Genomic DNA, 144,179 nt, shown 5'->3' with positions numbered 1-144,179 from the left:
CCTGGCATGCTGTAGTCCACGGGGTCTGAAAGAGTCGGACACGACTGATCGACTGAACTGTACTGATCTGATGACTGGATATGTCCCTTAAGCTAATAAGGCAAATATCAGAGTGTTCTTCTGAATGGTACTGCTCTGAAAGGGTTCTTCTATTGTTCATTGTCACTATAGCTTCACCTTCTCCTCATCTAAGCCCTAAGCTACGTAAAGCTACAAGAGATATCTACTATTGTATCTTAACAGCCCCTCACTTAGCATGTTGTCAAATCCAGTCCAACAACCATTAATAAATGCCTACTATCTGATTGGCACCAGGTTGAGCTCTAGACATGCTGAAAGGAATAAGGAAACATCACCATGATCTCAAGAAAACTAAAGTCAACACTAAGCAGATAAGACCATCTTATGATATAAAATGGAATATGTTTATTTCTAACTCATATTAAGTCTAAATCTTCTAAGCAAACTTTATGTAACTTTTTGAATTCTTTGGAAACTGTAAATAAACTTCAAGGACCATAATATTTTGTGTGAATCCAATGCTTCATCATGTCTTTTATACACTGCTAAATGACAGCATTTCAACTGACCAGAAGTAAACAAATGCGGAAAATGAAAATAACAAAAAATGCATTCTTAATTCCTGAGAACATTTGACAGCTCTAATATGGATGAATTCTATACCACTGGAGTGGAAAGATTTCACAAACAATCAAAAGAAAGATGTTTTCTCCTACTTGTTACTTAGCAGTCCAGTCACACCAAGGTTAAAAATATAATTTCCATATTCCTTATCTAAGGGGACTCAATCAAGCAAGACTCCTTTCAACCCTCATTGGGACAGGAAGGAACAGATGCAAAAGCATTTGCCCTGCTTCAAAATGATGAAAATGCTATCGTGATATCAAAGACAGCTCTGAGTCACTCCACAAAAGTCTCTAGTCTCAACATGAAAGTGTTCTAATGACTATCATTGTGGTGAAAATAAAGAATGATACAGGGAGAAGGAACAAGATGGCAGATGGATAGGACAGCGAGACCACTCTCTCCCCCACAAATTCATCAAAAGAACATTTGAACGCAGAGTAAAGTCCACAAAACAACTTCTGAATGCTGGCAGAGGACATCAGGCACCCAGAAAAGCAGCCCATTATCTTTGAAAGGAGGTAGGAAAAAACATAAAAGATAAAAAGAGAGACAAAAGAGGTAAGGACGGAGCTCCGTCCCGGGAAGGGAGGCTTTAAAAAGAGAGAAGTTTCCAAACACCAGGAAACACTCTCACTGGCTAGTCTGTGGTGAGCCTTGGAAACTCAGAGGGCCACATAACTGGGAGGAAAAGGAAAGAAATAATTAAAACCCACAGATTACCTGCCAAACGGTAACTCCCAGCGGAGAAGCAGTGCATACGCCATTAGCAAGCGGGGGCTGGGCAGGGAGGAGCAGGCTGAACTGCTTAGAGAGAGGACTGGGCTTGAATGCCATGAGAACAATCTGAGAGAACTAACTAGAGATAGCAAAGCAGACTGGGATAGCTTCCCCATGAAAAGGCAGAAAGCTCTAACCTAAGACTCCGCCAGCCCTGCTCACAGAACAAAGGGCTGAGCAGAGCGAGCCGGTTGCGGTCGGCCCATCCCCCATTCCCCCACCAACACAGGCAGGGGAGGTCAGCCAGAGCCGGAGGGGGCAACCGCAGCCCCAGAAAGGCATCCGATACAAACTGCAGGCAGGCTTGTTGCTAATCAAGACTTCTTGGGCTCGGGCCAGTTGATATCTGCCTGAGAAGGTGTGCCAGTTGTACACCCAGAAAACCAAGTGGCAGGGACTGGGGAGGTGATAAGTCGCAGCGACCACGCTTGCCAAAGACCTGGTCACCTGAGCTGCTCAGACCGGGGAAGGCACAAAACACAGGCCCAACCAAGTCTGTGCCTTTGTGGAGTACCCTAGAAACTGAACTTGAGACGCTCAGATCTGGGAAGTGCATACAACCCAGCGCTGGCCTCAGACAGTTCCCAGCAGAGCAATCTAGAGCCTGTGCAGTGTAGACTGGGACAACACATGCGCTGTGAGCGGGGGCAAACCCAGTGTAGCCGAGACGCTGCGAGCACTCCCCACAGACACCAGAGATATTTGTCTACAGCATTAATCCCTTCCCAGAACAGGACTGAACAACTGAGCCTTAAAAAGTGTCCACCCACCCCCTAGTATCAGGGCGGAAATTAGATACTGAAGAGACCAGCAAACAGAAGCTAAAACAGAGGGAACCACCTTGGAAACGACAGATAGAGAAGTCTAGAGACTACTCCAAGAATAAGACCAAAAACCAGAGGCAAGAGGCTTAAGCCCGAATCCTGAGAACACCAGAGAACTCCTGACTCCAGGGAACATTAATCGATAGGAGCTCATCAAACGTATCCATACCTACACTAAAACCAAGCACCACCCAAGGGTCAACAAGTTCCAGAGCAAGACATATCACACAAATTCTCCAGCAACACAGGAAAATAGCCCTGAGTTTCATTATACAGGCTGCCCAAAGTCACTCCAAACCCACTGATATCTCATAACTCATTACTGGACACTTCATTGCACTCGAGAGAGAAGAAATCCAGCTCCACCCACCAGAACACCGACACAAGCTTCCATAACCAGGGAACCTTGACAAGTCACCCATCCAACCCCACACACAGAGAGGAAACTACATAATAAAGAGAACTCCACAAATGGCCAGAAGAGGGAAAGGCCACCCCAAGCAAAGCAATACAAGCAAGATGAAGAGGCAGAGAAATACCCAGCAAGTAAAGGAACAGGATAAATGCCCACCAACACAAACAAAAGAGGAAGATATAGGGAATCTACCTGATAAAGAATTTCGAATTTTGATGGTGAAAATGATTCAAAATCTTGAAAGCAAAATGGAGTTACAGATAAATAACCTGGAGAAAAGAATTGAGAAGATGGAAGAAAGGTTTAATAAGGACTTAGAGGAAATATAAAAGAGTCAATATACAATGAATAATGCAATAGATGAGATCAGAAACACTCTGGATGGAACAAACAGTAGAATAACAGAGGCAGAAGACAGGATAAGCAAGCTAGAAGATAGAATTGTAGAAATGAATGAAAGAGAGGAAAAGAGAAGAAAGAATGAAAAGAAATGAGGACAATATCAGAGACCTCTGGGACAATGTTAAACGTTCCAACATTCGAATCATAGCAGTCCCAGAAGAAGACAAAAAGAAAGACCATGAGAAAATACTTGAGGAGATAATAGATGAAAACTTCCCTAAAATGGGGAAAGAAATAATCACTCAAGTCCAAGAAACCCAGAGAGTCCCAAACAGGATAAACCCAAGGCGAAATACGCCAAGACACATATTAATCAAATTAACAAAGATCAAACACAAAGAACAAATATTAAAAGCAGCAAATAACACACAAGGGTATTCCCATAAGGATAACAGCTGATCTTTCAACAGAAACTCTTCAGGCCAGGAGGGAATGGCAAGACATACTTAAAGTGATGAAAGAAAATAACCTACAGCCAAGATTACTGTACCCAGCAAGGATCTCATTCAAATATGAAGGAGAAATCAAAAGCTTTACAGACAAGCAAAAGCTGAGAGAATTCAGCATCACCAAACCAGCTCTCCAACAAATGCTAAAGGATCTTTTCTAGACAGGAAACACAGAAAGGGTGTATAAACTCGAACCCAAAGCAATAAAGAAAATGGCAACGGGATCATACTTATCAATAATCACCTTAAACATAAATGGGTTGAATGCCCCAACCAAAAGACAAAGGCTGGCTGAATGGATACAAAAAATAAGAACCCCATGTATGTTGTCTACAAGAGACCCACCTCAAAACGAGGGACACATACAGGCTGAAAGTGAAGGGCTGGAAAAAGATATTCCATGCAAATAGAGACCAAAAGAAAGCAGGAGTAGCAATACTCATATCAGATAAAATAGATTTTAAAACAAAGGCTGTGAAAAGAGACAAAGAAGGAAACTACATAATGATCAAAGGATCAACCAAGAAGAAGATATAACAATTATAAATATTTATGCACCCAACATAGGAGCACCGCAATATGTAAGACAATTACTAACAATTATGAAAGGGGAAATTAACAATAACGCAATAATAGTGGGAGATTTTAATACCCCACTTACATCTATGGATAGATCAACTAAACAGAAAATTAACAAGGAAACACAAACTTTAAATGATACAATAGACCAGTTAGACCTAATAGATATCTATAGGACATTTCCCCAAAACAATGAATTTCACCTTTTTCTCAAGCACACACGGAACCTTTACCAGGATAGATCACATCCTGGGCCATAAATCTAGCCTTGGTAAATTTAAAAAATTGAAATCATTCCAAGCATCTTTTCTGACCACAATGCAGTAAGATTAGATCTAATTACGGGAGAAAAACCATTAAAAATGCCAACATATGGAGGCTGAACAACACGCTGCTAAATAATGAACAAATCATAGAAGAAATCAAAAGAGAAATCAAAATATGCATAGAAATGAATGAAAATGAAAACACAACAACCCAAAACCTCTGGGACACTGTAAAAGCAGTGCTAAGGGGGAAGTTCATAGCAATACAGGCACACCTCAAGAAACAAGAAAAAAGTCAACTAAATAACCTAACCCTACATCTAAAGAAACTAGAAAAGGAAGAAATGAAGAACCCCAGGGTTAGTAGAAGGAAAGAAATCGTAAAAATTAGGGCAGATATAAATGCAAAAGAAACAAAAGAGACCATAACAAAAATCAACAAAGCCAAAAGCTGGTTCTTTGAGAAGGTAAATAAAATTGACAAACCACTAGCCAGACTCATCAAGAAACAAAGGGAGAAGAACCAAATCAATAAAATTAGAAATGAAAATGGAGAGATCACAACCGACAACACAGAAATGCAAAGGATTATTAGAGAATACTATCAGCAATTATATGGCAACAAAATGAATAACCTGGAAGAAATGGACAAATTCCTAGAAAAGTACAACTTTCCAAAACTTAACCAGGAAGAAATAGAAAATCTGAACAGACCCATCACAAGCACGGAACTAGAGGCTGTAATCAGAAATCTTCCAGCAAACAAAAACCCAGGTCCAGATGGCTTCACAGCTGAATTCTACCAAAAATTTAGAGAAGAGCTAACACCTATTCTACTCAAACTCTTCCAGAAAATTGCTGAGGAAGGGAAACTTCCAAACTCATTCTATGAGGCCACCATCACCCTAATCCCAAAACCTGGTAAAGACCCCACAAAAAAAACTACAGGCCAATATCACTGATGAACATAGATGCAAAAATCCTTAACAAAATTCTAGCAATCAGAATCCAACAACACATTAAGAAAATCATACATCATGACCAAGTGGGCTTTATCCCAGGAATGCAAGGATTCTTCAATATCCGCAAATCAATCAACATAATACACCACATTAACAAACTGAAAAATAAAAATCATATGATTATCTCAATAGATGCAGAGAAAGCCTTCAACAAAATTCAACATCCATTTATGATAAAAACCCTCCAGAACGTGGCAATAGAAGGAACATATCTCAACATAATAAAAGCTAAATATGACAAACATTATCCTCAACGGTGAAAAACTGAAAGCATTTCCCCTAAAGTCAGGAACAAGACAAGGGTGCCCACTCTCACCATTACTATTCAACATAGTTCTGGAAGTTTTGGCTACAGCAATCAGAGCAGAAAAAGACATAAAAAGAATACAAATTGGAAAAGAAGAAGTAAAACTTTCACTGTTCGCTAATGACATGATCCTCTACAGAGAAAACCCTGAAGACTCTACCAGAAAACTACTAGAGCTAATCAATGAATAAAGTAAAGTTGCAGGATATAAAATCAACACACAGAAATCCCTTGCATTCCTATACACTAATAATGAGAAAATAGAAAGAGAAATTAAGGAAACTACTCCATTCACTGTTGCAACGAAAAGAATTAAATACTTAGGAATATATCTACCTAAGGAAACAAAAGACTTGTACATAGAAAACTATAAAACACTAGTGAAAGTAATCAAAGAGGACACTAATAGATGGAGAAATATACTGTCTTCATGGATTGGAAGAATAAATATTATAAAAATGAGTATACTACCCAAAGTAATTTATACGTTCAATGCAATCCCTATCAAGCTACCAACGATATTTTTCACAGAACTAGAACAAATAATCTCACAATTTGTATGGAAATACAAAAAACCCCGAATAGCCAAAGCAATCTTGAGGAAGAAAAATGGAACTGGGGGAATTAACCTGCCGGACTTCAGGCTCTACTACAAAGCCACAGTCATCAAGACAGTATGGTACTGGCATAAAGACAGAAATATAGATCAATGGAAAAAAACAGAAAGCCCAGAGATAAATCCACGCACCTATGGACACCTTATCTTTGACAAAGGAGGCAAGAATATAAAATAGAGAAAAGACAGTCTCTTTAACAAGTGGTGCTGGGAAAACTGGTCCAGCCACTTGTAAAAGAATGAAACCAGAACACTTCCTAACATCATACACCAAAATAAACTCAAAATGGATTAGAGAGCTAAATGTAAGACCAGAAACTATAAAACTCCTAGAGGAGAACGTAGGCAAAACACTCTCTGACATAAATCACAGCAGGATCCTCCAAGACCCACCTCCCAGAGTATTGGAAATAAAAGCAAAAATAAACAAATGGGACCTAATTAAAATCAAAAGCTTCTGCACAGCAAAGGAAACTATAAGCAAGGTGAAAAGACAGCCTTCAGAATGGGAGAAAATAATAGCAAATGAAGCAACTGATAAAGGATTAATCTCCAAAATATACAAGCAGCTCCTGCAGCTCAATTCCAGAAAAATAAATGACCCAATCAAAAAATGGGCCAAAGAACTAAACAGACATTTCTCCAAAGAAGACATACAGATGGCTAACAAACACATGAAAAAATGCTCAACATCCCTCATAATCAGAGAAATGCAAATCAAAACCACAATGAGATACCATTTCACACCAGTCAGAATGGCTGCTATCCAAAAGTCTACATGCAATAAATGCTGGAGAGGGTGTGGAGAGAAGGGAACCCTCCTACACTGTTGGTGGGAATGCAAACTAGTACTGCCACTATGGAGAACAGTGTGGAGATTCCTCAAAAAACTGGAAATAGAACTGCCATATGATCGAGCAATCGCACTCCTGGGCGTACACACCAAGGAAACCAGAATTGAAAGAGACACATGTACTCCAATGTTCACTGCAGCACTGTTTATAATAGCCAGGACATGGAAGCAACCTAGATGTCCATCTGCAGACGAATCGATAAGAAAGCTGTGGTACATATATACAATGGAGTATTACTCAGCCATTAAAAAGAATGCATTTGAACCAGTTCTAATGTGGTGGATGAAACTAGAGCCTATTATACATAGTGAAGTAAGCCAGAAAGAAAAACACCAATACAATATACTAACACATATATATGGAACTTAGAAAGATGCAAATGATAACCCTGTATACGAGACAGCAAAAGAGATACAGATGTATGAAACAGTCTTTGGGACTCTGTGGGAGAGGGTGAGGGTGGGATGATTTGGGAGAATGGCATTGAAACATGTATATTATCATATGTGAAACGAATCACCAGTTCAGGGTAGATGCGTGTTACAGGATGCTCGGGGCTGGTATGCGGGGATGACCCAGAGGGAGGATAAGGGGAGGAGGGAGGTGGGAGGGGGGTTCGGGAGGGGGAACTCATGTACACCCGGGGCGGATTCATGTCAATGTATGGCAAAACCAACCAATATAATATTGTAAAATAATTAGCCTCCAATAAAAATTAAAAAAAGAATGATACAGACTAACATTTTAATTATCAACTTTAAAACCTAGCTATTGGTCTTCTCTGTTCCAGCTCACAGCATTATCACTCATATCCCTAATTGACAGTTCCTTATGTGCCTTTGGGGGACTGAAAAAATGCTCAAATACTTGACATCTTTGGTGCAGCAACAGTGACATCCAGTGGGTAGCAAAATTAACCCCAAAATTCTGTATCAACTCAATGAGGGTTAGGATATGCAAATAAAAAAACAATGTTTTTGGTTACTCATAGCCACTTACTATGAGAACCACACATTTTTAGCTCTCTCGAGATGACAGTCTATTTAGCTGTTATAGTAGTTAATAGACAAAGCAAAGTGGCCTCCTGCCTCACCAATCAAGACACTGCTAAAGTCTCTTTGCAAGCCTATGCCCTTCACTGCAACAAAAAACAGCTATTAGTCAGAAAAGTCTTATTAATTTTGTGAATAATATTCTTTCCACATTTGCTTAGATTCTCAGTAAGTTATTTAATTTAAGCTGGTTTGCCACCTGAAATGCTTCCAATTACCAAAAACTTTCTAAAATTCAAGTGAAGAAATGTAACTCTTAGGTTTTCTTTATGTATAGTTTCAGTAGGCATATACTTATAAATACATTCATAGAATACATATTTTAAATTCATGTATATAAAATGAAGCTGCCCCTCCTGTGGAGTTGATGGCTAATAGAATTACATAACACAAATACAGTATTCTTGGATTTCCAGACTTTATTTCAGTATTCTGTTTCTATCACTATTGCCTGCCATTGCCCTCATTTCAGTTTGAAGTCATTAAGTGTACTTCAATCTAACTTCTGGCAAATAGACACCACAGAAGTATGACAGCTTTGGAGAAAATAATTGCCCCAGAGATATGGATCCCTCAGGCTTAGTGGAAAGAAGTTAATTACCTAGACCCCCAGAACCTATCAATATTGCTAAAATTCCTCTGAAAGCAGAATTAGATTTCAAGAGACCAATAAATTTGGTTCATTAGCCCACATTGGCTCCCTTAGCAAGAAAGCAAGCAGGGGCTCTGAAATGAAATAAATAGAGTACTCGGCAATTAAAGTGATCTATCAAAAAACAAGATCAGACTCACTGTACAGAAAAATCAAAATCTCTACAGTTTCAAAAGTAGCAGCAAGCCCAGAATTCCTGGGCTCTGTTATTAACACAATAGACTTCATAATACATTGGAATAAGTCCATCAAATCTGTTAGACAAACTAAATGACACTGTATGATGTTCATGCAAAAAAAAAAGAAAAGAAAGCAAAGAAACTCACAATAATCTCAGAATAATGCGTGGAAACCAAAAGTAAGATGGTCGTTCCTAAGACATTTAATCTGCTAAACCAACACTGACCAACAGGGCAGCTACCAACAAACTTTGGCTGCTGAACACATGACATGTGGCCAGTCCAAATTAATATGCGCTGTAAGTATAAAATATACATTGGGCTTTGAAGAGTTAGCATGAAAAAATAATTTTAAAAATAAATAGTTTGTATATTGATGATGTGTTAAAATAATAACATATTGGATATATTTAGTTAAAATACATTATCAAAGTAGTTTTGTCTGTTCCTTTTTGCTTTTTTAATCTATTAGGTTAAAATTATATATGTGGTTTGCATTATATTTCTATAGACAGTGTTCCTCTAAGCAAATATGCAAGAATGAACATGTTCACAAAAAAACCCCACCATTTTAAATACTACCCTGTCTTAACAGATTTATCCACTCCTCAACTGTTGTACCCTTCTTTCTTACCTTTTCAAATTCACATACATAACTTAAGTATGTTTTAATGATTACAGTTGCTACAACTGCCGACTGGTCATATAGGCATACTATAAGAAGAGAGGCATAATTCAGGTGTTAAGCTTGCAGATTCTGAAGCCAAATTTGAATGCCAGGTCTGCCCCTTCCTGGCTGTATAACTATGGTCATGTTATTCAAATGTTTTTGTGTCTCAGTTTCCTCAAATGTAAAATGAGAATAAAAATAGGGTTATGCTCAGTTGCTCAGCCGTGTCCAACTCTTTGCGACCCTATGGACTGTAGTCCACCAGACTCCTTTCTCCATGAGATTTTCCAGGCAAGAATACTGGAATGGGTTGCCATTTCCTACTTCAAAAAGAGGATTATTGAAGGGATAAAACAATAAATTAATCTTTCCTGACAATGCCCAGCAATTAGAAAACATTATTATTAATGATACAGTTCATTTACTCTTTATGATTGACAGTTTAAAAGAACAATGAACATCTGATACCTTCAACTATTTTTAGAATGTTAAAGAAGCATCTACTATATGTGCTTCTAAAATTATATCACACTCTTCAAATAATGATTCATATAGCAATCTTTTGGATCAAGTCACTTACAATATTAACAATTTCTTCATTTTTTCTTTTTAAGAAAATCCATAATATATCTTCTTCATTTTTTCCCTAAGTCCTTCTTGCCCCTTCCTTTGGTTAATCTATTGTAACCATGTTTTCTCTCTCCATTACCGAAAATTCAAAGCTCATTCAGACTCTTAATTCTTTCATCCAGGTCTAAAAAGCAGTTTCTTCCTATTCTTTCCCTCTCTTTCCTAGAAATCCCTCATTCCTAGTCACATCTGCCATTTTTCAGACATGGCCCAAGTTCCAACTGTCCTACAAGGCCATCTCCATCTGCATTAGACTGTGTTATTCCCATTCTCAGACCCTCACATTGTTGCCTATTCATTCCTTCAAGTAATGTTTACTGCCTACCTACATCAGAGAATTAGGTCCAGGGATACCAAGGAAAATGAAACACACGTGAATTCTCACCCTCATGGAAATTACAGGCTGAGTGGAAAAAGAGACATCAGATAAGTCCTCCTAAGAGATGAATGTCATGAGCCAGGGAGCTAAGGCACTGATATGAGGAAGCATAACAATGTTTGCTTCCCTGTATCTTTCACTTCTTTAATAACCTCTCCAGCATCCTGCACAGTACTAGACACATAGTAGGAATTTAAATATTGGTTGGATGAACAAATATAAACAATATTTTGTATTAATTACATCCTATCTCTTTCACAATACCTACCATTTGACTCCCTAAGGTTCAACTTTTACCCTTTATTATTGCATGGTATAGAGAACAGATCGAAAAAAAAAAAGAACAGATAGTGCCATTCAGGTGACCTAAGCTAGATCTCTGCACCCAAACCCAACTATACATTTACATCTGTTAACCAAAGTGTTGTGCAAATACAAAGACACTGGCATTTTTGGTCGATTTCTGAAACATCTTCACCTCTTTAAAATTCAGCAAAATTTCCCCAAGGCCCTTTCCTTACATAACTTTAAAAAAATTTAACTGCAATTCAATAGCCCAAATATAATTACTGTTGATAGTTTCATGTAGATCTTTTCAGTTTTGTTTTCCATGAACATATATCCATGTATTTTGCTTTCAAGAATTGGGGTCAAATGGTACATACATTCTTATAACCTAATTTTCATCTAATATATAATGAGTGTCCTCCCATATCACTGTAACTTCATCTACACAATGCTTTTTAATGGCCACATAATATGGATAGAGAGTAATTATTGAGCATTAGTATTGGAGGTGATGGAATTCCAGTTGAGCTATTTCAAATCCTGAAAGATGATGCTGTGAAAGTGCTGCACTCAATATGCCAGCAAATTTGGAAAACTCAGCAGTGGCCACAGGACTGGAAAAGGTCAGTCTTCATTCCAATCCCAAAGAAAGGCTATGCCAAAGAATGCTCAAACTACAGCACAACTGCACTCATCTCACACACTAGTAAAGTCATGCTCAAAATTCTCCAAGCCAGGCTTCAGCAATACGTGAACCATGAACTTCCAGATGTTCAAGCTGGTTTTAGAAAAGGCAGAGGAACCAGAGATCAAATTGCCAACATCTGCTGGACCATTGAAAAAGCAAGAGAGTTCCAGAAAACCATCTGTTTCTGCTTTATTGACTATGCCAAAGCCTTTGACTGTGTGGATCACAATAAACTGTGGAAAATTCTTCAAGAGATGGGAATACCATACCACTTGACCTGCTTCTTGAGAAAGCTGTATGCAGGTCAGGAAGCAACAGTTAGAACTGGACATGGAACAATAGACTGGTTCCAAATAGGAAAAGGAGTACGTCAAGGCTGTATATTGTCACCCTGCTTATTTAACTTATATGCAGAGTACATCGGAGAAGGCAATGGCAAGCCACTCCAGTACTCTTGCCTAGAAAATCCCATGGATGGAGGAGCCTGGTAGGCTGCAGTCTGTGGGGTCGCTAAGAGTTGGACACGACTGAGCAACTTTACTTTCACTTTTCACTTTCACACATTGGAGAAGGAAATGGCAACCCACTCCAGTGTTCTTGCCTGGAGAATCCCAGGGACGGGGGAGCCTGGTGGGCTTCCATCTATGCGGTCACACAGAGTCGGATACGACTGAAGTGACTTAGCAGCAGCAGCAGCAGTAGCAGCAGCAGAATACATCATGAGAAATGCTGGGCTGGATGAAGCACAAGCTGGAATCAAGATCGCCGGGAGAAATATCAATAACCTCAGATATGCAGATGACACCACCCTTATGGCAGAAAGTGAAGAAGAACTAAAGAGCCTCTTGATGAAAGTGAGAAAGAGAATGAAAAAGTTGGCTTAAAGCTCAATATTCAGAAAACTAAGATCATGGCATCCAGTCCCATCACTTCATGGCAAATAGATGGGGAAACAGTGGAAACAATGGATGACTTCATCTTTTTGGGCTCCAAAATCACTGCAGATGGTGATTGCAGCCATGAAATTAAAAGATGCTTACTCCTTGGAAGGAAAGTTATGACCAACCTAGATAGCATATTAAAAAGCAGAGACATTACTTTGCCAACAAAGGTCCGTCTAGTCAAGGTTATGGTTTTTCCAGTGGTCATGTATGGGTGTGAGAGTTGGACTGTGAAGAAAGCTGAGTGCCGAAGAACTGATGCTTTTGAACTGTGGTGTTGGAGAAGACTTGAGAGTCCCTTGGACTGCGAGGAGATCCAACCAGTCCTTCCTAAAGGAGATCAGTCTTGGGTGTTCATTGGAAGGACTGATGCTGAAGCTCCAATACTTTGGCCACCTCGTGCGAAGAGTTGACGCATTGGCAAAGACCCTGATGATGGGAGGGATTGGTGGCAGGAGGAGAAGGGGATGACAGAGGATGAGATGGCTGGATGGCATCACCAACTCAATGGACATGAGTTTGGGTGAACTCTGGGAGTTGGTGATGGACAGGGAGGCCTGGCGTGCTGCGATTCATGGGGTCGCAAAGAGTCGGACACAACTGAACAACTGAACTGAGCACTGCTTTTATTTTCAGTTGTCTATTTTCCACTGAATTGGGCTTCCCATCAGTGGACAAAGTGGAGAGTAGGTTACAGAAAACAGAGGTATATTTCTTCCTCCTACCCCTCCGTTTAACCCAACAGGTAAACCAGTATTTATTTCTTCCCGAAAATTTGATTCCCCAGCTTATAGTAAACAGGCTATGCACCACTATTTTCTAGATATTGTCATACAAACTCCTTCATTATCAAATGAGATGATGGCTATGAAGCACTTTATAAAGTTCTTAAAGATACAGAATTAGAAGCATAAACACTTTTTTCTGAGTTAAAAAAGAAGGGCATGTTTACAAAGCTAAAGATGTAAAAACTATAACCATATGATTGTTCTGTTGTTACCATGGTTAAGTTTGGAACCATATTTCCTAGGGTCCTGTTCCTTATGTGCTTTCAGGTTAGAGTAGGCCAAAAAACTTTACAAAACTAAAAAAATAATATGTTTAACATGTATTGCTAAAAATAAGAACTGTTCACAAAGCCAGTGAGTATAATATACTCCTATTTGAGAGAAAGTATCTATTTTACATAGATATATTGGCAGGCTATAACAAAACATTTGACAATGATTGTTCCTGGGTTTAGAACATGTGGTGAGCTCTCATTCCTTTCTTTCCTTGTTGTTTTTTTCTTTTTGCTTTACTTACCTGTAATTCCTCCCATAGCTACATTATTTGTATAAAGAGAAAGATTATTTTGAAGTATTATCTAAATATGATTTTGATGCTTTTATTTTTCTAATTTTATATTCCCTTATCAGGGGATCTTCCCGACTCAGGGATTGAACCCAGGTCTCCTGCACTGCAGGCAGACTTTTAACCATCTGAGCCACCTGGGAAGCCCAACTTTATATCATTTTTAATTTATGTGCTTATACTATGACATGTATCGAAAAGGGTGATTATTGTCAAATTCTAATTACTGATTAGATTAGTTTCTTAGAGCTTCCTTAACAAATTACAACAAAATGAGTGGCTTAAAAAAACAGAAATACATTGTCTCATAGTTCTGGGAGCTAGAAGTCCAAAATCAAGGTGTCACCAAGACCATGCTTTCTCTTTGCTGGTGTTAAAAGCAATCCTTGGCATTTCTTGATTTGCAGTTATATAACTCCAATTTCTGCCACCATCAACAGACAGTAATCTTCCTGTGTGTCCTCACACTGTCTTCTTTAAAGACACCTGTCACACTGGATTAAGGACCCACCTACACCAGTATGATCTCATCTTAACTAATTATATCTGCAACAATCTTATTTCCAAACAGGGTCATATTTTGAGGTACTGAGGATCAGGCCTCCAACATAACAATACTATTACTACTACTACTTCAACTCATATTTCTAATCAAGGGATTCTGTTTTTAATTTTTATTTTAAAAGCTACACATTTAAATAAATTATTCCCTCAGTTTTTTTATGTCTTGCTTTTCAAAAATTGATATAGAAAATCACTTGACTAGGTCTACTCTTCTCAGAACACCATTCCAGGAGTATTTCCACAACTGTATAATTCATCATCTCTACATGATACATTGGAAAATTATCATCTATACAGAATGAGTTTGAAAACAAAAAGCCCCATGTATGTGAATCATTTATCAATGCCCTGCCAGAAACAGATACAGCTCTTCTGTCACTTGAAAGACTGAACATTTCATAACACAACGCCTTGTGAATTTGAAATAGATTAACAAAACATTTCTTCTTCTTTTACCAAGACTAAAATGTGTTGTTCAAGTCCATATGAAAGTATCACAAGAAATAAAACACATTTCTTCTTTTATTTTACACTGTACTCAGAAACGGTTTCTTGCAAAGAAAAAATGGAGAACCATAACCCTTAAGTAATCAAGATGAGCTCTTGAAAAGCAAAAAAAAAAGCTACTGAAGTCTAAAAAGCAGTGGATCCACCACACTGTGAACAACTCCTAAGTGTATTTGAGCAATCTTTTGAAAAAGTACCTTTTCATGTACAGCTGCTGCTGATCATTCTCTGAAAAAGTGAAACCTCTATTAAAAAGATACATTTTGAAAAAGTATTAAAGGCCAGAATAAAAATTGTCATAGTGTTGTTTCATAAAGTAACAAGTATCTTTTTCCCCCAAAAAATAAGTTTTTCTCACTAAGGGCTTCCCAGGTGGCGCTAGTGGTAAAGAACCTGCCTGCCAATGCAAGAGACATAAGAGACATGGGTTTGATCCCTGGGTTGAGAAGATCCCCTGGAGGAGGGCATGGCAACCCACTCCAGCATTCTTGACTAGAAAATCTCATGGACAAAGAAGCCTGGCAGGCTACAGTCATGGGGTCGCAGAGTTGGACACAACTGAGCACAAGCACATGATGGCCTTGGTGACGAGTAAGTGATAATGCCAAGTGGTTGAGAAATTCAATCCTAGGTAGGTACAACTGGTAAGACTTCAGTTTGAATTATTCCAGCGAGAAATAAAATCGCTAAGACAAGTAATTCTACAATGATAACGTATCAGTTAGCCACTGCCAATATTAATGGTACATAACAAGCATCTACACAAATCTCCATGGCTTTCAACAATAAGTATTTATTTCTTGCTCGTGCATCTATGAGATAGATGGGTTTTTACTGATAAAGGCTATGTTCAGTTGTGATTAGAAGGTATGAGTTAGGTCTACATCTGTTTCACACAGCTCTCCTCTGTCTTAGACAAGAAGCAATCCAAAGTCTATTATTCTCATGGTGAAAGGCAAAACTAAATACCTAAGCACATTTCAAATCTTTGTCTGTATCATATCCACTAACATCCCACCCACCTACACAAGTCACAAGAAGAAACCCAAAGTCAGAGGAGAGGGAAGAAGTCTCCTGTCTTCCATGAGGCCATGACAAAGAGATTGAAGGACAGAGACCAGTGATCCAATCCACCACAAATAGCATATGAACTTTATAGTACTAAACAAGATTATTCTTCTTGAAATATACAGCACAAATAAAAATCTATCCCTTCAAAGCATCTTGCCCACGAGGAAGCCACAAGGCCAGAGCAACCTATACCATTCTTATAGATTATTTTGTTTAGTGTTATGAGTGTTAAGCACCTCAATACAAATTATGATGGTATAGTTTTTTGTTGTTGTTTAGTCACTGAGTTGAGACCCTATGGATAGTAGTTCACTAGGTTCCTCTATCCATGGGATTTACCAGGCAAGAATACTGAAATGGGTTGCCACTTCTATCTCCAGGGGATCTTCCGCCACCCAGGGACTGAACGGATGTCTGCTGCATTGGCAGGCCAGTTCTTTACCACTGAGCCACCAGGGAAGAATGATGGTATAATTTAGCCTCTATTATTTTGCTTGTACTTTTATTTACATGATTATAAATTCTGTTGTTCCAAAATGTATTCAATGATCTCTCTAAATCTGGCTGGCATACTCTTATTATTCATATTATCTATCACTATCCCTATGTAACTGTTAGAGAGTTCTTAATAATTGGTCTGTACAATAATTAAAATTTTTACATTTATAAGTAATTATTATAGCATTTTAGTCTTACAGTACCAAATACACATTTATATTTCAACTGATGATATTTAAACATTTCAATATATCTGCTATGGGTTGTATTGTGCCCCAAGAAAGATGTTATGGTCCTAAATGTGAGCTTGTTCAGAAAAAGGGTCTTGACAGATGATCAAGTTAAGATAAGGTCATTAGAGTGGGCTCTAATACAATATAACTGGTATCATTATTAAAAGGGGAAACCTGGACACAGAGAAAGGCACTTAGAGAACACAATGTGAAAGCACAGGAAAACTACCATCTACAAACCAAGAACTGCCTGATGTTAGCAGTGTAAGGTGAGGAGCACAGAACAGATTCTCTCTCATAGCTCCCAGAAGGAGCCAACCCTGCAGACACCCTGATTTCTGACTTCTGTGAGAGAATACATTTCTGTTTACGCCACCCAGTATGTTACTCTGTTTGATGACAGCCCCAGCAAACTAATGTAATCCAATATAAGAAGAGTCTATATTCGATGAGAGATGAAAAGTTGACATCAGATATGGTAACTCAAGTAGAAATTATAGGGGCCAGCTTTCCCACTGCGGCCCCACACGCGACTCTAGCTGGCCCCGGGGCTGAAAGTACTGCGGGGCCCATGCAACGAGAGCCCAACTGTCCTGGTAACTTATAAGATTAAAATTAAATTTGGTTAAGGATGGTTCTGAGCAAACACATTTGTTTTATTTGAGGTATGCCATTTTGAAGACTGAGACATGGAATTTTATCCTTAACCATAAAGGAAATCTTTGTGATAGTCTGTATTTTGTATAGCAAAAATATGAATTCTGAAGCTGGATTATCTATGGGGCCTATACAGAGAAACAGATGTTCGTGGAAGCATTTATACCCAGTCAGCTTGAAGAGTCTCAAATGGACCCTACCACTGAGAAATCAAGATGGCAGTACACCAGGGGGAATTGAGAAAAATGGGTTAATACAAGAGTGCTGTGATAATATACAACCAAGAAGGGTTCCTTTAGCATGGATTTCATAAAATGAATGACGATATAGGTTTCTTACACACCACAAATGGACAGTGAGACTTTTTGCATCATTAAGAATATTTTGTATGACCTTGTAGAAAATGTTAACTTTAATGAGATTTCTACCACTTAAAAGAAATTATACCAAATCCCACAAGGGGAAAAAATGCCAGAGATATTCTAAGAATTGTTTTTGATGTGTTGAAGTAGATTTACAGAACCTAATATTTTCAAATTCTGAAGGATCTTTTGAAATCATGTAATTACTGTTTTTTATTTTCAAGATGAATAAATCAAGTCCCCCCCCAAAAAAAATAAATTAAATAGAATGCTATACATTACTAATAAATCCAAACGATGTACCTTTTTATCTTACTGATGTATTCATCTATTTAATGGCAATCTATATGATCACATGATCAGCAAGCTCGGAAGTGTCAGAAATTACACTGAAGTAAGTATTTCGCTATTTGCACTTCTAAAGCTCAAAGACAAAGCCATTTTGGGATAAGCAGTGGAGCACAAGCTAAAAGCTGGTGCATCCTCATTTATCACCGTCTAATATGTCATGTATCTTTACTTCTTTGTGTATGGTCTACTTCCCTACTATTACAGTAGGCAGAGAGTTTCTTATGCTTTGCTCACCCTGGTATTCCCAGTGCTAGAACAATGCCTGATATATAACAGGTACTTAATAATTATTTGTTCAAAAAATGAAACGAATCTCCAAGCAACAATCTAATAATAATCCTCTTTAATAATTCTACAGCTATTTTCTATCATGTCTTCACTTCTGCCCTTGAACGACCAATGATATACACAAGCTTGGCTTAATTTTTATCCTTCTCAGAGGAAACAAGGAAACCCTAAAACAGAATATATGCTTATTTTCCAATTTCCTAAATATAAACTGCAAAAGTAAATCCACCATAAGGAAACTCCCAAGAGAGTCAATTATTTCAGTACCGCTCTCAGCTTGCAATATTCCTTGGAAACAAATTCTTTCAGATGAACAGCAAGAACTGTAAGGTAGTTGGAAATGCATAGGCCTTGAAGCAGTGGTTAGAAGCTCACTACTACCATTAAAAAATCTCTCCAATGGCTCCTCCCATGAAATGTAAAGAATAATGCTTCCTTCATAGGGTGTGGTACCATTAAACCAGATGTATATGAAGACCCTAGCATTATCCCTGGTAAGGTGAAAGATTCAGGAACAAATCTGAGGAGTCATAGCATTATAGATAGTTGAAGAGCAGCCAGATCTGTCAAGACAAAACATATGCCATCAATAAGTTCCTTAGGGATTTCCCTGGTGGTGCAGTGGTTAAGAATACCTCCTGCCAGTACAGGGGACACAGGTTTGATCCCTGGTCTGGGAAGATTCCACGTGCTGTGGGGCAACTAAGCCTTTGCGTCACAACTACTGAGCCCACGTGCCCTAGAGCCTGTGCTCCTGCAACAAGAGAAGCCACTGCAATGAGAAACCCTCACACTGCAACTGGAGAGTAGTCCCCACTCGCCGCAACTAGAGAAAAGCCCACACAGCAACGAAGACCCAGCAGAGCCAAAAATAAATAAATAAATACTTTTAAAAAAATAAGTTTCTAAAAGTTTACTGTGTAATTTCTGGCTTTACTTAAAACTGGTATAAGCAAAATCACTGTGAGAGCTATTTGCCTCAAAGGTCAAAGGAGAGTTGTTTCCTCCAGTTTCTAGAGACTGTGTAGATTGCTCTGTGTTGAATGGTGGCATTAGCTGAAGCAACATTTAGCAGTTCAGCACATGGTTGAGTAAAGGCTGGGGGAGAATTAGATGATAACATTTCCAGGGGAAACTGCCAATGGACAAAAATAGCAGGAGGCATGGTAGTCTAGGGTTTAGCAATAGAATTTTTAAAGAGGCAAGGCCACACAGTTCTATTCTTCTCAGCGAGTATGCTCCTGAGAGCCAGCTCTTTACCTCCAATCAGTGCTGTAACAGCTGAAGACTGTGGCCTTTAAAAGCTACAATAATTTCTGAGACACAAGTTGAACTAACATTTAATTCTGCATTTGCTGTTTCGTCCATTCAGACTGTAAGGTGCAAACCCTGTCTGCCACCAGAACCAAGGATTTCACAAAGCTACATCTGCAGATCTAGTATTTCCCATCACAGAGGTTTCAGGGAGTAAAAACTCTGTGGACTACAGCTCACACTGTTACCATCTTAGAAATGAATGCTATAAACCAACAACAGCTTGGAAGATGATTATCCAATGTGAGGATGATCCTAGTTTTCCCACTGCTCATTTCTGGCACTTTAATAATTTTGCCAAGTCGTCACAGAGGTATGCATTGGCCTCCAAACAGGAACTTCAAATAACACATTCTGCTATTTATTAGCAGTTCCAGGGGTGTCTTTAATAGAGGTCATTCCTTGAGTTCTTGTTCACTCCACTTATGAATAGAGACATGATTATTATCACCAAGAGTCAAAAGTGGTCATTTTACATTTGACTTCCCCTTGCCCTTTAGTTGTTGGAAATGGTTTAGGACCAAGCATGTAAGCAGCTGAGCTAACACCTACAAGACATAATTATTACATAGTTTAAGATTGATGGCTTCAGTATGCTTTCCCTCTAGCACTTCATTCATTTAGCTCTATCTAAAGTCTCTAGCGGAGAAGGAAATGGCAACCCACTCCAGTGTTCTTGCCTGGAGAATCCCAGGGACGGGGGAGCCTGGTGGGCTTCCGTCTATGGGGTCACACAGAGTCGGACACGACTGAAGTGACTCAGCAGCAGCAAAGTCTCTAGCACTGGCATGGCGTGTAAGTGAATATTAGTTCACATTCACCCGCTCCCCAAATCAATCATCTAATCTCCCCAAACCTTATTCTCCACATCTACCCTTTCATCAGATGTCATTATTGCTAAAACTGCTAGAAGAGCCCAAGGACCACTACTTTCTCATCTCCAATCCTTCAGACATTCACCTGGCTTATACACCATCTCCTGAAAGCAGGATTGCTGCTTCCTGAAGTACCACCATGCAATAGAATAAATTAATTTGCATTAAGGTAAAAATAGTAAAATCCTAGAAGCAGGCAGAGGGTGTGTTCATACCTCTCAGTGGAAGTTAACATGCCAGGTGGGCAAAAGTTTCTTTGAACACAAGGAGAAGAGAACTGAGACGAATTTAATCAAATCCACTAAGGCTTGAAGAATTGTGTATAACAATGTCTTAGAAATTAAATATATATTTTTTAGAGTATTTTTTAAATTTCTTCTTAATTAGTATTTCACTAATACTCTGTACTCAAAGAGACTATAAATACAAAGTATGACTTCTTATTTCTAGCCATGATTTGCAAGTTAATTCAGATAAAACTACCTTTTGAAAACAGGGGGGGGCAGGAGCTGGATAAATTTATTTTTAATCTTCTTAAATCATCATCAAATTTCTCAAAGACTAAATTCTGGGTGAAAGCCATTGTTGCCCAGAGTGCATTTCCCCATGTAAAACTACACATTTATTTCAGAGTGGACAGAAAACAAGGCCAAGGGCATCCAAACATGAGAAATTTTACAGGAGAGGCTCCACATACTACGTTGTAAAATAAAGAGTTACACACTCTGATCCAATATCAACCCCTGGTTCCCAAGGCCACTAGAGTAAAGAGAAGTCTTCCATGGCAGAGAAAAGAATAAGTAAGAAAATAATCCATGAGACATTTTGCCACGGACAAGTACTCAAATGGATTTGCACCATTTGAGCAAAGAACTTGGTTTTATATCAGCTCTGATTGATAGAGTCTGAGCACCTATCAGAATTAAAACCAACGTACCTGCGGAGGATGGCACACCATCCTAGGCTTCAAAGAATCTCACACATAATTTTGTGAGGTCAGAAACCCATTAGCAACCAATGAGAAACAGATATGCACAGACTTCAGATGCTGTAATTATCAGAAACAGATAATTAAAACAGCAACATTCAAAGAAATAAAGAATGAACTTGAAAATATCTGCAAGGAACAGGATGCTTAAAAGTGATAGAGTAGGTTAAAAAAGAACTTTTAAAAACAAAAAAAATATGATTCTGAAATTAAAAATTCAATGGATGTACTGGGCAGCAGATTAGACAGAAGAAAAAATGTGAACTGAAAGATAGGCCAAAAAAAGAGAGAGAGAGAGAATGAAGGACAATTACAACCCACTCCAGTATTCTTGCCTGGAGAATCCCATGGACAGAGGAGCCTGGTGGGCTACAGTCCATGGGGTCGGAAAGAGTTAGACATGACTGAACAACTTTCACACATGTAAAATACACAATTAATGAGAACATACTGTATATCACAGGGAATTCTGCTCAGTGCTTTGTGGTGACCCAAATGGGAAGGAAATCAAAAAAAAGGGGGGATATATATATCCATATAGCTGATTTACTTTGCTGTACAATAGAAACTGACAACATTGTAAAGCAACTATACTCCAATAAAAACTAATTTTAAAAAAGAGAGAATGAAGCACAAAGAGAAAAGAATGAAAAATAAAGAGTGCAACGGGTATGGAATACACAGTGAGAAGGTTTAAAACATATAAGATCCAAGAAAGAGAGGAGAGAGAATGGAGCAGAGGCAATATGTGAAGAAACATTAACTGATCATTTTCCAAAACGGATGACAGAATCAAGTGCCCAGGAAATCTCAAATAGGATAAATAAAAAGAAGTCTATTCCTAGACCTATTAGGATGAAATGGTAGAAGATCAAAGCAAAGAGAAAACAAATTAAGCAACAAGAAGAAAGGATGGCAGTATGCTTTAAAGGACAGCAGTTAGATCAAGAGTTATCTTCAACAACTGAAGCCAGAATACAGTGGAATGATATTTTCAAAGTGAAGAAAGAAATAACTACCCAATCAGGAAACAAAAAGAAATATTTCAGGCAAAAATAAAATAATTCTAAATGGAAGGTATATAATTAAAGAATGAAAATCAAAACTAAGTGGTAAATATGAGGACTAATATAATTGAACATTGATTACATAAAACATTACCAACAAAGTCAAATGACACTTAGGAAAAAAAGACTTATAAATCTTAAACATTTATATTAGAAAAGAGGCAGGATTGAAAATGAATGAACCAACCATCCATATCAAGAAGTTAGGGGAAAGAACAGCAAAATATAACCAAATAAAGAAGTGTATGGAGGAAATAAAAAAGAGGAGAAATTAAAGAAATAGAAAACAAATATGCAATATAAATACTAAATCCAAAAGTTGATTTTTCAAAAGGCTAATAAAATTGATAAACCACTGACTCGATGGACATGAGTTTCAGTGAACTCCAGGAGTTGGTGATGGACAGGGAGGCCTGGCGTGCTGTGATTCATGGGGTCGCAAAGAGTCGGACACGACTGAGCGACTGAACTGAACTGAACTGAAGGAGGCTTACAAAGTAAAAAGAGATAAGACACAAATATCCAAAGTCACATATGAAACAATGATCATGACAGCAGACATTTTTAAAAAGACAATAAAAAGGTATTAAGAATTTTTGAAATAAATAGGTAACTTCCTAGGAAAAAATGTCGTCTCAAAACTGACTTAATAAAATCTGAAGTCCTATAATAATTAAAGAACCTGAGTCTGCAGTCAAACTCTTCTTACAAAGAAAACCCAAGGCCCAGTTCTCCTCATTGGTGAATTCTATAAAATATTCAAAGAAGAAATATTCCAATTTCACACAAATTCTTCCAGAGAAAAGGGAATAAAAGAGCACTACTCTGACTAATTTTATCAGCCTAGGATAATTCTGTGAAAAAAAATATGAGAAAAAAACCTCAGGACAATTTCAAACTCAGGAACTCATGCAAACATCCCAAAGAAAATATATCAAAGTGAATCCAGCAGAATATGAAAGAAACAATACAACATGACCAAACTGAGTTTATTCCTGGAATGCTGGAAAAGTTTAATATTAAAAAAGTAACTAATGTAATTTGCAGCCATGAAATTAAAAGATGCTTACTCCTTGGAAGGAAAGTTATGACCAACCTAGATAGCATATTAAAAAGCAGAGACATTTCTTTGCCAGCAAAGGTCCATCTAATCAAGGTTATGGTTTTTCCAGTAGTCATGCATGGATGTGAGAGCTGGACTATAAAGAAAGCTGAGCACTGAAGAATGGATGCTTTTGAACTGTGGTGTTGGAGAAGACTCTTGAGAGTCCCTTGGACCGCAAGGAGATCCAACCAGTCCATCCTAAAGGAGATCAATCCTGGGTGTTCATTGGAAGGACTGATGCTGAAGCTGAAACTCCAATACTTTGGCCACCTGATACAAAGAGCTGACTCATTTGAAAAGACCCTGATGCTAGGAAAGATTGATGGTGGGAGGAAAAGGGGACGACAGAGGATGAGATGGTTGGATGGCATCACCAACACAATGGACATGGGTTTGGGTGGACTCCAGGAGTCGGTGATGGACAGGGAGGCCTGGCCTGCTGCGGTTCATGGGGTCGCAAAGAGTCGGACACAACTGACTGAACTGAACTGAATGTAATTTTCTGTATTACCAGATTACATTTTGCTGAGTACACTAGTTGGCATATTAAGGCAAGAAAAATAATTAAAAGGAATAAAGATGGGGGGAACTGTTATTGTTAGCAAATGACATGATTATGTCAAAAGCAAAATTATTCATATTTTTAGAATAAAATAATTTAGAAAAGTTGTTGGATATAAAAATTAACATGCCAAAAGTATATGATATAGAAAGTAAACTGAGTTTCTATATGCCACAACAAGCATTTCATTCAAATTCTGAAATGATACCACTTACGACAACATGAAAAAATATTAAACACCTTAGAATAAATCTATCAAAAGATATGTAAGAAAAATATGGGGAAAAATATAAACATTATGGGGAAAATATAAACATGGGGGAAAATATGCTATGGGGAAAAATATAAACATTATGGAAAGACTTTAAAGAACTTTATAAATTGAAAGATACTACATTTATGGTGCGGAATAGTATTTTAAATTGAATTTGATCTACATATTCAATGCAATCCTAATCAAATTCCCAACAGATATTTTTCACTGAATTTCACAGGCTGACTCTATAATGTATACGGAAATGCTAAGCACAAAGAGAGCTCTAGACACACCTCAACAAGTACGGGGTGGAAGGACCTCACCTCCTAGATATCAAACTATAAAGTTATAGTAATCAAGACAAAGAGACCAAAGCAACAGAGTATAGAAAAATAGACCCACACACATAAGTACACTTGATATACAAGAGAGAACACTGCATGCAGAGTTTTCATTATCACTAATTATCAAAGAAGTGCAAAACAAAATCTCAAGGGTACTGAGGCATGTGAATATCTATACAGCAAAAAAAAAAAATGAATTTGGACCTTGAGCTCACATATGCAAAAATCAATTCCGGGTGACTCAAAAACTTAAGTGTAAAAGTTAAAGATTTTAGAAAATAATACAGAAAAATATCCTCATGATCTCAGTGTAGGAAAGAACTTATGATGACAAAAAGCACTATCAATAATGAATTGGACTACATCAAATCATGTTTAAAAGGATGTCATCAAGAAAGTAAAAAGATAACACATAAAATGGGAGGAAATATTTGCAAACCATATATTTAATAAGAGGCTTGACCCTGTCTATAGGAAGAACTCTTTACAATAACAAGACAGCAAAAATTTTTTAATGGGCATAGATTCTGAATAGACATTTCTCCAAAGAACATATATAAATGGCCAATAAGTACATGAAAAGATCTTCAACATCATTAGTAAGGAAAATCAAATCAAAATCAAAACAATGAACTACTTTACCTCCATTCAGTTCAGTTCAGTCTCTCAGTCATGTCCGACTCTTTGTAACCCCATGAACTGCAGCACACCAGGCCTCCCTGTCCATCACCAGCTCCTGGAGTTTACCCAAATTCATGTCCATTGAGTCAGTAATGCCATACAACCATCTCATTCTCTGTCGTCCCCTTCTCCTCCCGCCCTCAATCTTTCCCAGCATCAAGGTCTTTTCAAATGAATCAGCTCTTTGCATCAGGTGGCCAAAGTATTGGAGTTTCAGCTTCAACATCAGTCCCTCCAATGAACACCCAGGACTGATCTCCTTTAGGACAGCTATAATAAAAAAAAAAAGGAGGGGAGGAGATTAACAAAGAGGAAGAGGAGGAAGAAGAAAGAAAGAGAGAGAAAAAAGAAATCTAAGTGTTGGTGAGAATATAGGTCTGTAAGTAGCAGATCTATGAGAAGAGAAAGTGTCAAGCTAGGCAAATGCTTTATATTTATTATAAACATTTTAGGGTTTTTTTTTGGTTTTCAAAATATGTGCATCTATAACATTGATACAAACAAAAATTTAGTTTAAAGATAATCATAAAGGAGGAAAAAAAAAAAAACCAACCATGCCCCATTTCAGTTTAGTTCCTTGGAAGGACTGATGCTGAAGCTGAAACTCCGACACTTTGGCCACCTGATGTGAAGAACTGACTCATTGGAAAAGACCCTGATGCTGGGAAAGACTGAAGGCAGGAGGAGAAGGGTACAACAGAGGATGAGATGGTTGGGTGGCATCACCAACTCAATGGACATGACTTTGAGTAAGCTCCAGGAGTTGGTGATGGACAGGGAAGCCTGGCATGCTGCAGTCCATGGGGTCGCAAAGAGTCGGACACAACTGAGTGATCAAACTGAGCTAGTAAGTCCCAGAAGAGATTAACTTCTATGGTTTTGTGGTGGGGGTGCAGAAGAGGGGGAGTGAGGGTAAAGCAATAGTAGCAGAGCAGCTATAAGGTATAAAGCACTGAGAGCAGACATTCTCCTAGGTTATTTGTCTAAATTACTGTATGGAATTGTCACAATAACCCTACATATAGGAAGATATTATCATTCCCTATCAAGATAAGAAGATGTTGAGAATCAGAGAGGTTAAGTGACTTGTCCACAGTCACAAAGCTTGGAAGTGACACAGCTAAGATTCAAATTCAGATGTATATGCCTCTACATCCTGCTTTTAACCTAGCCCTCTGGAATATGACCCCACCTGACCTCCTCCACATCTTTGTCCACTGGCTCATTAGGATCCACATCGCTCAAGAAGTCCTGTAACTTCTTGGTGAAAGCCTTAAGCTAACTGGGGGAAGATTTTTCAGCAAAGTATTAAGGGAACAAAATAACTCATTAGCCTATAATGAAAAGAAAAAGTTGTCAAACTGTTGTACTTTCCAAAGATTTCCATCTGCCTGGCCTGGTGGTATTGTTACAAGGCTACACTATCAAGACAGAAGTGACTGGTGAAAAGCAGAAACAGCAGTTTAGGGAGAGGCCAACATGCAACTGTCAGGATCTCACCTTCATCTCTCTTCTCTCCTGTCTCACCTTCCTTCCCTCTTCCCCCAACTCACATTCTAGCTGTGCAAGTGTGTGTTAGTTGCTTAGTCGTGTCCGACTCTTTGCAACCCCATCAACTGTAGCCCACCAGGCCCCTCTGTCCATGGGATTCTTAGGCAAGAACACTGGAGTGGGTTGCCATTTCCTTCTCCAAAAGAAACTATAGAAAGAAAGAAAGGAAGTGAAATCATTCAGTCATGTCCGACTCTTTGCAACCCCATGGACTGTAGCCTACCAGGCTCCCCCATCCATGGAATTTTCCAGGCAAGAGTACTGGAAAATTTTCCAGGCAAGAGTTCCTTCTCCCACATTCTAGCTACATTTAACGATTTGCAATTTTCCTACCAGCACAAATCATAGCACGTCTCTGTTGCCTTTCTTCCCTTTTTGTTACCAGAAAGCTCATGGCATCTGCTTTCTCATGCCTCTTCTAGTCCACTCAGGGAAAAGTAACCACTCATTCCTTGGCTTCTATCATACCTCGTGTACCCTTCTAGCATTATAACACTTTAATGCACATATTCATAAACGTGCCTATTTCTGACTCAATAAGTTACAAGCTCCCTGGAAGCAGAGAATGTGTGTTCATCTCTGTGTCACTAAATATTTGTATAAATATGTATAACTGTGATCTCTCTTTCACAAAGGAAATGTCATGCTGCATATATATGCCATTAAAATGATCAAAAGATATGCTAACCTAATTTACAATAGCCAAGATATGAAAATAACCTAAGTGTCCATCAACAGATAAGTGGATAAAGAAAATGCAATATTATATATTAAAGTGAAAGTGTGAGTTGCTCAGTCATGTTTGACTCTCTGCAACCTCATGGACAGTAGCCTGCCAAGTTCCTCCATCCATAGGATTCTCCAGGCAAGAATACTGAAGTAAGTTGCCATTTCCTTCTCCAGGGGATCTTCCTGACCCAGGGATCGAACCCAGGTCTCCCATATTGCAGACAGACTCTTTATGGTCTGAGCCACCAGGGTAGAACCCTAAAAAGACAGAAATCCTGCCATTTGAAACACCATGGATGAACCCAGAGGGCATTATGCTTGCGAAGTGAAATAAGCCAGACATAAAAAGACAGATACTGCAGGATCTCACTCCCAAGTCAAATCTAAAAAGAAAGAGTCAAACTCATCGAAACAGAGTAGAATGGTGGTTGCCAGGGACTGGGCTGTGTACAAACTTTCAGTTACAAGATGAATAAGTTCTGGAAATATAATATATAGCATGGTAACTAAAGTTAAAATACTGTATGCGATACCTGAAATTTGTTAAGAGAGTAGATCTTAGTCATTCTCATCAAAAAAAAAAAAAAAAAGGTAACTATGTGAGGTGACAGCAGGGGTAATTAACTTGATTGTAGTAATCATTTCACAACATATACACATATCAAATCATCACATTGTACCCTTTAAGTATATACAATTTTATTTGTCAATTAAACCTCAGTAAAGCTGGGGAGAAAAAAGACATGCTAACAATGGCCATCTTTGGGTGGTAAAATTATGAGCTATTTTTTCTTTATTTCTAAAATTTCTGTAATTAAGAACTTGTTCATCAAAGATATAATTAAAACAGTAAAAAGGCAAGCTAAAAAATGGGAGAAAATATTTTTGTAACACACATAAAAGGAACTCTCACAAATCAATGAGGAAAAGAAAAACAAACCAATAGTAAAATGGGCTTAAACTTTTAAAAAGAAGAACTGAAATGGCCATAGAATGCATTGGTATGTGTATACATTTTTACATGTACACATACATATATTCTTTAATATGTATAGATGAAAATATGATTAAAGTCATTAGTAATTCAATAAAATGCAAATTAAAGGCATAATAGCATATCACATGAGTTCAGCAAAAAATATTAAGCCCTATAATACCAAGTGTTTCAAGGATGTGCAGGAACAAAAACTACTGCATACTGCTGGTATCAGTATAAATTGGTTTGACTGCTTTGGAAAATAGTTTGATATTATCTAGTGACATGGAAAAATGTGTGCTGTTTTACATCAAGGTATATACAGAAGAATGTACATTATTCATAATTTCCCCAAACTAGAAATAACTGTCCATCAAGAGTAAAATGGATAAATAAATTGTGGTATAGTCATACAATGGAATGTTACACATCAGTGAAAAGCCACAAATCAGAGCTACATACAAGAACATGAATGAGTCTAACAAATGCAATGTTGAGTAGTAAAAGTAAGACACAAAAATGCATACAGTATGATTTCATCAAAATAAAGTTCCAAACTGGGCAAAACTATATTGTTCAGGAGTAGCATACACAGATGATAAAAACCACAAAGGAAATCAAGAAAGTCACTCCTCTGAAAAAGCAGTGTGACAGTTACATCTGATGAAGGGAGGTATGGGGTTACTAGTGGGAATGGACATTTGAGGGGTTTCTAGGATGTGGCAAATGTTTTCTCTGTGAAGGTGGTGATTAACATGGCTGTTAGCTTTATTTAAAAAGTATGAATATGATCCAAAATATACAAGTAGCTCCTGCAGCTCAATTCCAGAAAAATAAACGACCCAATCAAAAAATGGGCCAAAGAACTAAACAGACATTTCTCCAAAGAAGACATACAGATGGCTAACAAACACATGAAAAAATGCTCAACATTCCTCATAATCAGAGAAATGCAAATCAAAACCACAATGAGATACCATTTCACACCAGTCAGAATGGCTGCTATCCAAAAGTCTACATGCAATAAATGCTGGAGAGGGTGTAGAGAGAAGGGAACCCTCTTACACTGTTGGTGGGAATGCAAACTAGTACTGCCACTATGGAGAACAGTGTGGAGATTCCTCAAAAAACTGGAAATAGAACTGCCATATGATCGAGCAATCGCACTCCTGGGCGTACACACCAAGGAAACCAGAATTGAAAGAGACACATGTACTCCAATGTTCATTGCAGCACTGTTTATAATAGCCAGGACATGGAAGCAACCTAGATGTCCATCTGCAGATGAATGGATAAGAAAGTTTTGGTACATATACACAATGGAGTAATTTTCAGCCATCAAGAAGAATGCATTTGAATCAGTTCTAATGAGGTGGATGAAATTGGAGCCTATTATCCAGAGTGAAGTCAGCCTGAAAGAAAAATACCAATACAGTATACTAACGCATATATATGGAATTTAGAAAGATGGTAACCTTAACCCTGTATACGAGACAGCAAAAGAGACATAGGTGTATAGAACAGTCTTTGGGACTTTGAGGGATAGGGTGAAGGTGGGATGATTTGGGAGAATGACATTGTAGCATGTATATTATCATATGTGAAATGAATCACCAGTCCAGGTTCGACCCATGATACAGGATGCTTGAGGCTGGTGCACGGGGATGACCTGGAGGGAGGATATGGGGAAGAGGGAGGTGGGAGGGGGGTTCAAGAAGGGGAACACATGTACACCAGGGGCGGATTCGTGTCAATGTATGGCAAAACCAACCAATATATTAATGTAAAGTAATTTGCCTCCAATAAAAAAAAAAAAAGATACTGGTCTAGGTCTCACTCTATTACCTATTATGCAACTATGGCAAACCATTGTCCTCTTTGTATCTCAGTTTCCAAAAGGGTTCTGTCTGTCTCACATCACTGTGAATGTTTAGTGACTGATAAATTGTAAGTGAAAAAAAAGTATGAATATGAAAATATATGTAGAAAAGGATAGATTGCACATAACTTCTTTAAAATGCATTTTAAATAAAACTACAAAAATTCCTGCATGCGTGTGTGCTAAGTTGCTTCAGTTGTGTCTGACACTTAGTGACACCATGGACTGTAGCCCTCCAAGCTACTCTGTCCATGATTCTCCAGGCAAGAATACTGGAGTGGGTTGCCATTCCTTCTCCAGGGGATCTTCCTGACCCAGGGATTGAACACGCATCTCCTGCATTGCTGGTGGATTCTTTACCACTGAGCCACCTGGAAAGCCCATTCACATCCCAGGGCTGCTCTAATAAATGACACAAACTTGGTCACTTAAAATAACAAAAATCTGCTCACTCATATTTCTGGAGGCCAGAAGTCTGAAATTAGCACCATTATGCTAAAATCAAGGTATCAGCAGCACCACACTCCCCTCTGCCTGCCCCAACCTCCAGGGCCTCTAGGAGAGAGTCCGTCCCTTGCATCTTTCAGGTTCTGGTGGCTGTCAGCATTCCTTGGCTTATGGCTTCGTAACTCCAGTCTCTGACTCTGTATGTGTCAAATCGCCCTCTACTTCTCTCGTATAAGGACACTTGTGAAGCAAGTAGGGACCACCCAGATAATCCAGAATTCTCTCCCATCCTAAAATGCAAACATAATCACATCTGCAAAGACTCTTTTTCCAAATAAGGTAATATTTATAAGTTCCAGGGATTAGGACCTGATATCTTTGTAGTGGGCTGAATGGCAGGCCCAAAGTCCAAATGTAAAATTCTACCCCACTCCTGATGACACTGTTTTGTTTCTCATTCTGCCAAAAACAACTTGGCCAGTTTTCTTATGCTTGGTCCACAACTCATCAAAACTGTGCCCGTGAACCATCTTCCGTGAATTTTGTTGCTGTTGTTGTTTATAAATATGTTTGTTCCATGACTTCTTAATGAGCAGCCTCCAAACATTCTTGATGGTGTGTCTCTATTGGAAAATAAATTAAGCATGCTCCTCTAAGATATGATGCTCATTTATAAATTATGATTGCCAATGTATCAGTGTATTATTTATTATCATACATATAAAAACAAAAACTTGAAAGATATAGGGAAAATAAGTGTAAGTAGAACTACTACCATCTCCTTCCAACAACCAAATGAATCATCCCGTCAGTTCTCTGGGTTACTCATCCCACTACTCAAAACACTCTTATTGTGCATCCTTGCTCCCCAAAACTCCAAGGAGGCCTTTAAAGGACTGCTGCTTAAGATGGGAAAGATGAATGAGTACTGGGCCTCCCACTCTAACTTCATCCACTCAGTCAGCCCAGATCTCTGGTACACTGGGGGTTTTTGCACATGATTTCAGTAGGAAGATTATCCTCCACCAAAATAAAAATTGCAAAAATAATAATAATAGGTCTGAAACCCACTTCTCTGGAGCACTTTCTTTTGGTGTGAGTCTTTGGGCGGCCTTTCATGCAGGTGGCGCATGACATCACTCGGCCCCAGCTGTTCCTTATTAACTCAGCCTCTCAGCGAAAGATACAGCCTTTTTACAACTTGACATTTTTTAAGGAGACAGCCCATTCTGCGAATCAACCAACCACATTAAATGCAGTTAAGACTGCCGCATTCCACAAATACAAATTTGACAAGGAAACCTTACGTCTTCACAGGCTCCACTGAAATATGGATTGATATGAAGTTCTGAAGGACACCAGGCTTGGCAGCAAAGCATCCCTGTTTTATCACCCTGAAGGAAATGCCTGCCAAGCCAACTGCACCTCCAGTGGGTCGAAGCTCAAGAACCCTGAAGCCTATAACCCTCACTGAGGCCTCAACACCATCTCCAACATGAGATGACTTTGTAAATGTGTTCTTTGCCTGCTCATAATGCCTAATTAGGCCCTGACCATGAGGCTAAGAGGTGGCAAAGAAAAGCCAGGACGCCTTCAGGCTGCCACTTGAGTTCACAGCAAAATGACAGGCAGTGAGTGTGATCCAAGTAGAAGAATCTGACAGTCACACTTCAGTCTTTCAGCCGCATTTTTTTTTAACATGGGGAGGTTGTAGCATCAATAGTGTCATCCTCTAATAGAAAGGACAGCTACATATAATGCATAATTGCCAGTCTAAATGACTTGTTATTTTGACTGCCTATTTTAAAATGTCTGTAATTGCCTCCAATGAGACTTGGAATAAATGATAAGTCAGCACAGGCAATCACTGGTGGAGACATAGCATGGCTTTGCAAAACTTAGTGCAAATTATTTTGTCATGTGTCAATTACCACCAATCTCTGGTTATGATCACAGGGCGTTTGTCTTGCTTTACTGGGTGTTTCTTCCAACTGTGTCCCACTTAAGCAACAGAAGGAATATCACACGCAGGTGTATAAAAGACAAAGCAGTCTATTTTCAAGGGCAATGAGCAGAAGCTGCCTGAGCCTGATAAATTAGTTTCACAGAATTTTAGCTCGTGCCAAATCTTGGCCCTTTCTGTAAAACAAAAGTGAGGCAGAAGCACACCTCGCCGAGAATTATTGCCATCTCTCCAAATGAACATTTTTTTCCCCCTTGTATGCTTGTTTGCCAAGACTTAAAATAACAAATCACTTTTTTATAACAAAATTGTCTCCCTGCAATAATAGGCTTCAGTGTGAGTACTGATAGAGCAATAGCTCCTCTAAATGACAGCAAAGGCTTGCAGCAGGGATGTGAGGCACATCTATTTCAGGGCTTCCCATTAAAGAGAAAAGTGGTTCGGTAAGAAATGAAGTCATTTCCTGACTCATTGGGATGCCATGTTTAAACCACAGTTTTTGGCCTGAGGATACAGAGGTTAGAAAAATGTGACTGAGCCTAAGAGATGAATCATCCCTTGAAGATTCAGGAAAGCAACTTGTTAAGGTCCTCCACACATTACTAGAACATATAGGGAAAGAGGTTTCGGGAGAACCTTCTCCCATTCTTACCACAGGAAAAAGAAGTTTCTCCTGCCTACATACTTGAGGGCTTAGTCACTAAGTTGTCCAGCTCCTTGCAACTCCATGGACTGTAGCCCACCAGGCTCCTCTGTCTATGGGATTTCCCAGGCAAGAATATCAGAGTGGGTGGTCATTGGCAGGTGGATTCTTTAACACTGCGCCACATGGGAAGCCCCTCTCCCTCCTATACACTTTGTTAAAGCCAGTTCCTGAAATAATTTAAGTATGATTACATTTTTAAGTAGAAACATCAATATTTAGGCATAAAAACATCAGGAAATAGGGGAGAAGATGGATTCAAAGTCTGTTAATTTTGCATATTTCTAAAATAAGTGAGTCAAACTACTCCAAAAATCCATTTTTGAAGGATGATACACAACAATTAAGGATTCCAAGATTTTACTAGAAAAAATTTTAATACTGTTTCACTAGTAATCAAAGACAAATTCTTTAATTTTAAAATAATAGTGAGATACCATTTTCAACTCTCAAACACTTGATGAAATAAAGGAGGGGGGATATTACTCAGAGCAGATGAGGGATGAAGTTAAAGTGGGAGGCCCAGTACTCATTCATCTTTCCCATCTTAAGCAGCAGTCCTTTAAAGGCCTCCTTGGAGTTTTGGGGAGCAAGGATGCACAATAAGAGTGTTTTGAGTAGTGGGATGAGTAACCCAGAGAACTGACGGGATGATTCATTTGGTTGTTGGAAGGAGATGGTAGTAGTTCTACTTACACTTATTTTCCCTATATCTTTCAAGTTTTTGTTTTTATATGTATGATAATAAATAATACACTGATACATTGGCAATCATAATTTATAAATGAGCATCATATCTTAGAGGAGCATGCTTAATTTATTTTCCAATAGAGACACACCATCAAGAATGTTTGGAGGCTGCTCATTAAGAAGTCATGGAACAAACATATTTATAAACAACAACAGCAACAAAATTCACGGAAGATGGTTCACGGGCACAGTTTTGATGAGTTGTGGACCAAGCATAAGAAAACTGGCCAAGTTGTTTTTGGCAGAATGAGAAACAAAACAGTGTCATCAGGAGTGGGGTAGAATTTTACATTTGGACTTTGGGCCTGCCATTCAGCCCACTACAAAGATATCAGGTCCTAATCCCTGGAACTTATAAATATTACCTTATTTGGAAAAAGAGTCTTTGCAGATGTGATTATGTTTGCATTTTAGGATGGGAGAGAATTCTGGATTATCTGGGTGGTCCCTACTTGCTTCACAAGTGTCCTTATACAAGAGAAGTAGAGGGAGATTTGACACATACAGAGTCAGAGACTGGAGTTACGAAGCCATAAGCCAAGGAATGCTGACAGCCACCAGAACCTGAAAGATGCAAGGGACTGACTCTCTCCTAGAGGCCCTGGGGGTTGGGGCAGGCAGAGGGGAGTGTGGTGCTGCTGATACCTTGATTTTAGCATAATGGTGCTAATTTCAGACTTCTGGCCTCCAGAAATATGAGTGAGCAGATTTCTGTTATTTTAAGTGACCAAGTTTGTGTCATTTATTAGAGCAGTCCTGGGAAGTGAATGGGCTTTCCAGGTGGCTCAGTGGTAAAGAATCTGCCAGCAATGCAGGTGTTAACTAACACCTCCATCATTTTGGTAATCATTTTGCAATAGTGTTTAAAATCAACAGATTGTACACCTTAAATTTTATCTCAAAGTTAAAAAAAGATAGTTTCCTAGAAGCGGAATTACTGGGTTAAGGAGTGAACATTTAAAGGGTTTTAATAAGTCTTGCCCAACCATCATTAATTAATACCTCCAGTAGGTCACACAATTACCATTTCCTCTCTATAGTGAGAACATTTAAAATCTACTTCCTTGGCAACTTTCAGTTATATAATAGAGTTTTGTGAACTATAATCATCACGCTGAACATTAGCTTCCCAAAACTTATTCGGCTTACAACTGGAAGTTTGTACTCTTTGACCAACACCTGTCCATTTCTTCTACCCCTCAGCTCCTCATAACCAGGGTAGAATATTCCATCAGTTTGATTTTTTAGACTCCACAAATAAGTTACATCACACACACAGTATCTGTCTTTCTCTGACTTATTTCACTTAGCATAATACACTCAAGATCCACCCATCTTGTTGCAAATGGCAGGACTTCCTTCTTTCTCATGGCTGAGTAGTATTCATGCATGTGTGTGACATCTTAACTCATTCATCTAGAAGTTTACCTTAAAGCAATAATATGATATTCAGACAAAGATACATTCACAAAACCATCCTTACAGCATTATTTAGAGTGGAAAACTCAAATGTAACTTAAACGACCAGCAATAAGAGAATAATTATATTAATACAGAATACTAATATGATGCAGTAGTATACAATCAACTTGAACTATATTTAGGGATTATCTTTAATGAGTCTTATCAATGAAAAACGCAGTGTGGAGAACTATATATACAGGAAGAAAAAATATGCAAAGGATTTCTTAATTGGGTATCACTCTGGAGACTGGGCTAGAAAGATCTTCCCTATTTTGAATATACCAGGATATAACTGATGTCATATTGGTGTCATCACACACAGTGAACCTTTGAAACCCTGGAATCCACCAAAAAAAGATATCCCATGTCCAAATACAAAGGCGAAGCCACAAAGAGACACTGGAGGGGCACAAACACAATAAAATCAAATCCCATACCTGCTGAGTGGGCGACCCACAAACTGGATAGCAATAATACCAAAGAAGCTCTCCCACTTTGTGAAGGTTCTGAGCCCCTCAACAGATTTCCCAGCCTAGGGATCTGGCAAAGGGACTGGGAGTCCCCAGGGAATCTGAAGACCAGCAGGATTTGATTACAGGACTTCCACAGGACTGGGGAAAGAGACTCCACTCTTGGAGGCCACAAAGAAAATGTGATTGCTTTCCATATATATATGGCTTTCCATGTATCAGGCACTGGTAAATGAAGACAATATATATAGTGAAATATTTACATTAGTTCATTTAATCCATAACCGTGAACTTCCAGATGTTCAAGCAGGTTTTAGAAAAGGCAGAGGAACCAGAGATCAAATTGCCAACATCCACTGGATCATGGAGAAAGCAAGAGAGTTCCAGAAAAACATCTATTTCTGCTTCATTGACTATGCCAAAGCCTTTGACTGTGTGGATCACAATAAACTGTGGAACATTCTGAAAGAGATGGGAATACCAGACCACCTGACCTGCCTCTTGAGAAACCTGTATGCAGGACAGGAAGCAACAGTTAGAACTGGACATGGAACAACAGACTGGTTCCAAATAGGAAAAGGAGTACATCAAGGTTGTATCTTGTCACCCTGTTTATTTAACTTATATGAGGAACACTGGGTTGGAAGAAGCACAAGCTGGAATCAAGATTGCTGGGAGAAATATCAATAACCTCAGATATGCAGATGACACCACCCTTATGGCAGGAAGTGAAGAGGAACTAAGAAGCCTCTTGATGACAGTGAAAGAGGAGAGTGAAAAGGTTGGCTTGAAGCTCAACATTCAGAAAACTAAGATCATGGCATCTGGTCCCATCACTTCATGGGAAATAGATGGAAAAACAGTAAAAACAGTGTCAGACTTTATTTTTTTGGGCTCCAAAATCACTGCAGATGCTGATTGCAGCCATGAAATTAAAAGACGCTTACTCCTTGGAAGGAAAGTTATGACCAACCTAGATAGCATATTAAAAAGCAGAGACATTACTTTGCCAACAAAGGTCGGTCTAGTCAAGGCTATGGTTTTTCCCGTGGTCATGTATGGATGTGAGAGTTGGACTGTGAAGAAAGCTGATTGCCAAAGAATTGATGCTTTTGAACTGTGGTGCTGGAGAAGACTCTAGAGAGTCCCCTGGACTTCAAGGAGATCTAACCAGTCCATTCTAAAGGAGATCAATGCTCGGTGTTCATTGGAAGGACTGATGCTAAAGCTGAAACTGCAATACTTTGGCCACCTCATGCGACGAGTTGACTCACTGGAAAAGACTCTGATGCTGGGAAGGATTAGGGGTGGGAGGAGAAGGGGATGACAGAGAATGAGATGGCTGGATGGCATCACTGACTCGATGGATATGAGTTTGAGTGAACTCCAGGAGTTGGTGATGGACAGGGAGGCCTGGCGTGCTGTGATTCATGGGGTCGCAAAGAGTCAGACACAACTGAGAGACTGAACTGAACTGAATGCTTTACAGGATAGATATTTCTGTTGTTCTCTTTTATAGAAGAAGAAATAGTGAGGCCCCAAGAGGTTAAATAACTTCTATAATCACTCACAGCTCTTAGGTAGAAAGGTAGAGATTCAGCCCCAGGGGTTCTAGCTCCAGGTCTTCCTCACTATAGTATAGCCCCCACCTACTGAAGCCACCATGGTGCCTCCTTTTTAAGTCCTATAGTTCTTACCATCAATCATGCATATTTAATATTGAACACTTACAGTTTTGCATGTTTGTTGCATTTCATCTTAGTACAACATGTCTTCCCAACTAGACTCTAAAACACTGAATGCAGGAATTGTAAATAATACTTCTCTATAATCCTCACAGCACTTAGCACAATTCTTCACTCATTAAATAAGATTTAATTGGACCTTAGGCAAAGAGATAACTTTCAAAACATCTATTCCGATAATTTTGCAATCAAATAAACACTGCCAACATTCTTTTGCTAAGAAGCAGTCATCTTTTGAGATTGCTGGAAATTTAAGTTTAGAAAAAAAAAGTTAATGCTTTTTTATCTCATTCTATTCCCTTTGATGGATGAAACCAAAAATAATCACTTTGCATCTCCAAAGTGCTCCACCCCCATGAAAGCAGGGGGAGAGTAAGCCATCACTGGGACACAAATGTGTTCTGTTCAAGGCAAGGCAATCAAATAAATCAAGCAACCCCCAAAATATAGTTAAAGCAAAGTGACTCAGACACAGTTCATGTTTTTAGTCACTTAGAATCCAAAGTTACTCTGAAATGCAAATCGTTTTTCAAGCACTACTCATTTTGCTTTCTCTGATAAAACTAAAATAATCCAATACAATTATCTAGATAGTTATAATTTATTTTTTTTATTTATTTATTTTTTATTGGAGGCAAATTATTTTACAATATTATATTGGTTGGTTTTGCCATATATTGAGATGAATTCGCCCCGGGTGTACATGAGTTCTCCCTCCTGAACCTCCCTCCCACCTCCCTCCTCCCTTTATGCTCCCTCTGGGTCAGCCCCGCACGCCAGCCCCGAGCATTCAAAATACACGCTCAAAACCTAACATTTCAAATCAGTGCCACTCTTTAGGACAAACTCTAACTAATAATAATGATCTTGTATAAAAGTATCCTGGAGAAAGTAATTTCCTACCATTTTCTTTTTATTAAGCTAATCTGAAAAGAAAAAAGAAAACACATTCTTCTGTGGGGCTGTCCTAGAGAAACCATAGCACTGGAGAAACCACATACCTAAAAAGTCATTATTCAAAATTGAAAGTTGTTTTCCTATCTTATCTAAGGAAGCATTTATTCTCACACTGGAAAATTAAATAGAGTTCAGAACATTCATTCAGGAAAAATTGAGTTTCACCAAATCAATAAACTAAAATAATTTCTAAGTGACTTTATCTGTAGCTCAAATAGGTTTTATCATATATGCCAACTCCTGCTGACTGTAGTGGAGACCTAGATACTGTGTTGAGAAGGATTCTGAGGTCAAATCCAAGAGAAAACATGTTTGCATCAATGAGTAATAAGCAATGTGTATGTACCAGTACCAAAAACGTGGGCTAACTGCCATAATTTATGGAAAGTAAAATACAGACCCTCAATCTGAAATGAGAGATGTGGGCCAAAGATGCTACTGGATTATTTGGTAGTTTAAGAGAGAAAATTCACTGCTTAGGAGTGCCCCAGATTTATGGTGCTCTAATCAAATAATGTGACAGAATGTGGCCCACTAGAGAAGGGAATGGCAAACCACTTCAGTATTCTTGCCTTGAGAACCCCATGAACAGTATGAAAAGGCAAAATGATAGGATACCGATAGAGGAACTCCCCAGGTCGGTAAGTGCCCAATAAGCTACTGGAGATCAGTGGAGAAATAACTCCAGAAAGAATGAAGGGATGGAGCCAGACAAAAAACAATACCCAGTTGTGGATGTGACTGGTGATAGAAGCAAAGTCCAATGCTGTAAGAGCAATGTTGCATCAGTTCAGTTCAGTTCAGTTCAGTCGCTCAGTCGTGTCCGACTCTCCGCGACCCCATGAATCACAGCACGCCAGGCCTCCCTGTCCATCACCAACTCCCGGAGTACACTCAAACTCATGTCCACAGAGTCGGTGATGCCATCCAGCCATCTCATTCTCGGTCGTCCCCTTCTCCTCCCGCCCCCAACCTTTCCCAGCATCAGAGTCTTTTCCAGTGAGTCAACTCGTCGCATGAGGTGGCCAAAGTATTGCAGTTTCAGCTTTAGCATCAGTCCCTCCAATGAACATCCAGGATTGATCTCCTTTAGAATGGACTGGTTGGATCTCCTTGCAGTATAAGGGACTCTCAAGAGTCTTCTCCAACACCACAGTTCAAAAGCATCGATTCTTCGGCGATCAGCCTTCTTCACAGTCCAACTCTCACAACCATACATGACCACGGGAAAAACCATTGCCTTGACTAGACGGACCTTGGTTGGCAAAGTAATGTCTCTGCTTTTTAATATACTATCAAGGTTGGTCATAACTTTCCTTCCAAGGAGCAAGCGTCTTTTAATTTCATAGGAACCTGGAATGTCAGGTCCATGAATCAAGGCAAATTGGAAGTGGTCAAACAGGAGATGGCAAGAGTGAACGTCGACATTCTAGGAATCAGCAAACTAAAATAGACTGGAATGGATGAATTTAACTCAGATGACCATTATATCTACTACTATGGGCAGGAATCCCTTAGAAGAAATGGAGTAGCCATCATGGTCAACAAGAGTCCGAAATGCAGTACTTGGATGCAATCTCAAAAATGACAGAATGATCTCTGTGTGTTTCCGAAGCAAACCATTCAATATCACAGTAATCCAACTCTATGCCCTGACCAGGAATGCTTAAAAAGCTGAAGTTGAACTGTTATATGAAGACCTACAAGACCTTTTAGAACTAACACCCAAAAAAGATGTCCTTTTCATTATAGGGCACTGGAATGCAAAAGTAGGAAGTCAAGAAAAACCTGGAGTGACAGGCAAATTTGGCCTTGGAGTACAGAATGAAGCAGGGCAAAGGATAACAGAGTTTTGCCAAGAGAACACACTAGGCATAGCAAACACCCACTTCCAACAACACAGAAGAGGACTCTACACATGGACATCACCAGATGGTCAACACCGAAATCAGATTGATTACATTCTTTGCGGCCAAAGATGGAGAAGCTCTACACAGTCAGCAAAAACAAGACTGGGAGCTGACTGGCTCAGATCATGAACTCCTTATTGCCAGATTCAGACTTAAATTGAAGAAAGTAGGGAAAACCACAAGACCATTCAGGTATGACCTAAATCAAATCCCTTATGATTATACAGTGGAAGTGAGAAACAGATTTAAGGGACTAGATCTGATAGATAGAGTGCCTGATGAACTCTGGACGGAGGTTCGTGACATTGTACAGGAGACAGGGACCAAGACCATCCCCATGGAAAAGAAATGCAAAAAAGCAAAATGGCTGTCTGGGGAGGCCTTACAAATAGCTGTGAAAAGAAGAGAAGCAAAAAGCAAAGGAGAAAAGGAAAAATATAAGCATCCGAATGCAGAGTTCCAAAGAATAGCAAGGAGAGAGAAGAAAGCCTTCCTCAGGGATCAATGCAAAGAAATAGAGGAAAACAATGGAATGGGAAAGACTAGAGATCTCTTCTAGAAAATTAAAGATACCAAGGGAACATTTCATGCAAAGATGGGCTCGATAAAGAACAGAAATGGTACGGACCTAACAGAAGCAGAAGATATTAAGAAGAGGTGGCAAGAATACACAGAAGAACTGTACAGAAAAGATCCTCATGACCCAGATAGTCACGATAGTGTGATCACTCACCTAGAGCCAGAAATCCTGGAATATGAAGTCAAGTGGGCCTTAGAAAGCATCACTACGAACAAAGCTAGTGGAGGTGATGGAATTCCAGTTGAGCTACTTCAAATTCTGAAAGATGATGCTGTGAAAGTGCTGCTCTCAATATGCCAGCAAATTTGGAAAACTCAGCAGTGGCCACAGGACTGGAAAAGGTCAGTTTTCATTCCAATTCCAAAGAAAGGCAATGCCTAAGAATAATCACACTACCGCACAATTGCACTCATCTCACACACTAGTAAAGCCATGCTCAAAATTCTCCAAGCCAGGCTTCAGCAATATGTGAACTGTGAACTTCAAGATGTCCAAGCAGGTTTTAGAAAAGACAGAAGAACCAGAGATCAATTGCCAATATCCGCTGGATCATCGACAAAGCAAGAGAATTCCAGAAAACCATCTATTTCTGCTTTCTTTATTATGCCAAAGCCTTTGACTGTGTGGATCACAATAAACTGTTGTACATTCTGAAAGAGATGGCAATAGCAGATCACCTGACCTGCCTCTTGGGAAACCTATATGCAGGTTGGGAAGCAAAAGTTAGAACTGGACATGGAACAGCAGACTGGTTCCAAATAGGAAAAGGAGTACGTCAAGGCTGTATATTGTAACCCTGCTTATTTAACTTATATGCAGATTACATCATGAGAAACGCTGGGTTGGAAGAAGCACAAGCTGGAATCAAGATTGCTGGGAGAAATATTAATAACCTCAGATATGCAGATGACACCACCCTTATGGCAGGAAGTGAAGAGGAACTAAAAAGCCTCTTGATGAAAGTGAAAGAAGAGAGTGAAAAAGTTGGCTTAAAGCTCAACATTCAGAAAACTAAGATCATGGTGTCTGGTCCCATCACTTCATGGGAAATAGAAACAGTATCAGACTTTATTTTGCGGGGCTCCAAAATCACTGCAGATGCTGATTGCAGCCAGAAAATTAAGACGCTTACTCCTTGGAAGGAAAGTTATGACCAACCTAGATAGCATATTAAAAAGCAGAGACATTACTTTGCCAACCAAGGTCCATCTAGTCAAGGCTATGGCTTTTCCAGTGGTCATGTATGGATGTGAGAGTTGGACTGTGAAGAAAGCTGAGCGCCGAAGAATAGATGGTTTTGAACTGTGGTGCTGGAGAAGACTCTTAAGAGTCCCTTGGACTCCAAGGAGATCCAACCAGTCCATCCTAAAGGAGATCAATCCTGGATGTTCATTGGAAGGACTGGTGCTAAAGCTGAAACTCCAATACTTTGGCCACCTCATGCGACGAGTTGACTCACTGGAAAAAAACCTGATGCTGGGAAAGGTTGGGGGCGGGAGGAGAAGGGGACGATGGAGAATGAGATGGCTGGATGGCATCACCGACTCTGTGGACATGAGTTTGAGTGAACTCCGGGAGTTGGTGATGGACAGGGAGGCCTGGCGTGCTGTGATTCATGGGGTCGCGGAGAGTTGGACACGACTGAGCGACTGAACTGAACTGATCCCTCAAACACCATTTCCTCTCTTTCTGGCTTTTTCCTATCTTCCCATCTTTCAGTCCACATTTCCTATCTTCCTGTGGTATCCAGTCTCCACATCATGCCTCTACCCCATTGCTATATCCAATCATTGGTCGTATCACTCTTTCACTGTCTGTCACCTCCCTACAGGGTCCTCATCTTTCCTACTTAGCCATCATACACTCCATGATCAATTTTCACTCCTTTGCTTTCATCGTCAATTTCATTGCTCTTTTCTCTTTTCAACATAATTGCCAAGCAAAACCCTACATGTTGTTAAATCCAGATCTCTGCCAACTCCAGATCTGTATCTATGGAACCTAAATATTGCTGGGGCCTGGGGTGAAACTGTAGTGACTGGTCTCATTCTAAATTTGTGATTACTTGAAGAGGCTCCTTGGTAAGACTGGCCATCCACTATACTTCCTTCATCCATTCGCCCTCCACTAGACACCCATTTCACAACTTCTCCTCTCTCTCCAAATCTCAATGCCTCTTCCTCCTTACACTCCTTGTTGGCCCAGTTTTCAGCTACATACAGAAACAAAAGAGAATCCGCACAGGTTGTCACCACACATTCTGCCCACCTACCTACGTCTGTCCACATGTGTGCTTGGGTGGGCAGTCGTGACTCCAACTGAAAGCCAAAACCTCCACTTGCACATTAGGTCCCATCCCTCTCCCTTAATCAAGAACATCTCTCCAGCAATTCTCCCCTCTCTCAGCATCATCAGTGTTTCCTTTGCTACTGAATCATTCCCACCAGTATTCAAATATTCTAGAAATAAACCCATCTAAAACAAAAAAAAAATTGTTTAACCTTTTCTTGAGCCCACATACCCCTCTCCAGGTATTGTCCCATTTTTTTATGGGGATAGAAATACCTACTCAGCAGTATTAGAAATTATGTATATGCCACCCCAGCACAGTGTCTAGCAGAGAGTGGAAACTCAAGAGATAAGTGTTTATTTATAGTAATATTATGATCCTACTGTAGGTGCTAAGAAACAAGCTGGATTAAGAAATATACTCCAGACATTTTTATTACTTTTTACTTTGATAGAACTTCAAACTTATTGGAGAGTTGCAAGGAACTCCCATATATCCTTCATCAATATTCTTTCATTCTACATTTGGTCTATCACCATCACCATCTCTTTCTTACCATCTCTTATCTCTGTTTTCCCAAGAATAAGGACACTCCTTTTACATAACCACAGTTCATATCAGGGTTAGGAAATTTAATAAATCCCCTAAGTAATTTTCAAATCCAAATTCCAGATGTATTTTTATTCAATTTTTGATATTTAACCTAAAAACCAAAATCAAACAATTAAAACAGTTCACGCATTTACGCTCCATTTTATAACCAAAATCTTCAAGGAATCTCTTACTGTTTTCATTTCTCTTCTTGAATCTGCTCCAAACAGGCTTTGCTTCTAACTCCTGTCCTGCCCCACATACACCACTGAAAGAATTCTTGTCAAGATCACAAATAGCCCTTTCATTGATAAAGTCAATAATGGTTTCTCAGAACTCATCTCTCTTGACCTACCACAAGCATTCGATATGTTTGATTACTCCCTCCTTAAAAAACAATCTTTGCTGGGCTCCAGAACACCAAAGACTCCTGGTTTTCTTCCTATCCCACAAATGACAATTTCTCAATATCTTTTGCTGGTTCCTTCTCATCCTTCTCATCTCTCCAACCTCTAAATATTGTAATGTTCCAGAACCTCATCTCTTCTCTAACCAAATCCAATCTTTTTGGCAACCTCATTTTGATATCTTCATGTTAATAACTTCCAAATATGACCTCCATCCAAGACTTCTCTCCTGAACTTCAGACTAGCATGTGCAACTGCCAATTCAGTAACTCCACTGAAATATCTAATCTGCATCTCAAACTTTTCATGTCCAAAATTAAACTCCTGTTATTCCATACCAAAACCCCACTCATCCCATGATCTTCCCCAACTTAGTAAATAACAGCTCTATGAATCCAATTGCTCATACCAAAGTACTTGGAGTCATTCTTGAATCCTCTCTTCTCAAAACCAATACATCAATAAATTCTGTTGGCTCTACCTCTAAATTTGACCATTATGCCTCTGACCACTTTTCACTACTTTCTAACACAAGCCACCATTATCTCTTGCCTGGTTTCATTGATAGTAGCTTTGCCACTAGGGTCTATTCTTAATACAGCAGCTAGAAGGACCCTTTTTAAAGAGTAAGTCAAGTCTTGTCATTCTTCTGCTTAGGCCCCTTCAATGACTTCCTACTTCACTCAGAGCAAAAGCCAAAGTCCTCTCAGAAGCCAAGACCCTACAACAACCTCCCTATGAATGTCTCTTACTTCACCCCCCACTGTTTTTCCCTACTGACTCCACTTGAATTGCATTAACCTCCTTATTGTTCTCTGAACACAGTATTCATCCTCCCACCTCAGGGCCTTTGCACTTGCTATTCCTTCTTCCTGTAATGCTCTTTATCTAGATGTCCACTGTTTGCTGCTTTACCCTCTCAAGGTCTTTACGCAAAATCTAAAGATAATGTTGCACATGTGAAACTTAGATAATATTATTGATATCAGTGTTACCTCAATAAAAAAGAAACTTTAAAACAGCTTCAAGATAAAAGTAAAAATTTTAATTAAAAGCATGTGGTATGGAATAAACATAGGTGTTCTGGGAAGACAGTGGTGGTGATGGTACATTTTATTTGACTCTGCTCAAATCTCCCCCATAAAATCAGATAAACTTAGCAAAACCCCAAGCCTATGGGCAACATTTATAAGAAACAAGGTGGCAAGATGTTCCCAGGAAACAATACAAGGTGAGGATGATGCACCAACATTCACAGGACCTACATGTTATCAACATCTGCACAGTATGCACAGGTAATATATTAATAATATTATTAATATAACTGTGTTTCCTCTAGAGGCAACAATTCATTATCTTGAAAACTATTAAATGAAAGGAAAGAATCAAGTATGTATGCTGCCTTTCTTTTATGAATTGTACCACTGGTTAACCAATGAGATGAGGAAAGGGTCTTAAATTAAAATATTCCAACTAACAAATGAAGGAGAAATTAGAGACACATGACATCAATATCTTGCAACCACTAACCCAGGCATTGAGCATCAAAAGTTGACAATATAAAAATAGAGGTATAGAGATGTTATGTGCCTGCTGATGAAAGATCATGACACCTATAGTCTTGTCACACACGCAAAAAGATGGAACCTGAATCTGAACAAATTTCTAAATTGGGATTTCTCAACCTCAGCACTGATGGTATTTGGAGCCAGATAAATTCTTGCTGTGGGGCTCTGTCCTGTGCATTGTAGGATGTGGCGATAGCACCACCTACCCTATTGTACAAGTAAAAATATAAATAAAAGTGTCTCTAAACACTGCCAAAAGTCCCCAAGCAGGGAGAGCAAAAGCACTATCCATTGAAAACCACTACTCTAGATGAAACTACCATTCCACAGGTTACAACAAGAGCACAGAGGAATGTGTCAAATTAAACCATATGGATGCAACCAGCAAATTACAGACTATGGGAAACTTCACAGATCAAATGACCCAGATTCTTCAATGAATAAATTTCCAGGGGAAAAGGCAGCAGTGGAGGGGGGAACCTTTCAATCAAAATAGACTTAAAAGACTTTATTTTCCAAAAACAGGCAAAACTAAACCACATGACTTAAGGATGAACTTTTGGGTTATTAAACTATAAAGAAATGGCAGAAAGTAATTACCATAAAAATCCAACAGGGGATAAAAAATCCAACAGGGAGAAAAGTAGGTGGGTGAGCTTGGGATGGGACATTTGATCAGCCTTGGGACTTCTTAGGTGACTAGTGATGTTCTGTTTCTTGACTTTGGTGTCATTTTAAAAGGTGGGGACCTTATAATAATCCATTGAGTTTTGAATTTATTGTATCCAGTTTTCTATGTCTGTGTTTTCCCAGTAAAATGCATAAATAGATGAGTAAGAATCTTCTTTCCTTTCTACTTCACTCGAGCCAAAGTTCTGTGGGAACTGTCCTTGAGCCAAGAACTTTGAATTTATTAAGTTCAGGTCGATGTTTATGTTTCCTTAAGCCCAGAGGTGTAAATCCTGATCATCGCTTCAAAAACAGCTTTGGAAATCACAGCAGGACTTATCACAACCCTCCACAAACCATATGCATGATGTCCGTTTCTTGGCCTACTGTTGAAAGAACATCTTGCATCAAATCACCAAATACCTAAAAAGGAGCCTGTGGTGATCCAGGCGATCTGCCAGGCAGTGCAAGGAAAGCAAAATGCAAAGCAGTGAAGTGTTTGCAAATGCAAACATAGCTCATGAGAACTACGTGGGCTGAGTCGAGATTTGTGGGACAATGACTTTTAGAAGGATTTACAGACCTGCTAGGCAGAGACACTCCACAGGTGTTATCTCCTTTCTTGCAAAAGATGTGTTCCTGAAGAGTTCCGTGGTGATTAAATTTTTATAAATTTAATTATATTTTCTCATTGACTTACATTATAATCAGAGAGCGGCTTTATCTACATTTTGGATTAATCTTCAACTGGCAGTGGCTCCCAACAGTTCAAGTTTCCCTGCTTCTCTGTCAAGTAGTTGATAGTTTATAAACAAACATTTAAAGGCACTATTTAAAGGAACCCTTGAGTGAATCCTTCTGAACAACAAAGGATTCTTTTATAACATTAATAAATAATCATTAGACTGAAGGTTCATCAAGATTTCTTAAATTATTCCCAAGACTCAGATGTCCTTTGATGAAACTTCATTGAAATTATATCACTTTACCAAGGACCAGAATCTATTTTGTGTGTTTTAGGACAGTATCTTGCATTACTGATTTTCTTTTTCCAATAGCATTCAGTAGAGCATCTTGTCTAGATACTCACAAAAAACATTACTAACTGTAGTCTGTATTATTGAGTTATGTGATGTAATAGGACTTTGACTGGCATGACTCAGTTTAAATTACACAATAAGCTCAAAATGCAACTAAGTCCAGGACAGAGTTAAGATGAAATGACTGGCCTTCTGGTTGGATTCTTTGGGACAGAAGATGCTTAAGCTGCTCACTTCAGAAATGTCTCTTGAAGACTGGGCTGCCTGGAAATCTCAGGCAGATCACTGGAAGGCTTGAATTGAGGATGGAGCTCATTGGCCCCACCATTCCCAACCATGTCACCACCATGCTCCCCTGCTGCCTGAACACCACAATTCCTTCTTAACACTCTGTTATTCCTGTCAACACTTGATTCTCACTAGGCTCCCCTGATAACTTCTCCTGGACAAGTCAAAGAAAGACGCCATCCTTGGTGCCAACAGCATGAAAGCCCATCACACTTCACAGCAGTCGATCACAGTTGGTTCTAGAACATGGTGAGTGACCCCCTGGCTCCTAGAGAATGGCAAAACTCTAGACACTAAGGCTTCTCCAGTTGGCTTAAAGATGCTTCTCTTGACTGGGATCTGTGGACTGGTTTTTAATATAATAGCTCACACTGCTGGTTCAGTTCAGTTCAGTTCAGTTCAGTCGCTCAGTCGTGTCCGACTCTCCGCGACCCCATGAATCACAGCACGCCAGGCCTCCCTGTCCATCACCAACTCCAGAAGTTCACTCAAACTCATGTCCACAGAGTTGGTGATGCCATCCAGCCATCTCATTCTCCGTCGTCCCCTTCTCCTCCCGCCCCCAACCTTTCCCAGCATCAGAGTCTTTTCCAGTGAGTCAACTCGTCGCATGATATACCCAAAACAACGTGATTTATGATCAGTTTCAGTCTGACGAACTTTGCTATTTCTGATTAAAGACCCCATTTATTTGGAGTAAATGGATAAGGGTTGGTTTACTTTCTTTGTCTTTGGTGACAAGAATATAACTTATTTGCTTATTTAGAAAATGTACTAGAAGCAAAAAACGGAATGCAGCATAGAAGAATAAATGAAGAGTCTGTTTTTCCCAAAGCAGGGAAAAATGATGCTCTTGCCAAATCAATTACTTTCTGTGGCTTATAGAATTGCTTCCCAAGGACTAGACACTGCCTTCCACACGATGCTCAAGAAGCTTTATCCATAAGGCATTTATCTGAACGCAGTGATATGGCCTCGAAGTTACAGTTCTAGAGTACCTTTGGAATTCTGCAGCTTTCGACATGTATTTTGCTATAGTCTTTGTGGTAGGTAAAATTCTAAGATGTGCTCAAATGATCCATTACCTTTTAAAGATCTCCTCTACTTAAACGTAAGCAGGACCTGACGTGCATATAACCAACAGAATGTGGTAAGCAGAGGATTTTACATAAGTAATCAAAGTCCCTAAGCAGCTAACTTTACACTAATTAAAAGGAAGATCTTCCTGGGTAGGTCAGATCTAATCAGTTGAGCTGTTTAAAAGAGAGTCTAGAGGTCAGAGACTTGAAGCAGCTCTCTGTCTCTCTCGTCTCTCTGATTTTGAAGAAGCAAATGTCCATGAACTCTACCGTCTCCAAAGTATGAATTTTGCCAACACCTGTTCTTACAAATGGATCCTACCCTAGCAGAGCCTGCAGATAAGAACTCAGCCTGGCTTACACCTTGATTTCAGGCCTTGGAGACCCAGAGCAAAAACTTCTGCCAATCTGTGCCTAGACTTCTCTTCTACAGAAACTTGAAGATAACCAAGGACATTTGTTTTAAGACTCTGAATTTGTGACAACTTGTTAGGCAAAATAGAAGATGAATACAGTCATGAAAAAATCAACAATGGAATAAGAAGTCTTCCCCTAAGTGCATCCCTAACCCCCAACAGTCAGTGAACAGAGAAATCAGAGGATCATAAATTAGAACAAGTGCTTCCACTCTCAACCAACCTCATCTATTTTCCCACATCTAAAAGCAAAGGATCTAGAAAGGAGATCTAATGTGCATTTCAGAAAGGTTTTCCCTCCCCCAGCATTGTTGGCTGACTACAGACCATCATTCTGGGTCTACCTTTCCCCACATGTATAGCCCCTAAGTGCAAAGACCTGTATGAACCAAATATGCCTCAGAAGAAATAATCAAATGCTAAACACAGTAGGTAACTATGCGTGCCAAAATAAATGCATGCCAATGTCAAAATCAACCTCCACAAGCAAAGACTAAGCCAGGAATAATGAAGGGAGAAAGCAGCTATGGCCAATGGTGTTCAGACTGAAAGAAAGATTTATTGGAAGAAAGACACAGGAACACTGCCCCCAGCATGTATCAGGTGCCTTGGAATTGTCTACAAATAAATGGATGGATGGATGAGTTGGAATCCAAAGGAAAGGGCATATCATTAAAAAAGAGTAAGAAATGAGAGAGAAATGTAGTGGTAAGGACAGAAACAGTGTTAGAGAAATTCTGAAGGCAGCAAGTCATGAGTTCACGTAGCCCACAGAGCAGTGGTTCTCAAAATGTGGCCCCGTGACCAGCATCATCAGCATTACCCGGGAGCTTGTTAGATACGCAAATCCTCCAGCTTCCGCTCAGTCCTAGTGAATTATAATAGAAACTCTGCGGATGGTGCCCAGCAACCTGTCTTCAGAAGCCCTCCAGGGGACTCTGTTGCACACTCAAGTACAAGAACCACTGACTGAGAGAAAGGAAGGAATCTTGTTAGGGTGTTTTTTTTAAAAAAAAAGTCTAAAGGTCTGAACCCTGGCCACACCCTAAAATCAGCTGAGGAACTTTGCAACTACTGATGCCCAAGCTGCCCCATCATCAGAAATTGTTTTAACTGGTGTCCAAATTATTTCCCAGCTCTCCAGGAGATTGAAATGTGCAGCCGGGGCTGGGAAGCTCCGATGTAAAAGGTGAAGCGGTATGGGAGGACATGATTCAAGAATGCTACATCAATGACCTCGAAGTGAAGGTTGGACTCCTTCTGATGTGGTAGTCTGCTGCCTTCAAAGGATTCACACATACACTCTCAGCTGTCAACACTGCTGTGCTTTTTGCACCCGCAGGGAAATAGCTTTTATTTCGGCAGCACCAAAAAACAAATCAGCAGCGGCCAGCCCTCTTTGCCCATCCCTTGTCCACCCTGGGAGCTGGCTTTGTATAAGCAAGGCTTCCCTGCCCTGCCCCCACTATATGGGAGCCAGGGAGGAGGAGAAGAGGCTGCAGTTTCTTCTACTGCAGAGGCAGCAGCCATCACAGGGTCGTTGGCGTATTTGTCCCCCAGACTTCACTCAGGCCCCAGCATACACAGGCAGAGGCCCCAAGAAGTCAAGATATCTCATCACCAACTTTAAGCCATGCTACTCTTCAGCTAGTCTCTGGAGACCATCTTCTCCCAAACCTGGTCGGTGAATAAGGGTCTCCAGTGGGAGAAGAAAGGAAGGTCTAAGTCCACTCCAGTCGCCCGGGACAACAAAAAAGGCTTTCAACTATGTGGGAGCACACAACCCTCTCTTCCTCAGGGCTTAGCCTCAGAAGCATCTGTCTACATAACCTAAGTCCACTTGGGTCCATGGGTGAGAGGGGACACTCAGGAAAGGACAAGCCTCCAGATAGAAGGTTTCAATTGTCCCAAAGCACCATAGAACCTGCATACCTTCATGCAGTGACAGCCAGAAGTTTCCCCAGTTCTATGCCTGTGCATGTGACCTCCGAGGCTACACCTAGCAGAGACGGCTTCACCATTAAAGAACACGGTGGTGGCCTGACTGGCAGGTTCACATTACACGGATGTAGTCGGAACAAGCAGTAATGCCTGGTCACAGAGCCTCACAATGTAAAGTATAACAGATGACAATGACAGTGATGATGGTAACCAAATCCCCCACTGGAAATTTAAGTTCTCCATGGACATGGGTTTGAGTGAACTCCGGGAGTTGGTGATGGACAGGGAGGCCTGGCGTGCTGTGATTCATGGGGTCGCAAAGAGTCGGACACGACTGAGCGACTGAACTGAACTGAAAGTTCAATTTAGCATTCCTTAAGAAGGCTAAAAGAACCTCTAAGCATTTCTGAATCTGTATGCATGTCACCTCAATGGAAAAGTGCAGGAGCACCCAAGGGTGGATGTCGGGCAGGAAAAGGAGAGCAGGTAGAGTGTCAGGCCTTACAGGATCTGAGTGGACAAGCGTTCAGGTGGGGATGGCTATCCAGAGGAGAGTTCTCAACTAGGTGCATTTTGCATCCCAGAGGACATTTGGCAATATTTGAAGACATCTCTGGTTTTCATAATGGAGTGGGGTGGGGTGCTACTGGCATCTAGTGAGTCAGGGCCAGGGATGCCACTAACATCATACAATGCACAGGACAGCCTTCCACAGCAACAAGTGCCTCACCCCAAATGTCATCAGTGCCAAGAGTGAGAGACCCCAGTCTAGAGAAATGGCCCCACAACAAACAAAAAATGCTGATGGATTTTTTTTCTATAAAGGCCCAGATACTAACCATAGTTTCTATTATCATCCTAGAAGAACAGAGTTGTTCTCCATGTTCTCCTCAAGGAGACAGACAAATTAATCTTGACAGATTATCCTGTCCACCCCCAGCTTTCAAGGGAATTCAATGTCTAAATCACCCAGGACAAATAACTGTCTAGTCTCTTGTCAAGTATTTTCAGGAGTAAAAACCCCACACCCTCCCTATAGCAACTCATTCCAATTATTCGTCTTCCTAATGGACAAATTGTTAAGTTTAATCTTTTGAAATTGCCAATATTGGAGTGATTCTGGCCTTCAAAATGGCAGTTTCATGTGGCTCACCCTAACATTACTCTCTTCAACAAAAACGCACCCCACTTCTGGAGACCATTTTCCCAAGGTGACTCTTCAGTCAGCGCCACACAGTTTTTGGTGATGGTGATAACCAGCCACTTGCTATCTGGGACACCTCCCTGCCCCTTCCCCACTCCCCACCCAAAACCCTCGCACCCAATCTTCATTGACTCTTTCTCCAGCAAAATTACTAGGTTTTTGTCCCGGTCAATTATTACTTCTTCTTTTTTAATTTTTGCATTTTCAGTTCTAATTCATTTAATCCTATGGGAAAGAGCGGAGATAAAAATTGCTACACACAGTCTTATTACTTGAGCAGATATGAAAGAAAAGCCCATATATAGGTCTCTGGGGTCTTATTTTCATATACAGTGTAGTTTATTTCATATAGGTCTTATATACCATATATCTATTTAAGTAACCTGACCTCAACTTCCTGCTATATAATTTGAAGGGAAGACTCACAGTTATTAAATGGCTACAACATGCCAAGCAGTGTGCTATAAGCTTTCAAATATATTATCAACTTAATCTCTAAAACAAGGCTGTGAGGAAGGTATTCTTATTCTGCATCACAGATAATAAAACTGAGGCAGCTCAAGGTGAAATAACCTTCAGTGCCAGCATTTATGAGCCAGGATTTGCATCCATGTCTGTGGGAAACCAGTGCCCACACTGTCACCATTATCCTAAGCAGACTGAGTAAAGCTCTGTAGAGATTTAGAATTTCAAAGTGACCACTCACCTGACCTATTATCTTTATTCTTCATTCTAATAGAGTGCCCACTTCCCACAAAACACAAAATTACTTCATGGTAGATATGATTTCTTTTAACATAGCCTCATCATCTCCTTTTCTCATTTCAGGATGAAAAACAAAGCAGCCAATAAAACCACTTGTGAGCTTTAAAAAAAAAAGAGTCTTGCTGCATCCCTTTTCAGCTGAAAAACATTATCCGTTGCTTTTCACTCAGCTCTTTCATAAAGCATCATAAATTCACTGATTAAAGATGAAATCATGTTTATTCTTGTCTTCCAAAAATACTGCTCAATGTACTTAAAATTCCCTTCATGGCAGACGTGGGGAAGGGGGACAGGGTGTGGACGGAAAGGCAACAGAGGGCGGGTGTTGAGCAGGTGATGGGGTGAGCTGCAGTGACCTTGTGGCTAATTGCTTCAGGGAGCAATGACCCACCACTGGAGCTCCCGCACTTCTCTGGGACAAAGGGACAAAGGCAGCGAGCCCCACCCTCAGTCCCAGGCATCTGCTAACTGCTTCTTATTCTTCATTTACTTTTGAGTGCAGTCAACGGGCATTTACTGACCAGGGCTATGCTCTCCATGATGGGAGAGAGAGAGAGAAGCAACACAGCTTCTTAAAGTTCTTCTACAGTAGTTACCTTTTCAAAGTTTCACAACTTAGTGTTCGAGGCAGACTCAAAGGGGCATTAAAAGGGGCATTCCAAAGCAAATGAAAATGTCTCCTCATGGCTGCGAAGGACAAATTCTGCTGTTGGCTGGGGACAACTTTTCTCTTTCTAGAACAGGTATGTGTTATTTGCTTGAAATCTCAAGTAAGAATATGCTCTGCACAAATGTGTAATACATTCATCCTAAAGTACATTAATTTGCTTCTAAATGTCAGTTAGAGACAGAAAATCACTGCATCTGTGTAGAACAGAGACTCTGACTTCTGCCACACCCTCCACCAGTAAGTAGCGATGTGATTTTAACCCATTCATCCTCAGTTTCCTTATCTGTAAAACGGGATTACAAGATCAATAGGTTTTCAATTATTTTTCACAATGAAACATTTTTATTCTTTTCAGAGTTTCCAGAATCCTAATATGCCAGTGATCAATAGGCAGTTGCTACCACAGTGTCTGGATAGGCAGGCCAGACTCAGCCACCATCACCACCACCATCCCCTCCCCTCCTTCAGTCCCCAAGCAAGCCCCTTAATGCACCTCTGCAGAATGGGGGGCATCAGAACTTGAAGCTCACTGGACCAAGTGATTTCTAAAGTTCTTTTGTGCCCACATGCCTATCAGGTTAAATGGCCAAAGTTTTTTAAAGGCCAACATTTTATGAAGACATTTTCTAGACATACATCAAACTTATCACCTTGGCAGGAAAAAGATTTCACACATTGAGCAATTAGAGAGCAATTTAATTCTCCACATTAAGCTCTGTGGCCCTGGCTTAGAATATAAGAGAAGGTCCTTTGAAGAACACTAGATGAATCACTCTTACAGAGTACCAGAATACTTGTGACCCATGCAGAATCACTGAGTGTTTCCTCCAGCAGCCACTCTCATTGGCCTTGTGACCCCCGCAGGACAAGTGAACTGGGCACAGGTAAGGCCCAATCCAGCAGTGTTGAGCTCTACTCAGAACCATGCCTGTGCTGATGTCTCCTTTAAACCCAGTGCTTTCCCTGCCCTACTGACAACTGCTGCCTTTATTAATGGCTGTTTTCCTTCCTGAATCATAAAATGTGTCTGCATTTGCCCTTTAGCCCAGAAACCTAATTATTGAGTGACCTCGGGTGGGGAGAATTATAGTCTTTTTGATGGACTATGAGGCCCTGAGAAAGACAGTGATATGAGAACAAAATCAACAGAGCCTTGATGGAAATTAGCAAAACTTCATTTGAAAAACATCTACCATTAAAGTAAATTAAGAACATTTTTCAAAAGAAATTACAATTAGAGAATTACAAATCAAAACTGCAATGAGGTATCACCTTACACCAGTCAGAATGGCCATCATTCAAATATCTGCAAACAATAAATTCTGGAAAGAATGTGGAGAGAAGGGAACTCTCCTACATTGTTGGTGGGAATGTAAACTGGTGCAGCCACAATGGTGAACAGCATGGAGTGTCCTTTAAAGAAACTAAAAATAGAGCTACCATATGATCCAGCAGCAATCCCACTCCTGGACAAACATCCAGAGAAAACCGTAATTTGAGAAGATACATGCACCCCAATGTTCACTGCAGCACTATTTACAAAAGCCAAGACATGGAAGCATCTTAAGTCTCCTTTGACACAGGAATGGATAAATATATGGTACATATGAACTATAGGGTATTAGCCATTAAAAAGAACAAAAGAATGCCATTTGCAGCAACATGGATGCAACTAGAGATTATCATGTTAAGTGAAATAACTCAGAAAGAGAAAGACAAGCATCATATATCGCTTAGATATGAAATCTAAAACAAATGGTACAAATGAGCCTATTTACAAAACAGAAATAGAGTCACAGATATAGAAAACAAACTTATGGTTACAGGAGGTGGGGGCAGGGCAAAGGGGAAGAAGGAATAAATCAGGAGACTGGGATTGACACATACACACTACTATATATAAAAGAGATAACTCATAAGGACCTACCATATAGCACAGGGAATTCTACTCAATAGTCTGTAATGCCTATATGGGAAAAGAATCTAAAAAGAGGGGACATGTATATGCATAACTGATTCACTTTGTTGTACAGCTGACACTAACACAACACTGTAAATCAACTATACTCCAATGATTATTTCTTAAATTACAGTGAATTCATTCAATAATTAACTCAAGCAATATTTATTGTGCATTTACCCTGGTCCAAGCACTGAGCTAGGTGTCAAGGATACCACTGTATCCTGAGGACACTGTCCCTGTCCTCAAGTCACTGAGTCTCCCACTGCCACTCATGTAAAGAACTGAATAAGGGTCTTCCCTGGTGGCTCAGTGGTAAAGAATCCACCCACCAATGCAGGAGACTCAAGTTCCATCCCTGATGCAAAAGATACCACATGCCGTGGAGCAATTCAGCCTGTTGGCCACAACTATTGAGCCCACATGCCGCAACTACTGAAGCTCAGTGCCCTGCAGCCCGTGCTCCACAACAAAAGAAGCCGCTGCAATAAGAAGCCTGCACAATGCAATGAAGAGTAGCCCCCGCTCTCTGCAACTAGAGAAAAGCCCACGCAGCAACAAAGACCCAGCACAGTCAAAAATAAATATTTTAATTATTTTTTTAAAAAGAACTGAGTAAAACACAGTATGGCATGTGCCACAGTTGAGGTGAGCAGAGTACAGTGGGGTGACAAAGGACGGAGTGACTGGCTTGGTCTGAAAAGTTTGGGAAGAGTGACTCCTGAACTAGTTCTTAAAGGGTGAGCTGGCAAAGATTATCTTTCTTCTTCCCACTGTAGCAGAAACTGCTCATGTTCCCCTTCTTTGGGAGAACATGGCCAGACTGTATTCTGAAGACTCCCTTGCAGCCTGCAGTTAGATGTTGCCATGTGACTGAGTTCTGAATCTAAGCATCACTTCCAAACCTGGCCCATAAAAACCCTCTCAAAAGAGCTCCCCAGTGGTCCAGTGGTTAGGACTCCATGCTTTCATTGCCAAGGGTGTGGGTTCAGTCCCTAGTGAGGGAACTAAGATCTTACAAGATGCACAATTGAAAAAACAAAAACCCTCTTACCCTCAACCCTCATGTTCTTTCCCTATCTGCCATCTGACTGAATGGAGAGGACTCCAAGGATCTAGAGCAAGGTGATCTTCTCAAGATAGGAGAAGCAAGGATCCCTGAATGTATGGAACAGAGCCCCCTCCAGTCTCAAAGTGCTCAAGAAGATGGTGGGAGATATTTATAATTCCAGTAACCGGTCGTGTCTGACTCTTTGTGACCCCATGGACTATACAGTCCATGGAATTCTCCAGGCCAGAATACTGGAGTGGGTAGCCTTTCCCTTCACCAGGGGATCTTCCCAACCCAGGAATCTAACCAGGGTCTCCTGCATTGCAGGCAGATTCTTTACCAACCAAAAAATGCTGGCAAGTGGAAAACTTTGCCATTCCTGACTCTTAATGAGGCAGTGGAAGCCTTTAAAAGGCATTATAAGAAATAACATGATCAGATTTGGGTTTTTTATTAAATTTGTTTTTAAGAAAGTTCACTCTGGTGGCAACATGGAACATGGATGGAGAAGTGGGGCAAGACAGAAAGCAGAGAGAACAAAACAAAATGGTTTCATAGTAAAGGCAAGAAAACATGTGTACCCATCAGCAGCGGAGATATTAAAAGAGGGAAAGACTTGAGTGAGGCCATTAGAAATAAATACCCATTAGATCATTACTGGGTGGGGCAGAAGAGTTAGGAGATATATACAACTTTTGGACTACTGGCTTTTGTCAGGTTTAAATCCCACGAAATACAGAGCGTGAAGGTTTGGGGAACAGATTAAGGAACACTTTCAGTTCAGTCTCAGTCGTGTCTGACTCTTTGCGACCCCATGAACCGCAGCACACCAGGCCTCCCTGTCCATCACCAACTCCCGAGGCCTACCGAAACTCATGTCCATTGAGTCGGTGATGCCATCCAACCATTTCATCCTCTGTCGTCCCCTTCTCCTCCTGTCCTCAATCTTTCCCAGCATCAGGGTCTTTTCAAATGAGTCAGTTCTTCGCATCAGGTGGCCAAAATATTGGAGTTTCAGCTTCAACATCAGTCCTTCCAATGAACACCCAGGACTGATCTCCTTTAGGATGGACTGGTTGGATCTCCTTGCAATCCAAGGGACTCTCAAGAGTCTTCTCCAACACCACAGTTCAAAAGCATCAATTCTTCAGTGCTCAGCTTTCTTTACAATCCAACTCTCACATCCATACATGACCATGGGAAAAACCTTGGCCTTGACTAGACAGACCTTTGTTGGCAAAGTAATGTCTCTGCTTTTTAAATATGCTATCTAGGTTGGTCATAACTTTCCTTCCAAGGAGTAAGCATCTTTTAATTTCATGACTGCAATCACCATCTGCAGTGATTTTGAAGCCCAGAAAAATAGTCAACCACTGTTTCCATTGTTTCCCCATCTATTTGCCATGAAGTGGTGGGACCAGATGCCATGATCTCAGTTTTCTGAATGTTGAGTTTTTAAGCCAACTTTTTCACTCTCCTCTTTCACTTTCAAGAGGCTCTTTAGTTCTTCTTCACTTTCTGCCATAAGGGTGGTGTCATCTGCATATCTGAGGTTATTGATATTTCTCCTGGAAATCTTGATTCCAGCTTGTGCTTCATCCAGCCCAGCATTTCTCAAGATGTACTCTGCATATAAGTTAAATAAGCAGGGTGACAATATACAGCCTTGACGTACTCCTTTTCCTATTTGGAACCTTTGGACATACTGAATCTGACATCCAGGTAGAGATATCTAGGAGACAGCTGGATATACAGGTTTAGAACTCAGGAGAAGGATCAGAACTGAAGCTCAAACTTAAGAATCACTTGATTAACACCTGATGAGGTGGCCCAAGGAGAATATGTAAAGGAAAAAGGTTAAAATCCAGAAACCAATGAAGGAAGAGAAGGCAGAAGGAAACTGAGAAGGAACATTCTGGGGGTAGGGGAAGAATCAATACAGTGACAACACAAATACCAGAGAAAGAATTTCACAAGATTAAACATAGTGTTCAACAAGGTTCAGTTCAGTTCAGTCGCTCAGTCGTGTCCGACTCTCCGCGACCCCATGAATCACAGCACGCCAGGCCTCCCTGTCCATCACCAACTCCCAGAGTTCACTCAAACTCATGTCCACAGAGTCGGTGATGCCATCCAGCCATCTCATTCTCAGTTGTCCCCTCTCCTCCCGCCCCCAACCTTTCCCAGCATCAGAGTCTTTTCCAGTGAGTCAACTCGTCACATGAGGTGGCCAAAGTATTGCAGTTTCAGCTTTATAATCTGTCCTTCCAATGAACACCCAGGATTGATCTCCTTTAGAATGGACTGGTTGGATCTCCTTGCAGTCCAAGGGACTCTCAAGAGTCTTCTCCAACACCACAGTTCAAAAGCATCAATTCTTCGGCGATCAGCTTTCTTCATAGTCCAACTCTTACATCCATACATGACCACGGGAAAAACCATAGCCTTGACTAGACCGACCTTTGTTGGCAAAGTAATGTCTCTGCTTTTTAATATACTATCAAGGTTGGTCATAACTTTCCTTCCAAGGAGTAAGCGTCTTTTAATTTCCTGGCTGCAATCAGCATCTGCAGTGATTTTGGAGCCCAAAAAAATAAAGTCTGACACTGTTTCCACTGTTTTTCCATCTATTTCCCATGAAGTGATGGGACCAGATGCCATGATCTTTGTTTTCTGAATGTTGAGCTTCAAGCCAACCTTTTCACTCTCCTCTTTCACTTTCATCAAGAGGCTTTTGAGTTCCTCTTCACTTCCTGCCATAAGGGTGGTGTCATCTGCATATCTGAGGTTATTGATATTTCTCCCAGCAATCTTGATTCCAGCTTGTGCTTCTTCCAGCCCAGCGTTCCTCATTATGTACTCTGCATCTAAGTTAAATAAGCAAGGTGACAATCTACAGCCTTGACATACTCCTTTTCCTATTTGGAACCAGTCTTTTGTTCCATGTCCAGTTCTGCCTGTTGCTTCCTGACCTGCATACAGGTTTCTCAAGAGGCAGGTCAGGTGGTCTGGTATTCCAATCTCTTTCAGAATGTTCCACACTTTATTGTGATCCACACAGTCAAAGGCTTTGGCGTAGTCAATGAAGCAGAAACAGATGTTTTTCTGGAACTCTCTTGCTTTCTCCACGATCCAGCAGATGTTGGCAATTTGATCTCTGGTGCCTCTGCCTTTTCTAAAACCTGCTTGAACATCTGGGAGTTCACGGTTCACATATTGCTGAAGCCTGGCTTGGAGAATTTTGAGCATGACTTTACTAGCGTGTGAGATGAGTGCAATTGTGTGGTAGTTTGAGCATTCTTTGGGATTGCCTTTCTTTGGGATTGGAATGAAGACTGACCTCTTCCAGTCCTGTGGCCACTGCTGAGTTTTCCAAATTTCTGTTAGTAACAGTCAAATGTGTGATGCCCATGAGCCTCTAAATGTATACCTAGCACAAAGCCTGACACACAGTAGGTGTTCAGTGTTTCATGAATGAGTGGATGGATGAATAGACAATCTTAACTAGAGAGCCCTTGAGGCTGACCTTAAGTCCACAGGATTCTCATCAGACCTAAAGAGAATCTGCATTTTGGGGTCTCTGCTGCTAAGTCACTCCAGTCATGTCTGACCCTGTGCGACCCCATAGGCGGCAGCCCACCAGGCTTCCCCATGTGAAAAACCAGGTGATAGCATCGTGACCCTCTTAGGTCCTTCACATTCCTGATGCCTTGACGTCCAGGTCTTCCTGACAGCAAAACTTCTGCTAAGTCTGGAAATGGATTCTTTTCAAAATCTCCCCCTAGAATGCTCATTCTAGACTGAGGCTCATTCCCCACAGCCTTGCCTTCTCAGCTCCTGTCAGACAGTCTCTAAATGCAGTGAATTCTGAGGCCACTGCTGCCTTAGTTTACCCATTTCTCTTACTTCCCTCAGTTTCCCAAGTGAATCCTCCAAGAAAAGCATTCTTGGAGACTTCAAATCAGGACTTTTTCAGAAGCACATAATAACTCAATACAGTTAGAGAAGAGTTCCTGAAAGCATGTAAACAGAAATCCACAGACTGTCTCATACACCAGTAGCGAACACTCTCCACCTGGAGTGTTGGGATCTCCATTTAACATTGTAAGAAGCAACCCCCAAAACCCAATATAACCTCACCTGTAGGTGGATTACACAAAACAAAGTTGAGACGAATTGGAAGAAAGAACATTATAGGAGGAAAACCTTTACAATGATGTTGCTATAATTTTTTGACAACAACATAGACGCTCTTTGAGTCAAGGATATCTACATCTCAGTCCTCTACCTCCTTTCCCCCAAGGTATTCTCTTGGCTGTCAATTATTGGGAAAGAAGGTTGTTCTTTATTTTTTCCCACAGTATTTGTTAATTGTTTATTTATTGAGAGACAATTTCTCACCCCAGATAGTCATAGTTTCATAGTTCAGGAACACAGGAAAGTAACAAACTTCCATGGAACTCAACCCAAAGAAATTCTCTGTATTCCAAATCACTTTGCACTCTGAAAGATACCAGCCTTCCTCATCTCCTCAAAATCTTTCATGGAATCACAATTTCTGTAGAAATCTGCATATGCCTTCTTTCTTTGTTCAGCCACAGCAAACTTATAGAAAGTGGCAAACCCCAGGGAGACCATGAATGCTCCAACAATATGAAATTGCAGACGTTTGGCCAGGAGGCCACGCATCTGAGGTTTTGCCAAAGCAGTGGACATGGTAGTTTTTCTTCTCGACGGCACAAAGCCGACAGCAACCAAGCGCCAACGGCGCCCCTCACGCCTGGGGCCGAAGGTTGTTCTTTAAAAGAGCTTTAAGTGGTGTTAGAAATCACTGGAAGCTCACCTAAAAGTTCTTGGGGAAAAAAAGAAAAGAACTCTTCATCTTCTGCTTGGGTTGCATAAAATGCAAGGTTCTCTCCTGTTTGTGTGAAAGCTGGAAGCAAAGATTGAGTACAGTTCACTAGGTTAAGTGAGTAGTGTTTCTGACCTAAGAATTCAGGGCCATCTCTGACTTTTTTATGAGACAAAAATTCAGCACAATCTGTGAGTGCACCTCTCTCTAGAGTATCAGTGTGTCACTGGAATGTCTCATGCAACCCTGTTCCCATTGAGGAGCACCTTGCATTTTAAAACATCTGCTTTATTTTAAAAAAAAATCATTCATTCAAAACATTATCCAAGTAATCACCCTCCTGATGAACTATGGATGGAGGTTCGTGACATTGTACAGGAGACAGGGATCAAGACCATCCCCATGGAAAAGAAATGCAGAAAAGCAAAATGGCTGTCAGAGAAGGCCTTACAAATAGCTGTGAAAAGAAGAGAAGCAAAAGCAAAGGAGAAAAGGAAAGATATAAGCATCTGAATGCAGAGTTCCAAAGAATAACAAGGAGAGATAAGAAAGCCTTTCTCAGCGATCAATGCAAAGACATAGAGGAAAACAACAGAATAGGAAAGACAAGAGATCTCTTCAAGAAAATTAGAGATACCAAGGGAACATTTCATGCAAATATGGGCTTGATAAAGGACAGAAATGGTATGGACCTAACAGAAGCAGAAGATATTAAGAAGAGGTGGCAAGAATACACAGAAGAACTGTACAAAAAAGATCTTCATGACCAAGAGAATCATGATGGTGTGATCACTCACCTAGAGCCAGACACCTTGGAATGTGAAGTCAAGTGGGCCTTAGAAAGCGTCACTACGAACAAAGTTAGTGGAGGTGATGGAATTCCAGCTGAGCTATTTCAAATCCTGAAAGATGATGCTGTGAAAGTGCTGCACTCAGTATGCCAGCAAATTTGGAAAACTCAGCAGTGGCCACAGGACTGGAAAAGGTCAGTCTTCATCCCAATACCAAAGAAAGGCTATGTCAAAGAATGCTCAAACTACTGCACAATTGCACTCATCTCACACGCTAGTAAAGTCATGCTCAAAATTCTCCAAGCCAGGCTTCAGCAATACGTGAACCATGAACTTCCAGATGTTCAAGCAGGTTTTAGAAAAGGCAGAGGCACCAGAGATCAAATTGCCAACATCCGCTGGATCATCAAAAAAGCAAGAGAGTTCCAGAAAAACATCTATTTCTGCTTTATTGACTACACCAAAGCCTTTGACTGTGTGGATCACAATAAACTGTGGAAAATTCTGAAAGTGATGGGAATACCATACCACTTGACCTGCCTCTTGAGAAACCTGTATGCAGGTCAGAAAGCAACAGTTAGAACTGGACATGGAACAATGGACTGGTTCCAAATAGGAAAAGGAGTACGTCAAGGTTGTATATTGTCACCCTGCTCATTCAACTTACATGCAGAGTACATCATGAGGAACGCTGGGCTGGAAGAAGCACAAGCTGGAATCAAGATTGCTGGGAGAAATATCAATAACCATAGATGACACCGCCCTTATGGCAGAAAGCAAAGAGGAACTAAAAAGCCTCTTGATTAAAGTGAAAGAGGAGAGTGAAAAGGTTGGCTTGAAGCTCAACATTCAGAAAACTAAGATCATGGCATCTGGTCCCATCACTTCATGGGAAATAGATGGGGAAACAGTGGAAACAGTGTCAGACTTTATTTTGGGGGGCTCCAAAATCACTGCAGATGCTGATTGCAGCCATGAAATTAAAAGACACTTACTCCTTGGAAGGAAAGTTATGACCAACCTAGATAGCATATTAAAAGCAGAGACATTACTTTGCCAACAAAGGTCCATCTAGTCAAGGCTATGGTTTTTCCAGTGGTCATGTATGGATATGAGAATTGGACTGTGAAGAAAACTGATCACCAAAGAATTGATGCTTTTGAACTGTGGTGTTGGAGAAGACTCTTGAGAGTTCCTTGGACTGCAAGGAGATCCAACCAGTCCATCCTAAAGGAGATCAGTCCTGGGTGTTCATTGGAAGGACTGGTGCTGAAGCTGAAACGCCAATACTTTGGCCACCTCACGCGAAGAGTTGACTCAATGGAAAAGAGTCTGAGGTTGGAAGGGATTGGGGGCAGGAGAAGGGGATGACAGAGGACGAGATGGTTGGATGGCATCACCGACTCGATGGACATGAGTTTGAGTGAACTCCGGGAGTTGGTGATGGACAGGGAGGCCTGGCGTGCTGCGATTCATGGGGTTGCAAAGAGTCGGACATGACTGAGTGATTGAACTGTTGTTTCAGTCCAAATTTCTATCCATCGGGGGAACGGTATTATCCCCATTGTCAGTGTACCACCATTGATTGGTACCACACTGACAGGGTTTGCAGTTAATTTTGCATCATCACCATAAGTGTGCTATTTGCCACTACTGATGCTCACAGTACTACTTTCTTCTTGTGATCAACATCTTTGAGAGGCCTGACAGATGCAGATCTAAATGATGCAGATTCTCTCAAGGATACTCACTGGACTAAGCCTTTCCCTCTTGCCCATGCAGCAAGCTTCTCCTTTTACGAGACATCAAAGATTGCCTTCAGGCCTCTGGACAGATCATTCAGGAAGTGTTGGGAAGCTCGTCTTCTGTACTTGAATACAGATCTCGCAAGTGTTTACTACCTAGCTGCAAGCACTCACTTGGTTGTCTGGCTTGCCCACTGGACTTCCTGGGGAATAATTTGACTTCTTCTCCTTTGAATCCCCATAGCTAGCCCTTTAGGGCAGGCAGAGAAAGCCCTTACACCAGGTAAAAAAGGCTGGCCTGACCCTTCCTCTGTGATGAGTGGGTCCCCATTTCTTGCCTGGTCCCAGAGTCAGCCATGCTGGCTGGCAGCTCCAGACTAGAGCAGAGGGGAGCTGCAGAATGAAATAAATTACATACCTCTGCTGAGAGAGATGACGTGCATTTCATTGTCACCTCAAATGTTCTGTTGATAAGAGCTGGGCATTATAAACCATCCAGGTCCACCATGGCTGCTAATGTGCAAAAGTTGCCCACAGATATAGTCATATTTTCCTAGGAATACAATGGACACCCCAATGTGACCTTCAGAGTCATGGAGAACACAGAGGATATGATGCATTTATTAAACTAACATCTAGACAGATGTTCATTCATTAATTCCTTTATTCATTCAACAAGTATTTACTAAGCAGACTGGACTAGAGTCATGACAAGTACTGAAGATACCAGAGTAAGCAAGAGGAACCAAGTCTCTACCATCATGTGCTCACATTCACAAAGGCGGCACCTATGCCAAAATTTACACCTGTCTCATACAACCAGGACACTTTACGACAGGGGATACCAGAGTCTAGCTACTGAAGCATACTTGTTTTGAAAATTCTCTTGTCACACTATTAAACATTCTAATAACTTTTATTTTAAACTTTGATTCCATATTAATAATTAAACAATATGTCAAGATGATGAAACCCAAATCATAGAGTGGAACAGAATAGTTTTAAAAGCAACTTCTTTGGGTCCAGACACTTTGCAAACATCATTTAACTCACTCCTTACAACAATCCCAGAAGATGATACTGAATATGATATCTGCATTGCACAGAATAAGAAAAAGTGACTCAGAGGGAGTGAGGCTGCTCTCCACACGTCATAGGAAGCTAAGATCTAAGATTCACACTCAAGTCCATCTGGTGCCGTCTTTGCTTTTTTCCACAACACCTTTTAATAAATGACTTTCAAATAATCCATTTTAATGCTTCCTTTTATCAAAAAACACCAGTAAGTGCTTCTAATGTGTATCTAATTTGCTTCAATTTCCTATTTAGTTACACCAGTTTCATGAACTACACCTTATAATCGCCTCCTAGCTCTACAATCAATGAGAGTATTAAATGGATTGAGCATCTGCCCTCAGCATTATTATTCTAGATAGGAAAATGATTACCAATGCCTATGAGTTCACCTTTCAACATTCATTTAATCAAGATGAGTAATTACCCTAGCGGGCAGTAATTAGGTAATTAGTAAAACTAGTTAATACAAATAGCATATTAATATAACCAAATAAATGCTAGTATAATTTTTATAATTATTATGGCCTATAGGTCTACTTGATTTTTTTTAAGTAAAAGACACATAATTTCTGGGCTATGTATTGCACAATTTCAACTTGCATGTGGGAATGCCTTTTGACATCTGTGACCCTGCAGAGTAAAAAGGAGATTGAGACAATTATCTCGGGTACTGAAGCAAAAGCCTGCTTGTACTAAAATTATCTGCCTAGTCTTCGCCTGATTTTTCTCTAAATGGTTACTCCATTTTTTAAAAAGAGCCACCTTATAGCATTGTACCTAAATATACTTCTCTGCTTAGAAAATGAAAACATTCTAAGAATAATTTAATCAAGATAGACAAACAGTTTGGCATATATACAGCGTATTCTGATTCTGTAATGCAATCCTTGGTTTGACATTTATCCTCCCCAAAAGAAAAGCTTTCTCTTTATCAGCAGCACCCTGTGGATTTCCTAACCACTCCCCCACACACACATACACCGAAAAACATAAAGCAACTCTAATGAATGAACACGTTCCTGAAAAAAAGTATCTCTTGATATCGTGGTATATACATAACATCAATCTGTCTGTATTTTCAGAGGTAGATATTATTAAGCATTATTAAGTTATCATTAACCATATCTTATCATAATCTGGGGCTTCCTAGATGACTCAGTAGTAAAGAATCTGCCTGTAATGCAGAAGACACAGGAAACCTGGGTTCGATCCCTGGGTCACGAAGATACCCTGGAGAAGGAAATGGCAACCCACTCCAGTATTCTTGCCTGGAGAACGCCATGGACAGAGAAGCCTGGCAGGCTACAGTCCCTGGGATTGCAAGAGAGTCGGACACGACTTAGTGACAAAACAATAACAATGTTGATTTCACTCAAAATGGTTATCAATTGTAAGATAGTCTGGTGATAGACACTGATCCATATCCAGGATATGTGACAAAGTATAAACATCATGTAGGAAAAATTTTCATCTCCCCTAAGCACAACCACCAACTGGTTTATATACATTTATAAAGCCTCTAATGCCCAAAATATTAGAATACTAGCAGCACAAAGTAATTGGCAAACCCTCTAATTGGGGTCTAGTTTACAGTTCTTTTGTTTGAGCTAACCTCTTATGACTGAATTACGTTTCATTACTGTTGATCAATGTAAGATAACAGCCTAATGCCCAGGCCTTTCTTTTATGGCAGAAACTCAGGCTCAGACAGTATTTTTACATGCTGATATTCATAATGAGGTCATACACATGAAAACTAATTCATTAATTTCCTTGATAGGTGTTATTCCTTCCTATTGTCCTAGGAAGGATTCATCTTTAGCCACAAGGGTTCATCTTTAGTCACAATTATATATATGACAATATACCTCAATTGAATTAAAAACTCTTTTACTTTTTTACAAATCCTAATACAATTACATCTGATGGTTCAGTTGTGATTTTTCTAAAAGCAACTGATGTCTTCTCTGCAATCCAATCTCATCAGTTAACTTTCCCTCCAATCTCACTAATATATAAATGAACGTAGAATTCTGCATGGCTTCCCAAGCCCTTGCAGTTCCATTTTCACACGGTATCTCTGTTTCCAAGAAGTGATCATTGCTGGAACTCTAAGCTTTTCGTTTGAATTTCCAATCTGTAAACTGTGAAGAAGGCTTGTGGGTATGAAACAAGAGAAGAAAAATTACAAATTGGAGCTACACAGAAAATAAATACAAGATTTTAGTGGAATCTAATTGTTTTCCACATATCATAGTTAAGAGCTATTATCCTGCCTTCTAAATTTATGTCATCTGCACATTTATCTATATTCCTATTTCTCTGTCATCTGTCTGTCTTCCTCCTGCCTGTTAGTGTCTATTTATTTGGCATGGCAAGTTGTGCTGTCTTTGTCTGCAGAGAAGAAAAGAAGTGGGAAAATGATGAAAAATCTTTGTGTAGCATGAATAGCAACAAGGTGAGGCTGATGCCTGATGTGCGGATGAATCCTATAAATGAAGTGGCCCTTGAATTAAATTAATTTAAAATCTGGCAAATATTACCCGGCATGTTTGTCAATGTGCTGTATAATTATTAATTTGTTCATTGAAGCAACTGTATAAATAAATAGAAAGCAGAATGCCATGATTAAGCAAGCATTGAAAATCCAGGGTCAAGGAGCCCCACAATATGGGGATCTCAATAGCTTTCCTGGGTCCTACTTTTACATATCCTTGCAAACCTGTACATCACTAACAGCAAATTAATTGGCCCACATTTAGATGCCAACAGGGCTTTTGTATTCTCGGTGCACATTTTTGTCTTCTTGGAGTGAGATGCTAGTAATGGGGGTTTTAATATTACCCCTAGGGGAGCACCAGAAAATCTTAACAATTTCCTTCACTAGAGTATTTTCATTAGCGCTAAATGCCGTGCAATTTACATCCAAAATCAGGTGTAGGGGTGAGCAGAACGTGACAAGACACGTTGCGGTGGTGCCTTTTTTGTTGTTGTTCCAATGTTCTTTATTTACTGCCACAGAGCCTCAGCGTGCATGTCAAAAAGGAAGTATTCTTTGATTTCTCTTTGCCCTTACTTTTAGGAGATGAAATCTCTATCTTATTCAAATACTCAAAGCACACATTTAAAATAGACCTCTTTCACAGAAGAAAAAAGCACACTTTAAAAAAATAACAATAATGCATCTAAAGTAGAATTAAACTAAATATCACCTGATAGCTGTGAGCAGGTATTCCAGTAGGGGCAAAAATCCTCTAAGAGAAGGGATTAGAAGTTAACTCAAAGACTAGGCTGCTAAGTTTATGTCTGTGCAGCTCAACTGCCTAATTCAAGCCTGAGTTAATGCAAAATTCCCCTAGTATTATGTTTATTGTAAATTTAGACTACAAGTAGATTTCATATTGAGGATGTGAAAGTATGTGAAAAAGTGAAAGTCACTCAGTCATGTCTGATTCTTTGCGACCCCATGGAGTACACAGTCCATGGAATTCTCCAGGCCAGAATATTGGTATGGGTAGCCTTTCCCTTCTCCAGGGGATCTTCCCAACCCAGGGATCAAACCCAGGTCTCCCTCATTGCAGGAGGATTCTTTACCAGCTGAGATATCAGGGAAGCTATTTGGATATCAACAAATACTCAAAGACCTCTCCTGGAGAGAATGGCAATTAGCATATGTTAAACCCCAGCTGGTAAAGAATTCACCTGCCAATGCAGGAGACATAAGAGACAAAGGCTCAATCCCTGGGTCAAGAAGATCCCCCGGATAAGAAAATGGCAATCCACTCCAGTATTCTTGCCCAGGAAACCCCATGGACAGAGGAGCCTGGCAAGCTACAGTCCATGGGATCGCAAAAGAGCTGGACATGAATGAGCACACACACACTCCTGGAAAGAATGGCAATTAGCAAATGTTAAATCTGGGCTCAGTTTATACCATTATTTTGCACACAAACCTCTTGTTAGAGTTAGATCTTCTGCTTTAGTTGGCTGTTTCTGTTACTGAATGCCTCAATAGAGCCTAAACCCTAAGGAGGAAAATAAAGCCAGATGAACAGTTGGAATACGGAGCTCTTTAAGGACCTTCTTAGTGCCAGGGAGGGTTCCAGGTGCTCTACACAAATATATCCCAGCTAAATTTCCCACTTGCCCAAGGATATTGGTGTGGTCTTCCCATTTTACAGGAGTTGAAACTGAAGCACATGTTCGTACACATTCAAGAGCTACTTATTACATAATAGGTCTCGTTGAGACAAGGCCTCAACTGCCACTGCATTAGAAAAGCAAAGGAAAGCCTCACTGATGGAAGTTAGCCAGCCTGTGAACTTCAGTTATGACAACCTCAGGAAGGTCTCTGGATGAAAGAAAGATTCAGCTAGTCTCCAAATTTGACTGAGTGTCAAATTTATGTCTCCCGGTTGTCAGTGTGACTTAGGCTGCTCTCTGGCCTGCTATTATGCTAACAGATTAATGAGGGTACATTAGCCTACAGTTTATAGCCTCAAGTTCCTAAAAATGGTCCCTAAAGAAGGCAAAGGCAAGATAATAGAGCAAGAGAAGGAGACTTTTCTAGTCCAGTGGTTCTCACTTTACTGCACCTCAGAATCAACTTCTGAAACTCCCAGGCCACCTCAGGCAAACCTGAATCAGAATCTCTAGGCTGGTACTCAGGCCTCAGTAAAGTCTTATTTAAATACCGAACATAAACATTAACCAGCATTAGCACCAGTTAACACAAAAGAGATACACAATTTATAATAAGACTTAACTATGTACAAATTCCTACATATGTTTAGGTACTGTGGTGTGAAAAAAAAAAAGAGAGAAGATTCCAGTTAGCTTTACTATTCTGTCATCTCTATGAACTTGGGTAAATTACAGAAACTTCTTATGCCTCACTTTCCTCTGGAAAATAAAATCATACTTGTCTTACCTCACAGGGAAAGCAACATGTCAAATAAAACTTTTCAAATTTTACAGGCTTATTTTTTAAAGTTTCTTCATTTTTTTCACATAGTTCAAGTCACTGCTCGAAGTGAAGTGAAGTCGCTCAGTCGTGTCCGACTCTTTGTGACCTCATGGGCTGTAGCCCACCAGGCTCCTCGGTCCATGGGATTTTCCAGGCATGAATCCTGGAGTGGGTTGCCATTTCCTTCTCCTTAATCTAAACATAATTCCTTTCCCAGACCTTAGTTGATCTAACTAACCCCTACCTTTCCTTTCTTGGACTTTGTACCTCCAGGGACCAGGAGCCAATTAGCAATAAAACTACATCCAGGATAGCTGATTCATGTTGATGTTTGGCAGAAACCAATACAATACTGTAAAGCAATTGTTCTTCAAATAAAAATAAATAAATTTAAATTTTAAAAAAAGAAAAAAAAAAACTACATCCAGGATGATTTCCTCAGCTGTCAGTTCATCTCTTTCACAGCCACTGAAGATTTATCGACTCTGCTTCAACTATTCGTGGACAAAAATAACCTCATCTACCTTATGATCAACTACTTCATCTTTACTATCTTCCTTCTACCTTGGTTCCTTCCCATACTGTGACTTTACCAACTTGCCTCAAAAAACTTTCAATGCTATTTTTTCTCAATCACAAAATGGCACAGAAAGGAAACAAAAACCCTACATTCAAAACCCAGGTCTACCATTTAAGTGAATAGCTAATTTACTCAATTTCTCAGCTTCCTCATCTGAGGGAGGGGGATAAATATACCTATCTCCCAAAACTGTCTGAAAGAGTCAAAGAGAGCACCTAGCTTTGTGGAAATTAGAGCTGCATTGTTACTATTTTTTTGTGTTATTAATTTTGAAACTGATAAGATCTACGTAATACAACCATCCCCAATGAATCTCGCAACTAATTTTATCTACTATCCAAAAGTAGCCTGAATGTAAACATTAATGATATATTTTACTAAATCAAAAAGAAATTGAAATAAAAATGAAATTGCTTCTTTACATTATTTTCCATTTCTCTCCTTGTCTTAACATAACATCAAATACTTATGAAAGATAATACTAGAAGATTTCCAGTTTGTATAGCTTTTTGCTGTCTTCAAATCCAGGACCAAGTTGAATGTTCATCTAGAATTTCCAGGTTTTCTGCTAGTCTCCCTGTGGTTTGTTGGAACCTACCAGTGTTTATTTTTGTCAGAGCTTGATGAGTAGTACAAAGAATCAGCTCTGGATCAAAAATGTCTCTCTAGGATTTATCTAAATCATAATTGTCAAGTCCCTCCTCCTCCCTGAATTAATTCAGTGGTTTAACAGGTGTTGTTGAGAGTGGTATGGAGAACTTGTTATAAAGGTAGCTCTCCAGTCTATACCCCTTCCACCTCCCCAAATCTGACTCAATAAGAAGTGGAGCCAAAAGCTCTGCATTCTCACTGGTACTCCAGGTGCTTCTAACCTAAGGGTCATTGTGTTTGGAAACTACCAAGTGAAACACTTTCCGATGGCAGTATTCTACCGACAACCCCACAAAAGACTGCCATTAGAGGAAACTTATGTTTGACTAATGAGAGTCAAAATTGGGATTTAGTGATATTCACCACAAATTGAGATTTCAGACTTTATTTCACCTCAGCCTATCAACCTATGGACATGCCTCTACCTCTGGATGAATCATCTGCAATCCCTATTAGCAAGGGCAGAAAACTGGGACCCGCTATTAAGCTATTAACCCTCTGGTTTTCAACCACAGCTGCACTTCTGAACCACCTGGGAATTCTGTTTTACGCCCAGACGCCCACATCTCACCCCAGAGCAGCGGTTCTCAAACTTTAGCTCCATCAGAATCACCTGGGGAACTTTTTACAATGCAGATTGCTGTGCCCCACCTCCAGAGTTTCTGATGCAGCAGATCTAGGGTTGGAGCCTGAGAATCTGCATCCCTACCAGGTTCCCAAGTGATGCAGACATTGCTGGTCCAGGGACCACACTTCAAGAATCCTTCGTCCAAACAAACTAAATCAGAACTTCAGTGCTTGAAGTGCAACATTAGTAATATTTAAAGTTCTTCAGGTAATCAATCCCGCGGTGCAGTCAAAGGTGGGAAACACTGATCTACACCCATATCACATGACATTTTCCTTAGATGAGTGATGCATAACAGCGGGAGAGGTGCAAAGGGTACAGGTAAATAGCCATCTTGATTCGGCTTTAACAGGAACACACAGTTTCCAGGGGAAGCAGGGCCAGTGATACCAGTAATGGACTCACTGCTGTGTGTACTGATCAAATGAACCAGCTCTCAAAAAAGAGTCCCTGATTCATAGCATTTGCTGATTTTCATGCTGTAAAAACTCCCACCACAGCTGGTACCAAGCTTCCAAACAGACTAGACATGAAGAACGAGGAAGAGAGGCAGGCAGCCGGCCCTGACAAGCTGGTACAGGCCAGCTCCAACACACCACCCCTTGTGGTACCAGCGGAGGCCTCAGTGAGGGTGGCAGCAGTGTTCTCAGCAAACCAGTTCTCTGGAGTCGGAGGTCCTAGCTAATTAGCATCCCTTGCTGCAGTTTCTCAACCTGGTTCCCCATCCTTCTCAGTCATTCTGAGAACAATGAAATAGTCCTTCTAATCAATTATTTGAATCAGCCCAAGAACGTTTCTGTTGCTTACAGCTAGGAACTCTGACCTTCTAAAGGTAACAGCTGGAGGTCAAGAACCTAAGACCTAGAGTCTAAACCCCTGCAGTCCTAGGAAGGATTTCCCTTTAAGACATTTGCATCTTAAGAGTGATAAAACTCTTAAACCAGTGCCTCTCAGAATTAAATGAGAATCACCTGGGGATCTTGTTAAAATGCAGAGTCTAATTCAGTAGGACTAAGGGGAAACAGAAAATGTACATTTCTCACAAGCTCCTTGGAGATGTTAGTCCCGGGACACGCTGTGGAGCGAGTCCTGAAACCACAGACCGAAAGTGCTAAGAGTGGGGCCTTGGGCCTGGATCCTTCTGGGCATCCTTGAGTTCAAGCCACATAAGGGCCTGACTGCCCTCCTTATTCTGGTCAGTGCCTCAGCTGACTTTATATATTTGCATGGTTGATGCAGGCTGGTCCTAACCGCTGGGACAGTCTACCTTGGAATGCCTGAGATGCCGTGGAGAATGTCACCTGACCATCTCTGACCACCTTTCTTGGAACACAAGCCATAAATTTAAATTCACATATTCGTTTATTCAATAAGCATTTGCTATTTACCTCTTAGGTGTAATGCTCTAAGTTCACATCATTCTAGACTCTCCGTCTGTGCATTTTAAATAAGCTGAATTGGGAGCATTCCCAGTGCCATTAAATTAGAACTGGATTTAGCACATGTAACAAGAAGTTAAAGGTCAAAGGGATCTGTGTGGGCAAGGAAAAGTTCCAAGCCTGTCAGCAGTTTAGCTGTGGGAAAATGCAACCTGATAATCTGTCAACTCAAGTTGTCAATCAAAGCTCATTATTATACCACCCATCTGACACTCGATCAATAGGATAAGTACTTTCTGATGTCAGATCAATGGTATGACTAAGTTTGGAGGTGACAGCTAAACAATTGCATCCATCCTAAGTATGTGAATGTTATTGCCAAGAACATCAACTCAAAGTAAAATGATAAACCACTTCCTGCACAGTGTTGTGAAAGAAATGTTCAAATCCCCAGAAATGCTTGGTGCTCCCACCTACTAAGACAGAAAAGGTAAAGTGCGTGTTTGTTTCTAAGATTTATAAAGTACTCATTTTTCAACTGAGCTTATGGGGAAGATACATTTCACAGAACCATAAGCTAACAATTGAGCCCCCAGGGCTGATGGAATAAGAGATTTTTGTCATGCCATAGAATTTGAACAAAATTCACAGGAACCGTGAAAATATCTTCCCCCGCTCCCCGACCCCTTTTCCAACTGCAACAGTTTCCCCTTCTTGAACAGCTGCTATCCTAGAGATCCAGGAATGATTTTTAACATGATGGAGAAAAGTCAACTAAAGGAATCCCTTCTCACAACTGTGACCATCCACATAACAGCCACTTCCTTATTCAAGAGCAAATATCAACATAGCCCATATCGAAGCTCTGTGTTAAGCTTTGTGGATAGAAGGATTAAAAATTTTAGGACAAAGTATTAAGGGGCCCTTAGGTAGAAATGCATCCATAGTGTGGGAGAGGCCAGTGAAGTGATATCTGAGCTAATACCTGAAGGGTAAGTAAGATATAGGCAGGCCAAATGTGTGGGATGAGTATTCCAAGGAGAAAAATCAGCATGTGCAAGGGCCCTGGGGTAGAGAAACTGTGACATCTTGAAATAAGGCCCATGATGTAGGAGTGCAGTTAGCAAAGGGAAGAGTGAAATCTGCCAAAGCAGCTGAAGCAGACAGCAGTCAGATGGCCAAGATCTGTGCAATTCCATGTGCACTCCCCTACTCGTGTGACTAAAGGGGATGTGCTAAGAGAAAAGATCTCATTGAGAGTCAACAGGTACCATAGGACAAGGTAGTCTCCCCTCTACTCTGTGACAGCCCTGAGCACATGGTGAGGAGGGCAGCACCAACCTGAATCTGCTTCTGTAGCCCACTCCTATTCTCAAATGCCTTCCTACAACCACTGTGCCCGTGAAGCCTGGTGTTTGGACTGTCTCCCCCACCCCTACCCCAAATCATAGTGAAGCTCAGATGGGTCGAGTGACCAATCCCATGGACATTAGTGCTTTAATGGGGACAACTGGTCACTGTAAGGTCAAAGTGACAATGAGTTGGGACAGATATTTACAGAGGGAAAGAAAGGAATAGTGTGAGGTATACTGGGATCTAGATTATTCCTGTTCACAGAATGCCCTATTATTCCATGATATATTAGTATATGTAGATATTTATATGTGTATGCATTGTGCTGGTATTGTTCAGTTGCCCAGTCATGTCTGACTGTTTGTGACCCCACAGACTGCAGCATGCCAAGCCTCCCTGTTTCTCACCGTCTCCCAGAGTTTGCCCAAGTTCATGTCCATTGCATCAGTGATGCCGTCCAGCCATCTCATCCTCTGATGCCCTCTTCTCCTTCTGCCCTCAATCTTTCCTCAATCTATACATGAATATATGTAAATATATATTTGTGAGTGTGTGTATACATGCAAGAGCATATATGTTTGAGTGATTATGAATGTATGGGTGTATGTGTGTCTGTAGTCACATCCACATGTATAAATTTGATATATGGCTCCTGATTACTGAGCTCACCTGCTTGCAAACACTCTGCTAAGTACTTTCCATATATAATTTCTCTTCATTTTCACAAGAACCCTAAGACATACATTCCTTATACTTTACTCGCTTTTCAGATAAGGAAACAAAAGCCTAGAGACGCTCGGTAACTTGCTCACAATCATAAGCTATTAAGTAAATCCTGACTCAACATCCATCTCTTCCAAAAAACATTTCTTTTCCTTAGCTCCACACATTTTCCAGCCCACCAAAATTTTACTTCAACATCACCATTAATTCCATGTCTGTTAGACCCCTTGGTTGGGGAGGGGAGCGGGGCAGGGGGAAGGTGTGTGTACCCTAAGTGAAAGGCACTCAGTAGTGTCCAACTCTTTGTGATCCCATGGACTATACAGTCCATGGAATTCTTCAGGCCAGAATACTGGAGTGGGTAGTCTTTCCCTTCCTCCAGGGGAATCTTCCCAACCCAGGGATTAAACTCAGGTCTCCCATACTGCAGGCAGATTCTTTACCAGCTGAGCTACAAGGGAAGCCCAAGAATACTGGAATTGGTAGCCTATCCCTTCTCCAGCAGATCTTCCTGACCCAGGAATCAAACCGGGGTCTCCTGCATTGCAGGCAGATTCTTTACCAACTGAGCTATCAGGGAAGCCCAAGTGTACCCTAAAATGTATCATAAATGCTGAGCCAGCATTCCCTGGTGCATGTTAACATTCACAAGGTGACCTTTGAGAAAACATCTTAACTTCAGAAACAGTGAGGTCTATGCTCCTGCCATATGGTCACCAAGTCAATCCAGAGTCACAGGATGCCTCCAAAACCACAGCCTGCCACCATGTTGCAATCACAAAACACTCTGCAAAGCAGAGGGTGAGATTCCAAACCAACTGAAAGGACACAGACATGAAATGTTCTGATTTGGAGCAGAGGGGAGACTTAAACAGAGTGAATGTTGTGGCCACACAATCACAGTAGCTAAAAGATGGAAATGTTCTGATTTGGAGCAGAGGGGAGACTTAAACAGAGTGAATGTTGTGGCCACACAATCACAGTAGCTAAAAGATGGATACTAACGAGCCTGTCTCCCTTTATTTATATGGCTTTACATCTCTACTTACCGAGGAACAGTTTTTACTTACCTTTTAAACAGCCAGAGTGCCACTTTATCATTAAGCAGAGATGCCAGGGAAGAAGAGAGTATTATTTAAAATGCAAACAGAGTGTAAAGGATGACTGCCAAGAAACAGCTCATCCTGAACGCCTCACAGCTACCACTGCCTGCTACTACAAAATGTCTGCAGGAGCTGAAGTCCACACAGGCCTGTGGTTCGCAAACTGTGGCGTGCATCAGAATCACCTGGAGGCCGAGTTAAAGCGCGGCATGCTAGGCCCCTCCCCAGAGGGCCTCATCCAGCAGGTGTGGGATAAGACGCACAAACCCAAGTTCCCAGGTGTGCTGCTGACCCCAACACACTGAGAGCTCTGGTGGACAGCATTAAGTCCAGCCTGCTGGCAGTGCTAACAGTTAAAACTAAAAGGTGACTAGCATTTTCCTGGACAAAAGGATGCCTGGACCTGAAGGGAAATGTCCAGGTCATAATAGAGGCTATAGATCCCTCAGATATAAAGTAAACTGCTTCCTCCTGGAGGCCCAACATCCTCTAATGCCCTGGGTTCAGCCCTTTCAGAAGGATAAAGAAACCCTTTGGACTAGATAAAGGCTGCTGATGACATCAGGTCACCAAGGGGAAAGTGGTCTCATTGAATTACAGATGTCACATAGAAATCCCTGGAGTGATCATGATGATTGTTCTACCTAGTGCAGAGAAACACCGGCAAGATAGAGGTCTGCCTCTTCTTTGCTCAGTGAAAAAGAAAATTGTGTCAGAGAGGCTATTGTGCCAAGAAGGTATCTGATAATGAACTATGTCTTCTCCCTACCTCTTTTCAATAAAGCTTGTCAAAACAAACTGTGCCTGACGGCCAAGGACAGGCTTGGTCCCTGGCAAACAACAGAAGAGCTAAACTCAGGAAGATTGGGCTTTTACTTCCAGCCCTTCCACCCACAGTCCCCAAGTGGGATCACTTTCCTATCTTGTTTTGCCCTGTTATCCATGAATTAGCCAGTCCCGGGGTTAAATCAGTTGCGAAGATGCTAGGCTTGAAATACTATGTCTTAGAGCATTGTCCTCATGGAGAACTACAAAGGAGGGGCCACCACGAAGGGCCATTGCAACTGGAATCCTGGCGGAATTCAGAGAACCACACATCGCCCCGGAGACCTAGGCTAAGTGTGACATCCCTTGGATTTAGCTGAGCCCAGTGAATCCTCCCTTGGAGAAGGCAATAGAGAGCCACTCCAGTACTCTTGCCTAGAAAATCCCACGGATGGAGGAGCCTGGTAGGCTGCAGTCCGTGGGGTCGCTATGACTGAGCGACTTCACTTTCACTTTTCACTTTCACACATTGGAGAAGGAAATGGCAACCCACTCCAGTGTTCTTGCCTGGAGAATAACAGGGAAGGGGGAGCCTGGTAGGCTTCCGTCATGGGGTCACACAGAGTCGGACACGACTGAAGTGACTTAGCAGCAGCAGCAGCAGCAGTGAATCCTCCCTACCCTGAATGTCTATTCTGTCAGGATTTGTGATTGAGAGCTGCTTAAACAGGTGAGAAAATTTCAGGAAGCTAATATGCCCCACCTAATCAAGGCTAAGTGTTCCCTCTTTGCCCAAGCCCTCTTATTTGTACGAGTACCACATGGTAATGGGTAAATAATTTTTTTCAAGCTTGTTTCAGATGCAAGCCCTCAAATAAGTGATCAGTGCTCAGTTTCATCTAAAGGAGTGGTTACCCAGCAAGCCTCAAGATTCATGCCCTCATCAGAGCCATTTCCAGCTCGACCTCGTCGTTCAGAAACCTGATACTATAAAATCAGCTCCAGCAGAGTTAGAAACTGAGGGAGTCTTTCTTCGGGCACACCTGGAGGCTCACTTTTCAGCACCTTGAAGACCTGTAGCAATGAGCTTCAGTTACTGAGCACTCCCATCTGTTAGTTATTTCATAAAATCATTTCAAACTTTTTTCCCTATGGTTTTGTGGCTTTCCTTCTTTTTGGTCCTGATACACTGTTTATTTACAAAAACTTACCTCTTCCACCTAGCACCTGGAAACAGATTTTGAGCAAAACATGTCTCCTGTGATGCCACTAGGGCAGTGGCTCTCAAAGCAGGGTCCGCAGTATCCTGACCTGGGAACATGTTAAAGATGAAACTCCTCCAGCGCAAAGCGTCCAGAAACTCTGGGGTTGAGGCCCAGCCCTGGGTAATTCTGAGGCCAGCAAGACTGTGAGAAACACAGTAAGTAGAGAACATGAGGGTAAGGAATGAGAAGCCCAGTTCAAGGTAAGGGGTTTTCTTCACCCACGGACATATTTTCTGTAAATGTTTATATTATAGCCCAACACCACATACACGTTGTTGCCTTCTTATTATAATGATGTACTGGTGCTAGCGTCTACCAGCTTGTGCAGGCGGCTGGTAAACATTCAGGAAATGTGCAAGCCAGCTGTTAAACCCCTGGAATCCTGCAGTCAGTCGTGGTATGGAAATCAGCAATCACCACACATCAGGGCTCTCATGCAGGGAGCTAGTTTACTAGCACACCACTGGCTGGTTTTTCAAAGGTTGCCTTGGTCTGTGTTGGGACATAAGACAGTGACAGATAAAGGATGACAGGGTAAGGAGCCAGGATTTGGAACTGGCCAAGCGATTAGGAGGGAGTATGCACAGAGGGGCAGTCCGAGAGAGAGGCCAGAAGACCAGGAGTAGAAACAGAATTGGATGCTTAGAATAGCACTCTGAGCTGGAGCTGGGACAGACTATGGAGTGAGACAGAGCAAGTTTAATATCACTTTGTATTTGTAAAGTTCAAATGGACCATTTTTGTTATCTAGTGGTAACATGTTGATTCATTCATTCAGTAAATATTTACTGTCTACTATACACCAAACATGGTGCTGGGCTCTGACGACATCATGGTGAGTAACACAGACAAAGTCTCTGCCATCACAAACCTTTTTGGCTTACAGACAACAACATAAGGCTAAGTACACACAGTTTAGTACTCCAATGATGATAAGGAGTTATCTGATGTGAGTGATCATAAGTGGCTATTTGATGTAAGATGCTCTAGGTGAGCTTCATTGATAAGGTGACATTTGAACAGAGACCCAAGGGAAGTGAGAGAGCAAGTCACTGTTGGGAGACAATCCTCCATGGTCTCGAGCATTTTTGCACAATGTAGGAGCAAAGGCACTTTGTGTTCAGTAGCTTGTAAAGGGTTTTATATGGCAAACATCCACGGATGGCAGAGATAATGTCTTCCTTCAGAGTTAAGCACAGATTCACTGCTGTCCAGTATAACATACCTCCCCCTGGAGGAAAGGACAGCCATGCTTACCGCCCATTTTAAATGATTCAGGTTTCCTAATCTCAGGGTTCCTCTCCTCGAAGACAACATGTGCTGGTGTCATCTGGCCCTCTGTGTTTCTTCTTGTGGGAATTGGGACTCAGAAAAGCAGCACAAGAAAATGCTGATACTCCAGCTACAGATATTGCTGTATATAATAAAGTCATGACCCAGGAATGTCATGTCTTCTGCCAGCAACCATGAAACTGTGGCAGGCTAACTCAATGGCCTGCAAGCAAGGTAAACTGTCAGGCCCTTCACAGTTCATGACAGCACTGAGAATAAATGCGGGAAAAGAGCAAGTGCAGAATGCCCTGAAATGGGTGATAGTCCCTCTCAACCAGACTCACCCCTTGATAGCTGTGCAAATTGACTCCATCTTGCTCAACTCGTTCTGCCTGACTAACTAACTATTGGGAGGTCAACACTTCTTGCAGCAAGATCTGTGATTGCCAAGATAGGAAGAAAGGGCGAGCATCTGCCATGCCACCCCCACTCCCGGTCCCAAAGAGGGTCAGGTCGAATTTAGGGACACATGAAATGTGTTTCACTTAGCGGTTGAGAAAAAAACTGTCCTGTAAAGACTTGTATCTAGAACAGACACTACAAAGAGCAAAGAAGGGTGACAGTGACCAACCCCCACCCCCAGCAGCAGCTGGGAACCCAGAACTCAATAGGAGAAAAATGGGAAAATACAAAAAAAAGAAAGAAAGAAATGAAAGTAGAGGCACAATCCTCAAAGAGGATTTCTTTGGAAGCTCAATCTTCCAGCTTTTTGTAGATAAAGCCATGACCAGTCAACACAAAGTTAGCCACAATCACAATGCAGGAAAAAAAAAAAAACTAGGACAACTTGACTTATATAAAGGGTATGGAAGTTGAAGAAAATAGCATCTGGTATATAGAGTTGAAGAGCCATGTTTGAATGCATTTTTATCATTTTTTTCAGAACACATCTCCAATCTGATCATGAAAGGAATTGGAAAGAAGGATGGAATTCTATACACAGACATTTCCGTTATGAATCACTCCTTAGAAATGACTCATTTCCTTAAAATTAAACAAGACAGCACCTAATGAGGAGTAACACTTGAAAATTCCCTTTCATCTTTAAGAAAAATTTGAACTTGGCTTTAGCTTTTCATGCAGAAAAAGAGTGCACTCAGCTCAGTCTAACAGTCAATATTTTCCCATGTATCAGGATTCAATGTCAGCCACCCTGATGCTGACAAATCTTAAATGACAAAAGCAGATTGATAACTGTGGTTTCTGTTTCAAAACACTTCATTTTCTCTCCTATCTCAAAAGTGTTCAGTTGAGGTAACTCCATAACTTTTACAAGCTCACCATTCCAATAAGTAACAGAAGCGCAAGAGTAACTTAGAGGGGACAGTCATTGCAAAGGACTGAATGTTTGTGTCCCCTCCCCAAAATATATATGTTGAAACCTAACCCCCCTCTGATCGGATTAGAAGATGGGGCCTTTGGAAGGTGATTAGGTCATAAGAGTGGAGCCCTCATAGATGAGATTAGTTCAGTTCAGTTCAGTTCAGTCGCTCAGTCGTGTCCGACTCTCTGTGACCCCATGAATCACAGCACACCAGGCCTCCCTGTCCATCACCAACTCCCGGAGCTCACTCAAACTCATGTCCACAGAGTCGGTGATGCCATCCAGCCATCTCATTCTCGGTCGTCCCCTTCTCCTCCTGCCCCCAACCTTTCCCAGCATCAGAGTCTTTTCCAGTGAGTCAACTCGTCGCATGAGGTGGCCAAAGTATTGCAGTTTCAGCTTAAGCATCAGTCCTTCCAATGAACACCCAGGATTGATCTCCTTTAGAATGGACTGGTTGGATCTCCTTGCAGTCCAAGGGACTCTCAAGAGTCTTCTCCAACACCACAGTTCAAAACCATCCATTCTTTGGCGCTCAGCTTTCTTCACAGTCCAACTCTCACATCCATACATGACCACGGGAAAAACCATAGCCTTGACTAGACGGACCTTTGTTGGCAAAGTAATGTCTCTGCTTTTTAATATACTATCTAGGTTGGTCATAACTTTCCTTCCTTCCAAGGATTAAGTGTCTTTTAATTTCATGGCTGCAATCAGCATCTGCAGTGATTTTGGAGCCCCAAAAAATAAAGTCTGACACTGTTTCCACTGTTTTTCCATCTATTTCCCATGAAATGTTGGGACCAGATGCCATGATCTTTGTTTTCTGAATGTTGAGCTTCAAGCCAACTTTTTCACTCTCCTCTTTCACTTTCATCAAGAGGCTTTTGAGTTCCTCTTCACTTTCTGCCATAAGGGTGGTGTCATCTGCATATCTGAGGTTATTGATATTTCTCCCAGCAATCTTGATTCCAGCTTGTGCTTCTTCCAGCCCAGCATTCCTCATGATGTACTCTGCATATAAGTTAAATAAGCAAGGTGACAATATACAGCCTTGACGTACTCCTTTTCCTATTTGGAACCAGTCTGTTGTTCCATGTACAGTTCTGACTGTTGCTTCCTGACCTGCATACAGGTTTCTCAAGAGGCAGGTCAGGTGGTCTGGTATTCCCATCTCTTTCAGAATGTTCCACAGTTTATTGTGATCCACACAGTCAAAGGCTTTGGCATAGTCAATGAAGCAGAAATAGATGTTTTTCTGGAACTCTCTTGCTTTCTCCATGATCCAGTGGATGTTGGCAATTTGATCTCTGGTGCCTCTGCCTTTTCTAAAACCTGCTTGAACATCTGGGAGTTCACGGTTCACATACTGCTGAAGCCTGGCTTGGAGAATTTTGAGCATGACTTTACTCATTGAGATGAGTGCAATTGTGCGGTAGTCTGAGCATTCGTTGGCATTGCCTTTCTTTGGGATTGGAATGAAGACTGATCTTTTCCAGTCCTGTGGCCACTGCTGAGTTTTCCAAATTTGCTGGCGTATTGAGAGCAGCACTTTCACAGCATCATCTTTCAAGATTTGAAATAGCTCAACTGGAATTCCATCACCTCCACTAGCTTCATTCGTAGTGATGCTTTCTAAGGCCCACTTGACTTCACATTCCAAGATGTCTGGCTCTAGGTCAGTGATCACATTATCGTGACTATCTTGGTCATGAAGATCTTTTTTGTACAGTTCTTCTGTGTATTCTTGCCACCTCTTCTTAATATCTTCTGCTTCTGTTAGGTCCATACCATTTCTGTCCTTTTATAGAGCCCATCTTTGCATGAAATGTTCCCTTGGAATCTCTAATCTTCTTGAAGAGATCTCTTGTTTTTCCTATTCTGTTGTTTTCCTCTATTTCTTTGCATTGATCACTGAGGAAGACTTTCTTATCTCTCCTTGCTATTCTTTGGAACTCTGCATTCAGATGCTTATATCTTTCCTTTTCTCCTTTGCTTTTCACTTCTCTTCTTTTCACAGCTATTTGTAAGGCCTCCTCAGACAGCCATTTTGCTTTTTTGCATTTCTTTTCCATGGGGATGGTCTTGGTCCCTGTCTCCTGTACAATGTCACTAACCTCCATCCAGAGTTCATCAGGCACTCTATCTATCAGATCTAGTCCCTTAAATCTATTTCTCACTTCCACTGTATAATCATAAGGGATTTGATTTAAGTCATATCTGAATGGTCTAGTGGTTTTCCCTACTTTCTTCAATTTCAGTCTGAATTTGGCAATAAGGAGTTCATGATCTGAGCCACAGTCAGCTCCTGGTCTTGTTTTTGCTAACTGTATAGAGCTTCTCTATCTTTGGCTGCAAAGAATATAATCCATCTGATTTTGGTGTTGACCATCTGGTGATGTCCATGTGTAGAGTCTTCTCTTGTGTTTTTGGAAGAGGGTGTTTGCTATGGCCAGTGCTCTTGGCAAAACTCTATTAGCCTTTGCCCTTCTTCATTCCGTGCTCCAAGGCCAAATTTGCCTGTTACTCCAGGTGTTTCTTGACTTCCTACTTTTGCATTCCAGTCCCCTATAATGAAAAGGACATCTTTTTTGGGTGTTAGTTCTAAAAGGTCTTGTAGGTCTTCATAGAACCGTTCAACTTCGGCTTCTTCAGCGTTACTGGTTGGGGCATAGGCCTGGATTACTGTAATACTGAATGGTTTACCTTGGAAACGAACAGAAATCATTCTGTCGTTTTTAAGATTGTATCCAAGTACTGCATTTCGGACTCTTTTGTTGACCATGATGGCTACTCCATTTCTTCTAAGGGATCCCTGCCCACAGTGCTCTTATAAAAGGGACCCTAGAGAACTTTCCCATCCCTTCTGCCATATGAGGACACTGCAATAAGACGACCATTTAAGAACCAGGAAGCGGGCCCTCACCACACATAGAATCTACTAGCACCTTGATCTTAGACCTCCCAGCCTCCAGAACTCTGAGAAATAAATGTTTGCCATTGAAGCCACCCAGTCTGGTTGTTGTGTCATGGCAGTCCCAACAGACTAAGACAGTTGTATCTACACATCTAAGGTTTCAATCATAATTTGATTCCGAGGTCATCAAATCCATTTCCCTGCTTCCATACAGATCTTGCCATCTCTAATAATCGTCTCCTTTTTAAAATTCTTTGAAGAAGGATTTAGCTACAACAGTGATTACTGCTGTACAATTGGAAATGGGAAAAACTGGATACAACCTAAATGTCCCAGAATAGAGGAGTGGTTCAATACCTGAGGCCACATGCGTATGGCAGGACATCTTGCTGCCATGCAAGTGACAGTATAGAATATAAATGACATAATATTTTGTTAAAGGTAACAGGTTTATGGAACAGCACATACAGGATGAACCCATTTTTGTTTAAAATATGAAATGCATATATATTCCCCATGTGTGCACAAAATGCATATCAAGCACCTATTACATGCCAGGCACTGTGTTAGGCTCTGAGAATTCAGCAGTGCAAAGACAAACATAATTCCTGCCCTCATGAAGCTTACAGTCTAGCCAGGAAGGTAGACATTAGATAAATAAGCATACAAGCCATTAGTTAGTTGCAATTATGAGAAATGCTGAAAAAAAAAAAACCCACAGAATATTGTACTTTCCTCCTAAGAAAACCCTAGCTCCAAACATTCAGCTCATCCTCTCCATTTCAGCTTTGTGAAGCCCCTCTGGGTGAGAAGGTTTTAGGACATATTCTGCTTCCTAATTATTCCTATGAATATATTTTTATAACAAGACCAACAAAAGGGAAATTTCAGAATTCCTGGGGAATCATTTCTCATTAAGCATGCCAAACCACCAAGAATAACCTTGCATAGACTAGAAATCCTCACTCCTCATCTCCTCTTTGCCAAGCTAATAATGTGAATTGTTTTAACCTTTCCTTATAGGTTTTATTTTCCAAGCCTTAAATCATCTTCATTGTCCTTTTATGAACTGTCTCCAAGTTTTACATGATGAATGCCTGCTCATTAGACACTGAACAAACTTGTGGACGGATGCACTCCTGTAACTTTAAAGGCTTTGGTTTTGTCAAAGAAGGGCTTGCAGCCAGTACACAATATATATCATCTGCATCTATGATAAACAGACCTCTTAAAGTTGGGTTCCCCATAAAAGCATTCAATCTTCCCATTTCTTTCTAATTAAGATCTTCTTCCCATCTTCAAAGCCCTGGATTGCATCCACAAACCCTAAATAATGTGTTTCATTTCTTAAAAAATAGCATTTCCCTGAAGCAGCATTATATAGACATCTCAACTGGCTTTTTTCTTCCCTTGTCCAAGCCTGTCAGCAGATTTGCTACTGCTCTGGCCATCAGACATAAGGTATCAGGTCCAAGCAATTTTACCAGCACAGAACTTTTATTTTATCCCTGGAAGGCAAGGGAAGTCATTGCTTTAAAGATTCTAAATGGCCCAGGTGATTTTTGAGTATCTAATATTTCTTGGGTACTCAATATGTATGTAATGTTTCTCTCATACAACTAAACAAGAAGATGAACTTCCTATGTTCCAAAGTTTGACACAGAAATGAAAAAATAGTACCCACAGGTGAGTTTAAATGTGAGACTCAGTGGCCTCTTTAATACACATTAAAAGGCCTGGGTCACTGGGCAAATACACACCAATGCCTAACAACCCCGTACAACCTTAGCAGAGCATTAAGATTAAGCTCTACTCAGCTGTGGGAAGTTTCCAAGGACTCAGTTCAGTTCAGTTCAGTTCAGTCGCTCAGTCGTGTCCGACTCTCCGTGACCCCATGAATCACAGCACACCAGGCCTCCCTGTCCATCACCAACTCCCGGAGTACACTCAAACTCATGTCCACAGAGTCGGTGATGCCATCCAGCCATCTCATTCTCCGTCGTCCCCTTCTCCTCCCGCCCCCAACCTTTCCCAGCATCAGAGTCTTTTCCAGTGAGTCAACTCGTCGCATGAGGTGGCCAAAGTATTGCAGTTTCAGCTTTAGCATCAGTCCTTCCAATGAACACCCAGGATTGATCTCCTTTAGAATGGACTGGTTGGATCTCCTGGCGGTACAAGGGACTCTCAAGAGTCTTCTCCAGCACCACAGTTCAAAAGCATCAATTCTTCGGTGCTCAGCTTTCTTCACAGTCCAACTCTCACATCCATACATGACCACGGGAAAAACCATTGCCTTGACTAGACGGACCTTGGTTGGCAAAGTAATGTCTCTGCTTTTTAATATACTAGGTGACTTTTATGTGACGTTTTTATTACTGTTGCAAATAGCACACAGGGTCTAGCCAAATATGCAGTCAGGCACCAAGCTGAAGCGCTTTAAGAACCACCATAGCTAAAATTAAGCCTGATCCCTTCACTGCCACCAAGAACTTGGATAAGCAGAATGATACATCCATGTTTTCTTTACATTTCTGTCTCCACCTGAATCTCCTTTGGCAATCATAGTGGACAAAGCTAAAGCTATGGATCCAAATAAATAAAATAGCAATTTCTACACCCCTTTAATCCATAAACTTTCAATCCACTTTCTCCACTATCATTAGGGGACTTGAATTTTGCCCCCAAAGGTAAAACTTAGTACTGAAATTTTGTTCTACAAATGGATTTTAATTATAGTTTGTAACAACATGAACAGAAGTTAAGTCATTCAGTGCTGGGACTTCCCTGGTCGTCTAGTGGCAAAGACTCTGCACTCCCAGTGCAGGAGACCAGGGTTTGATCCCTGGTCAGAGAACTAGATCCCACATGCTGCAACAAAGACCCAACTCACCCAAATAAATAAATATATATATTTTTTAATATTCAGTTCTGACTCCAGATCAGCTTCCTCAGCATCTTCAGTGAGATTCAAAGTTATCCAAGGGATAGTGCTTGTCCTCTAAGAGCTAATTTGAATTGTGAATATTCAAAGAATTTTGAATTCCCTGAGATATAACAAACTAGAAACTGGCCTGAATCCTTCTGTATTTTTACTGTCTTTTTTATAAGGACAATTTAGTGTAGATTCCCTGGAAGGAACAAGGAAAGTGAAAAGAATCACTTCCTGTGCAGGGCTGCCATATTAGACTACGCAAGTTGTGCACTGCAGAATTCCAAGAGCTGCCATTCAAAGTCTGAGTCCAGTGGTCTCCATTAAGTAGAAATCCAGGAGAGCTTGTGCTATAAAGGCTGAGGCTGGGTCATGTCTACTGAGCTACAGTTCCTTACAATCTCTCTGGCTAGAGTAACCTTTGGTCCCAAAGTCTAAACAGCCAAACATACTAGCTAGGGTTTAAAAAGGCATCAAGTGGAAAAGTTAAAAGGATAAAGGGACAGAATGCTGGGAACTCCTTGGCAGTCCAGTGGTTAGGACTTCTCGTTCTCATGGCTGAGGGCCTGGATTCGAGCCCTGGTCAGGGAACTAAGATCCCACAAGCTTTGCAATGTGGAGGTGGGGATGGGGGCCAGGGGAGGAACAGAATGCTATGCAGATTACGTCAGCTGAAGGGCTGACCACATTGATTACATTCCTAACATTTCTCACCGTAGTGCTTAATCACTAAGTGCTTGCTGGATGGATGGACAACTACGTAAATCATTTCATAAGTTTAGCTTGGTCCCAGCTTACATACTGCCACTTCTTTACCATTCTGCGATCTCTTACTTCTTAGTATTTATAGAAATACCTTTGTAACCGATATTAGATAACAGAGGTTTGGTCTCAGCCTTCAAGGATTCTCCTTCTACACTTTAGTTATTTTCCAAATTATCACCTAAATACTGCTGGAGGGAAAACAACAATAGCTCAATGTGCTGTGAACTTAGTATATTAACTTGCCTGTTTACTGACTTCAGTGAAGCATATCTCCTTCATTCAAATGCTCATCATCCTCCAGAGCAGCTGTTGGCTACTTTTATTTCTTTGGAGAAAAAAGTTGGTTAAGGAGAGGAGCCTGTTCCTTCCTCTCCCTTGTTTCCTTGCCTTTATCATGCATGAATTACTTCCACAAGTATAAATTCAGTCCTCCAAACAACTGGTGCATGTTTATCAGGGAAGTGCTCGGTTTTGCCAGTTTTAGGTCACTGTTTCATCTAGCTTCAGCCATTTGTGCTGAGACACAGACACAGAGACAGACAGACACACACGCGCACGCACACAGGCTTCCTATGGGCACTGTCTTCACAATGCTTTGAATCAATCTGTTCTCTATGTTGTATTTACCTTGGTACTGATCAGTAACAGACAGACTTTAAAACATGCACACATCTGCCTACAAAACCACAATGGGACCATGTGGTCTTGCTTTTGCCAAGACTGTGAATATGGAGAGAAACAAAGTTTGAACTTTGTCATAATCTCTTACAGAGAAGCAACATGTCACAGAGAGCCAAACTCACGTGTAGACAGAATGGATCCTCTTTTACTCCACTCTTCTACTCGAGTTATACTGGAAACTCATCCTTTTTCATGTGGGCCTCTCACACTTCACCTAAAAATATCCAACTAATAATTCATTTATTTGTTTATTCATTCTTCTAGTCTACAACCATCTATAAAGAACCATTCTTAGCAAAGTGCTAGGGAAACAAATTTGAGTAAGACAAGGTTTCACTTAGGCAAGTCATGAGCTAAGCGAGGTGATGAGGATGTGAAAAGCCTTAAATAGCTATTCATGCAGTGATGACTGCAAGGCAAGATATGTTCATGAAGCATTGTGAGAGCATAAAGGAGTAGCTAACTCAGGCTGAGTGGAGGAGTGGATCTGAGAAGCTTTCTCTTGGGGGAGGGAAACCATTAACTGAAGGAGTAAGGAGTTAGTCAAAGAAATGGGAAAGATATTCTAGTCAGAAGCCACAGCAAGAGCAAAGCCCCAGAAGCAGGAAACAATCCTAACAGGAGTAAGAACTCTATCCAGGAGAGTGGTGGTGAGAGACAGAATATAGTTAAGGGTAGCTCAGGCAGTAAAGAAGCCACCTACCAATGCAGGAGACCCAGGTTCAATCCCTAGGTCAGGAAGATCCCCTGGAGAAGAGAAGGGCAACCCACTCCAGTATTCTTGCCTGGAGAATTCCATGGACAGAGGAGCCTGGCGGGCTACAGTCCATGGGGTCACAAAAGAGTCAGACACGACTGAGTGATTAAGCACACAAGGCAGGTATTAGAGGGAGAAAGCACTGGATGTGGGGAAACTAGCAAGAGGGTATTGCAAAACTCCAACAGCTGCACAATTCATGTGGATTACACATCTGGACAGGAAGATGCAGAAGGAAGGCAGGTGGGCTTCTGATGTCCCTGAGTACGGGAAACCCCCAGATCGGCAAGTATGCCCAGCAGACCAGCCTGGGAATGGCCAGCCGAACTCGGAAGGGATTCTGCTTTATGCAATTTGTTAATGAGTGCCTTCATCAAGGGGGTCTTGACGCGGTAAGATATGATGTGGCTGCAGCAGGTTGGACCCTTTACATGTCAAAACTAACAAACCAAATCTCCCTCCCAAGAGAAAACTCCACAGTAATGATAAAATGCTGAGAGGAAAAAGCCAAATTAAGCAAGACTGGGACAACATGGACACCTCTGATGACGAGGTCAGATGAAAGCGAAGGAGGTGGGCAGAGGAGGCAGATCCTGGAAACAGCAAGATCATTTTCTTTAACACCTTGAGGAAGCCTGGGAAGAGGGATTTGTAAATCTGTGAGGCCAAAAAGGCTACCTGGTCCACCCCACCCTTCTAAAAGTACAGGAAAACTTACTCACAGTTGACTTTCTACCATGTTATTGGGACAAAAAGGAGAATAAGGAGTAGACTAGTGCTCCCTCAAAGAAAGCAATCCAGAAAGTCATGCTTACAAAAGTGATTAAACACTGTACACTGATATTTCAACATCAGCTGAACAGCTTTAGAAAATGGTGGAAGCTCTGAAAGAACAGTATAAGTCAGAATTAAGAAAATTCAAAAATAAGGAGACTGAAGAAAAGGAAAATTTGAAAATTTTCTTGAAAACAATGTTAATAAAGACAATATATCAAAATATGTGGAGTACAGCTAAAACCTTTATAAAAGGAAAAAACATGCAAAACTACCAGTGAAGTTGCCCCAAAAATCAAATATAAATCTAATAGAGCCTCCAAATCAACCGATTTACAGGAAATTAAAAGATACTTGCTCCTTGGAAGAAAAGCAAAGACACACCTGGACAGTGTAAGCAGAGACATTACTTTGCTGACAAAGGTTCACAATAGTCAAAGCTATGGATTTTCCATTAGTCATGTACGGATGTGAGAGCTGGACAACAAAAAAGGCTGAGTGCCAAAGAACTGATGCCTTTGAACTGTTGTGTTGGAGAAGACTCTTGAGAGACCCTTGGACTGCAAGGAGATCCAACCAGTCCATTCTAAAGATCAGTCCTGAATATTCATTGGAAGGACTGATGCTGAAGCTGAAGCGCCAATCCTTTGGCCACCTGATGTGAAGAGCTGACTCACTGGAGAAGACCTTGGTGCTGTAAAAGATTGAAGGCGGGAGGAGAAGGGGATGACAGAAGATGAGATATTTGGATGGCATCACCAATTTAATGGACATGAATTTGAGCAAGCTCTGGGAGATGGTGAAGGACAGGGAAGCCTAGCGTGCTGGAGTCCATGGGTTCACAAAGAGTTAGTCATGATTGAGTGACTGAACAACAACAGCAGGAAATTCAGAGAGCAAAAAAGAAACACTGTAAATGACACTACAAGGGGTCAGTCAGCAAATCCAAATAAGTATAGGGCTAATAATTTCTTCAAAACATGAAAAGTGGGTAAAGAAGAGAAGGGGAGACAGAGACAGAGAAGAGAAAGCCAGCAGATTAAAAGAGATTTGAGACATATTAGCCAACTGAATTGTATGAACCTTAATTGGATCCAAATGCAAACAAAGTATATGAACTATTTTTAAGTTATAAGATAATCAGATAAATGTGAATGACTAGATACTTGATGATTTTAAGGAATTACTGTTAATATTTAGCTATGATGACGGTGTGGTAGTTTTTAAGTCTTTATAAGACACCCTGAAATTTTCATAGATGAAATTGTATATTATTTGGGATTTTCCTAAAAATAGTCGGGGGGAGGGGGAGGTGAGGCTCTATATTAAGTAGAATTGGTCTTGTGTTGAGATTCATTGAAGACAAGTCCCTTATAGTTAGTGTCTCCGCTTTTGTACATGTTTTTTAAATTCCATTAAAAAGTTTCATACTTAAAGAACTTTCAAAAATATTTTGAAAGATTATATATTACACTAAAATGGTCACACACACCAAAGGGCAAATTAATTCATTTGTTTATTTAAATTCACAAAGCCCTTAGACTCTTAGACTGGGGAAACGAGCAAAAGTTGAATGGGTCAATAAAGCCAAGAAATTTTCCAAGTACTGAGAGAACTGCCCAAGACCAGACCTAGGTAAGCTGCCACAGTGGTGTTTCTGGGTACCTAGCTTGTAGAATAAGGAGAAAGTTCTAAAGAAGAAGAAAATATATGGCCACTTTCAATATTTCACCTGTGTATAACAACATTCCTCTGTTGATATCCTTCTTGAGGCCCAAAGACTCTTATCTTTTGTGTTTTCAGACATCTTTGTAGAAGTCACTGGGATGAAAAAGAGTCACCCCACACTTGTTCAGTAAATCATTAGGATTTATTTAAATGGCCAACATTGAACATAACTCAAAGGTAACATCTCTGTTACAGATGTTTTAGGATTAAAAAAGTTTACCCTGTATTCATCATGTTTCTTGCTTTGAGATTTGAAAAAGCCAAGGAAATGCTGATAAAAGTTTGGCTTTTCCACAGTGTATTGAAAGGTCTTGTCAGTTCTCATTTGGGGGTATTTACTTAGCAACCCTTACACTTCAAGTTCTCCATTTATCAATAGGAAACAAATCTGTATCACATTATAACTACTTGATGAAGATGAAGAAATCATGCCAAGCATGGTCTTTGCATCCATAGATAAACACTGAAGTAAGTACATAAGCCTCACTCTACTTTAAACAGTAGCCAACATCTTGAAAACACTGGATTCTAATTTCTACTGACCTGGACTAAGACACTTCAGAGCTTCCAAACTTATATCCATTCCTTTCCTTAATCTTACTCTTGAGGACCCTGTCAAAGTAGGTAATGTTAGATATTAATGTGCCCCCAAAGGCATGCTAAGAAAAGTTTGTCTTAAACTCCTTCATCACCCTTGTCCTTAAAGCATAATTTAAAAGACATAACTATTACTCATGGATCTAATAAACTTGACAAGCCTTAAAAATGTCACAGTCCTGCAGGCTTCCTGACAAGACAAAACAGATGAACTGACAACCACCTTGATTACCCATGGCAAATCTTCCTGCCAACCAGGACTAAAGTATAAAGCCTCTGGGATCTTTTGCTTCCAGTCTGATCTGATCCCAGTACCATTCTAGTATTATAACATTATACTTGTAAAAATAATGTGGAAACAGGCTAGAAAATTACACCCTGAGCTGCTCAAAAGTATTGGTAACTTTGGGGTTTTGCCACTGAGACAGCTGACACCAGCTTAAAAGTACCCACTTCCTCTGAATGTAACTAGCATCTCAGTCTCTTCCACTTACATCATCACTCTTATTCCCTTTCTACTCAGTGCTTCATGAGCTGTCAAAAATCACACAAAAGATAATATATGAGTATAGTAGGGAGATGGAGTGTACAAAAGACTGATAGAAATGCCAAGAAATCTGAGAAAAAGGGCAGTCAATGGCAACTCATAGTGAGCTTTAAAACTAGACCCTCAGAAATACCAAAGTATATCTCTGCAACATGGACCCTGACTGGCAATCCTCAGTTTTATCTAAGTCCTCAAGCATGCATTGAGCATCTACTATGGGTTGCACAATAGGTGGCGCTGTGAGCAGAGGAGTTGGTGGTACCCAAGAGGGCTTCCCTGGTGGCTCAGAGGTTAAAGAGTCTGCCTCCAGTGCGGGAGACCCTGGTTCGATCCCTGGGTCGGGAAGATCCCCTGGAGAAGGAAACGGTAACCCACTGCAGTATTCTTGCCTGGAGAATCCCATGGACGAAGAAGCCTGGTAGGCTACAGTCCATGGGGTCACAAAGAGTCGGACACGACTGAGCGACTGAACGGACGGAACAGAAGTCTGTGCTGAATTGCAACTGTGAGCAAAGCTCTTAACTCCCAGCCTAGCATCATGAGGTCAAGTAAATAGAAAATAATGTGCATGATAAGCACAAAAGCACCAAAAAAAAAAAAAGTGGTGGTTCTAGAAAGGTCATCAAAACAAAAACAAATGTTTCCAATCTATAACGGGAAAAATCTGAATATGGTCTATGTATTAGATTCATGATTGTTAAATTTCCTGGGGAAGTGGGGGGTTGCTATACTGTGCTTATTTAGGAGAAAGTCCTTGTTCTTAGATGATGTATTTAGGGGTAAAATGTCATAATGTCTGCAACAATCCCTCAAATAGTTGAGTACTTTTCTCTCCCACCCTCACTCACATACATTAAGAAGACAACAAAGTTCCCTATCTAGTCTTCAATGTAAAATCTAAAACCAAGCTAGCTGGATGAAAGGAAGTGATTTTACATTCTGCTTTATAAAACAGAAATAATGAGCTCACTGCCAAAGACATAAATGAGAGAAGACCTTATAACCAAACTGAAGAAGAGAATCATTTCCCAGCTGTGGATGCCACAAAAGAAATTCCCCAAAGGCCAATCTGCACATGAGAAGGAATTCTCTGGCCACGGAGCGGGAAGCAAAGACACCTGGTCATGATCATCTCAATGGGCTATGAACTTGGCCTCATCCACATCTTTCTTCATCCCTTTTAGCAACCAGACACCAAGACTGTAATCAGAGGCCTCAGCACAAATATCTCCCATAAAAATAGAGAAGGAGAGAAATTTCCCAGACATTTCAACTCATACTTCAATTGTTGACCAGTCACTAAGTCGTGTCCGACTCTTTGTGACCCTGTGGACTGCAGCATGCCAGGCTTCCCTGTCCTTCACCATCTCCCAGAGTTTGCTCAAACTCATGTCCATTCAGTCAGTGATGCCATCCAACATTCTCATCTTTCATCATACTTCAGACCTCACTGGAAAGTCTTAGTTGTACAGCACAATTAGCAGCTATGGGAGCAATCCAACTGATATTAGACATTTCCATACATTGGGAAGTCCCACAAGCTAGTGCCAGCCATTTTGCTTAGTAATAATAACTATAATTTTAACATCTTTATTGAGATACATTTCAACATATATGTATATATATAATTCAATATATTTTTCTATAATGTATATTTAGCATTTATATATATATACAATTCAGTATATATATTTCAATTTGTATATGCCATACAATTCACCCACAGTTGTAATTCAATGTGTGTACTATAATCAGAAGTTTATGCAACTATCACCACAATTTAACTTTAGAACATTTTTATCCCCCTAAAATAAAACCCATTAGCAGTCGCTTCCCTTCATACCCAGTCCCCATCAGTTCTAGGCAGCCACTAATCTATTTTCTGTCTCTATAGATTGAGGTATTTTGGATATTTCCTGTAAATAAAATCATACAATATGCAGCCTTTTGTGACTGGCCTCCTTCACCTAGGATGTTTCTAAGGTTTGTGCATGTTGTAACATGCATCAGTGCCACATCTCTCTTTCTTGCTGAATGGTATCCCAATGTCTGGAGAGACCACATTTTCTTTATCCACTCATCAGTTGATGGATATTTGCATTGTTTTCACTTTTTAGCTCTCATGATTAATGCTACTATAACGTTGCATTGGCAAGTTTTTGTGTCAAAGTATGTTTCTATTTCTCTTGGGTATATGCTTAGAAGTGGAATTGAAGTATACGGTAACTTTATGTTTAACCTTTTTAGGAACTAGCAAACTTTTCCAATGAAGCTGTACCATTTTCCATTCCCAGCAAAGTGTGAGGTTTACAGTGTTTCCACATCCTCTCTCCAGCACTTGTTATTATATGTCTTTTTTATTATAGCCATCCTAGTGAGAGTAAAGTAGTATCTCACTAGGCTTTGATTTGCATTTCCCTGATGACATTGACCACGCTGTCATGTGCTTATTGGCCATTTGAACACCTTCTTGTACACCAGAAGATATGTCTGTTTAAATCCTTTGCCCTTTTTTAAAAATGTCAAATTGGATTGTGTCTTTTTTATTTTTGAGCTGTAAGATTTCTTTATATATTCTTGTATCAAGTCCCTTAGTAAATTTATAATTATAATTTACAATAATATTTACTGAGAATCTACCATATGTTAAGCACTACACTAGTTGCTTCCCACTTATTATCTCATTAAGTCCTCAAAACAAATTTATGAGACTAGGCACATGGATTATCATTCCTATTTATAGATGAGAAAACTGAGGCACAGACACCCAAGCTGACACCATTAGTAAGTAGTGAAATCAGAATTTGATTCCATGAACTCAGGTGCCAGAACTCACATCGTGCTCACTAGCATGTAGGTTTTCATAGGCAGCCTCCCCTTCTTCATCAAGAAGAATCTGGCCAATAAAATGTATTCTCTACTTATTTCACTGGATGCTTTGAGAATACAGTGAAAAAGGGTCCCTGAAGGAACAAGATTTTATTAGAGAAATATTTTAGAGCAAAACTCCCTAATGCATGTTCTGTATAATTTTAGCCCAGGGAGTAACTCCTTCAACAGTGTTCAGGAACAAATAGCCTAGAAAATGCTGCATGGTCCACCCCCTCTCTGGAAGATTCATAAAGCATCTTAGTGTATTAAAATCTAGAATTCCTGCAATCAAGAAATGTATTAGTTTTTTGAGTGACCATGCATTTTCAAAACCTATATGCCCCCCAATCCCAAAATTTCAGAACATATTTTAGAAAATAGCTCATGAAACAAACGTACAGTCCACAGGAGGAGGCTAGATAATCACTCCATGTTCTAAAATGTATAATCTCCCACGCTATTTTATGCCCTAAAGAATCAGGGATCGAACATAGGCAAGCTCAAACCAAGACCTTGACCTGCTTTTTGCTTTTCTCAGCACTGCTTTAAATGCATAAGATCAACATCTTAAAAGGTGAAAAACAAAGTCTGTCATTGCTCAGGTAGCTATTGTCCACACCTCTATCTAAATTTTACATCTCTGGCCCATTGGTGCAGAACAAACCTCTTCGCATTGTTAGTTATTTTTATTGTAAGTATCCAGTTTTCCATTTCCTTCCCTGTCATTGCTTTTCCGTGAATGGGAACCATTTGTGTCATTCAAAATGTGTTCACTTATCCATCTCAGATATTGTTTCAGAGTGGCAGACATGTTCCCTAACTCATAAGTGGATTACACCTAGAAACAGAGGACCAAGAAATGTACATAGAGGCTATGTGAACTGGACAGTAAACAAAATCATATCTCTGTATTCTTAACTTTTAAGTTACAGAAAGAGATATGAAGAAATGTAACTGCCAAGAAGAATAGTTCTATAATAGTATCTATCCCATACTGTTCTAGAGCTAATTTTTTGAGACAAATGAACTTCTTGATTTAGTTGTTTTAGAAATATCAGTTTAGGAATAACGCTAAATTTGATACACGGATACTGATTTATAGTGTAGGCTCTTTGATTGGGACTGTTTAGGCTCTTTATCAGTTAGCTCTTCTTCCATAACAAATGACACCAAATTCAGAAGCTTAAAAAAATAATCACTTATTCTTTCTCACCCACCACTCACCACTGCAGAGCTGGAGTGGTTCTGCTGATTTAGGCTGGAATCAGTTGGACTTGGCTTCATGCTGTTGGTTGGATCTATATCTGCTTTATATGTTTCTCCTCCTCTTTGGACCAATGAGTTAACTGGCATATGTTCTTCTTGTCATACTAACAGAAATGCAATAGGACAAACCCAATCACATGAGTACATTTTGAGTCTCTGCTTGCATCATTTCTGCTAATATCCCAAAGACCAATTCAAGTTAATGGCCAAGCTCAAGGGCAGCAAGTGGTAAGGTACACTCCATCTATCAACAGAACAAAACAAGTCATACAGCCAAGCCCAAAATCAGTGGAATGGGCGCAGATACTCCTCCCCTGAAGCTGTGGGGGAGAGCAAGAGTATTTTTGTACAATAATCCAATCTTCCAAGGCTTTCCCACTTAATAGCTGTGTGGACTTGGAAAAGTGTCCTAACCATTCTGTTCCTCAGTTTCTTCTTCTGTAAACTAGGGGTAAAATAGTGCTTATGTTAAAGTATTGTTGTGATAAGTGAATGAGGAAATGTATGTAAAGTGTTAGCAATAGTTACTTGATTTTCTATCACCATGATTAGCAGTTGCAAGAATGGTCGAAACATTATAGAGACTTTATTTTTTCTTAGAAAGTAAAACAAGGGTTTCCTAGTCATCAAATGTAAATACCAAAGCATTTTTTTAAAGTCCAAACTTCTTTTACAATATAGAAAATGTCCACATTAATACAATGGAAAATCAGAGAGACAAGAAGCTCTGAACAAATGCTAACCTTATGACAGCTGTCTAGGGAAAAAATGAAAAAAACATGTATATGCCTTTAGTTATCTGAATATGTTATACAAAATCTTATCCTAAATTATAGAAAGCTGAATTACCCAGATAGTTGATTCAGACCTCCATATCATTTTTCATAAATTTGCAAAACAAAGGTGGGAGTGGCACTATATTTTTATTATAACAAGCATTATAAGGAAAAACATTTTAAGGCTATTAAATAAAACTTTATATAGGAGTTTTGCTAAAAGAAGAAGAGCTAGCAATAAAGTATACTATCAGAAAGAAATCTACTGTGGTCTATTTTTTCATAACTCAATTGTAAAAGTCATTTAACTCCAACGCATCAACTTTTTCTGAGAAACTGATTTAAAATTGAATCATCTTCCAGAGTATACATTCTACCAATCTGACTCCTACCCAGACAGCTTGAGTTGTGAATCCTGCTTCCTCCTCAGGACTTCAGAAGACCTTACTATCATTCCCACCGATTCAACAGTTACCTATACCTCTGAATGGTGACAAATCTTTTTCAAGGTACTGTAAATGTGCCTCATCCCCAGCATAAATGGAAAAATGGAATCAAGTCAAGGGCTTATGTCTCTTCAAACTGCCCTTAGGTCTTAGCCGAGTAACTTTAGCATAGAGGGTATTTCCTAGGGATTTGACTGATTGAAACAACTGTCTACACAATGACCCACTCCTTCAGTCCACACCAGATGTACAAGCCATATCCAGAGAACTTTTATTAATGACTAGAAATCACCATGTTTGTGTGAATAGGTGAAAGCTGACTGCATATTCTCTACCAAGTACGATCTATCCTTCTAGTTCTCTTCCTGATATTTAACTATAGAGTAAAGTAGAGATTAAGCCTTTTTAAACTAGTCTAATTCAGCTACTAATATATATCAATAAAAAGTCCCTACAGAAGGACTATTATGAATCAAAACATGAATAGCATCCTTGATTCTGAAATTATGACACACAGAGACCCTTAAACACCAAAGTCTGTTAATCCTATCTCCTAAATATTTCTTAAATTCTTGACATCTCTCTTACTTTTTTTTTTTTTTGGCTCCACCACACAGCATGTAGGATCTTAGTTCCCTGACCAGGAATCGAACCCATGCCCCTGCATTGGAAATATGGACTCCCAACCACTGGACTGCCAAGGTGTTGTTGTTGTTCAGCTGCTAAATCATGTTTGACACTTTGCAACCCATAGACTGCAGCACTCCAGGCTTCCCTGTCCTTCACTATCTCCCAGAGTTTGCTTAGATTCATGTCCATTGAGTCAGTGATGCTAACTAACCATCTCACCCTCTGCCATCCTCTTCTCCTTTTGCCTTCAGCCTTTCCCAGCATCAGAGTCTGCCAAGGAAGTCCCTTAAATCCTCAACATCTATCACTGTTGCCACTATCCATTACTTCTTTTTGATTACTATATCTGTCACCTACCTCTTCTTGCCACATTCCAGTCCATCCTCCAAAATTCAAATTTAATTATGACAGATCAGGAGAAAAATGACTATGACATTTACAGCTCCTCCCATCAAGTGGTAGACTTTATTTCTCTACTCCTTGAATCTGAGTTTGGTCGTGTGACTTACTTCAGCCTATGGGACATTAATAAACAGGACCCAAGCAGAGGTTTCAGAAGTGCTCACACATTGGTACTTGCCTTCTCTTGCTGCTAGGAACCCTTCAGCCATCATGGGAATAAACCTGGGCTGGCCTGTTGGAGGATGAGAGACCATGTGGAGAGAGATCCCAGCCATCTCACTGACATCCCTTCCTAGACCATCCAACCTCAGCTGAGCTGGACTAGACCAAAAGAACAGCCCAACCTACCTACAGATTTATGAAAAATAATAAAAGGCTGATGTCTTAAGCCACTAAGTTTTGATGCAGTTTGTTACACAGCCAATGCTAACTGATCATTTTTGTCCCTTGCTTAAAATCCCAGAAGAGAGTCCCTCAAGAAAAAGCCCAAACATCTTAACCTACTAAATGTGGCCCTTCACCATGGAGCACCAGCTAAACTCTGTGGTCTCATCTCTCACCATTACCCCTCCTCCACTCCCAACTTCTTGTACCGCAAGGAGATCCAACCAGTCCATTCTAAGGGAGATCAATCCTGGGTGTTCATTGGAGGGACTGATGCTGAAGCTGAAACTGCAATACTTTGGCCACCTCATGCGACGAGTTGACTCACTGGAAAAGACTCTGATGCTGGGAAAGGTTGAGGGCGGGAGAAGAAGGGGACGACCGAGAATGAGATGGCTGGATGGCATCACCGACTCTGTGGACATGAGTTTGAGTGAGCTCCGGGAGTTGGTGATGGACAGGGAGGCCTGGTGTGCTGTGATTCATGGGGTCGCGGAGAGTCGGACACGACTGAGCGACTGAACTGAACTGAACTGAACTCCCAACTTCTGCCATATAATTAACATTTTCAAACCTTTTAAAACCTTACCTAATAATAAATCAGTTTCATTTATGTCCCTAGCTAAATCTCCATTATTCTCAGAGTCCTTCCTGCATCCTGGTAAATAGCCATCTCTTGTTGATTTTAATTTATTAAACACAAACCACTCAATTTTTAGTACCCTGTAGGAGGTTCTTTCACTGTATAATAAAAAAGTTGCCGCAGTTTATTCATATTTTAATGATACTGTGAATACAATGGTGCATATTCTGACTCTTATTCTTAGAGAAATGGTCTCTGTTGGATACTCACTGCCATTCATTTTTCTATTTACTGTCGGACTTTGCTATTATGATAATCCCAGATACATCAAAATAATATCATCATGGGCCAGTTGCTTTGTTCAAAAATAAGCCACCTTGTCAATTTGTTTCCTCTTATATTCAATAACAGAGCTTATAGCTGGATTAATGTTTTACTTGAGCCCCACATGTATTTGTAGCTCCCTATGGAAAGTAGTCCTCAAAACACTGACCTCATCATTACTCTTTTCCAGCTGCTCTAAACTAGTCCACCATCATTTGGTTAAAAGTAGACATATTTGGGACTTCCCTGGAGGTCCAGTGGTTAAGACTCTATACTTCCACTGCAGGGGACACAGGTTCAATCCCTGGTGGGAGAACTAAGATCTCTCATGCCAGGCAGAGTGGCCAAAAAAAAGTAGGCATAAGGCATATTCCTTCAAGCCAACATAGATATGATGTGTATATACAGAAAAGGTCAACATTTGTTGGATTTGATAGTTACTCTGTTAGCCGGATAAACATACACAATCAAATGTCAATACCCAGTGACAGTGACCTTAAGTTCTCTGGGAGCTGTGTATGCCATTTGGATCCAAACCACTCCCTCATCCACCTTGCAAACCCCAGTTCCCATGAAACTCAGCAGAAAGGAGTAAAGAACCATCTTTAAATTCCAGGTACATGGGTGAGTGTTCATTTACATGATTAAAATGGCATTCTAGAAATGTCTTCTGTTTCTCTGTTCCACTGCCTATACACACAAAGCCACTTTTAGTGAGATTATTACATCCTCACAGTGATACTGCTGGCACAATATGACTGCAAAGGGACAAAACTAAATGTGAGCCAAAAAGCGGTCACTTCGACAAACTTTTTACTGTGTTTCCCTGTCATCCACCCACTGGTATCACTACCTCAATTCCTAGGGACCCTCCTACGTTGACCAGCTAAGGGAGTGCATAAAAGTCACTGTGGTGGAAAGGAGACGGTTTTTTAAAAATAGCCCCTTTGGTTTCACAGCTAGGTTACAATTATGCTGTGCAACACATTCATGTGAACAGCCTAGCTACACGCCTTTATTAGGCGAAAATTCATTCACAGAGCCAACAAATATTTACCTAAGGCCTGCTAAATGGCAGCCATTCCATATTTTCGAACAACTGAATGAAACTCAGACCATGATTTACATTACCCCAGTTAATGTGACCCTGTTCCACATTATGCACCGTGGAGTCTTCCTCTGTTCATTGTCCTCTTTCAGGCCCCACACCTAGGCCACCGCCCAGAGATTTCAGAGTGGGAGAATGAGTGTCAGATATTTCATCCACACTGAAGATGTAAAACAGTGGAAACAGTGTCAGACTTTATTTTTTTGGGCTCCAAAATCACTGCGGATGCTGACTGCAGCCAGGAAATTAAAAGACGCTTACTCCTTGGAAGGAAAGTTATGACCAACTTAGATAGCATATTAAAAAGCAGAGACACTACTTTGCCAACCAAGGTCCGTCTAGTCAAGGCTATGGTTTTTCCCGTGGTCATGTATGGATGTGAGAGTTGGACTGTGAAGAAAGCTGAGCGCCAAAGAACTGATGCTTTTGAACCGTGGTGTTGGAGAAGACTCTTGAGAGTCCCTTGGACTGCAAGGAGATCCAACCAGTCCATTCTAAAGGAGATCAGTCCTGGGTGTTCATTGGAAGGACTGATGCTAAAGCTGAAACTCCAATACTTTGGTCACCTCATGCGAGGAGTTGACTCACTGGAAAAGAGTCTGATGCTAGGAGGGATTGGGGGCAGGAGGACAAGGGGACGACAAGAATGAAATGGCTGGATGGCATCACCAACTCAATGGACATGAGTTTGAGTGAACTCCGGAGTTGGTGATGGACAGGGAGGCCTGGCGTGCTGTGATTCATGGGGTCGCAAAGGATCAGACATGACTGAGCGACTGAACTGAGGATGTAACAGAAAAATACTGGAAATTCAGAGCACTTGTAATGGGAATAATGTCTACTTTTTGGGAAGGGCTGATTTCTGAGTCTCATTACTGTCCCCTTCAAGGGGGTGGGATAGGGGCACTACCTCCATCTCCAAGTCCGGTGAGACAGGCTCCACAGGCATCGCTTGGAGAGCTTAGTATGTGTTCAGTAGAAGAGGGCCCGTGGTGAACTGCCAGCTGACTGAGAACAGATGGCCGACTTTCGAGAACCAATGTAGCTGGGAAGTAAAGACACCAATCTTCCGTTACAGGTCTGCTGCTGCTAAGTCGCTTCAGTCGTGTCCGACTCTGTGCGACCCCATAGATGGCAGCCCACCAGGCTCCCCCGTCTCTGGGATTCTCCAGGCAAGAACACTGGAGTGGGTTGCCATTTCCTTCTCCAATGCATGAAAGTGAAAAGTGAAAGTGAAGTCGCTCAGTTGTGTCCGACCCTTAGCGACCCCACGGACTGCAGCCCACCAGGATCCTCCATCCATGGGATTTTCCAGGCAAGAGTACTGGAGTGGGGTGCCATTGCCTTCTCCGAGTTGCAGGTCAAATGTGTATCAATCCTGGGGAACGACTGAGGACCCTGCCTAAGAGGGCGCCTGTCAGAGTGTGAAGCCTGCAGGACTAACAGGCCGAGAAAGGCATCACCAGGACTGAGGGGTGGGGCAACACTGCCTGAAATTCACAGAAAAGCCCAGAGACATTCAACTCCAAACCCTTGACCACAGACTGCAAAGCCACTGAAACATGACCAACAAAGGAAAACGGCCCTGCTCCTCCTTCCCTTCCTCTCTTCCCATGCTCTCATTCCAAAGGTGTTGAAAGTCTAGGCAGCAAACTGGGGAAGAGAAGCAGAGAACAGAGAAATTCACTTTCAGTCAGACTTGGACTCTCTGGGACTGGGAGTTCTGCTGAATTGAAATTGGGTTTGCAAACTGAAGTCACCTTAGACACTGCTTTTTTCCTATGAGTAACCATGAAATTTGGTGACTTGACCGAATTTTTAAACTACAGCTGGAGAAGAAAGTTTTCCACAAAATAAACGGACAATGGGAGGCCCAAATAAGTGTTGATGTTTTCTAAGTCCATCCCAAGATTCGTGTCTGTCTGATGTACTATTTACACAGCTAACATTTTTAGAAGATACATGGGCCAAGAATTGGGCTTAACTTTTTATGCATGATTTAACTATTCAGTTCAGTTCAGTTCAGTCACTCAGTCATGTCCGACTCTGCGACCCCATGAATCGCAGCACACCAGGCCTCCCTGTCCATCACCAACTCCCGGAGTTCACTCAAACTCATGTCCACAGAGTCGGTGATGCCATCCAGCCATCTCATTCTCTGTCGTCCCCTTCTCCTCCCGCCCCCAATCCTTCCCAGCATCAGACTCTTTTCCAGTGAGTCAGCTCGTCGCATGAGGTGGCCAAAGTATTGGAGTTTCAGCTTTAGCATCAGTCCTTCCAATGAACACCCAGGACTGATCTCCTTTAGAATGGACTGGTTGGATCTCCTTGCAGTCCAAGGGACTCTCAAGAGTCTTCTCCAGCACCACAGTTCAAAAGCATCAATTCTTCGGCAATCAGCTTTCTTCACAATCCAACTATCACATCCATACATAACCACGGGATAGGTTGGTGCAAAAGTAATTGTGGCTTTGCATTCTTGAACCTTGCTATTAGATATTCGAATACATTCTTAAATGTGGCTATGTTATACATCATCTTAATGCACATTTCTCACTTTATTCTTTTTTGGCAATGACTTATTACTTGCTGTGCATTCGACAATTGTTTTACACTCTGGAAATGATGTTAGACAATAACTAAATTTGAGCAATTTTCTTATTTGAGTTCAAAATGGGTTGTAAAGCAGCAGAGACAACTGGAAACATCAACAACACACTTGGCCCAGGACCTGCTAATGAATGTACGGTGCAGTGGTGGTTCAAGAAGTTTTGCAAGAGTTGAGAGCCTTGAAGATAAGGAGCACAGTGGCCGGCCATTGGAAGCCGACAACAACCGAGAGCCATCTTCAAAGCTGATCCTCTTACAACTACACGAGAAGTTGCCAAAGAACTCAGCATTTGAAGTAAATTAAAAAGGTGAAAAAGCTTGATAAGTGGGTGCCTCATGAGCTGACCAGAAATGAAAAAAAAAAAATCTTGAAGTGTCATCTTCTCTGACTCTATGCAACAACAAGGAACCATTTCTCAATCGGATTGTGACGTGCGAAGAAAAGTGGATTTTATGTGACAACCAGTGATGGCTAGCTCAGTGGTTGGACCAGGAGGAAACTCCAAAGCACTTCCCAGAGCCAAACTTGCACCCCCCCAAAAAGGTTATGGTCACTGTTTGCTGGTATTCTACCTGTCTGATCCACGACAGCTTTCTGAATCCTGGTAAAACCATTACATCTGAGAATTATGTTCAGCCAATCGATGAGATGCACCAAAAACTGAAGTGTTTACAGTCGGTATTGGTTAACAGCAGGGGCCCAATTCTTCTCCACGACAACGTGCAACTACACAACGCACAAGTGCTTCAGAGGTTGAACAAATTGGGCTACGAAGTTTTGCCTCATCCACCGTATTCACTTGACCTCTTGCCAACCAACTTCTACTTCTTCAAGCATCTCGACAAAGTTTTTGCAGGGAAGATGCTTCTACAACCAGCAGGAGGCAGAAAATGCTTTCCAAGAGTTCATCAAATCCAGAAGCATGGATTTTTACACTACAGGAATAAACAAACTTATTTCTTGTTGGCAAAGTGTTGACTGTAATGGTTTGTATTTTGATTAACAAAGATGTATTTGCGCCTAGTTATAATGATTAAAATTTCACAGTCTGAAACCGCAATTATGCTTGCACCAACCTAATAAATCCTTACAACTCCATGAGTAGATACTACAATTATCCTGGCTTTATAATTAAAGAAAGCTAATATCCAAAGACATGAAATAACTTCTCTGAGATCACATATATACTAAGGTCAAATCCAAGTCTGTTTGACTCCAAAACTCATGCTCTGAACCATTACTCTCATGAGTTACTGGTAAACACTTTGGTATACAAAGTACAGCTCTCAAATTAGAAGGACTGGATTATTAAGCAATTGTTTACTTAGATTTATTGCATGTATAGGAAAAAATGGCATCATCAACACAATAGACATGAGTTTGAGCAAACTATGGGAGATAGTGAAGGACAGGGAAGCCTGGCGTGCTGCAGTTCATGGAGTCACAGAGTCGGACACAACTTAGTGACTGAACAACAACATAGAAAAAAATGACCAAAATATAATCTTTAAAATAAAAATGGCAAGCAAAATGCTTGATTTTTTTAATACTCAGAACTTAAAACATCTAAAAGTTTTCAGCAATGTTATGTTGCATACAAATTTCAGACTAAGATTAAACATGTCTGTGGTACTCCCATGCAATCGCAAAATATTCTACTGTATTACAACAGCATGGGTCCTTATCTCTAGCTCTTGGTAAACACCAGTAGCTCGAATCCATTGTGTAAGAACTTAACATCCCCCATGCATAGAGTTGGCCTGAAAGTGAGTTTTCCAAACCTGACATCAATAGAAACTTCTTTGCTATAGATCTGATTTTTATGAATTGGGATCAACAGAATAAGCATACAGTGACCACAGTTATTAGAGAATGCTTTCATCATCTAAAGCCCACTGTGGAGGAGAGAGAGGGCTACCCAAACAGCTCAGTTGTATATCTCTGCTAACTGTGACTTAATCCCAGTTTAAAAAAGCACCTGTGTTATTTGTCATAGGTCCTAGTCCTGCCAACTACACCAAACAATGCCAACCTCTGTGCAGGGGGTGAGGGGAGAGGGTTAAATGATGTGTGTCAATCTAGAGGGATTAAAATGATGTAGGCTCTCATTTTCACAAACCTCCTGGACTACATTTTGAATATGCCTTTCCAAAATGAAATTCTACACAACCATCTACCACCTCGACTCTTTATGGCATGCTTATCTCAGGGGCTAGGCTGTAATTTCTCCTCTGCCTTCCATGGAATGGATACTCCTTTCTTCCTTTTTTGGAAAAAAAAAATGGTGAGTGCTTTATGCCTGAGAAGCCCTTAACAAATTGTTAGTTGCACACCTTCTCTTGGTTTCCTTTCACTGATATGTCAAAGACATAAATCATCTTTCTTCCGAGGCTGGTAGTGCTCCCCACCTCTGGTCTTAGCAGCCCACCCTCCTCCTCTTTCACTGTGACTGTATTCATCCTCTCTCCCTTGCCTTATCCAGAGCTGAGACACCAATCTCCCTTAGATTTCATATAACCAAGAATTAAAAGCATTCTGAATTAAAACATGAATTAATTAAAAACATTTCCTGAGACTAAGGAAAAATTCTTCTGCCTTCCACGGTGGAACAAGAATTACATTAAAAGATATGTCGCGAAAAAAATAAACCTGGGTGTCTGTGAACTTAGCCAGGAATCAGAATCTGAAAATTTATAGTGTGTCCAGAAGAATTCCGAATCCTTCGTCCTTCTCTGAGAGACGTTATGCAGAACTTTGAATGACAGACTGTATGGTGCACGCCATGATTTCAATTCTGCTTGTCTCATTCTTTGCATAGACAGCATCGAGCTGATAGAATGAAACTGAAAACATAATTTAGATGGGAAAATACAACACGTTTTTCCCAGGAAGAAGGCGCGGGGGAGGGGGAAAGAACAGGGACATGGCTTGATAGAGCCAGCAGAGGGCGCAGCTTACACATATAAGTATAAAAGAGCCTGCGATGGAAGCTGTAAGGGTTCCTGCGATTTTTGTCACAAATTTCGCATTTTCCAAAACCATATCCAAGCTCCCGTGGACATAACTCTGGTACAGTCACCCAGTTCTCTCCTCTTGCTCAAATAAGACTATTTTCTACTGCCTCCAAATCCAGCCACTCAAAGTGTCACTTTTCTGCCCCTGGCTCTGGCATGGGAAAGAGAGTGAAGATAAACTCGCTCAAAAACAGCTTCCCAGAAAGGGTGACCTGTATTCCCAAGCAGCCTTCATTTGCTTAAGAGACTTGCACCTAGAATTTCTTGATCAAAGCTAATGCGCTGTAAATTTCTTCATTTAACAGACTTAGTCTGTTCAACTCTTGACACTGGGAATTGGGATTTCCCAGAACTATTAGCACTGCACAGTAGGCGCTCCACGCCGGCCAAGAACTGGGGATTAACAGGTATTTGTCTCAGCTAATTTCACTCTCTATACCGGGTCTATAGAGACTGGGGCTTCTTGGCGGAGTGTATGCCACCCTGCTAATTGGCTACCAATGTAACTACTCCAGCATGCCAATGGGGCACGGGGTAGTCCACGGTCTTAAAAGACTTGAGGCAAATGGATCCTTACAGTGGGTATTCGGGAAAGTTGAAGGTTGCTGGGCAAGCACCATAATTGTAAGTGGTTCATCTGCCAACTTTTCCCTCCCACTGGCTATCAGGCTGTCATCCCTGTAGGCTGTTTAGTGTTCATTGGTAAAAATTATGCTCAGTGACAACTGCGTCTGTGAAATCCTTCAATAACAAAGACTTTCCATACATTCTATTCAGGATGCATTTGCTGAATCAAAGGGCCCAGAGATAGTTCCAATAAAGCACACAATTCCCTGAGTCAGATAAAACCATTATACTAATCAGCATACTCACTTATTCTATAAATCATTTCTGGGAAGAAGACTATCAATGAAGAGAAGGGTGTCAGTCCCTTTTCACATGCCCTATTCTTCCACTCCCTGTTGATAATCAGACTCTCTTAATAACAGATGCAACTTCTGAAGTTTCTTACATAAGAACTGAAGAGTCAAACATTAAATAATACTATATGTATTTTTTACCTATTGCTACATAACAAATTATCCCAAACTAAGAGGCTGAAAACAATAAACATTTATTGTTTCATAGTTTCTGTAGATCAAAAATCCAAGAGCAGCTCAGCTGGGTGGTGTTGATCCAGTCTCTCATGAGGCTATGATCAAAGTGTGGACCAGGACTGCAGTTATCTGAAGGCTCAACGGGGGAGAAGCCAGGTCAAAGATGGCTCACATGGCTGTTGGCAGGCAATAGAAGATCCGTGTCCAAACTCACCAATGTGCACCTCTCCACAGGGCTGCCTCGTGACATGACAGCTGGCTTCCAGCACACTGTGAACTCAATGTCTGTATCCCCACAAAATTCCTAAGTTGAAGCCCTAAGCCCCAGTGTGGCTGTATTTGGAAATGGGGCCTCTCAAAGTAATTAAGGTTAAATGAGGTCATAAAGGTAAGGTCCTGATCCAATAGGATTAGCCATTATAGAAGAAATTCCAGAGAGCTCTCTCTTTCCCTCCCACGTATAGAGACCATATGAACACACCGCAAGATGGTGGTTGCCTATGAGACAGGAAGAGAGCCCTCATCAGGAACAGAATCAGCCAGCACCTTGATTTGGGACTTCTAGCCTCGAGACTGTGAGAAAATTAATTTCTGTTGTTTAAGTCACCCAGTCTGTAATATTTTTTATGGTAGCCCAAGCAGACTAACACACCCCAGAACAAGCACTCCAAGAGAAAGTCATAGTCTTTTTATAACCTAACATCAGAAGTGGCATGTCATCACGTCTGCTTATTCTTTTCATTAAAAGGAAGTCAATAAGTCTAGGCCACACTCTGGGACTTCCCTGGTGGTCCAGTGGTTGAGAATCTGCCTTGCATTGCAGGGGATACAGGTTTGATACCTGGTTGGGGGACTAAGATCCCACATGCTATGGAGCAACTAAGCCACAACTACTGAGGCCAAGCACCACAACTAGAGAGCCTGTGTGACACAAGGAAGATCCCACGTGCTGCAACTAAGACCAGACACAGCCAAATAAATAAATATAAAATAAATAAAAATATTTTTTAAAAGTCTAGCCCACACTCTAAGGGAAAGAATTACACAAGGGTGTGGATATCAGGAAGCAGGGATCACTGGGAGCCATCTTTGAGGTTGCCTGCCACAGTATATAAGACCCAATTTATTGACAAAAAAACATGTCTACAGGGAACTATATTCAATATCCTGTGATAAACCGTAATGGAACAGAATCTGCAAAGGAACGTATATATATGTATAACTGAATCACTTTGCTGGACAGCAGAAATCACACACCGTAAATCAACTATACTTCAATAAAATAAATGTTTAAAAAACACGTCTACAGTTATACTTTTACTGCTGAGTATACTATAATACAAGCAGTGCTCGTTATTCTTAGCGTTTGTCAGGAGGTAAAACTGGATTTCAAATAATGGGTGCATTTTGAAAGTTAGCTCACAGTTTGGGAGCCCACTGCTTTATTATGCCGTTCACATACATGCTCTTATTTTTCTCGCCTTTCCTACTCCTCTGAGTAAATACATGCATAGAGATACCACTTCCGGTGCCACAAATGCCAGTGGGCTGTGTGGTTCACCATCCCAAGCTTGTTCTCTGGGCTACCTGCCACATCTGCCACCCAATATTAAATTTCTTATTACAAATCCCATCTTTCCATCAGATGGCTACACCCTAGACTGATTAATTGAGCCCCTCTCAACAGTGTCATAATGAAAATAATAACAATAATACATGTCCAAGTGTGTGTGCTTTATCATGATGAACTGTAATGGTTTCGTTATTGATTAACCACTACATAAATCTTGGGGTATACTATCATTCATTTTACCTTTATTTTTACATCTCTAATAATACTTGAAATAGAAACTTCAAGATGAACATTAGAGGAATAATGTAAGTAAATGGTAGACTGAAAATTTTTTTAACAGATGAGCTTCTTGATTATGGTTTCTAAGTTTCCTTCATTGGATGCACTGATATGATATTAAGTCTCTTAAGGCGTATTTTGAGTTTGAGTGAACTCTGGGAGTTGGTGATGGACAGGGAGGCCTGGCGTGCTATGATTTATGGGGTCGCAAAGAGTCGGACACAACTGAGCGACTGCACTGAACTGAAGGCATATTTAATAATACTATTGTATCAAACTAATGTAAGTGTCCCACGTGTCATTTAGAATGCATTTGAAAGCATTCATCAAATTTTTAATATTTAATATGGCATTTAAACATAATGCCAACATAATGGAATACCGAAATACTAAATTATTACTTAAAATAAAAGATGGCTGTTTGGAGTAATAAGATAGTATATGTAAAAGCAGAGCAGAGAGCTCAAAGTCATATTCCCAAATGATAGTTGGTATAAAATTCTGGACATAAAGTGCAAACAAAAATTAAATAAAAAGAAACCAAAAACAAGGGTGAAGTTAACCTTGCATGGCTCCAGAACTGGAAATAGGAAACAGGTTGTACTGACTTGGAAGTCTTGGGCCTCCTGATCCCATTAACATACAAATCATTAACACTATGCAAATCAGTAACACAATCAAGATTCCCAGAGTAATTTCTACTCCCACCTCTGCAGAGAGATCTAGTCTAGTTAGTTGTACAGAAAGAGCTTCCGGAAATTTTGATTAATTAGCGGAAAACATGATAGTCACAAGAGAAAACCTGTAGTTAATCCAAGTTCAGTTAGTCAAAGTTATGAAGAGGAAAATCATATAGGCTACCTACCTAAACTTGTGTAATGAAAATTCCATTCCACAGCCACCAATGTACCTCCACCTACAGCAAACAAACCCATAAAATTAGGTCATTGGGCAAGGAATGCATAATGAGGGATCTGAATTTCTTTTTTTAGCTTTCCTACTGAAAAGTAACCCGACAGAGCAATCCTGCTTATAGTGAAGTGAGAAGGGGGTGAAACAGTCACCTCATTCTCTCCTATAAATACTGGCATTAATAGCTCGCAAAACTAAACTACAATGATGCAAAGGTAAAACAACATTAAGGAGAGAAAATTCCTGTTTTAATTTGCTTCTGCCATGCAAGATTTCTATGGGACAGATTTTATAATAATGCAGAAAAAAAACACTTCAGTCCAGTTCAGTTCAGTTGCTCAGTCGTGTCCGACTCCTTGCGACCCCATGAATCACAGCTCGGCAGGCCTCCCTGTCCATCACCAATTCCCGGAGTTCACTCAAACTCATGTCCACAGAGTCGGTGATGCCATCCAGCCATCTCACTCTCTGTCGTCCTTCTCCTCCCGCCCCCAATCCCTCCCAGCATCAGAGTCTTTTCCAGTGAGTCAACTCGTCGCATGAGGTGGCCAAAGTATTGAAGTTTCAGCTTTAGCATCAGTCCTTCCAATGAACACCGAGGATTGATCTCCTTTAGAATGGACTGGTTGGATCTCCTTGCAATACAAGGGACTCTCAAGAGTGTTCTCCAACACCACAGTTCAAAAGCATCAATTCTTCGGCGATCAGCTTTCTTCACAGTCCAACTCTCATATCCATACATGACCACTGGAAAAACCATAGCCTTGACTAGATGGACCTTTGTTGGCAAAGTAATGTCTCTGCTTTTTAATGTGCTACCTAGGTTGGTCATAACTTTCCTTCCAAGGAGTAAGCGTCTTTTAATTTCATGGCTGCAATCAGCATCCGCAGTGATTTTGGAGCCCCAAAAAATAGTCTGACACTGTTTCCACTGTTTCCCCATCTATTTCCCATGAAGTGATGGGACCAGATGCCATGATCTTTGTTTTCTGAATGTTGAGCTTCAAGCCAACCTTTTCACTCTCCTCTTTCACTGTCATCAAGAGGCTTTTGAGTTCCTCTTCACTTTCTGCCATAAGGGTGGTGTCACCTGCATATCTGAGGTTATTGATATTTCTCCCAGCAATCTTGATTCCAGCTTGTGCTTCTTCCAGCCCAGCGTTCCTCATGATGTACTCTGCATATAAGTTAAATAAGCAGGGTGACAATATACAACCTTGCCGTACTCCTTTTTCTATTCTGTAGATAGGTGTAATCACCACAGCAAGCAAGATAGAGAACTAGTACACGGTCACAAAGATCCCAGCCTGCTAACTCTTCAGTCACACCGACCCAGTCCACCATCCCTAACTTTCAGTAGGCACTAATTTATTCTCCATTAGTTTAAGTGTGCCATTTTGAAAATGTTATATAAATGGAATTGCACAGTATGTGACCTTTTAAGATTGGCTTTTCTCACTGAGCATAATGTCCTTGAGGTCCATGAAAATTGTTCTTGTACACATATTTTTACTGGTTGCTCTAGGTATCACATTATACATCCAAAACATCATAGTCTATTGGTGTTGAAATTTTACCAGTTGAAGTAAAATGTAGAAACCTTACCTCCCTTTAAGTCTCTTTATCCTCCTCTGTTTATAATTATCTTAAATATTTCCTCTACAAAACATTGAGAAAGATATCCAAAATGTCATGCTTCAGCTATCAAATATAATTTAGAAAACAGAAGAAGAGAAAGAAAGTCTACTGTATGTATCCAGATTACTATTTCTTTTGTACTGCCTTCCTGATGCTTCAAGATTTTTTCATTTCTTTTCAAGTTAAAGAATTTCCTTTAGACATTTTTTAAGGGTAGGTCTGCTAAGGACAAAATCTTTTATTTTTTCCTTTAAATATTTGTTTATTTATTTGGCTGCACCAGGTATTAGTTGAAGCATGCAGAATCTTTAGTTGTGGCATGTGAAGTCTTGGTTGCAGCATGTGGGATCAAATCTGGGCCCCTTGCATTGGGAGTGCAGCCTTAGCCACTGGACCACCAGGGAAGTCCTTACTTTTTCTTAACCTGAGAATATCTTTATTTCTCTCTTAATACTAAAGGATAATTTCACTGGATATAGAGCTTATAATCGAAAATTGTTTTCTTTTGCAGTTGAAAAATGTTGTGTCATTTGTTTCTAGCCTCCATAATGTCTGATGAGAAAGCCCTGTCATTCGATTATTTTTCCTAACTGTGGGTAATGTATCATTTCTCTGTTGCTGCTTTCAAGGTATTTTCTTCGTCTTTACTTTGCTTAAGTTTGACTGTGATATGTCTTGGCATGGATTTCTTTGGTTGATCCTGTTCGGGAGTCTCTGAGCTTCTTAAATCTGTAGGTTTATGTCTTTTGCCAAATCTGGAGAATTTTCAGTCATTGTTTTTTGACTACTTTTTCAACCTCATCCTCTTTCTTCTCTCTTGCTGGGACTCCAGTCACACCAATGTCACAGCTTTTGTTATAGTCCCACAAGTCTCTGGCTTAATATTTTCAGTTTATTTTCTCTCTGTGTTCAGATTGGATAATTTCTATTATTCTATGTTTAAATTTGCTGATTCATTTCTCCCTCTTCTCCATTCTACAGAGGCTTTTTTGTTGTTGTTGTTTTATTATTCAAGTCTAAAATTTCACATTTGATTCTTCTTTATATCTTCTATAGGATATGAATATGATCGGATATTAATGCATTTTCTGAAACCAAAAATAACAATCCCAACCACCTAGGTCTCACACAGGAGAAGACTTGTTTGTTTTGACAAAAGCATAAAACGGCACAATAGCAAATATAATGTCTAAATGTTACTTGAAGATAGGAGTAACCAAGAATGAGAAAACAGAAGCTCATAGTCAGCTGGCAAGGAGACACATACATCTGTATATTCTAGTTATGAAGAGGCAATGGAATTTCTTTATATAAACTTTAGTGTTTCTGCAGGACTAGAAGGCTGCTACCCAATTTTTCATTGGTCAGTCCAAGCACCAGATGGCTCTTCCATTACCAAAAAGAAAAGAAGCTTGAGGCATGACTTTAGGCGTCTGAGGAAGTCTGAGTTTTCACTGTCAGCACTGTAGTTTCGATTGATATTCCAAGAAGACATGAGAGTTCAATACAGTTGACCCTTGAACATCCAAGGGTTCAGTTCAGTTCAGTTCAGTTCAGTCGCTCAGTCGTGTCCGACTCTCCGCGACCCCATGAATCACAGCACGCCAGGCCTCCCTGTCCATCACCAACTCCCGGAGTTCACTCAAACTCATGTCCACAGAGTCGGTGATGCCATCCAGCCATCTCATTCTCGGTCTACCCTTCTCCTCCCGCCCCCAATCCCTCCCCAGCATCAGAGTCTTTTCCAGTGAGTCAACTCGTCGCATGAGGTGGCCAAAGTATTGGAGTTTCAGCTTTAGCATCAGTCCTTCCAATGAACACCCAGGATTGATCTCCTTTAGAATGGACTGGTTGGATCTCCTTGCAGTACAAGGGACTCTCAAGAGTCTTTTCCAACACCACAGTTCAAAAGCATCAATTCTTCGGCGATTGGCTTTCTTCACAGTCCAACTCTCACATCCATACATGACCACGGGAAAAACCATAGCCTTGACTAGACGGACCTTTGTTGGCAAAGTAATGTCTCTGCTTTTTAATATACTATCAAGGTTGGTCATAACTTTCCTTCCAAGGAGTAAGCGTCTTTTAATTTCATGGCTGCAATCAGCATCCGCAGTGATTTTGGAGCCCAAAAAAATAAAGTCTGACACTGTTTCCCCATCTATTTCCCATGAAGTGATGGGACCAGATGCCATGATCTTTGTTTTCTGAATGTTGAGCTTCAAGCCAACCTTTTCACTCTCCTCTTTCACGTTCATCAAGAGGCTTTTGAGTTCCTCTTCACTTTCTGCCATAAGGGTGGTGTCATCTGCATATCTGAGGTTATTGATATTTCTCCCGGCAATCTTGATTCCAGCTTGTGCTTCTTCCAGCCCAGCGTTCCTCATGATGTACTCTGCATATAAGTTAAATAAGCAAGGTGACAATATACAGCCTTGACGCACTCCTTTTCCTATTTGGAACCAGTCTGTTGTTCCATGTCCAGTTCTGACTGTTGCTTCCTGACCTGCATACAGGTTTCTCAAGAGGCAGGTCAGGTGGTCTGGTATTCCCATCTCTTTCAGAATTTTCCACAGTTTATTGTGATCCACACAGTCAAAGGCTTTGGCATAGTCAATGAAGCAGAAATATTTTTCTGGAACTCTCATGCTTTCTCCATGATCAAGCGGATGTTGGCAATTTGATCTCTGGTACCTCTGCCTTTTCTAAAACTGTATCTTTGGGCAACCTTATTTTTTTTATCAGAAAATACCTATGAGACCTATGAGATCAAATCCTCGTCCCAGCTATACCCCATTCCCAACTGCTCACAGAGTGGATCATGTGCCCCTTGTGTTGAGGTGACCACTTATTTGCCCTCCTGCCTCCTTGAAAGATAGGAAGAAAATTATGTTTCGCCACTGATTTAGCCTTTTGAAACTCATCTCATCAACCTTTTCTGGGTTTGAAATTGCTGTCTCTAAAACTGCCATCTCATTATGCTTTGTATTGGTTAGTGCTGGAGAAATCTTGAATAGCTTATGAACAAAACTGTTTTTAAATTTTATATTATTTTGAGGGACTTCTCTGGTGGTCCAGTGGCTAAACCCCACATGCCCAATGCAGGGGGCCTGGGTTCCATCCCTGATCAGATCCCACGTGCCACAGCTAAGAGTTCACATGCTGCAATTAAGAGTTTTCATGACACAACTAAAAGATGCCATGCCACAACTAAGACCTGGTGTGGCCTAATAAGCAAGTAAATAAATAAATACTAAATTTTATATTATCTTTAAACTGTTTCTTTAGGGTTGGAGCGCACTTGTCACCCCATCTGGCTGTGACAGCTCTCTACAGTCTGTGGGCTAAGTTTTTTTCCTACCCAATCCCCCACTTTGGGTAAGGTTTCAGTGAGGTCTGTTAGGTGTGCATCCTGCAGTTTAATTGGCTCAAAATGTACTCTTCTTTGGTGTGGTTTCTTTGGGAGCAGATTGGGAAAAACAAAAACCAATAATGTAACTGTTTTGATACTAAAAGTTGATAAATGTCTTTTTGAAATAAAGAACCAATCCCTCCAAGGGAAAAAAGATAATAATAGAACACGATAAACAACTTTATATTCATAAACTTTATATTTGAAAACTTAGAAAAGGTAGAGCAATTCCTTGAAAACCACAAACTACCAAAACTCAACCAAGATGAAGCTGATGATCTAAGTACACCTGAAACAACCTAGTGAATAGTATGGAGCACTAATTATATTCAATATCTTGTAATAGCCTATAATGGAAAAGAATCTGTAAAAGTGTGTGTGTGTGTATACATGTTTTGGTAGTTTGTATTTTCCTGGTGGCTCAGTGGTAAAGAATCGGGAAGAAAATGGAAAGGTTCGGATGATTCCCTGGAGGAAGAAATGGCAACCCACTCCACCAGCATTCTTACCTGGGAAATCCCATGGATGGAGGATCCTGGCGGGCTATGTTCCATGGCATCACAAAAGAGTCAGACTACATTTCACTTTTTAAAAGATATGGGAAACTTGGCATTTGTCAAGTGAGTTACAGATTTTTTCTAAATTAACAGTTTATCCTCTGAATAAGGTTGTGAGTCAGGACCTCCTTATTCCAAAACTACACTTTTCCATGGAAAAGTGAAAAGATGCCAAGATGTACTTAAGTCAGTGCTCAACTTTAGGGGAAATAGTTTATGGAAGAGAATGGTCCATAATATTCAAAACTGATGTGAAAAGATCTTAATTTTAAAACGTTCCCTGTAAAAGGCGTTGATCACATCACTTAAATTTGTTTTAATCACATGAACTAAAAAAATTGTTTAAAACATTACTCATATTTTTTCAAATTGAATTTTCTCCTGCAGCTAAGGTATTCTCTTTTAATTTTCCCTTTTATTTCCACTTTTGCTTTTTTCTAATCTTACTGAACAATGCAAGAAAGACTTGAATATCAAAGACACTCAACATAAGGTTGCTAAACAAAGCAGTGAATCTGCCTCTTATGAATACATGCACATGGATATACATGAGCTGTTGCAACCTAAATATATAAAATCTAGCACAGGAGCAACCCAATTGGAAGCATGCCCATCCTAAGAATAAAGGCTAAAATCCCACACCCTAGGCTTTGGAGAGTTTCTCTTCCAAGGCAGCAATGCTAATTAGTGCTAAAAATACTCAAGGCTCTGAGGCTCTTTCAGAGAGTCCACAAGGGTCTTTCGGAGAGTCCACATATTTGTCTAAGGTCAGATTTTTCTTATTTACTTCAACCAAGACAACGTACTACAACAGATTGGATGAGAAAGCAGATATGAGAATTCAATTGGTTTTTAGTAAGTCAAACACTAGAGAGATGTGTACAAATGAAAAACAGTACCACTCTTCACTAAACTTTTTAGTTTTGAAAAATTATTTTTCATAAAAATATGATATGTTAAGAAGTGATGGGCTTATTGTTATTCCTAAATGAATCAATAGGTAAATATTTTGTAGGTTTCTGTGTTATTATGCAATATGATAAATATTAACCACCAGAAACAAAAGCTCTTTGGCATCCTCCATGACTTTTCAAGACTAGAAAGTGGTCCTGCAAGTGAAAGGTTTAAGAACTGCTGCTACCAATAAATAATTTTCTCAATCCTGATACTACCTCTTTCTCTTTCCTTGCTTTGCCACTAACAGGGAGTCAACTATTCCTTGTTTCCATTTCCTCAGCTCCAATTATCTTCTCAATCCATTAGAATCCAACTTCTGCTTCCTATCACTCTACTAAAACTATTCTTACTAAGGTCACCCTTTTGTAAGAATTTTTGTCATATTCTTTTATGATCGCAAAAGTAATATATGGTCATTTAGAAAATGCAAATGAGCAAAAACAAACCAAAAAGAGCACTAAAAAAAAAAAAAGAAAAAACACCCCTGATCAGAGTGGGAGAAGGGCACCAGGAGCCAAGAAATTCAGGCAGCCTCTGGAAGCTGGAAAAGAGCAGGAGACTGAGGAAGAATAACATAATGAAGACCACATGGCGAGAAAGTCACATATGAAAGTGTAACCAGGGGCCTTTGATGCTAAAGTACATGTTTGTTTTTCTGTTTTGCTGCCCCTGTATGGTTAAGAATTGTCCAATTTTTCTACCGGGTCAGCCACAAACTATCTCTTCAGAGAGATATGAAGAATGGGAATGACTCTTCCCCAGCCCCTCACCCCACTGCTGCTTTAAAGATGGAATAAGGCAACCTAGATGTCCATCTGCAGACGAATAGATAAGAAAGCTGTGGTACATTTACACAATGGAGTATTACTCAGCAATTAAAAAGGATACATTTGAATCAGTTCTAATGAGGTGGATGAAACTGGAGCCTATTATACAGAATGAAGTAAGCCAGAAAGAAAAACACCAATACAGCATACTAACGCATATATATGGAATTTAGAAAGATGCAAATGATAACCCTGTATACGAGACAGCAAAAGAGACACAGGTATATAGAACAGTCTTTTGGACTCTGTGGGAGAGGGCGAGGGTGGGATGATTTGGGAGAATGGCATTGAAACATGTATATTATCATATGTGAAACGAATCGCCAGTCCAAGTTTGATGCATGCGGGGCTGGCATACTGGGATGAACCAGAGGGATGGGATGGGGAGGGAGGTGGGAGGGAGGTTCCAGATGGGGAACATATGTACACCCGGGGCAGATTCATGTCAATGTATGGCAAAACCAATACAATAATGTAAAGTAATTAGCCTCCAATTAAAATAAATACATTTTTAAAATTTTTTAAAAACTAAAAGAAAAAAAAATAAAGATGGAATAAAGAGGGCAACAGTGAAGGAATTGCAGGTAGCCTCCAGAAGTTGAAACTGACCCTAGCTGACAGCCAGCAAGGAAATAGGACTTGAATTGAGAAAACCACCTGAATGGGGTTAAAAGTAGACTTTTCCCTTTTTTAAAAAAAAAACACCCCTAATACTACCACTAAGAGATAACCACTGTTAGAAATCTGTCCCTTCAGAGTTCTCAATGCACTGTGTTATAGAAATGTTATTAGAGAATGTATATTGTTTGGGGATGTATTTTACATATTGTTTTGAGACCAACTTTTTAACCGATGTGGTCACTGGTTACCTCCCAAATGATGAACCCTAAGGTTTCCTATCAATCTTTAGTCTCCTTGGCCTCCCTGTATGTTTGGTATCGCCAACCATTTGGTCCTTTTGGATTCTTGTCCACCACTTCCTGTGCAGCATTCTCTCTTGGTTCCCATCTGACCTCTCTGTCCTCTCCTTCTCTGTTGCTGTCACTCCCTCTATATGAGTCTGTTGCCTCTAAAGCTTTGTGTGCATGCTCAGTTGCTTAGTCCTGTCTGACTCTTTGCGACGCTATGGACTGTAGCCGGCCAGTCTCCTCTATCCAAATCCCTATTTCTAAGCCCTATTTTCTCCTGGGCTCCAGATTCAAATTTCCAACATTCCACTGGTCAACTCCAACTCAACATTTCACAGATTCTTCAAACCTAACATATAAAAGCTAATTTTTTCACATCTTCTCCCTACCAACTTCTTATTCTAGCATTTCTTATCTCAGTTGGCAACTCCACTTTGCCTAAAACAGAAACCTGAAACTCAAGGTCCACTCCAAGCTTTCCTTCAACCTCACTAAGCAATGTGTTTTCAACTACAGTAGGAAGTAGTATCTCCTAATGTCTCTAAAGACTGGGACTTCGTCACTCAGGCCACTACTACTGCTCTCATGGTACTCATCATCTAACTATCCCCCTCTCTCCAGTGCTCTCTTCGTCAAACCCAACCTGAATACAGAGTTCAGTTTCTGAAATACAAACCTGATCATACCACTCAATCCTTCTGTGGATCCCCATTGCTTAGACTTCGCCTTCACTGTCTGGTTTCAACTCATTTCTCCAAGATCTTCTCTCTCAGGTCCTACACATGTACATATTCTGTGCTCCAACCATACAAAGCCACTCATAGTGCCCCCAATGCTCCATGCCCTTTCATATGCTTTGTGTCTGAGAATACTGTTCCCCTTCTCCATTCAAAATATTCTTATCTCTAAAGACTGATCTCAAATGCCACCTCTCTTGTTAAGTCTTTCACAAATCCTCCAAAAATAGTGGCTCCCTTATCTCTCCTTATAGGACTTGGCACTTCTGTCATAGCTCTTATTACACCATTTTGGAGTGACCCACTACAGGTCTCTGGTCATGTCTAAGGCTGAAATCTTGTCTTAATCATCCTGTATCTTTATCCTTACCTACTTTGGATGGATTGTTGGATGGATTACTAAATATATCTTAAGCAAAATTTACTTCGTAGTCTTCCTACTTGGTATACCATGCTGGGAAGAAGCTATGAATCAAGCAGGTATACTAACAAGTGTCAGCATTCACTCACTTCTGCTCATGGAAGTAACATCTGTGGTGCAAAGAAAGCCAACCCTCCAGCAAACTGACACTGTTAAACACACCATAAGCAACCCTAAGAGTAGTACAGGAATACAAGTAGACTAATACTATAGACAACAGGTTAAATAAGCTCTTGCTAAAGCTTCTTCTGAAATTTATTTTCCATCTTAAATGTTGAACCCTGATCCTTCCATCCATTAAATACAATGGAAATTGAGTAACGCAGACAGAAATACAAATAGCACTATTCGATGGGGAAAATGTCAGCTTTATTTTGTGACCTTACACAAGTTACTAAGACTTTCTGAACATGCTTTCTCAACTATTAGATGAAGAAAGATCTCACTTTGTAAGATTTTTTTAAATTTAGAGATAATATTAATAAAAAATGGAATACAGTCCACATCAATAAGGCAATTCCTCAGTAATTTAAGAAAATTGGTCATTTGAAAATGTCTGCATTAGAGTGTATTTGCAATCCGCCTACAAATTTCAGACTCCTCTATCAAAGAATAAACTCAATATGGAATTGAATCTAAGAGGAAAAAAACACCATGTTCATGACCAGAATGTCATCTTAAGACCAAGACTTGACTATCAAGTCTATCAGTTGGAGAAGGAAATGGTAACCCACTCCAGTAATATTGCCTAGAAAACCCCATGGACAGAGGAGCCTGGCAGGCTACAGTCCATGGGGTCACAAGAGTCAGATACGACTTAGCGACTAAACCATCCACCACTACAAAGTGAATATATGCCTAAAGATAATGTGTGAAAAGGATACTTGCCATATACTAGCTAGTTTTTTGGTGGGAGGGTGGGAGTCAAGGAAGACTTGGGGTTATTTTTTCCATCAAGTTCCATTTTATACTTATTTATAATGGCCATTATTTTTACTAATACTGTAAAACTATGAAAATGAATAAAATACTAAAAGTTTCATATAGAAAAAAAAGACTATCAAGACTTAATTAAGCTTGACTAAGCTTAATCCTTCACTAATTAATAAATCTCATCCCTTACACACACACACACACAAAACTCGTAGCACATCCAACTCTTAAACCAAGAATGGGCTTCCCACGTGGCTCTAGTGGTAAAGAACCCATCTGCAATGCAGAAGACATAAGAGACACGGGTTCATTCCCTAGGTTTGGAATATCCCCTGGAGGAGAAAATGGCAACCCACCCCAGTATTCTTGCCTGGAGAATCCCATGGACAGAGAAGCCTGGAGGGCTATAGTCCATAGGATCACAAAGAGTCGGACACAATTGAAGCGACTTAAGCATGCAAACCAAGAATATATTACCCAACGACAAGAAAAATCCAAATGTTATTCTTGATCATTTACAAAGCTTACACAAACCTGTCTGTCTAATGAGTATTGCTTGCAGCTGTGCCCTGAGAAATGAGCCCCCAACCTTTGGGTTATTTCAGAATTTCTGGAATCCTCTGAAATCTATTTCAGGTTTACTTCCAGACCAGAAAATTATACAAAGCCTATCTAAAGATTTCAACTGGCTGTGTAGCAGCGTTCTAAGTTAGCTAATTTCTGTCACCATACATGACAGTCCATGGGTAATGAAGAGGTTAACACAACAAAAGTGGAGAGTGTACACCTGTGGTGAGAACCTGTACAAAGGGTGACCTTTGTGCCCCCCACCTGTCGCTGTCCATTCTGGCCACACACCAGTTTTCTTCATGAATCATGAAAATGTGCTCTGGGGCCTCAGCAAAGGTAGCCAGCTGTCCTGAAATGCTCAAATTTTCCAAATGCAAGGAGATAGGAAACTGCAGTGTGAGCTGTTAATAAGTATGAACTAACACAAATTATATCAGTATATACATTTAAAGACTCCTCAGAAAAATTCCCAAAGATGGGACTTCAGAAGAAGGACTGTATCTATCCAAACTCTTGTTTTTCTCACAACAGCAATAGGATTTTCACACACACACACACCTCTTTTAGAATGAACCATTACATTAAAAGAAAGCATTGGTAAAGACAAGTTCAGGGTCAATAAATGCCTTATTAACTTTAGACAAAATTCAAGATGACTAGGGGCAGGGTTAGGAGGACAAAAACATGAAAGTGTTTTCCTGAAACAGCCTCTCTAAAGATCACCTAGAGAGGAAAGAGACATTTCCGTTTTTCCACTTCTGGATCCAAGCTCTAATAGGAACATATTTGTGCATTTTATGCACATAAAAGTACTTAACAGCAGCAAATCCACACACCTGCTGATTCTCCTCCCCATGTGAAAGGAGGAACTTAAAGGTCAAGCAGATGATTTTCCCTTCTGCAGTGGAACCAGATAGAGTGCAGTTCAAACCCCAGGCTGCCACTTACCGACCACGTGACTCTAGGAAGTTATTTAACCTCCCTGTGCCTCAGTTTTCTCATGAAAATGAGGTTGATAAAACAAATGACCTCATGGCTGTGCTATGAAGACCATACAAATCAATACAGGAAATGCACTGAGCATGGTACATAGAAAGTTATTATCATTATTACCATCCAATTATCTAAGCTTTAAAGACTGTGGTACACCGTGAAGTAATTAGCATGTAACTCTGATTTATCTGACCAGGATTATAGTTTACATTCATTTCACCCAGCTCTCCTTTAACAGAAGTGAAAAAAAAAGTGACATTTTTAAAGTTATCAAAAAAAAAAAACCTAACAATGGAGTATAACCTTTAAAAATTATGAATCACTATACTGTATACCTGTAACTTATATTGTATATCAACTATACTTTGACACAAATAAACAAAGTACAGCTAAGGAGGGCTTCCCCAGTGGCTCAGTGGTAAAGAATCTGCCTGCAATGCAGGAGATGTGAGTTCGAACCCTGGGTTGGGAAGATCCCCCAGAGGAAGAAACGGCAACCGATTCCAATACTCTTGCCTGGGAAATTCCATGGGCAGAGGAGCCTGGCAAGCTTCAGTCCGTGAATTTGCAAAGAGTCAGACACGACTGAAGCAACTGAGCACACATGCACAGCTAAGGAAAAAAAAATAGCAAAAAAATTCCTAGTTCCAAGCCCTCAACCCAGGTCACATTTATATCTTAAAGCTTTCTGAGTAAAAACTGCTGCTGCTGCTGCTGCTAAGTCACTTCAGTCGTGTCCGACTCTGTGTGACCCCACAGACGGAAGCCCACCAGGCTCCCCTGTCCCTGGGATTCTCCAGGCAAGAACACTGGAGTGGGTTGCCATTTCCTTCTCCAATGTGTGAAAGTGAAGTCGCTCAGTCGTGTCCGACCCTTAGCGAGCCCACGGACTGCAGCCTACCAGGCTCCTCCATCCATGGGATTTTCTAGGTAAGAGTACTTGAGTGGCTTGCCATTGTCTTCTCCAGTAAAAACTACCTGCACATATATAGAAATGAAAGATGGCTGCAAACTCTTTACTGCTTCTCTCATGGTGAGAGATCTTCTATGTCTCCTCCCCTTAAATCTAGGAAAGCCAACAGAATAGAATAGAAGTTATGCTAATTTCCCGACCCAGGCATTAAAAGTCTAGTAGCTTCCACTTCCTGTCTCTTGGAATGCTCCCTCTGGAGACACCATCTTTGGGAATCCATCTACTATGCTGTGAGAAGCCCCAACCACAGACAGACCACGTGTAGGCTCTTTAGATGACAGCTCTAGCTCAGCCTCTCTCTGACAGTCAACATCAAATGCCAGCCATCCTTGCTCACATGCCCAAAATGTGAGTGAAGGAGCCATATCAGAAGTGGATTGTCACATCCTAGCCACCCAAGCTGGTGCCACACGAATCAGAGATGAATCACCCAGCCAAGCCCTTCTTGAACTGTTTGTTGATCCACAAAACTGTGAGCAAAATAAAATGATTTCTTAGGCCACCCCGTTTGGAGGTGATTTGTCACTCCACAATAGATAATGAGCAAGCCTAACTATAATCATACTCTCTCTGGCACTGAATTGGATAAATGGAGTCAAAATTTAAGCTCTGCCTTGAGTTCTTTTCCTCTTTCTCACAGAGCACATTTGACCACAGATATGTATTCTACGTAAGAAACTATTATAAGATACAAAGTGAAAAGCAAAGTTGCTATTACAAAATTATTATCAGTGCTTCACATACTGTTCTGGACAAAACTATTTTAAGGGTTGATGGAAGAAAGGTCCAAGATACGGGTAGTATGAGCGTGCAAGGACCCTGCTATGATGCCAGCAGAGCCAGAAAGCTATTATGATGCTAAAGTTGTAAAGAGCATGAGACCTTCTAAAGGGAACAAGGAAGAAAGAAAGATGGTAGCTGCTTAGGGTAATATGTCACCAGTGGATCAATCAAGATGACAGCATCCTCCCATGACCATGGATGTATTGTCAAGAAAGTGTGCATGTGTCTCAAATACACACACACACAGAATATGTATTAAACACCACTAAAAGTCACACTGTATGGTCTAAGTTGACTGGCTGAAAATGAAACCAATGAAGGCAATTTTAGAGGTATGCCTTTATTCATGCTACAAAAGTATGTATTATTGTATTGTATTTTAGGTTTATGCCACAATAGAGCTGCATAAACAAACCAAAATTTCAGTGGCTTACAACAATAAAAATGTCCTTTTCTTATTAACGGCTCTGGAAATAAGCTGGGCTGCTTCTGCAGCTGCAGACTGACTTCAGGCTACAGGTGTAGGCCAGGTTGGCTCCACACTTCTCCTCATTCTGTTTGGACCAGTGACTACTAGAGATAGGTTGCTCGAATGGCAAAAGTGCAGAGTTCAGTTCAGTTCAGTTGCTCCTTTCCCAATTTGAAACCAGTCCATTGTTCCATGTCCGGTTCTAACTGCTGCTTCTTGACCTGCATACAGATTTCTCAGGAGGCAAGTAAGTTGGTCTGGTGTTCCCATCTCTTTAAGACTTTTCCAGTTTGTTGTGACCCACACAGTCAAAGGTTCCAGCACAGTCAATGAAGCAGAAGTAGATGTTTTTCTGGAATTCTCTTGTCTTTTCTATGATCCAGCAGATGTTGGCAATTTGATCTCTGGTTCCTCTGCCTTTTCTAAATCCAGCTTGAAAATCTAGAAGTTCTCAGTTCACATACTGTTGAAGCCTAGCTTGGAGAAAAGTGCAGAAGAGCAAACCAAATCAGCAAGGATATTTAAAGGACATCGAGGCATCTCATTCATTAACATTCCATTAGCCAAAGACAGTTCATGATCAAACCAATATCAATAAAGTAGAAGAGAAACGTACTCCACTTATTCTATCAATAGTCAGAGGACAAAGGGCAGTTACATAATTCTATGTCAGCAAGAGGGAAAACTAGTGACAGTTATCAATTTTTACCTCACTAAAAGTTTCACAAATTTTTTCAATTGCACCTTAAGTTGCCCTGGAGCCACTAACGGCCGTAAAATCTCTAGATTGTTAAATACATTATTGGTTTTAAATGCTGATTATAGTATACTAGAACAGAAAACAACATCACTACATATCACCTGTTCTTAAGTCTTCCACACAAAATCTGGTGATGACAATGACACCAGGCATGTTGGCAAGTACAAGCAGTAATATGAGTTGTTCCAAGATAATGAGAAATGATGTTCTTTATGAAGTTGGGTCCATAGCAATAAAAGGAAAAGCAAATGACAGGAAAATACTTTTCAGCATAAAAAGGCCCCAGTGAGCTTGTCAGGATTCCCCAGACTCTGTCACCTGGATTTCCATCTGGTACATAAGAATGCACTTGACGAATGCACTTGCTGCTTGAGACAGTGGCTGATCGAAGAAAGCCAGGTTTTCCCTTTTCTCTGCATCTCCTCTCCTCCACTGGAAGCCCACCAAGCCTTAGTCTCTGATATGCCCATCGTGTCTGAGACTACCCTTGGAAGGCAGCTCCAGTCTTGCCTGTTCTACAAGTAATAAACACTGCACAACTCACCAAAGGCTGAAGCTAGAAATGACCTGGGGAGAGCCTGCAGATGAGAGAACAGAGGTCCAGACAGGCAAGTCATCCACCCAAGGTCCCACAGTGAGTTCTTGGCCTCCTGAGTCCCCAGCTCATGAAGGTTTTCACGCATCATCTTAGTTTCATCATGCCAGGCAACTAAGACTACTAGAGAACAGATATTGAATGCTTAATGACTCATACACTATTCTAAGTGCTTTAAGTCTGCTAATCCATCCTACAAATGAAAGGTGGAGATACAGATGCCCAGAGGTACACAGCTGGTAAATAGTGGAGCCAGAACCCAACCCTGGTGGTCTAACACCAAGCCCTCTGCTTTACCACCACACCACAGTGCTTCCGCAGACCACCGGCAACACCTCCTTGTGCCAGGCATCATTCTAGACACCAAGGATACAGTGGAGAACAAGATACAGACTTCATCTGCCAAGAGATTTCATTCTTATGGAAGAGATGGAGCATAAACAGATAAACAATAGATACCTTTATTCAACAAATACTTCTCAAGTATTCTATTAGTCTCCTAGGGCTGCCATAAGAAAGCACAAATGGAGTGGCTTAAAACAGCAGGAGTTCTACTCTCCCACAGGTCTAAAGGCTGGAAGTATGAAATCAGGGTATCAGCAGGGCCACGTTCCTTCACAGGCCCTGGGTAAGAGTCTTCCTTTCCTCTTCCTGGTTTCTGCTGCTGGCTGCAGCCAAGAAACCTGTATACAGGTCAAGAAGCAACAATTAGAACTGGACATGAAACTGTGAACTGGTTCCAAATTGGGAAAGGAGTACGTCAAGGCTGGTATACTGTCACCCGGCTTATTTAACTTATATGCAGAGTACATCGTGTGAAATGCCAGGCTGGATGAAGCACAAGCTGGAATCAAGATAGCTGGGAGAAATATCAATAACCTCAGATATACAGATGATACGACTCTAATGACAGAAAGTAAAGAGGAACTAAAGAGCCTCCTGATGAGGGTGAAAGAAGAGTGAAAAAGCTGGCTTAAAAGCCAACATTCAAAACACTAAGATTATGGCATCTGGTCCCATCACTTCATGGCAAATAGATGGGGAAAAAGTGGAAACAGTGGCAGATTTTATTTTCTTGAGCTCCAAAATCACTGTGGACTGCAGCCATTAAATTCAAAGATGCTTGCTACTTGGAAGGAAAGCTATGACAAACATATATTCACAACTACAGCATGTCAAAAAGCAAAGACATCACTTTGCTGATAAAAGGTCCCTATAGCCAAAGCTATGGATTTTCTGGATGTGAGAGTTGGTCCATAAAGAAGGCTGAGCTCCAAAGAATTGATGCTTTTGAACTGTGGTGCTGGAGAAGACTCTTGAGTCCCTTGGACTGAAAGGAGATCAAACTAGTCAATCCTAAAGGAAATCAACTCTGAATATTTATTGGAAGGACTGGTGCTGAAGCTGAAGCTCCAATACTTTGGCCACCTGATGTGAAGTGCTAACTCACTGGAAAATACCCTGATGCTGGGAAAGAAGGCAAGAGGAGAAGGGGGCGGCAGAGGATGAGATGGTTGGATAGCATCACCGACTCAATAGACATGAGTCTGAGCAAACTCCAGGAGACAGTGAAGGACAGGGAAACCTGGCGTGTGCAATCCAAGGGGTGGAAAAGAGTCAGACACAACTTAGAGACTGAACAATAACAAACAGCCACTTCTGTTGTCCCATGGCATTTTCCTCCTTTTATAAGAACACCAGTCATACCGGATTAGGGCTCACCCTATGACCTCATTTTATCTTGATGACATCTGCAAAGACCTTGTAGATAAGGTCATATTCACAGCTACAGAGTGTAAGGACTTCAACAGATCTTACTGAGGGACACAAGTCAACCCATAACAAGTATCTACCATATGCCAGGCACTGTTCTAGGCACTACAGATACTGCAGTAAATAAAATTTTAAAACTCTTTTCCTTATGTACTATAAGGGGAGTTGTTGTTTAAAAAGGTGCAGGTTTCAGTTGGGGGTGCTGAAAAAGTTCTGTAGCGGGGTAGTGATGATGGATTGTACAACAATGTGTATGGACTTAATGCTACTGAACTGTATACTCAAAATGTATTAAAATAGTACAATTTATGCTACGTATATTTTACCACAGTAGGAAATATATTTGGTGTAACAGAAAAAAGATCATTTTGAGTGCCAAGCAGAACATGAAAAGTTAAGGAGAAGAAAGGAAGCAGGCAGAGAAGTAGAAACCACCTCAGCTGCTGAACTCTGTGTACTAATAGTCTCTTCCTTCTCTTTCCTTCCTCTTCATTATAATAGTTACATATAATTTTACAAAGGCCTTTCTGCCTACCCACATCCAGATGTTCCAATGAAAATTTTAAGATGCCGAAGTGCCAAAGTGTCCACACATTAGGAAGCAGTTACCTAACTTCTGCCTACAGCTGATCAGCATGAAAACAGTTTTGAATTCCTAAGACTCCAGAGGAAAAATGTCCACAGCTGCCTTCAGGAACCCACTCCAGAGTCTACCAGCCTCTACTGTGAGGAAACATGTTCAGTGTGTCTTAACTAAATCCCTGTGATTACACTTTAAGTCTGCATCCTCTCATTCTAGTCTCCTTGAGTTGAAAGACAGCTGGTTTCCATCATTACAAAATACGGCTATACGCAGAGATTGATCTTATGTCCTCTTCTTCAGGCCAAACAATCTCAGTTAATTTCAGCTTTTCTTTTATAAAATCTCTAAATGCTCCACATTGCCATTTAAATTGTTCATAACTGGATACAGTCCTCTCTGAAGAACAGGAAGAACAAAAATATAACATCGGGGTAAAGGAAACATAATTATAAAGAATTATGGAGAGCTGGCAAGAATGTCAAATTTTTACAGTTTCATCAACACCATTAACAGTCATTTTTTTGAAGCTACCATCTTTTTAAGTTAATTAACAAATACACGGTAGTTATGAATTTCAGATGATCATAGATAATTGTGTTGCACAATTCACCAAATACTGTTTATCTTCCAGAACTAAAATATGGGGAAAACAGAGCAAACGGTAAATGCCACCAACTTCACCTCTGTAACAATATTTAAATATTCCATTTCAGGAGCAAATGAAGAAAACACTCACCTATATAACAATGATCAAATTAAAAAGAGCAAAGCAATTAGCCCTGAGTTGCTAAATTTGAACAGATTCATATGACAGAGAATGTGTAATGTCACACCAATGAGCCTTTGTAAGGCACACAATTACAACTGAAATTAAAATTCAGATGTGCTATTGTTAGCTTATTTTTTTAAACCCTCAGGCTCCATATTAACCGATTTTTCTGAATTTTTCAGTGTTTCTCTTACATTCTTTTCCCACACTAGACTATGTATATGTTAATAGAGCAGCCATTCCCAAACTGTTTTGGTTTCAAAACCACTAACACTCTTAAAAATTACTGAGAATTCCAAAGAGCTTTTGTTTATATGGGTTATATCTATTGATATTTACCATATTAGAAATGAAAACTGAGACCTTTTAAACTATTCATCAATTCATTTAATGGGAATTCCCTGGGGGTCTAGTAATTAGGACTTGGTGCTTACACTGCAGTGGCCAGGGTGCAACCTCTGCTTAGTGAACTAAGATCCAGCAAGCCATACAGTGTGGCCAAAAAAAAAAAAGCCCCCCAAAACAATAGACCCATTACATGTTAACATAAATGACATTTTGTGAGAAAATAGCTATATTTTTTTAAAAAGTGAGAAAAGTGGCATTGTTTTATATTTTTCCAAGTTTCTTAAACATGTCATTTTAATAGGAGACAACTGTTTCATACATCTGCTTCTGCATTTGGTTTGTTGCAACATCATGCATCATCATATATCTCCTGGAAACCTCCACTCCACACTCAAGATAAAAATGAGAATTTAAAAAACAAGTAGTTTCTTAATAGTATTATGAAAATAGCTTTTATCTTCTATGTCCCCTGAAGAGGTCTTGTGAACCCTCTGGGTCCCTGGACCACACTTTGAGAACCACTGTTAGCAGAGGTTGCAAAGACTGAAATTATTTCTAGGAAACTGAAATTACTAAGCACAACGCCTATAGACTCCAAGCATTATGGAGATCAAATGGAAAGTAAACTATTTATTTCTTCATGAAATATCCTCTGCTTTAAACCATGCTAATCATATCAAATTCAGAGGCAATACAGCTTAAATGAGATGGTTCCTGATCACCTAGTGTTGTGTGTGTGTGTTGAGTCACTAAGTCGTATCTGACTCTTTGCAGACCCCATGAACCACAGTCTGCCAGGCTCCTCTGTCCATGGGATTTCCCAGGCAAAAATACTGGAGTGGGTTGCCATTTCCTTCTCAAGGGGATCCTCCCAACCCAGGGATTGAACCCACATCTCCTGCATTGGCAGGTGAATTCTTTACCATGAGCCACCAGGGAAGCCCCACCCAGTGTTCTTGTTGTTCAGTCACTCAGTCATGCCCGACTGTTTGCAGCCCCACAGACTGCAGCACGACAGGCTTCCCTGTTCTAAACCATCTCCTGGAGTTTGCTCAAACTCATGTCCATTGAGTTGGTGATGCCATCCAACCATCTCATTCTCTGTCGTCTCCTTCTCCTCCCACCTTCAATCTTTCCCAGCATCAGGGTATTTTCCAATGAGTCTGCTCTTCACATCAGGTGGCCAAAGTATTGGAGCTTCAGTTTCAGCATCAGCATCATTCCTTCCAATGAATATTCGGGGCTGATTTCCTTTAGGACTGACTGGTTTGATCTCCTTGCAGTCCAAGGACTCTCAAGAGTCTTCAACACCACAGTTTGAAAGCATCAGTTCTTTGACACGCAGCCTTCTTTACAGTTCAACTCTCACATCCGTACATGACTACTAAAAAAACCATAGCTTTGACTAGATGGACCTTTGTTGGCAAAGTAATGTCTGCTTTCTAATACACTATCTAGGTTTGTCATAGGTTTCTTTCCAAGGAGCAAGCATCTTTGAATTTCATGGCTGCATTCACCATCCACAGTGATTTTGGAGCCCAAGAAAATAAACTCTGTCACTGTTTCTATTGTTTGCCCATCTATTTGCCATGAAGTGATTGGACTGGATGCCATGATCTTCGTTTTGTGAATGTTGAGATTTTTTGGTTTTTATTTATTTATTTGGCTGTACTGGGTCTTAGTTGAGGCATGTGGGTTCTAGTTCCCAGACCAGGGATCATACTTAGGCCCCCTGCATTGGGACCATGGGGTCTTAGCCACTGGACTACCAGGGAAGTCCCCGAATGTTGAGTTTTAAGCCAGTTTTTTCAGTTTCCTCTTTCACCTTCATCAAGAGGCTCTTTATTTCCTCTTCGATTTCTGCCATAAGGGTGGTGTCATCTGCATATCTGAGGTTATCGATATTTCTCCTGGCAATCTTGATTCCAGCTTCTGCTTACTCAAGCATTATTTTCATTTCACCTTGACAGTTAGCTTACACTGGATTAAAGAGAAAGCATTCTGTCTCAGGGCACACAACCTGACTCACAGACTTCCTTCAGCCTATTCTTGTTGTTTTTCTTCCTTTGTTTCTAGAAGCCCAAACACAAATGGCTACAAGGTACCAAACATGGCAAGGAAGGCTTCATTTGAAACAGACCATTTAAGCAGATTTTATTCAGCCTCAGGGAAATTTATATAACTTTTCTGAACCTGAAACCAAAATCCTGTCTGCTCAGAGAAGGGTACAAATGTTACGTAAAATATCTACCTATATCAGAGTATAGAACAAACCATACTATTCTCCTATAACCCTAAAATAACAATTAGAGATTCAATGTTTACTTGAGTATTTGCTTGACTAAACTGGAAAATATGTATGTGAGCTCTTCTCTTTTACTCCTTCATACTGATCTATTAGGAGAAATGTGTGTACTGGAAGTGGGCAGTCTATTAATTCCTGGAAAGATAAGAAAAGGGAAAAAAATCATTAATCCCACTTTTACTCACTTAAAAAAGGTAGTTATTTGGCTCTTGGGAAATATTTTATTTATTCATTTCTGACTGTATAACAAAATAAATTCAAACAAAAAATAGCTTTATTGGCCCAATCTAAGTACTAACCCTTATAGCAGAAAGTGAAGAGGAACTAAAAAGCCTCTTGATGAAAGTGAAAGAGGAGAGTGAAAAAGTTGGCTTGAAGCCCAACATTCAGAAAACAAAGATCATGGCATCTGGTCCCATCACTTCATGGAAAATAGATGGGGAAACAGTGTCAGACTTTATTTTTTGGGCTCCAAAATCACTGCAGATGCTGACTGCAGCCAGGAGATTAAAAGATGCCTACTCCTTGGAAGGAAAGTTATGACCAACCTAGACAGCATGTTTAAAAGCAGAGACATTACTTTGCCAACCAAGGTCCATCTAGTCAAGGCTATGGTTTTTCCATTGGTCATGTATGGATGTGAGAGTTGGACTGTGAAGAAAGCTGATTGCCAAAGAATCGATGCTGGAGAAGACTCTTGAGAGTCCCTTGGACTGCAAGGAGATCCAACCAGTCCATTCTAGAGGAGATCAGTCCTGGGTGTTCATTGGAAGGACTGATGTTGAAGCTGAAACTCCAATACTTTGGCCTCCTCATGCAAAGAGTTGACTCATTTGAAAAGACCCTGATGCTGGGAGGGATTGGGGGCAGGAGGAGAAGGGGACGACAGAGAATGAGATGGCTGGATGGTATCACCAACTCGATGGACATCAGTTTGGGTAAACTCCGGGAGTTGGTGATGGACAGGGAGGCCTGGCATGCTGCGATTCATGGGGTCGCAAAGAATCGGACACGACTGAGTGACTGAACTGAACTGAACTACTAAATCTCTGTGAACAAAGTCATATTCTTACTGGGGGATGGCAAAACAATTTCCACAAAATTAAAGTGGAATATACGTCTATACTTGTATCTTTCATCCTTTGTAACTGGAAATAAAAAACTGGTTGGCTCTATCTTATAGTGGAACATGTATTATAACCAAACATGGTTTATAAATACAAAAGCAACAAATGGCTTTTCTTTAAAAAAAGAAACCCTAGGGCTTTGCCTTTGGATAAGATATCACTAGGGACATTTTTTTTAAATTCAGTACAATACTCAAATAGCAAGTGTCAAGGTATTGTATATCCACCCAGTTGGTAAAATAAGTCAGTTAATTTGGCAGGTGAGTATTAAGTAATCATGCTGTCAGAATCGGGTGAATATCAAAGGGAGAAAGACAAAGACTGAACAAAGGAGGAAAAATAAAATAAGTAGCGGATTATAAAATAAGTAAATAAAAATGAGAACTTCTCAATGCTCTATTGTATCCCTCATAAACCAGTTCAACTCTTTCCCTCCTGCTTGGGAGTCAGGAAAGCAATGTGGGTATGAGGAAAGTACCAAGGAGCTGCTTGTGAACTGGACTGCTAAGTGGGGTTTGCAAAGGTTTCATGGAAGAAATGGCTGGTCCCTTTAAGAATTAAAAGCTGGTCTCTGGCAAGCAAGGAGTTGCAGAATGGCAAAGAAGCCTGGTGCTCCATACATTAGCTTGTTTCCTGAAGGAGAGAGCTGAATTAGAAGCATAGCTGCCAAGAGAAGCCTGACTAGAGACCACTTAAGCAGAATTTATTGAGGCCCAGGGAAATTCACATAACCTGGTCTTTTCTCACTTCTTTACACAGAAAACGTATGCATAAGTGTGCTGAGACCTCCCACACCCTGAAAGGCATCCTTGTTTAGGGAGTCTTATTTATCTGTGAAACTTACAGCACCTGGCCCAAGGCTGGGCACCTAGTAGGCCCTCAATACATATTTGTGGAATCGAAAAGACAACGTCTCTCAGACACTACCCACTTTTAGTTGTTACCACACTTTTTTGTTCTGCAAGAAACGGTGATTTGGGGCCCTTTCTGAGACTGATGCCACGCTCCTTTTCACAAAGATGGCTGGAGAGTCCAAACAGAATTATAAACTGAAAGGGATAGTTGAGGATAACATGATAAACCTCTTATCTTACAGATAAAGAAACTGAGGCCCAAGGAGGTTAATAGATTTGCCTAAGGTGGCCCAACTAGTTAATGGCAGAGCCAAGAATAATCCAGACTTCTAACCTTCCCATGTAGCATCAACTAGAGCTGAGATAATGAACCTGGATCCATGAATAGGTTTTAAGACATACAAAACTCTGCCCAATAATATATATGTAAAATTCCATGTGCAATGTACCTGTAGGTAAGAGGATCCAAAGTTATCACTTGGTTTTCAAAGAGGTTTGTGACCCTCAAAACTGTTAAGAACCCTAATCTCATAGGGAGAGTCATTAGGGAGTGACAGGGAGCCATTGGGTGGCTCAGACGGTAAAGAATTCACCTGCAATGCGGGAGGACCCAGGTTTGATCCCTGAGTCGGGAAGATCCCCTGGAGGACGGCATGGCAACCCACTGTAGTATTCTTGCCTGGAGAATCCTATGGACAGAGGAGCCTGGTGGTCTACAGTCCATGGGGTTGCAAAGAGTCGAACACGACTGAGCAATTTTCACTTTCACTTTCAGGGGGTCATTTAATGCCATTGCTCCTGTGTTGTGAGAAATTGAGATCAGAATTTTGATGACAAATTTCTCTGAGACCTGAAGCAGGCAGAAATAACAGGCTACAATTTATGAGATTTCGGGAAGATCCCCTGGAGAAGGAAATGGTAACCCACTCCAGTATTCTTGCCTGGAGAATCCCATGGACGGAGAAGCCTGGTAGGCTACAGTCCACGGGGTCACAAAGAGTCGGACACGACTGAGCGACTGAACGGAACGGACGGATGAAAGCTCAGGCCTTCCAGTAAGTAAGAGTGATACTTAATGCAAAATAAGAATATTCAAAGATAGATTTAAAAGTGGCTGGTATGATCCAGCAACTCTACTCTTGGGTAAATAGTCAGAAAAAAGGAAAATTCTCATCCATAAAGATACATGCACCCCAATGTTCATAGCAACTCTATTTATAATATCTGAGAAATGAAAACAACCAAAGTCTCCATCAACAGATGACTGACTTAAGATGTGATACACACACACACACAATGGAATATTACTCAGCTACAGAACAAAGAATGAAATCATGCCATTTACAGCAACAGGGTGGACATAGAGAATATAAGCGAAGCAAGTCAGAGCAATTCAAATACTACATAACATCACTTATATGTAGAATCTAAAAAATAATACAAATGAATTTATGTATGAAACAAACAGATTCACAAACATACAAAACAAATTTATAGTTACCAATGGTGGGGGGAGGGGTATGGACAAATTAGAAGCATGAGATTAACAGATACAAACTGCTATACATAAGAGAGATAAGAAACAAGATTTTTCTATATAGTACAGGGAATTATGGGCTTCCCTGGTGGCTCAGTGGGAAAGAATCCACCTGCTGATGCAAGAGACACAAGAGAGGCGGGTTCGATCCCTACGTTGCTAAGATCCCCTGGAGAAGGAAATGGCAACCCACTCCAGTATTCTTGCCTGTAAAATCCCATGGACAGAGGAGCCTGGAAGGCGACATTCTACATAGGGTTGCAAAAGAGTCAGACACAATTTAGCATCTAAACAACAACAGGGAATTATACTTAATATCTTATAATAACCTATAATGGAGTATTATCAGAAAAAAATAACTGAAGTACTATACTGTATACCCTAGACTAAAACAATATTATAAAATAACTATACTTCAATTTAAAAAAATAAATAGGACTTCCCTGATAGTCCAGTGGTTAAATAAGACTCTGTGCTTCCAATGCAGGGGGTGTGGGTTTGATTCTTGGTCAGGAAACTAAGATCCCACATGCCATGTGGCCAAAAAAAATGTATTTAATAAATAAATAACTGACTAATTAACAAAATGAATAAATATAAGATTTTTTTAAAGTTGGTATTCAACATGACAATGGCACCACACTGTATCCGGGTATTTGGATTCCTTAAGTTCACTAAAAATTATTTGACTTGTATACATAATTACTAATTGTAGAATATTTTATGCTAGTATGGATGAAGCTAACATATGGTAAGAGAGAATAATGGATGGCTTCTTCAAGCAGGGATTCTCAGAAGAAGAATTTGCGCAATACAGTACAGATACATGGTTGGCTGGTTAACAAAATAAATCAGGTAAACCTGGAAGGTATAAGAATGATATAATCATAGACTGACCATTGGATTTAACTTAAAATACAATATACATTTGTTTGCAATATTTTGATGAAAAGTCAAAGACTTTGAGGATGTGTCTGCTAATTGGAGTTGTATATGGTTTTTCTTGTCTAAACCATACCCATAATGGGTTATCTAGGAGCCTGGTGGGCTACAGTCCATGGGGTAGCAAAGAGTCAGACACGACTGAGTGATTAAGCACACATGATTGCTAGTACTGTTTTTTTCAGAGTGAACTGAGAACTCTAAGACACTTATGAGGCAATCTCAGGCAAGGATCCGTTGAGAAAAAAAAAAAAATTTTTTTTTTGGCCATGCCACGTGGCCTGTGGAATCCTAGTTCCCTGACCAGGGACCAAACTTGGGCCCTCTGGGAGGGCCCCAAACATGGAGTCCTAAATACTGGAACACCAGGGGAGTCCTGAGTCAAGAAATGTAATGATTTTTCCCCACCTTTTACAACTGCCTCCCCATACCTAATTTATCAATAATTGTTTTTAGCAATTCCTATTTATTGAGTATTATGAACATATTCAACCTAATTTTCATACAAACATTATACTCACATTTCATCCATTCAGTTAACTTTTATCATTCTTAACTACAACTAATGGCAACCCACTCCAGTACTCTTGCCTGGAAAATTCCATGGATGGAGGAGCCTGGTAGGCTCCAGTCCATGGGGTCACAAAGAGTCAGACATGACTGAGCACCTTCACTGGTTCACTGGTATAAAACAGGTTGAGGAACAAATACAACTGTCTCTGTTAAACATGGAATTCATTTACTAGGATCAGAAGTGAAGAGGATCGTACTAACTGCAAGTGTAGTATTCAGCATGCTGTAGGCATCAGTAAGTGTGGCTTACAGATGAAATGGAGAACATCAGTTCCTGCAACAACATAATTAACTCAAGGTCAATTAAGAAAGGAATGGGGAGGGAGGTGGGAGGGGGGGTTCAAGATGGGGAACATATGTACACCCAGGGCAGATTCATGTCAATGTATGGCAAAACCAATACAATAATTTAAAGTAATTAGCCTCCAATTAAAATAAATAAATTTAAAAAAAAGAAGAAAGCTTCTGTTGGACTTCCCTGGTGGTACAGTGTGAGGGACATGGGTTCAATCCCCCGTGGGTGGGGGGAATTCCACATACCACAGGGTAGCTGGGGCCAGTGCAGCACAACTTCTGAGCACTTGCTCTAGGGCCCTTGAGCCACAATCACTGAGCCTGTGAGCTGCAACAACTGAAGTCTGCATGCCTAGAACCCATGCTTCAAAACAGGAGAAGACACAGCACTGAGAAGCCCATGCACCACAACTAGAGAGTAGCCCCTACTTATCGCAACTAGAGAAAGCCCACACAGAGCAATGAACACCCAGCACAGCCAAAAGTAAATAATTAAATAAAATCAAATTTAAAAAAATTTTTAAAAAGAAAGCTTCTACTGTTCATTGTCATCACAGGGTCTTGGCCTCCATCATGGAATTCTCCAGGCAAGAATGCTGGAGCACTTCCTTGGTGGAGCAGTGGATAGGAATCGACCCGCCAATGCAGGGAACACAGGTTCGATCCCTGGTCTGGAAAGATTTACATGCTGCAGAGCAACTAAGCCCGTGTGCCACAACTACTGAGCCCTGCCTCCCCGCCCCACAAAAGAAAGCTTCTATTATTCATTGTCAGTCACGAGGTCTTAGCCTCTGTTTCAGTATTTCAAAACACATGATTTTACCACTTGAGAGACAGATTCACACTCATCAAAAATAAAGTAAGCTATAAACCAGAATGCAAATATGCTTATGGTATACTGAACACTGATGCCCAAGGCTGCAATGGTCCACCCCATAGCTTCCTGTCTCCTCACCCCACCTCACCCTTGACATTAACCTGATGTCCTAAAACCTACAGCAGGACTTCCCTGGCGGTCCAGAGGTTAAGTAAGACTCCATGCTACCAATGCAGGGGGTCTGGGTTCAGTCTGTAGTTGAGGAACTAAGATCTCACATGCCAATGAATATTGATAAATAAATATTTAAAAAATAAAACCTCCAGCACACAGAGTTGGTGAGGTCAAATATCAAGTATCTCAAAAAACCTTTCTGATATAGATGACAGAGAGGCACTGGAGCACCACAATTGAGAGTATAGGCTTTGGAGTTAGACAGACCTGAGTCTCATCCTGAATCTGAAACTTACCAGCTCAAGCAAGTCACTAAAACTCTCTAACCCTAGGTTTTAACAGTCTTGAAACAGAAGTTATAATAGCAATATCTACTTCATGGCATCATTGTGAGAATTAAATAAGACAGAGAATTAAAGCACCCAGCTTAGTTAGTCCCTGGCCCATAATAAGTGCTCACTGTATGGCAGTTATATTTACCCTCAGTAAAAATGCAGACTGAATCCTCAAAGAAAGTTAATGTGATTCCACATTCTCTGTCACCCCCAAGCAATGGTCCCCAATCCAGCTTCATCAATTTTCAAGGATAACAACTAAAACATAATATTTCACCCTCGAGCTCTGAGAATGTGCACAGAAGCACACGTATGCGTGCACACACACACACACACACACACAGACATTGATGCAAACATTATGGAGAGCAAGTTGGTAGAATTTGATCAAGATATTCATTCACCCTAAGATTCAGCAATCTCACTCCTGGAAATACATCCCAGGTAAATTCACACACAGCTTAAAAAGGGACATTCAAGACAAGTATTATTTGTGGTAAAGGAAGTTGGAGCAATCTAAGTGTCCATCACTGGGCTGTAATGAATGGATAGAATGTGAAGGGTGCACAGTGTAGCATAGTATGCAGTAGTTAGAAGTGACAAAGTAGAAAGACACACAAAAACATGGATCGACGTTAAGGACATGGCCCTAAATGAAAAAAATATTAAGAACCAGAATGAGTCCTTTTGAAAATGTATAATATAAATTTTAAAAACATACCCACAGTATGCTGCTGCTGGTAAGTCACTTCAGTCGTGTCTGACTCTGTGCGACCCCATAGATGGCAGCCCACCAGGCTCCCCCATCCCTGGGATTCTCCTGGCAAGAACACTGGAGTGGGTTGCCATTTCCTTCTCCAGTGCATGGAAGTGAAAAGTAAAAGTGAAGTCGCTCAGTCGTGTCCGACCCTTAGCGACCCCAGGGACTGCAGCCCCCCAGGCTCCTCCATCCATGGGATTTTCTAGGCAAGAGTACTGGAGTGGGGTGCCATTGTATAGCTTTACTGATACACACAAGTTTGAATATACACATTAGACACATTGGAATCATTGCCAGGGGGGTGGGGGAGAAACAGAGTGAGGAGTGGAGGTAAAAGGGAAGGAAGGAATAAGGAATCAGGGAAGGAAAGGAGGGGCAATTCCCTGGTTGCCCAGTGGTTAGAACACTGCGCTTTCACTGCTGAGGGTTTGATTCTGAAGTCACACATGGCAGGTGGAAGGGGGTCTCTTATGTGTTTTCGTTCTGACAGTGTGTTCTGTATTCGGGAATATAACTCAATTCTCCAACATAATAAACAAACAACACCACCAGATGGTTCCCAATAGTGCTTGGTTAGTACAATAAACTTGGGGCCATTTCAAAACTAAATGTTTGCCAACTTCAGGAATATGTTCCATTTTCAAATAACTGAACTTCTCTGCCATTCACGCTGCTTATTTGGCTAAATGCCCTTTCCTCTTTCATTCTAATCCTCCCAACTTGGAGAAAGGAAAAGGGTGTGTAGGAAAGCGAAGAGGAATGAAGAAAACTATTATTTTAATATTAACCTAGCAATCTTCACTAAACAAAAGTCAAACAGTGAGTGAGACAGTATATACTGTGATGGATACTTTAATATAAAACTTTAATACTTTAATATAAAACAGTCCAATTACCAGAATGTGAAGACTTCTACCATTATTTATTCATCACGGACATACAAAAAAAAATCAGTAAAATACTTAAAATGCAAGTGTCAAGGTATTGTATATCCACCCAGTTGATAAAATAAGTCAGTTAATTTGGCAGGTGAGTATTAAGTAATCAGGCTGTCAAACTTGGGTGAGTATCTAAGGGAGAAAGACAAAGACTGAACAAAGGAGGGGGAAAATTATAGAAAAAAAATAAGAAGTGGGCCAAAAATAGGCAGAAGAGAAAGATAAATACAGTGTGACAGGTTCAACAGTAGGCTAGGTACATCCATTCCATCAGAGATTATCCTAGAAATAAGGACAGACATTTCAAAGTGACACCAGTGGAGCTGAGGGGTTTTGTTCATCAGATAAAGGCTGTTAATAAAGGTAAACTCTGGTGAATTTTTCTCTAAAGAGCCAGATAGTATATATTGGAGGCTGCAGGTCAATGCTGATACAATTCATCAGATACTTCCTCTCTGTCTGACTAGCTATTGTTTTCTCAACTCATGTTTTCCTCATATTGTGTTGTATCCTTTGTCTTCATAAGAGGGAGGAGATCAAGGTCAGTCAAAGATGAAAAATGGATTGAGATGATAGCAAATACCCTCTTTTCTGGGTATCTCCTTTCCACCAATGTCAGTTCTCTCTGTCCTCAGCCTGCTGGGTCCTCATTTCCCAGACCTTTAATCCAATCACGTAACTCACAGGTACCACGTTCCTGGAGTCTCTGATTCTTTTCTTAAGAAGACTAGTCGTCTAGTCAAGGCAATGGTTTTTCCCGTGGTCATGTATGGATGTGAGAGTTGGACTGTGAAGAAAGCTGATCGCCGAAGAATCGATGCTTTTGAACTGTGGTGTTGGAGAAGACTCTTGAGAGTCCCTTATACTGCAAGGAGATCCAACCAGTCCATTCTAAGGGAGATCAATCCTGGATGTTCATTGGAAGGACTGATGCTAAAGCTGAAACTGCAATACTTTGGCCACCTCATGCGACGAGTTGACTCACTGGAAAAGACTCTGATGCTGGGAAAGGTTGGGGGCGGGAGGAGAAGGGGACGACGGAGAATGAGATGGCTGGATGGCATCACCGACTCTGTGGACATGAGTTTGAGTGAACTCCGGGAGTTGGTGATGGACAGGGAGGCCTGGAGTGCTGTGATTCATGGGGTCGCGGAGAGTCGGACACGACTGAGCAGCTGAACTGAACTGAACTGAACTGAGTTCTCTAGGATACAGAGGAGCAAGAAAGTACCTTCTCATAGGTCTCTATATGGCCTCAATTACCCTCTTTTCTTCCCCTTACAACCAATCCATCAGCAAACCCTGTTGGTTCCGTCAGTTCAGTTCAGTTCAGTCGCTCAGTCATGTCCAACTCTTTGCGACCCCAAGAATCACAACACACCAGGCCCCCCTGTCCACCACCAACTCCCGGAGTTCACTCAAACTCATGATTACACATTCCAAATATACCCAGAATCACTAGCTCCTCCCTCTATTCCAACAACACTGTTGCAAACTACTATCAGTTTTTTCCTGGACTATTTGTAATAAACTGCCACTGGATCCCTGCTTCAGCCCTTGCCTCACTACACCTGTAAACACAATTTATGCTTCGTTACCTCACTTTGTAATATGTTATTTTTAATAGTCTTAGGCTTACAGTAATATTGCAAAGAGTAGAGTTTCCAAATACCCTTTAACCAGATTCCCCTAATGTTAATATTTTGCATAACCACAGTTCATTTATCAAAACTAAGAAACGTACATTGATATATTAACTACATTACAGATTTTCTTTGGATCTCACTAGTTTGTACACTAATGTCCCTTCTCTGATTCAGGAGAGACTTCAAGCACATAGATTTCTTGACCAAGAGAAACTAGAGCAAAACCGACTAGTAATGGAGGGCTGACACATGTCCATGTTGTGCCAAGGGTTGTTCCAGAAACTATTATAAACCAGTTTAGTCATTTGTCCTGGAGGGGCTAGTTGAGTCTGCACATCCAGCCTATCTTGAGTGAAGTAAATAGAAGAAAAAGAAATAAATTTTTATAGAATGTTCAAAAGAGGCAAAAAGCTAGCTTTTTGTTCTGCTAATTACAGTGACTTTGAGATATTTTACCCTCCTTAAAAAAAATTATCTTGAGACCCTCTTTCTCTTAAAACTAAGGTTCCACTAGAGAAGGACTCATGAAGCATCAACAGTAATAACAGCAACAGTAGTAACATGACTAACGATAATTGTAATAATGACT

At 40.5% G+C, this 144,179-nt stretch overlaps 1 pseudogene; it reads right to left on the bottom strand.

The window, feature by feature from the left end:
• Nucleotides 1-62,268: 62,268 nt before the first annotated feature.
• Nucleotides 62,269-62,493, bottom strand: LOC148772984 (cytochrome c oxidase subunit 6C pseudogene; annotated as a pseudogene).
• Between the last annotated feature and the right edge of the window lie 81,686 nt (nt 62,494-144,179).

The sequence above is a fragment of the Moschus berezovskii genome, chromosome Y, assembly GCF_049115385.1.
Source record: "Moschus berezovskii isolate FMDL1 chromosome Y, NW_MosBer_1.0, whole genome shotgun sequence".
Lineage (NCBI taxonomy): Eukaryota > Metazoa > Chordata > Mammalia > Artiodactyla > Moschidae > Moschus > Moschus berezovskii.
The sequence above is the reverse complement of the archived record's forward strand: the minus strand, read 5'-3'. Positions and strand labels throughout refer to the sequence as shown.